This window comes from Lynx canadensis, chromosome F1, assembly GCF_007474595.2.
Source record: "Lynx canadensis isolate LIC74 chromosome F1, mLynCan4.pri.v2, whole genome shotgun sequence".
NCBI lineage: Eukaryota > Metazoa > Chordata > Mammalia > Carnivora > Felidae > Lynx > Lynx canadensis.
In genome coordinates, this window is record NC_044319.2 from 58,394,679 (window position 1) to 58,538,857 (window position 144,179).

Sequence of the window (144,179 nt, forward strand, 5' to 3'; positions counted from 1 at the left end):
GTATTTTAATAAAACGCAGAAAACCTTGAGATCGTGTTCTTCCCCTCCCCTGACACCCTCTTTTCTGTGGCTTGGGAACCCCTGGGATACCAGCTATGGATTAACCAGGTGTGATGGGAAAGCCGCTGTACCCAAGGAGCTGAGTTCAGTTTGCTGTCAAAAGAGCAGGAAATTGCACTTTGCTGCTTTGTACTCTCTGTGCTTAATGTTACCAAAGATGCCAAGTGAGAAAGTGGCAATGGGCAGGGGAGGGACCGTCAAGACCCCTAAATGGCAGATGCTCACACATATTTATCAGATAGCCACTGCAAAAGATCACAGAATTCTAACTAATCAATCTAGCAGTGACCTGATCATCAAAACTCAAAGGCTGGAGTGGAACCCCCCCCCCAAACCTCAAAGGCGACTTCACCTGACATTTCCCCTAATTTGGAGAGAATTTCGTTGGTAGAAGAGGGGGTGACGACTGGGCACGCCGATGACCGGGGCTCTTTGGGTTCCTTGCTAATTCTCTCTGCTTCATCCTGAGAACACAGAATGTTTTCCCTTCCTCATCTTTCTTTCCCCATATAAAAACATGTGTTTCTTTCCAAATTACGTTACATACACAAGGTACCGGAGGTAAGAGATGCTTGAACCTGAGTTGAGGAAAAAAGACACACCCCCAAATGAGTTTCATTTATATAATGAAAATAAATTTTTACACAATCAACAGAAACACATCAAGTTTGTTTTGTTTTGTTTTTTTGCGAAAAATATTTTTAAATAAATTTTTGTCTTTTTTTTTTTTTTTTACATTCTGATATACATATGTAACAAGGTTTATGGCACTGTAATCAGAATCAAATCCAAAAAATGATAATAATAATAATAATAATAAAGGAAAAAAGGTGGGGAGGAAAGTAACTGATTTTTATTGAATTCCTTTCTATCTCCAAGCTGGCAAATTTACACTATTTGCCTATTATTTGGCTGTCAGCTCTCACTGGTTTGCACACTCAAAACCCCATATTATTGCACGAGAAGCCAGTAAAGGCTTATGGTAACATGGTCAGTCCCTTGCTATTTCAAAAAATCTCTTAAACCCAAGGTGGGGGGGGAAATAATCCAGAGTATGAAACACACAAAATCAACAGTATCTTTTGTCTCTTTAAAGAATGTGAAGGGTTCTTAGACCACTTAAGTTGCCCTGATTTTTCTCTTTGCACCAGTGAGCACGCCTGGGCTTGGTTTGATTGGGTGTTTGTTTTCTGCGTGGATGACCCAGACAGATGTCGGGCCTTTGTGATTCGATGTCTTTTTCTGCCGCTTCCTTTTGGTTCTTTTTAATTTGTTGCAATTGTAGTAGTATCTTCGGTCTATGAACCTGCACAGACTATTTAATCATAAACTCTACAAATAGCTTAAAAGGAAAAGGGGGAAGAAACAGCTTTTATTATATTTTTATTGTTGGCTTAAAAAAATTACTCCTTTAGCCTCCCTGCTTCGTCAGTTCACGGGAAGTAAATCTCAATGGGCATCAAAAGTTAAATTCTTCTCACACTTGTTAAAAATAAAGAGTTTTTAAACAAGTTTTGTTTCCATTCACAAACGTTACCCCCATCTAAAAAAAAAAAAAAAAAACAAGAAAGAAAGAAAGAAAAAGAGAGAAAAAGACAGAATCCATCCTCCTTTCTCTTCGTCTCCTAGTGGAGAACAGTAATCCTTTCCATCCAGACCTCTGTCACACCACCGTTTCCACACCCATCAGCTTTGGCGTAAGGATCCGTGGTGTTACACCATTGTTCAGGTCTTCCTCAAACTCCAGTAACTGCCCCATGAAGTTAAGGTTTGGGGAAATAATTGGCCGTTTGCCTTTGACAAACTTATAAGCGTCAGTCATGGTCATCCGAGTGTGCTTCATCAAGTACGCGATGACGATGGTGGCGGACCGGGACACCCCCGCCTGGCAATGGATGAGAAGCCCCTTCCCACACTGGTGAGCTTCCTCTGGGAAAAGGGAGGGAGGCGACAGGTGCAGGAAAGAAGGGAGAGACGGGAAAAGAGAGATTAGCTTTTATCCAGACGTGACAAGGCTATATTTTGTCGAGAAAAGAATAAATTCCAGCGGTTTTAGAGCTCAGTTATAATTTGCTAGTTAATTGTGTGTGTTTATGGCACAACCTCCAGAACTGGCTGACAGCAATATGAACGTGAATAAGATGCCACACGTCTACACTTAAAAGAGAGAACGAGTGGCTCAGCGGGTTAAGGGTCCGACTCCGGCTCGGGTTAGGACTTCACAGTTCGTGGGTTCCAGCCCCACGCTGGATGTAGCCTGCTTGGGATTCTCTCTCTTGCTCTCCCTCTGCCCCTCCCTCACTTGTGCGCGCGCTCTCTTTCTCGGAATAAATACGTAAACTTAAAAAACAATAAATAAAGAGAGGACGAGGTAAAAGAATCATTTCAAGGAACCGTTCACATCACAGGTGGTGACAACCTACTTACAGCCAGAGTCACAACACAGTTAACTTGCCCGGGAAGCAAGCCACTGATGAAGGAGACCCTTTGGATCAAGGATGTTAATTCCGATCTCAAGGTTGTGTCGCTTTTCAACACTAGTGTTGTTAAAATGGCCGTCCCAGCTGTGACAGAGAGGGAAAAAAAAAAAAAAAAAAAAGCCCTGCATTTCTTTCTTTCTATTATAGGATCGATCTGTAGGAACTGGTGTTAAATCGATGAAGGTTTCCGTCCTGCTAAACTCCGAGGCCAAAGAAACGGAACGCAACGAGAAAGTTGCTAGGTGCGGCTTCTTACCAGAAAAGTCTATTGTTGCAAATGTAGCTAAAGAGTCGCAGTGCTCGGGCACAGGGGGCATCACCTACGTGTGACTGTCCAAGCCCTCCCCGCATCCATGTATGCTGTCCCAACATGGCGACGGGGAGCAAGATGGAGGAATTCTAGTGATGGTCCAGGACCCAGAACGATTGAAAGAAGCAATACTTTGTAAGTTTTCAGATATATTAGAAGCTCGGGAGAATAGCTTTGTGGGCACTGCCTACATGGATTCTTAATGACAATTCTAGACCAAAAGGCATCCCAAAGAAAGTTTCTCTGAAGGGATATCAATTAGATGAGGAGTAGGGGAGGGGTGTAAAGAGGAGTGATCTAACTTAAACCACTTTTTTAAAAAAAAAGTTTATTTATTTATGTAAGTAATCTCTACACCTGACATAGGGCTCGAACTCATAACCCCTAGACCAAGAGTGGCATGGTCTTCTGATTGAGCCAGCCACGGCTCCCCTAATTTAAACCACTTCTATGGGTTACCCTCCGGCGAACTGCGAAAAGAAACCTCACACAAAATTCCATCTTAAATGTCTATGAATGAAGCTTACTTCTCTTAGATGGCAGTATCTGAAGAAAGTAGCTCCCTTTTCTAGTTTCTGGTCCTCAGCACACGCTATTTATTCACCTCCACACCAAGACTGGGAAGCATGGTTGTAGGAAAATGAGCTGCAAAGTGCTAGGTTTGACCACCGGTTTCACGGCACACTAGATGAACACCTTGTGTGAATCACCTAACTCCCGAGAGCCTCAATCCTCCTGTCTGCATAATGGGAATAATACTAACTAACAAGGCTCAGGGAATCTGGGAATAATATCCCCCAATTCAGGAATAAATAAATTGGCACCGTGAAGCCCTAAACTCTGCTTAGTTTATATGAGACTCTCAGTGAATGTTATTATGTTTATAAAGCCTACTGTTTTCCCCAAAGCAAGACTACACAATTTCAGTTTATCTAATGACACAAGGACAAAAATGAAATTGTGTCTCTGCAGGCTGTGATGCTGAGTTGTTCTTCAGGTTAAATGCTAGTTGTTATTTGTTTTGTTTTCCTTCTAGAAAATCAGATAAGCCTGAATAACCTATAAGGAATGCAGGTGCTTGGATTGAAATCCTGTTGGAACAAGCATGTCTTATGCTACTCCTTAAATGGGAAACAATCTCTTAACTTCCCCCAACTGGAATTAAATCAGATAAAATTGCAGTCATAACACCATATATCAACCGGAAAGTTCCTCGTCAACTTGGTGACATACATTTCTTCCTCGGGTCTCAAGGTTTGACTCGAATATCATGAATAAAATATCTAAGACACCTTTGCATCCACAAGTGTTGCCATTCGGGAACCAGTTGAGCAGTGGAAACGTCGCCCCAGCATATTGTAGAAAGGCTCTTGCCTCAGAGTCAAGAGCCTTGCGTTCTGGTCCTTTCTTGGCCACTAAAATTCTTATAATCTTAGAGAAGTTACTTTACTTTTCTGAGTTCAGGGACCACTCAGAATTTCCTTCCAGACTGCATATTCCATGGTCCTGCATTGAAGGCACAATCGGCCAGGAAAACAGCTGGGTGATGTGGCCAGAACCACCAAATCCACAGCAAACCTATCAGACCCAGGGCTTTTTTTTTTTTTTTTTTTTTTTTTTTTTCTGAAAAAGGATCGCCAAACATGAGTGCATTCTTCCTGGGACAGAGGCCAGTAACAACCTGCTACAGTATTTAGGGAAAGAACTCAATCACCTTGTTGTGGTTAATGAAGGCTGGAGTCACTTGAAAAAAAATTGTTGGTTATGGGCTAGGTATTCCCCCAAATGATCATTAGAGCCTTAAAACAGTTCGAGGCTCTGGGAGCAGCAGAAGGTTCCGTTGGGATCAGGGTGAGGCTGGCGGTTACCTCCTTCTGGAGACTAAAGTCTGCTGTGGTTAGAATTCCCCTCCTTGGGAACTGCTCAGGCTACACAACCTGATCTTTCCTACTTTAGCGGGTTTGGGGTAAGCTGTCTCACGAAACCTAGTACCATGTCGCTAACACGTTCATACGCTTCCGCTACCCCATGTCTACGAACTGAGACAAAGCAAGTAGAAGGGGAAAAAAACCAACCCATCCCTCCGCTCTCCTCCCTCTCCTCCGCACCGATGTGATACCTGAGGATGCTCGCTACAGCACCGCTTTCCTGAAGAACATTCTTCAGAAGCGGCCTTTCAGCAAATGCTACCTGTGCCTCAACCTCATGTAGAGAAGCTATACCAAGGGTAAGGGAGGTGGGGGCGAGTTTGGAGGCGGTGTCATTTTCCTCGCACTTCACTTCCCGCAAGGCGCCCACAGCCACGGTAGACCAGATGGCCATGGCAGCAGCTCTGTCCTCCTATGCCTCCCTCCCCATTACTTCTTTTGAAATGACGTGCCAGAACCTACCTACGCGAAGCCCTACCATCTTTTTCCTGGAGAACCACAAGGATGCGGCTTTCTGATTGACCAGATCCCCACCAAAGGGAATCACCGATTCGTTACAACCCATCCCAGGGGCTCCCATGCATTCCGTGGGCCATGACTTGGGAGAATACTTTAGCTGGTCCAGGTGGGGGAGGCCTGAAAACACCTCTGAGCCGCCCTTTTTTTTTTTTTTTTTTTTTTTGCAGCCCAAGCATCAACCTTGGACTGGCTATCAAAGCGAAAGCTGGAGGGGGAAAGGAAGGCTGAAGGTGAGCCGCCCCCGCGGGAGATAGTTACCAATGAACTCGAAGGCCTCTTCGAAGTACTGCCGCAGGTTCTGCTTATTGCTGTCGGTGGCCGGCAGCCGCTTGTAGTTGAACAGGCCTTTCTCGTAGTGATAGAGGGGCAGGTGAGTGGTGACGTTGATGACGTAGCCTATGTTCAGCCGCTGCATCGTGTCCAGGTCCTGAGCGTCCTGCTCGTTGCCGAGGAACAGGAAAGGCAGGATGGGCGTCAGCTCCGCGTTCTCGATGTCAGGGGTGGTGGGGAGAGACTGAGGTAGCACGCTGGACGCTGCAGACGCGCCGCCCCCCACCTCCCGGCACTCCTGGAGCTGGAGGGAGTTGTCACAGAGGTTTTCATGGTTCTGCTTAAAACTGCTAAGTCCACCTAGAGCAGACACACAGAAGGTGAGAGTGACCACTTCTAGAACTTCGGAGCCGGCGGAAAGACGGTGCCACCTACCCCCCCCCCCCCCCGGAAATAAACTATGCTTTGCTGCCTAGGCACCTCTTAGAAAATAAAATCGGACCCCAAGTGCCAGCCCGGGGGGCGTCCCCAGTGGCTCAGCCGGTTGGGTGTCGACTCTTGATTTGGGCTTGGGTCACGATCTCACGGTTCGTGGGTTCAAGCCCCCCACCGGGCTCTGCACTGAGAGTGGGGAGCCTGCTTGGGATTCTCTCCTCCCTCTCTCTGTCCCTTCCCTGCCCATGTTCTCTCTCCCTCTCTCTCAAAATAAATAAACTTGAGAGAGAGAGAGAGAGAGAGAGAGAACAACAATGCGAGTCCTTTTGGAGATCCAGGACAAGTTCAGATGATCCCACGGCAGGCAGTACTTTGGGAATGTGCTCTTTCTACAAACTGTGGCATGTTCCCCTGGAAAGAGTTCCATGCAGCATCAGGCAATTTTATCAGCAGCAGATTTGATCTGCTTCAAAGAGCCATATGCTCAGTGGCCTACATAGAACCTTGTACTTCGAGAGCCAGGGAAAGCATGGCCGACCTCCCCGGGCACTGGAGGCACGTGCCTTGCACTCTTCCATAAGCTTACCTCACCCAGAATGAGAAGTTTGCTCCCAACACGGGAAAGTGGCTATGAACAGGGACCTTGGAAGGCCCGGATTCCCTTGGCTATTGTCCCAGTAACACAACTTCTTGGCTCTGTGACTTAGGCAAGTTAATTTCTCTCTCTGTGCCTCGGTTCCCTATCTGCAAACTGAGGGTAACGGCATCTACCCCTGAGCGTGATTGGGGGTCTGGAATGAATGCACACGGGCAAAGTGTGCAAACGTCCCCATCAACAACTGCAGCGTCACTTATGGGAATGTATCTTAAGAAAATCACCTAACCAAACATATCCAGCTAGATGTGGCAAGACACTGACCACAGCATTATTGTTTTATAGGAAAGGCCAAGAACCAAAACAAATTACCAAAGGGGAAAAAAAAAAAAAAAAAGGAAAAGTTAATATATTCATCCCAGGGAATGTGACGCAGCCATTGAAAGTTGTGAAAGGGATCTGAAAACAAAGAAAATGTTTCTGTTTAACGTTAAGCGAAACAGATCCAATCCAAAACATTCACCATACACGTGATGAAAAGCTAAAGGACCATGCAAAAAAGAATTTGAGTTAGGAAATTTATGGATCGCAGAGTATCGTTTAAGTTTTTCCTTTAATATTTGTTAGATACATCGCACACATGGTTAAGCCCAAAGGATTGTTACAACGGTCGAATCACATGATATACGTGTAAGGGCTATGAAACCTGAGTTGATATGATTACTGCCGTGTGGGCTCCCATTCTAATCCAACAACCAGATACCCTGGCCTTCCTTTTAAAAGGAGGGGGAAGTTAGAGACCTCCTAGAAGCTGAAAGCCTCCAGAACATGACATTTATGCCTCCTAATACAGGCCTTACATCTGTCTTGATAGTTTCAGGAGATAAGGCAGGAAACACAAAGCGTGAACAGGATACCGTTGTGTTGAAATAAACACAGGAAGTCTATCTGTCCTCTAGTTTCTGAACCTAACATATGCCCTCCTCCATTTCAAGTCTCATCTTTGGCAACTAGGGCAGGGATCTCCAGGCCACAACCTAGACAGTCTCAGGTTGTTCCTGCCCCAAACACACACAGCTAGGCGTGACAACAGGCCAAGTCATATTTTCATCAAGGCCCAGTGATGACAGAAAGATCATTCAAAGAGGGTAATATTATGGTCATTTCATTCATCTGTAAGTGTCAAAACCTATCTTTGCTTTTCAAAAAGAAAAACAGGAGCTATGTATTCATTTTGGTGGATTTCTAGAATTAAACTCTGCCCTTACATATTATTAGCGTACTCCGCTACGAAATCATGATTAAAAAGTTTGGGCCCTAAGAGATTATTTGTCAACTAGACAGAGGAAATGGAAAGCCAGAAAGACTTCACTAGTGACAACTTAAAAAAAAAAAAGCAAATTGAAATCACCCACTGTTACCAACACAAATGCCACGAAAGAGACTTTAAAGAGTTATTTTAAAATCCGCTCAGCTTTGCCTCCATAAAATCCAAGTAAATGATTTACACTGATTCTGTGATGGGAACCTAATTCACTTTGTTTTTCCCCTTAAGAAAAAGGCAGTCGTTACACTTTTTCATCTAAGATGAGAGGAAAGAACCAAATAAACTCAAAAGAAGTCTCGAAGGGGTGGGGAGGGGACTTTTCTCTGTTCTTATTTAGGGTTCTCAAGCTGTAATTGGTCTTAAAAGCGGCTAGTTTAAAAAAAAAAAAAAACGCATGCCAAAAAAGAAAAAAAAAAAAAAAACCCACACACAGAAAAAAAGCACCGTACAGCTTTTTAAAATTCTGTCTCTATACCTCCTTTCCCAATGACATCAGCTGGAGGCTCCCCACCTGCCCAGTTGCCATAGCAGTTACACAAAGACATACAATGACATCAGTTGGCATGATATCAGCTCTTTGAGTACAAACAATACAAGAAGAACTACTTTGTTTAAGGCCTTTGGTGCAACTGTGTTCTGGAGAGCCAATGATGTAATGCTAACAGGTGGCATGGGCCTTGCATTTGCCTAATGGGGGAAAAAAACCCATGGGGGAGGGGAGGAGGGAATGTGAGACAGACAGACACAGAAGGCTCCGACTCACAGGGGGTGCTCACGTGCAAAACTACGTGTGTGTTGTATGTTGCAGCCATGTGGGGACTCCGTTCATAGAATATTGGAAGATGACGAGGCTAGAAAAGGAAATACCACGGGCTCAAATACGTTAGTTGGACAAGGGACTTCTCATTGAGGGGCACGAAGAAATCGCCTCCTGTTCACTCGTCAGTCTGCTGACCAGCTCCAGCATCAGTCCCCCTACGGGTCATGCACATCCGCAGTTACACAACTCTCCTGGGAGGGAGCTTCAGGCAAGATGAACGGGTCGAATCTCACCGTGGTGGTTCTTCAGAGAGATGTCTGCGGGGAGGATGGTTTTTCTGCTCTTAGGGAATTGGAATTGGGAGCCGGGGAAGGAGGAGAGGGAAGACTAAGGCTGATATGGTTTTCTCTTCCAACCACCTTCCCCGGACCCTACGCTACCATGTATCACTAGAGGCTGAAATGCCTGATCGCCTAGTGAGGAGCTTTGATTCCATCCTGTTGGCCCTTCACTACGTAAGAACATTACAGCAGGATAACTGAGAAGCAAAGTAGAGACAAAGTGGCTGGTGGTTAAGAGCAGTTCACAGAGGCAGACAGACCCAGGGTGTGATGTTGATTCTGCCCCATCAGAGTCTTGATGCAAATCACTGCCCCTCATTAAGTTTCGGCTTACTGATCTGTAAAGTGGACGTAATGTCACCTGCCCACAGGGCCGTGGTCTGAGCAGCCTAGGTAAGCATGTTGATATATAGCCAGGCATCTGATACGTAATGTCTTCTTACCCCACAATTATTACCCTCCTTGTCCTTATCTCCCTTTGATCGTCTACACTGCATTTCGCGAGAACTCTAAGTGCCATGCGTGGTCGGTCCTCAGGCCAGCCGCCTTGGGTCTGAGCGCCAGCACCGCCAACACTAGCTTCCGGACCCCAAGCAAATTTCTATCCCCCAGATAGAAAACAGGGGCAATAAGAGTACCTCACACTACTGTTTTGAGGATTAAACTGCTTAGTAAAAATAAAGTACTTGAAAACAACTATCCATGGTGAGCACTTTTCTACTTCTATTACTTTGGGAAACTACCATTTTAAAGGTCTTTAAAAAAAATTTTTTTTTAATTTTTTAAAAGTTTATTCATCTTTGAGAGACAGAGCACTAGTGGGGGGTGGGGGAGCAGAGAGAGAGGGGAGGACACTGAATCTGAAGCAGGCTCCAGGTTCTGAGGTGTCAGCACAGAGCCCAACGCGGGGCTCGAACCCACGAACTGCGAGATCATGACCTGAGCCGAGGTTGGACTCTTACCCGACCCAGCCACTCAGGTGCCACCTCCCCCAAATTTCTTAATATAAAGACCCTACTGGGATGAGCACTGGGTGTTATAGGTAGCCAATTTGACAATAAATTATAATAAATTAAAAAAAAAAAAAAAGAAGACCCTAAACAACAATCAGGAAGCTAATATTCCAGAGCTTTTCCTTTTAAATTTTTACTTAAAAAGAACCAGGGACAAACATATCTGAGCAGTTTTAACACTGAAATAATATACTTTTATCATAAAGAAAACAAATAGCTCCCTATCCTGCCTAAACAAATATATCTGATTTCATTTGTTGGCCCTAGCTTTCCCAATAACGACTGCATAGTTTTTGACTTCCTGTTTTGTTTTATTTTATTTTTTCCAGAGGCGGATGGTGTTTTAAATAAAAGTGCTCTACACCCATCCCTGCCCCCACCCCCCCACGCCTCCCCAGTCCCCACTGGGCTGAGCGATCTTGACCTTCTTACGCACACAATTGCTTGCAGTTACCGTGCAAATATTTTCCAGGCAGGAGCACCATTGCTGGGGGCAAACATTTCAAACCTTATCGGCAAAACTAGGTTCTCTGCCAAAATGAGCATGGTCAGCACTTTGATTCCGAATGGCAACAACCAAGCATACCCAACCCCTAGAGAAAAATATGTAGGAATACAGGTCGCCTTGGTTTCCCCCAACAGCAAGGCGACCGTCCCGCTGAAGCAATGGATCCCAGCGTGAGTGGGAAACCTCCAGGCAGATTTGTTTCAGTTCCGTTGCCGTGTTGACTATTGCCGTCCTAGAAACAGAGGAGCCTTCTGTAATGTGATTCAGAAGCAGGGCTCTGGGCGGCAAATTAAAGAACCACATCCAAATGCAGAATCTACAAGCAAGAGATTTCCCTGTTCTGGGGATGGACAGCACTTTCACGCACACGCTTTTTTCGTTTCATGCTAGGCCGGAAAGTGAGCACTTTCCAGAAATTGAAGGAAAACCCTCACTGAAGGTCAGCAAATGGAATTAGCCCCCAAAGGAAGGTGGAGGGGGATGAAAATGGAGCTCTTCTCGAAGAGTGACAGCATGCTGATCGCTCCTTTTTGTTGTCTACTTTTCCTTACTGGGTGATGAGTCTTTTAAAGCAAACTGGTGCTCTGATGACCGTGGTTAAGAACACAGACTCTGGAGCCAGGCTGCTTGGGTTTAAACCTCTGGCTGCCATCACTAGCTAGCTATGTTACCTTGGGCAAGTTACGTAACGTCCCTGCCCCTCGGTGTCCACATCCACGTAGTTAGCTCTAGCATCTATCTCATAGGTCTCTTCACATGGATACGATGCTATATGAGTTAGATATTACGACAAATGAGAAAGATATCGGTGTAAAATGGGCCCTAATGGATCCTATTTTGGGGGTCCTCCAAGGAAACTGCAGTATATCGAAGCAGACTCTCCAGACTCTATACACACAAGGATCCTTGTGGAAGAAACAAAGCTTGGAGAAACCAGAGTGGATGTCAGGCTTCTAGCACTGAAACTCTCATAGAGCGGGAGTCACAGTCAATTCATACTTTTCGAGGCACAAAATTACCCACCCTCACAGGGGAAATATTGGGGATGCCAGCTAGAACCACAGAGGTTACTGTCCCTGGCTTGTTTCACATGAAACAGTCTTCATAGTCCACAGACACAACTGAGGATTTCATAGTAGGAATGATTTCAAGTTCAATGCCAGGTGGTGTCACCTAAGCTGTCATATGATCCTGTCCCCAGGCAACGTGGGGAGGCTATCTTAGAGAGGATGAGTCAAGTGAGAGCACTGTGTCACTAGGTAGACGAGGACACAAAGGGATTAAGAAACACTTTTGTTACCCAGGGAAGAGAGAGATTTAGGAGGTTGGGTCCAGCAGCCATGGTGGCCGGGACCACGAGTCAGAGATGAGTCTCCCTAGGATCCCTACAATCCTATCACATCATCGCCTACGTGTGAAATGTCCAAGTGTGAAAAAAAAAAAAAAACACAACACATACACAAGAGGTACGTTAAGCTTAAAATTCTTAACAAATCAGTATCTTGACGCCAACTGAGTACATATTGATTATTTGGGTAAATACCGTTAAGTGTTCCAGAAAGATAGATACATGTTGCCTCACGGGTTTTTGTTTTTATCTGTTTGTTTATTGTCCGATCTCTTTGGTAGGAGATACACGTTATCTACAGATATGTCTTAAAACCCAGCTCTAGAAGGCCATCTGTGATATACAAGGCAGAGGGGCAAAGCTTTGCCTTGATTCAGAAAAATGACTCTGTCGTGTGCCAGCTGTGGGGCTTTGTGAACGTTACTGGGTGCTCCTGGATGAGTTTTCCATAAGTATAAATCTGGAATACTTCTGTTCAGGTGGGTGGTAGGGATTCAGTGAAACTGTATGTAAAACATCCATCCTGGTATCTTTAAGAAGGTATTCAAACCCTGTGGCTATTTGGAGAAGAATTGTCAGCAGGGGACAAAGATGAGGAGCACTTCCGGGGGGGGGGGAGACGTTGGGGGGGTTTCCTTGCTCTAGAGCTGTCGTAGGTTTAGCTGGAGGGGGGACCTTGAAGAAAGGTACGCGGAGGGAATCGGAGACCATCTTCCAGCGCAAGTCCCAAGGGAAAGGGTGCTGGAAGATGCCACTGGGCTGCCGGCCTGCAGCTCTGCTCTTGTAAAGGTCATGTTCAGTGCTGTTGGGCCCCAGCTTAGACAAACGCAGGAGGAAGTGGCGTGCAGAACGGGGGCGGGTCTTGTGGTTGGTGGTCTCCATTGGAAACTTCATTATATTTAGTTATTCATGTTCTAAGATTTCAATAGAATGGGAGGGGGAGATATATAGGGTTGTGAAACAGGCATAAAATACATGCATTTCTGGCAAATTTTCTGGAGATATACACACACACACACACACACACGTATATGTACATATATACACATGTATAATCTACCGGCAAGACATTGCTTGTATAGTCATTATAACTCGGGTAATTTACTTATTTGTGTACCCCTCAGATGACATGCCATTGCTCCCAGCAAAACAGCTTGGTAGATTATAAAATCCAGCATTCTGCAAATAAGCTAATACTTGACTATAATATATACCAAGAACGAAATTCCACTTTTGCTCCTTCCTAATCTTTGTATAATTGGCAACGAGCTCTTAGCTTCATTTTTATCTCTAGATACTTCTGTATATAATTTGCTTGGGGGCTCTTCTTTCTTATGTTTTAAGACACGCTGCTCTCTTCTTTGATTGATAAAATCTTTGTAATGTCCTCAACAGAAAGAACTTTTAATAAATCCCTGCCTAAATATTTACCTCAAAAAAAGTGAACGGAGTCGGAAAGATCCAATGACTGAGGAACTGCGACTTCCGACAACTGAAGAGGAAGGGGCGCCTGGGTGGCTCAGTCCGTTAAGCGTCTGACTTCAGCTCAGGTCAGGATCTCACGGTTCGTGAGTTCGAGCCCCGTGTCGGGCTCTGTGCTGGCAGCTCGGAGCCTGGAGCCTGCTTCGGATTCTGTGTCCCCCCTCTCTCTGTGCCCCTCCCTTGCTCGCACTTTGTCTCTCTCAAATATAAACATTAAATTTTTTTTTTTTTTAAACGTTGAAGACGAAGCTTTGGTTGCACACCTTCCAAGAAACGCTGATCCCCGCATGTTTCTGTCCAAGCTGAATAGATTCTCCCTGTGTCCCCAGCACCCCACACCGCCCAGCTCGGAAGTGGCCTCTGGTGTAGACACGTGCCCTCGCTCCAGAACCGGTCAGAAAAGGGCTGGGGATTGCACTTCAGCCCGCTGAAGTCACTCAAATGCACCGAAGGGGCACCTTCTCCCAGGAGGCGAGGCGCCCTTCTCATGTCCCCTTCCTACCACCCCCAACTTGAAGGCTTTCGCGGGTACCCAGAGATCAGGATACCACCAGTCTCATTTGTGTGTGCTTGAATACCGCAAGCAGCTGGTTTGGGAGGCCGCTTCACAAGTATGTAAATACAGCCTGTTTCTTTAAATCTGTTACCTCATTTATTTACATTAGAACAGAAAGCAGTGCCAGAAGCAACAGCTGATGACAGTCATGTAATTTTCCACAAAGACAACAATTAAACAGCTTTGTGTTATTTTAGCGAGCAGATGACTTTTCGGAGTGAGTGGGAATCAAACTAGGATTTCAGACTTCCCGCAGCCGGGACCCCCCTCAGGTATCTGCCAGGGTCCCTGGGACTTGAAGACCAAGCTTTGGGCCCCTCTCCCTCACAGCCAGCTCTCTCTTTCCCTCTCTCTCTCCTCTCCCTCTCTCTGCCTCCCTCCCTACCTCCTCCCTCTCTCAGAAACCCGACAGGAGAACAGGGGAAGGAAACAGGAGAGGGAGAGGTTCTACCCAGAACTGGTTTCTGCTTGGACCGCCAATGAATCCACAGAATATTTTTGAAACCGATTTTTATCTTTATTCTGTTTTAAAACTTTATTTATTTCTTTTGAGAAAGAGAGCAAGCCCGTGGGAGAGGGGCAGAGAGAGAGAGAGAGAGAGAGAGGGAGAGAGAGAATCCCAGGCAGGGTCCGCACTGGCAGCACAGAGCCCGATGCAGGGCTCGAACTCATGAATCGTGAGATCATGACCTGAGCTGAAGTCAAGAGTCAGACGCTCAACCGACTGAGCCACCCAGGCGCCCCTGAAACCTATTTTTAAAGAATCCAGGGTAAGGGTGGGAAAAGTGGTCAGGCCCCCTTACCCCCTACCCCCACATAGCGAGGCCCCGTTAATGGAGAACCCCACCTTCACACTCACTCTCCCCATTCTGTCGGAAGAACCATCTGGAAGGCAGGGGTGGGCCTCATTGACTCCTAGGGGTCGATCCCTTTGCCTGAGGGGCTGGGAGAAGCCTTCTGTTCACCCTTCAGCCTGGTCTGGACTGGTCTGAGCAGCCATGCCTGATGGGTCCGGGTGCCCTCTCTGGCACCATGGGAAGACCAGCCTGTGGAATCTCATGTTCACGGGGAGTTCGCCTGCCTCTACATCGAGCTTCACTCCCACTGACAAAAATGCCAACGAAAGAGAGTGAAAGTGATTGTCTTCTTTTCATGACAGGGCTTTGGAAGCCAATCAAGTGAATAGCTTTCCACGGAGAAGTGTGGCTATCGGGGCGCCTGTCTGTTGAGCGTCCGTCCGGCATGGGCTCAGTTCACGACCTCGTGGTTTGTGAGTTCGAGCCCCGCGTTGGGCTCCGGGCTGACAGTGGGGAGCCTGCTTGGGATATTCTCTCTCCCTCTCTCTCCGCCCCTCCCCCCGCTTGATCGCCGCGCCTGTGCGCTCTCTGTCTCAAAATAGTAAATAACTAAACCTAAAAGAAAAAAGAATTGTGCCTATCAAAATACAGGCTGGGTATACGGAGGGAAATGCACAGGAAGGAGGACAGCCAAGTTCGAGCCCCATGTCCCCGGAAACTTGCAAGTTCAGATTCCCTTCTCGTTTCTCCGGCCGTCCAGCCCTGAACTGTGTCAAAGCCTCAGCACAGACCAACCGGTTCCCAGGGAGAAAGGCGCATCGCAAACACTCAGCTCAAGTCTCTGGATTGTTCTAAACGGACACACCAGAGATATTACGTACGTTTCACTTTTATAATCTCTTTTATCTAAGAGCAAGCCCTCCCAAACATTTTGGGATTGGAGAGACGTGCCACAGATGCCCCTTCCCTCTCTCCACCTCTCTCCCTGCCCACAGGTCAGGGTCCAGTGGGAAGAGATAGAGGATAAACATTAAAACACACAAGGAAAAAGGTAATGATTAATTATGATGAGGGCATGGGGCGCCCTCCAGTTCCCGGGTGCTAGGAGAGGGAACTAATTAGACGGGGTCCAGGGAGGGCCTCTCTGGGGATGAGAAGGCATTAGCTGGGTTGGGAAAGGGGTAGAGGGGAGGGGGCCCAGAAGGGCAGACGAGGCAGGGAGAACCACACCATTGGCAAGGGCAGGACATTTGCTAGGTCTGCGGTGACTCAAGGGAGCCCAATGTTTAAAGCCTAATGAGCAGGTGGAGGGATGGGGGGAGGGAGTGACCAGTGGAGGTCAAAGAAGTCTGCAGAAGGCCTCTTAGGGACATTCAGCAGCGAGGATTTTATTCTAAGTTCAGTGGGAAGCTCTTGAATGTTCAGAAGTCCGTAATAGGGGATTAATATGTGTTTGAGAAGAAAAGGGGATCAAAAGAGAAAGGGAAAAAAATTAATTTACCAGATGGTGCAGTTTACCTATACTCTAAAACCTGGGCCCAAATCATGACTTCTCGTTCCCAAACTACATCTTTTGCACCTACTGTGGATTGAATTGTGTCCCCTACCCCACCCCACAAATTCACATGCTGAAGCCCGACCCCCCAGCATGGTGGTATTTGGAGATGGGGCCTTTGAGGGATAATTCGGTTTAGAGGAGGTTATGGAGGTGCCGTCCTCATGATGAGATTAAATGCTCTTGTAAGAAGGGGCACCGGAGAGCTTGGTGACTCTCTTGTGACCACTGAGGACACAGCGAGCATCTGCAAGCCAGGAAAAGAGGACCCTCACCAGAAGCTGACCATCCTGGCCCCCAGATCTCAGACCTCCATCCAGCCTCTAGCACCGTAAGAAAATACACTTCTGTTGTTTAAGTGACTCTGTCTGTGGTATTTTGCAGACTAATACAGTCTTTTAAATTCCCAGTAAGGCTTTCTTTTTAAAAATATAAATTATAACTCCTACTTTTGAAGAACCACACCCAAACCTATCAATTACCTGAGACCCTGGCCCCTGGGAGCCAAACCAAGTTGGTACTATATTTTAAGATCTTAAAATCGAGCCAGAAATGTTCCAAGGTCAGGAGGAAGACGGTGCCTAAAGAACCAGCATAGCCATCAGAAGCAAGTCCATGGAGCCTCCCAGAACCTTAGTTCCATGAACCAGCTGCAAGCAGAGAAGCCCATTCCTTCCCCAAAGACACCGACCTCCCTGCGGATCAGCATTGACCCAATGCCCTCCGTGCTACATCCTCCGGGGCCAAAGAACATTTTTAGCTGGAGAATTTCCGTGTATTTGGGAGGCTACTCTATACCATGCGAGGGCTCCACCTTCTCCGTTCCCTAAAAAGCTCAATACCCGTTAATCCATCAAGACGGATTAAGGGAGGGGAAAAAAAAATCCATGAGATCATACTGGAAGGCTGCAGAGGGAAGAATGTTAATAGGAGAGTGCTATAAAACACAAAGCCATATTTTTCCCAAGAGCTCAACCAGATACTCTCCATTATTGTTTAATTCTCTGAAGAGAGGGAAAACATTCTTTGCTTTTCAGTGCAGAAGTTTAAATAATGAAGCATTGCTAAACAAACAAACAGAGGAAAGCCCAGTGAAGCTATTCATTAAACAACCCCACTGGACATAAGGAACACGGCTGCTTAACGGTCCACCTCCCCTGAGGACCGACATTTGTCTAAGACCCCAAATTAAACACATCACAACTTCACAGCAAAAGTATGTTTCCCAATGGGATTTCGGTAGAGTCCAATTAAATAAATCTCTAGAAATATCAAGAACGAGCCTCAAGGGAGAGCATATTTCTACTGTGAAACATTCTCATTGGAAATTACATTCACAAAAGGTCATCTGGAAACATCCATGACAAGAGGAGGGGAGGAAAGGCAGGAAGCAAGGCAAAGTTACACAAATAAAGCCCCAGGGGGGTAGGGGTGGGGGTGGGGGTTCACCATCATCGTGTTTGGAAGAAGTGCCCGGCCAAAAATCCTGTGTGCCTCTTAGCTTGCTTTGAATGAAAGCCTGTGTCCGGACAGCTTGTATGACGATGCTTTAATATGATCTGGAGGTCAAAGGCTCTAGCTTAGGGAATTCAGGAAGTGGTAGGGGAAAAGATTAAATGTCAACATCAAAATCTGAATTGTTTTACAGAACCAATGTTTTCAGTTCGCGAAAGGCATAGCAACAAGTTCCTCAAGTCACGGAGCCGAATTCTATATTTGGCAAGAATACTCAGCAAGCCTGAGCATTAGCGATCAACTGCCAGAAAGAGCGGGCGTGAGCCCCACTCGCAATGGATTCACCCAGCCGCCCATGCCCAACAGTTAGATCACAGAGTGAGGGCTGAGCTTGGGAAGGTCAGCCGGAAGCCAGGGAAGACCTCATTGGAGCACTGAGAGAGATAGGGGGTCACACCAGGTCAAAAGCTAGCACGTCTCCACCTAGCGGACCACCTTCTGAAATTAAGGGGGAAACAACCAAGAGGCCAGTACATCTCTGAGGAGGTGGGCTGGGAGGGTATAGGGACGCGGTGGAGGGCCAGCCGAGTAGTGGTCGGTTCAACCTGGGACATGTGCAATGGAGAGCCAGCCTGGGATGCCCTCCACATGGGACACCATCGGACTTCCCGGCCACACGCCCTTGAATGCGATGCCAATGCCCACCACTGCTCAGGGCGACAGAAGTCCCAACGGCCAGTGCGCGAAACACAGCCCTTCTTCCTGCGCTGAAGTGATCCTGGGTTCCAGCTTGGGGGCCCCTGTTGCCACTTCTATGAAGTCGGGAGTGTGGACAATCTGTGCCCCAAGGTCTGGCACTCTGTAACTTCAACACAGCTTCCATAAACCAGATATGGATGGACGATGGCAAGGACGAGGGCAGCGGTCTCGGAGTGTGCCAGGCCTGGGGGGTCTGCCTCCCTTAGCTCACGCTGTTCCCTCCTCCCGGAACCCTCTTCCCCTCGTTTCTCACGTAGGTGGCTCAGAACGCAGGTCAGATGTGATCTCCTCACGGGGGTCGTCCCGGCCTCCAATTTACCGCCGACCTCTGATGGCACTCTTTCGTGACATCATCCAGTTTCAAAGTTTTGTTGTCTTCAAAACACTTATCACAATCTGAAGTTGCTTCTTATTTCTTTGCCGGTGGGTTGTTGTTAGTAAAATGTAGTTTCTCCCACCCTCACCCCCACCCGAGAATGTCCATATGCTGTTTGTTTTTGAGGAAACAGAGCCTAACAGTTCACTGTGCCGGGGCTCAGGCTGCCTCCACCACTTTCTAGTATGATCTTAGCAAAGCTGCCTTACCCTTTTTGTACCCTAGTTCCCTCATTTGTCAAATGGGGCTAATAATAGTGCCAACGGGGAACAAGGGAGTTACTGCGACTCTTAATGAGCTAATACTGGGAGTTATGAAAAGAAATTATAAAGGGGTTGACTGTTTAGCACCTGGAGCAATACCTGATTTGTATAGACGCTCATTAAATGTTTCTAGATTACATGACCTTTGGCTTGAGATGAGAAAAGGCCGTTTAGTTGGCAAGCACCTATTATGTGTGGTTCAGCATAATGTTAGGGATTCAAGGGATTAAAAAACAGACATATGTCTCTGAAGATAAATCTAATGAGACAAAGAAGGAAGGATAAAGGAACATTAGAGAAAACATAGGGACCGGCAGAAATCTTAAGAACCTACTAAAGAGTAACCTGAAATGACACCATCAAGCTGTGACTCATGGAAGGCAGTGTAGGACCAAACAGGTGAATTCAGCATGAGGACACAGAAATCTTGTCACTCTCTGGCTAGGAAGGAGGGCCAACAAGTCTCCTGGAGATGAACAGCCTACGGGGGACCGGCTATGACGTGGGAGGGATGGGACCCAAGACAGTTTATATCTGGTGGCTTCTAACGCTTTCTCCTCTCTCCAAGCCCCTCCCTTGGACATTCTGAGTGGTGAGAAGTAGAGAGGACGGGGGCACCTGGGTGGCTCAGTCGGTCATGATCAGTCATGATCTCACGGTCCGTGAGTTTGAGCCCTGCATCGGGCTCTGTGCTGGCAGCTCAGAGCCTGGAGCCTGCTTCCGATTCTGTGTCTGCCTCGCTCTCTGCCCCTCCCCTGCTCTCACTCTCTCTCTCTCTCAAAAAGAAACAAACATTAAAAAAAAGAAAAAAGAGGGGCGCCTGGGTGGCGCAGTCGGTTAAGCGTCCGACTTCAGCTCAGGTCACGATCTCGCGGTCCGTGAGTTCGAGCCCCGCGTCAGGCTCTGGGCCGATGGCTCGGAGCCTGGAGCCTGTTTCCGATTCTGTGTCTCCCTCTCTCTCTGCCCCTCCCCCGTTCGTGCTCTGTCTCTCTCTGTCCCAAAATAAATAAAAGACGTTGAAAAAAAAAATTAAAAAAAAAAAAGAAAAAAGAAAGACGAAGTGGAGATTGATGGAAAGGAGGAAAAAAGGCTCAGGAGGGCACAGCAGCCTGTGGGACGTCGTGGGACAGTGGAAGGGGCCCCCCGTTCAGTTCTACACACGTTCACTAAGCACTGAATATGAGCTGGAGGCTGGTACTGAGCATACAGACTGGCCCTCCCACTGGGGCACAATGAGCAGGAACAGATAGATGGTGCAGACAGAGAGTTCTCACCACCCCTGGGGGCTATTTCTTCTGCTTCCTGTTGAAGGGAGACAACGCTGGATCTAAAATCAGGAATTCTGGGTTCCTCTTACCCCTGTCGTTAACCATGTGCTTTTGGGTAAGTTACTTAATCTTAAGGCCATTGTAAAGCATGATTACATCACAAGAGCTTTTTCTTCAAACATAGGAGCTTCCTCTTCCCTAAAAAAAGGGGGGGGGGATCTCTCCCAGGAATAACATTGTGGGTGCTCTCGAAAGGCAGACAAGGGGCCTCTGGTCTTCTGGAAGGTGAGAGGCTCAGGGGCAGGGAGTGAGAATGGAACGCCTAACTTTCTGTACCTCTTTACTTGTTTCTGATGAACCCACTTCCCTTTTAGAAACCAGGACTGGCTGACACCCCCACAGTCGCTGAGAGCGGCAGGGAGAGGTGCCTGAGAGTAACCTGTTCCCCGAACCTCAAGCCTGAATGTATATACAGGAAATATATATAGGCAATATATATATATATACATATACATTGCAATATAACAATACAGAGTTTAAGTTTGTCTCTTCTTAGAAATGTGCCTTTGAGGGCAGCCCCAAGATGCCCTTGCAGGATTCCACTTTCCAGGAGCTGGTGACCTCAGAGGGCCTTGCAGGACTGGGGCCAGGCCTGAGTATGACCAGAAGGGTAATGGTTAGTAGGACCACAGGCAAGAGACAGGGTCTATTTTAGGCAGGGGAGGAGAAACCAAACAAAAATCAATAGATAAAACACACGGGATCGTGGCTTAAAAATCCAAACAAAAGTTTCCAAAGAAAAGACAACAGCTGATTTGAGCACAGCATTTATGAGATGTAGCAGAACACAGACTACAAAAGTATGGTTCTAGACGATGCAAACTGTTAAAAAAAACATGCCATGGAAAACACTCCTTACTCACAGCATCAACCTACATCAGTTTCCTATAAGGATCTCCATCCCAACATCAATATTTAAAAGTCTCCAGAATCAAGAAGATGCCAGTACATATGTCCCCAGCACTCGAGTGGTGCTGTCTGGGAAATGAAGTCACAGAGGGGACCCTACGAGCTGCAGGCTGGAGGGGACTGGTTGTGCTGGTCTCAGAGACTTCCCCGTCTCCCGTCTCTGGGCTGAACCTAGCGGTCAAAAGCATTGGCTAGTGGTTAATGACTCAAAGGCTGAGTCATTCTGCATGTCTAGAATGGAACTAGCCACCATCACCCATGAAATGGGGTTAGGGAGATCAGCAAGTGAAGGTACGGAACCTTGCTTTCCCAGGCACTGTGCCCCTAAAATATATATCCAGATGAAAGGTGTCTATTCTTGTAAGGCTACAGCACAACTCTGACACTAACAACAGAATCAGCACAGATTCCACAAGTTAAGGGCATAGTCCCCCCCCAAAACTGCCCTCACTTCAGATGCCAGCCGTAAGTTTGGGAGTCCCAGGCCACTCACACTTCTGACCGATAGGCAAAAGTTGTGGGACTCCCACACTCAAACCCCCCAGGTTGGATAATTCACTAGGATGACTCATAGGACTCAGGAAAAATGCCATACTTACTCTTACAGTTTTATTCTAAGGATGCAAATAAGAACCAGCCAAATGAAGAGACACAGAGAGCAAGGTCTGGGAGGGTCCTAAACACGGGAGTTTCTATGCCCTGAGGACCCCATCACCCTCCAAACACATGAGCGCATTCATTAATCGGGAAGCTGAACTGAGCTCTTGTGTTCAGAGTTTTTGCTGGGGTTTCATCACATAGGCCTGACTGATTGAACCATTTGGTCACATGACTGAACTCAATTGCCAGCTCCCCTTTCTTACCAGGAGGAGGTCTAACTAATACAAAGCCCCCATCCTCTAATGGCATTCTTTGTCTTTCCAATGGCCTACCCCTATTGTGAATCATCTCACTAGCAAAAACTATCCCATTAGCATAAGCTGTCTCATTAGCATAAGCCATCTCATTAGCATAAGCTTGGTTGCCATTAGAGGTTATGACCCAGGAACCAAGGACAAAAGCCAGACAAGTTCTCTATAGTATAGTTCACTAGTGGGGAAGAGCATAGGCCCTGGAGTCAGACGGCTCTTGAGTTTGACTTCCTGCTGTGTGACTTTGGGCTATCGACCTAACCTGGCTCTCGGTTTCCTCATCTAAGAAGTAGATCCAGATAATACTGTTACTGTTATACAGTGATCAACACCACTCAAAAGAAATGTAATGCTGGCTACTATGTAACAAAATTCTTTTCTAGTAGCTGCATGTAAAAAAGTAAAGAGGAACTGATGAAATTAACCGTAACAATACATTTTGCTTACTTCAACATGCCTCAAATCGTATCATTTTAACATGCAATCAATGTTAAAACAGTTCATGGAATATTTTACTTTTTTTCTTAACACGACGTCTTTGAAACCCGGTGTTATTTTACACGTGCAGCACATCTCAGTTTGGGCTAGCCCCATTTCAAAGGCTCAGTAGCCACATGGGACTCATGGCTCCCGTAGTGGATAGCACAGACAGAGAAAACAGCCGTTGTTATTTCCATTAAATGAGTTAGTGCTTGGTGCCATCCCATCCCCTTTTATAAATGTTAACTCAAATATGTATGTGCACATGCTCACACGTAGGTAGAGGCAGTGGCAAATGACTAAAATCTGAAATGCCAAAAGCCACACTGTCGGTCAGCTTCACAGAACAGGAAAGAGCCCCTCTTTTCTCAGAAAAAGAACCACCGTAACTTGGAGTAGAGAGGTTTTCGGATAGATCATCCCTAGTGGGCTCTTCTACTCCCATGCTCCCGTGTCTCCCCAACACGTGTTCATTGTTTTTTAAATGTTTATTCATTTTGAGAGAGAGAGAGAGAGAGAGAGAGAGAGCGAGCGAGCAGGGGAGGGACAGAGAGAGAGAGGGAGAGAGAGAATCCCAAGCAGGCTCCACACTCTGCCAGGAGCGTGATGCGGGACTCAATCCCACAACTATGAGATCATGACCTAGCCGAAATCAAGAGCTGGATGCTCAATTGACCAAGCCACCCAGGCGTTCCCCCAACGTACATTTCATACGGCAAAATCAAGGGACTGTGGGCAACAGCTTTCAATGGGGAGAGATGCCCAAAATCACGGCGCGGCCAGATGAAGAAGTGCCACTTGCAAGGGGCAAGTGTGAATGGCTGGGGACTAAAGGGGGGCAGGGGGAGAAAAACCATAGGAAGGAGTTTTGGCTTCTTGAGTCACTGAGCAGCCCCTCCTCACCCCAGGCCACCTCCCAGAGTCACTGCCCAGCCACCAGCTAAGTCTACCAAACCAGTTCCCCCCCCCACCCCCTTCACTTCCTAGAAAAAGCTGTGTCCTGTAAATCCAGAAGAATATCACTAGCAGGAGACCGATTTCAAGCAATTATTCAGGAAGCTTTGTAGCATGAGATTCTCAGGCCCCAAAACATTCTCCACGGTTTGTTTTTTGGTTTTGGGTTTTTTTTTGGGGGGGGGGGGTTGGAAACGATTTTGGAAACGATTTTGGAAACGATGCCGATATTAATATGAAAGTTCTGTGTCTTAATCGTGGTGCCCCACATTCAGCTTCTCCCAGCTTTTATAAGGGAGAGCGGCCCATCACTTTGGCATTCCTCCAATTCATTCAGTTCTCACTGGAGTTGCGGTGGGGGGTGCCAGCCACCCTCAAGGTAGGAATAAAGGGCCCCTAAGAAGGGCAGGCGAATGCACTCTTTACATAATATGCAAGATTAATTATAATAAATGCAATCCAATTCACATACCTTATCAAGGAAGACAAGCTAATTATCTGTTGGAGAATTAGCTCCTATTTAAAGGGCATTTTACCTCAATTTGGCAAAAAGAACTAATGGGAATAGTCTTTCCATTCTGATGCATTCTTTTGGCTGCACCAGCTTCAGGGCTCAGAAGACTTGAACACTGCCCTGAAACCCCAGGGCTTAAGAAAGGGGGGAGGGAGGGGGGCTCCTGGGTGGCTCAGTCGGTTGAGCGCCCGACTTCGGCTCAGGTCATGATCTCACGGTCCGTGAGTTCGAGCCCCGCGTCGGGCTCTGTGCTGACAGCTCAGAGCCTGGAGCCGGTTTCAGATTCTGTGTCTCCCTCTCTCTCTGCCCCTCCCCTGTTCATGCTCTCTGTCTGTCTCAAAAATAAATAAACGTTAAAAAAAAAAATTAGAAAAAAAAAAAGAAAGGGGGAGGGAGGAACACAGAAACACGTATCACTCAGCATCTCCCAAAGTCTAACTCTTTGTGCTGTTATTGTAATGATGTCCCTTCCAAAGTGTCTTATCAGCAGCATGAAACTGGGAGTGACTCATATTTATGACACAACATAGGGTTGGCCCTGCCGGACCGTTCACGTCCACAAACGCTTCTGTCATTTTAATAGTGCTGAGTGGTGCCTCGATACTTCCTCGCTCTGCCCACCAAAGCAGAAGTCCAAGATTTACAACATATCCCTCTAGGGTGCGGGTGCCATACAGGCAGCTGGAATGTGCAGGGAGACCTACGATCGAGGACAAAGACCTCCCTAAAAATCAGTAACTTTGATAGGTAGTTCGCTCTTGTATCCTCAAGAGAAAAACAGGAATAGACAAGTGGAAGGGAATCATGGTAGAGGGGGAACCATAAAGCCAAGGTAGCTGGCCCCAGCCACCATTCCTCAAGGTGGGGGCAGGGGTGAAGAAGATTCCAGGCAAGGGAGTCTCCTAAGAGGTTTCTCTTATAATACCGAAAATTTGGAGATAACCTTAACCTCATTAATAGGCAAATTAGTTAAGTACAACGTGAGGCATCCATAAAATAAGACATGTTACAACATGAAAAGAAAATCTGATGGTAATACAGGAATCAAAAGGACACACGATATAAAGGGAAAATGAATTTCAGTTTCTATACGAGAAATGCTGCAAAATATGCACATATATGGGTAAAGAATGAAGAGAAGATATAAAAATGAAACTAGGCCGGTCAGGGGGATTAGTAGATGATCTGTTTTCTCCTTTCTAAAACGTCCTTGATATTCCAACAATGGGTATACAACTGAGTCTCTGCTAAGACTTAATTTTGTAAGATTTCCTTACATAGAAATAGTATATAATTTTCCAGGATGGCACTGATTGAGAAAAAAATACGATGTAGGTATCTATCCACCCCACCAGAAACACTGGGTTGTCTCAAACCTTTCAACGAAGCAACGGAGAGTTGTTTCTATTTATATTGTACCAGTGGCAGTGTCATTTTTCTGAATTATAGCACTCCTGTATCCCCTGGACACAAGTAGCTAATGATGAATTATTTGTGGGTATTTGATATTATAATCATGAAACGTTTTTAATAAATGCTAGTCATTATATGTCTGGCACTGTTCAAAGCACCTGTACATGTATTATCTAATTTAATCCTCCATTAATTCCACGAGGAAAGTGTCCTTGCCCTCCCCATTCCATGGATAAGAAAACGGAGGCACACCGCATTTAATGTGCTCAAGTGCATGCTTCTAATAGGTGGCCAAGTCAGATTTCCAACTCAGCCAGCCTGGTCATGGGACCTGTGCTGTTAACTTTCATTCTACACTCTGCCTGCTGGAAGAGATATAAATTCTGAAAAAGAACAGTGCCTACAAATACAGATCAGCGGACCAACTCATTGAGAAGTCAGCTACCAAGCTCACTGCAAAGGGAAAGGGAACGAAAACATGGAGTGATCTGGCCAAACACTTGGACCCCTGAGATTTTCATATTTAATAACAACTCAGATACAAACCAAAGGATTACAGTCCCACTGGGGTTAAAAAAAATTACGGGGCACCTGGCGGGGGGGTGGCTCAGTAGGTTAAGTGTCTGACTGTTGATTTAAGTTCAGGTCATGGTCTCTCAGTTTGTGGGACAGAGCCCTGCGTTGGGTCCATGCTGACAGTGCAGAGCCTGCTTGGGGTTCTGTCTCTCCTTCTCTCTCTGCCCGTCTACCCTCTCTCTCTAAAAATAAATAAATAAACTTGAAATAATAATAAATAATTTGTGACTGAACTAGAGTTAGGAAACACGGATCCTATACCAGTTCTGCGAACAGCCACTTAGATGCTCTTGGGTAAATAATCAGCATCCCCATCGGTAAAATGGGATAGTTGGAACAAATGCTCAGTAGTACCGCCTGAATGAATGATGCTTCCGGCCCAGGTTCCCAGGGGGCCGTTCTGCTAGCCTTCAAGGGTGTCAGTTATGCTTTTTCCAGGGTCCGTCCCTGCCACACTCCCTGATTATCTGAGCTGTATTTGTACACTTAGGCTGTAGAAGGGAAGAAGAAAGGAGAAAGAAAGCAGAGGGGAAAAAGAATAAAAAGTAAATAGTTTGGTAAGAACTCTGTTCCCTTATCCCAGAGAATTAGCTTCCCCAAAGGATAAGGAGAACCTACTAGAAGTTCCTTCTTCACACAATTCAGGGCGGGGGGTGGGGGGGGGAGGGAAATCTATAGTTAATGTTTATTATTCACACTAACAGAATGGATAATGGATACGTTAGGGTCTTTGGGCTGTCACCACACATTATCTCATTTTATACACACCTCGTATCAGATAGTGTATCATCTATTCCTTCTCACTTCCTAGATCTAACTTTGTCCCCGTCTTTCTTCCTGCTCTAATTCCACTCTAGAAAGTGAATAGATTAATACTTGCAGAAAGAACATCACCCTCACATCCGCAGGTATCCTAAGGTTCTCCCCATTGACAGAAACCCAACAGTGTTGTGCCCAGGCTCTCGCAGTCCAATGACCTTGGACAGGTGCCTGGGCCTCTCTGGGTCTCAGGCACTCGTATAGAAACTGGAGTGTTATCACGAGCTATAATGCTTCGAGCACAGAGTCTGGTAGGCAATAAACATCGCATAATGTTGGAGATAATTGTTGCGGTTTTCAAAGTTTCTTTAATCAATCTGTTACTCCTTAAAAAGCTTCAAGCTTAAAAAGTTTGAAGTTGCCAAAGCTGAGATAGAACCCAGGGTGAGGTCACGGAGAAGACGGCTCTTCTCTGAGGACACAGAGGGGGCCAATATTCTCACCAGTAGCATTTTCAATTGAGGATATACAAGAAAATAGAGGGGATGAGGAGGTAAAAATACAACTTAGGGCGCATCAGAGAATAAAACACAGTTAAGGCGACCATTGGGAATGAGATACACGCTCCCTGATAATTAAGCATGTGGCCAGCTTGGAAGGAACTTGGGCCCCAACCTTGTAAGAACTGGGTTTCTGTTCTTGTTCGCCAGCTCACTGGTCAATAACATGGGAGAAAATATTGAATCCGTTCCTCAGATTCGGCATCTGTAAAACTGGGGATCTGAAACCGCTCTGATGAAGCTGCTCTGAGAAAGAAATAAGACACAGAAAGGACGGCCCGATGCCCAGCACACAGAAAGCATTCAAGAGCTCTTAATTTTTGTCCCAGACTATCGGGAAAATCTTTTTTTTTTTTTTTTTTAATTTCAGGGATGATGGGTTGGCCAGACCCAGGGTGGTTATATGTGATTAAATGGTGTTCTGCGGTCAGATTAAAATATCACTTCATGGGAACCATAAAACCATCCTCATAAAGTCTTATCATAAAAATGTGCTATTTTAATAAGACTAGAAATATAAGCCCCAAGAAAATGTCCCCTATCCCTCCAAAGAAGCCCCCCCTTAGAAGTCTGCGTCTAGACTTCCTCTCATAAGAGCGAATAACTCTAATAACTCTAATAACGAATGACAACAATTCACTGTCTTAAACACTAGAACCCAGGACTCAAGTCCAAGTCCTGGACGATCCTGTCACCATAACCCTGAAGGTATCCTCTGTCCTCATACTGTCGTGTCCCCTTTTCTCCACTGCCTCTCCTTATGCACCTCCCAATCTGTGTTTTCTTTTCACCTGCCAGTAGCAACAGCAGCAGATATTTAGCCCAGTGGTTGTGGACCTTGGGGCCGTGATTCAAACTGTGTGGGATGATTCCTTCCATAGAATAAATATGAAGTATTAAAGAAGTAGCTACTGATGTTCTGACGCAAAGAGGTGATTGCCTCATCACCTGGGGACACCACAGAAGGTGAGCTGAGCTCCCGCTATGAGCTGAGGAGTGGATGTGCCTCAAAGGGGACACCAGCTGGGCGTTACCCCTGGACCAGACAGCTTTATCTGTTTACCTGGTGGAGAAATTTGGCAACAGATGCCCCACGGGGGTCCTGTTGGGGTGGTGAGACAAAGACGATGAAACCCTTTGGTGGAGCCCTGAGGATGTTCGGCCTCGTTTTGTTTTCCATGAAATTCGAGTCTTAGAAGGTGAATTAAAAAAAAAAAAAAAAAAATATATATATATATATATATATATATATATATATATATATATATGTAGGCCTTCACTGCAAATAAAACCTCAAAGGCAATGCACATAATTTATGAATCCACAAACTCTTTTCTTCCTGTTAGTGCTGTTCCACTTTGCCAGAGGCAGGGCTTGGGGTCACAGCCTTTATCTTATATGAAAGTACCAGGCTGTGTGGCTCATTTCCTTCTCCGAGAGCAGAGGCTCAAGGTTTTTTTTCCTTTCATTTACATATAAAATAGGGGTCTTGCTGGGGTGAAAGATTGGAAAGTGTGTGTGTGTGTGTGTGTGTGTGTGTGTGTGTGTGTGTATGTGTGTGTGTATAAGTATATATATATGTGTGTGTGTGTATGTGTGTGTGTATAAATATATATATATGTGTGTGTGTATACACACTTGTAAGTAATAGATGAGATGAGGCACAAGCTAGAAAAAAAAGATATTATTATCTTCCTCTTGGCTTATGGATGAAAACATCTCAAGAGTTAAAGACGTCATAATTAGAAAACACACATCAACTTCAATATAAAATGTACATTTCGAAAGTGTACAGTAAAATTCAGGCTGTGATTCATACTCATCATTTTCTCTTCCCTCCAATTTTTCTGAATTAGTAAGGTCATACAATATGAATGAAGAGTAAATAGTATATAGAAACGCAGCAATGAACATTTGCCCAAGAGGGACCCATATGGTTTAGGGGAAATAACGCAGGCTTTGAAATGACAGAGACTTGTGTTTTTACCCCAGCCCTGTCTCTTAGAGTGGTTTTTAATTGTACTTGCAAACTTCTTCTTCTCCTTCTCCTTCTTCTTCTTCTTCTTCATCATCATCTTCTTTTTTTTTCCCTGAGCAGGCTAAAACCTTGTCTTTGAAATACCATTTACAATGCTTGTTTGCTTAGCATGCCCTCTTTTCGTCGAGAGCATGCAGGAAAAAATAAACACCAGTCCATTCCTATCAGCAACATGTCCAAAATTAGGTCCAAATTACAAAGTTCCACTCTAATGCTTGGAGAAGGCCTGTCAGCCCTGAGCTCCTAAGGCAGAGAGAGAGTGCATATTCCCTTTTCCATTAAAAACCAACACATTTTTTTAAAAAGTCATTTCTTTTTGGATCAAGTCTTAGAAAGAAATCCTGTTGGCCCATGAAGATGTGCTTAGAAAAGGCCAGACTTTATCTTGCAAAGGAGAAATAAAGGAGAAAAATGCCAAATGCTTCACAAACATGTACTTCCCAGGAGAATGGCATTTCTAAAGATGAACTGCTCCCTAAACAAGATTGTGTAGCACGAGAGGATGAAGAAAACAAACAGGTACATGATCTTCAAGGTAGAAAGGATCTGGAATATACTGGCCTGGTCTGTATATGCTCCCATGCTAGCATTTAGATTTTGAGGGTTACAGCTACAGACTCCCCAGCTCAAAAATTAGTGCCCAGCACATAGAAGGCATTCAGTAATATTTGTTGAACAAATGAATGCATCTCCTCTACCCACGGGCTGTATATCTATGGAGACCAACACATCAAAAAGTCCCTAGAAACCTGAGATACTTTGGGACAAGGGTGCATTTTGATACATGTTTTCCAGCTCTTTCATAAACCATTAAGTTCCCTAGAAGATGGGTTTAAGTCAATGTCAATATTTGACCTATTAATCTAGGACCCAGGCAAATAGCGGGCCCATGAGCTGCTGGTTTTCAAAAGAGCTTAGACTTAGGTCCCTATAGTTCTAGACTGAAATCTCAAAATTCAACAAAAATGGTATCAATACGAAAAATGATTGATTAAATGTTACTTCATATTTGTAAGCTATACAGTAGATCCTGTTATCATTAGATAATCACACACACACACACACACACACACACGCACACACGCACACTCTACCAACCTGGCAAGACCTATTTTAGCACTGAGGACCAAGGCTCTAAAATTAATCATGCATGTGACCTCGGGCAAGTTAAATCTCTTTAGGCCCCATTTCAGTAACTGCATAATGAGACTGGACTAGATCAATGGTTCTCACACTTTCCTGCACGTCAGAATCACCAGGGAAGCGTTATGCACAGGCTGTACCCCAGACCAGTTTAACCAGGATCTCCAGAGGTGGGAACAGAGCATCGAAGGTTTTACATCACCCCAGTGGATTCCACTGGGCAGCCTGCAGGGACGACTGTGGCACTAGGGGTCCTCTAAAGTCCCTTCCTGTTCTAAAAACTGGGATCTTGAGCTCAAAGAACATGAGAAGACCTCTCCTGGGTTCAGAATTTCTCTCCCTAATGTGGAGTGTATCCTTGCCTACCTACTTGAGTTAAATCACCAAAGCACTGCAAATCGACACATTTTTATGCCCAAACTGCTCCCCCAGGCTGGGGCAGGAGGGCCTGGCTGGTGGCAATGCTGAGCCTAAGGAGTGAGGAGTGGGTCTGCTTCTGGTCAAAGGCTCACACCTAGGCTGTGCAGAGTTTTTCTGCGCCTGTGGTTCTGTCAAAACTCCCTCCCCTTACCCTCCTTTTTCTAATCTAAAAATCATGATCTACTACTGCCAGGAAAGGAGTTTCTTGAACTTGTCCTTGACAAGCCAGATGGTTAACTTAACTGATCTGAATTGGTAAGGACAAGTGGTTGATATTTAACATGCTCCCATAGTACCGTGCTTAGAGCAACTTGCCGTCCTCCCCAGTGACCAGTGTCTAACCTCAGAGGATCTGCAAGGGCACAGGGGTAGGGGAACAGGGCCCAGGGGCTGCTTGATTGAGAGCCATGCACCAGGCACTTGATTTCCGCTGTCTCAGTTCATCCTGTGATGTTGGAATTACTCCTGTTTCACAGCAGAGAAACAACCGGGGCTCTGGGAGGTGACCTGAGCTCCCTAAGGACACCTACAGTTGGTCAATAGAAAAGCCTAGAACTGAGCTCAGGTGTAAGTGGGCTAAACCACACTTTGCTGAGCATACAGCGAATGGGGAACAGATAAAGCAAGGACAGGGATGGGGGGCGGGGAGCTCACTTACATCCTTTCACTTACATCTTAATTAGGAAGAAGGACAGGATACCCAAGAGCTCAAAATACAGGCAACCGTGAACCAGTTGAGAGCAAAGGCCCAGGTCTCGCTTCAAGAACAGGCCTTCCCACGATTCCCCGCCTTTCCTTCACATGCCATCTCCTCACAACTCAAAGCTTTGAGAACCTCTGAAAATGAAGCACATTCCCCCCCTCCTTCCACCTACCCTTTTATAGTCAGACTACAATCCTTCTTCCAAAAATAAATCAGCCCCAGAGGCCAGAAAAAGCGACGCTTAATGGTTTTATACTTTCATCATTTAGTTATGGGACGCTAGTTGGACAGATTTATCATCACATTTTTACAGATTCCCCTACAAATAAATAACTCTAGGATATGCCCAAATAACCCTGGCCTCTTGACCTAACATGTTTTTATAATTATTTGGCACTCCAATCGTATGCTACTTAAATTAGGTAACAGTCACCAAGTTATTTTTAGGCCATAACACCACACACACACACACACACACACACACACACACACTCTCTCTCTCTCTCTCCCTCTCTCTCTCCCTCTCTCTCCCTCTCTGTTATATCTAGCTTGCTATTTGTACTCCTTTGCCAAAGGAGCACAGATTGCCTTTTTACTGGCACCACCATTTCTCTCCAACCAATAGTAATAACAATATGAAGCCACATTTACTGAATGCTTACCACATATGAAAACCGGTCTAGACAGTTTGCACACATGAATTCATTCGATTCCTAATCTAACACTATGAGCTAGCTACTGTTATATCCTCTTTTATAAGTGCAGAAACTGAGGAAGTAAGGGATTAAGCAATTTGCCCAAGGGCGCATGGCTGGTAAGAGGGGACCAAGACTAGCTTCAGACAGACCGGATCCCAAATCCCGCCTGAATGTCTCCACCATTTGCTACAAGGCAAATGTTCGGCACGTTTGGATGGTAAGCGGAGGTTCAGAATAACAACGGTAAGTTCGTGCATGTAGGTATGTCTTGATTTCACATTATCTTAAAAAAAAATCCTCCTAACACCTTGAGAGACAAGAGGAAGACTGTTTGTTCCCCCCCAAAACAAAGCAGGAATAGAATACTGTCACAGGGTCCCTGATTTCCAAGCACGGGCATTTATTTTGTTGTCAAACTCAGTATTGCCCAGAAGTGTGAACTTCAGAATCCTTTGTGATTGTGGAAAAATGTGCAATCTATGTTGTTCATTCCTCAGGAATCATGATGGAAGGTTTTATGGTATAACAATCTAACTCTCTATGTTATCAAATCTTCCTTATGGATTAGCTTTCCTGACGTGATTTCCTCTCCTCCCCTGCTCCCCACTCAACACCTCTAGCCACGGCAGCAGGCCTGTGGGGGACCGAGGCAGTCGGTCAGTCTTTGAATCCTGACAGCACAGAGCAAGTATGGGCATGGGCCCTACAGACCCCCAAGGAAGTGCCTAGAGCCCCCTCCTCCACTCGCTTCTCCACAGACCTGAGAGCTACCTAGCCAGAGTGGAATTCTAAGTTTGAAAAACTCTCAAAAATGGTCACACGACCCTGAAGGTTTTAGGAGTGCAAATGTTGTCCACGCTAGACTATAAAATATTCCCAGCCTTCTCAAGGCTAAGACACTGAGTTCCAACATGAAACATATTTGAATACATTATGGTCTATGCTAGGAAATATTTCAGCAAGCAAAAAAGGAAGAGAAAGCCAATTGGGAAAATAGGGACAACTGTTTACTCCAGGTGACAGGCATGTGGGTGCTCTTTAACCTCTTTTCTACTTTTCTATCTATTTGAAAATCGTTATTTAAGTTTTAAAGGCACACACCGTCTTTCGAGAGGAGCAAAACCATAGACTATCCTTTCCAACATAGGCCTATCGGTGATAAAACAGTTCCCTGAATCCAGCTTTCCTGAAAAGTAAGGGTACCCTATAAACACCATGACAGAGGTGGTGGCTCCCATTAAGGAAGGGACCGGAACGGTCTAGTCTTCTTACTCCGTTTGGTTAGAAATTATACCAAAAAGCAACTTGGGGTGAAACAGATTGTGGCCCTTTCAGAGACTTTGCAAATCCCTACGTATTCATTCATTTGGATCATTTTCACCAGGATGAGCAGAAGCACTGGTCTGATGCCATTTATTCTTCGGATGCTGAGAATAAAACATAGATTCAGACATAGGTCACCACAGGGAGGGGACTGTAAATTAGAACAGTAACTTAATCCCAGGGGCTTCTGCGCCTCTGATCGGTTTCTTCCCAACCTGACACAGCATTACTAAAATGGTAACTGAGCAGCCACTCTATTTGATAGCACCAAAAATGGAGAACATGGCATTGAAATAGGGGGACATGAAACTTGGACAGGGAGGGTAGCAACCAGTGTTTACAAACACAACCCGGAGAATCAGTTGGGCCAGCCATAAATTACCCAAGATTGTACCGAAATCTCTGAAGAGAAATTAATGAGGCCCCAGAAGTTTCCACCTTAGACTTGCAACCACCTTCACCCCCATAGCTTCCCTGCGAAAATCACTCATTCCAAAATGGTACCGCTCCCACCTCGCTAACATAAAATCTTACATCACCAAGGGAGGGCTTAGTAGAATGAACCCCAGCAGAGAACCCAGACCAGAGTGGTCGGCTTGACCCACTCGAGAACTTGGGAGAAGTTGCTGGCCATGCGCTTCTGCGAGAGGCCCACCCCGTTCTTCACCTCAGTGGTGCCACGGGATTAACCTTTGGTTTATTTACCCAGATGAAAGCGTAGGTAAGGGGGAGGGGGTTCTCATCGCGATCGCTTTCCTTTCTTTCCCATCTTGGTCCCAATGTTAAGCCGTTCCCCCAAAAGAGACCAAAACGGTAATGACGACAATAATAAATTAACTAGATTACAGGCCCTTTTGCTCCTAAACTATGTATTTTCAACCAACTTCCCAGATACTTGAAGAAAAAGCCCCCAAAACTACAAATAATCCAACCTCTACCACCAGCGCGTCTTCCAGGTCGACCGCCGCTGTGTCTCACCAACCCGAAAATGACGAGCCCTCGGGGCGGCCGCCCAGGGTGCCCAGTGGTGAGGTCAGCAGCATGTCCGGCCCCGCCCCACTGAGGCAGTCTTACTCAGTGACACCGAGGAACAAGCCCAGGCTGCTTGGACTCTCAAGCTGCATCCACCAGAGAGGAACCCCACTTCCATCAGTAGCACCCAGGAGACTCATTTCCCAGCGATGGACAAGCCACCCCCAAACACAACAGTGTCCGCTGCAAACCAGAGGGTAGGATCTACAACTCCTCCTAATCACCCTCGTGTTCAAGGTCAGGGTCATCTTCATTTCTATTGTTTGATGACTGCCCTCAGATCATACAGACGTAAAAGGTCTACTGTCTCTTAACAACATCTCCTCTACGTGAGCAAAGAGATGCCCCGCACGACCACCGGCTAGCCCCTCTCTTTGCTCCCCACTATTACAAATGGGAAATTTGTAGGTTGTATTTTTTCCCACCTGAAAAAAGACAAGACAAGCCAAGACCGTGGTGAGAGAACACTAGCTGGGTAAGCCTACTGGGAATTACTCAAAGTCAACCAAACCAGAATAGGAAACGATAAAATACACAGATTTTCCTCCACAGAGGAAATCTGAATATATCCGTAACCCTGAGAAAACCCATCAACCACAACAAAAAAGTCTGGGCCCTGCTGAAACTCTCTGGATGTGACCTCCATTATGTTCTCCTTCCCACCAGACCCCACTGACCCTAAGAAAAGTTGTGCCTTTGTGGGAGCACAATGACAGCAAGCTTGAGGAGCTCAGGAGAGGATGGGATCGGGGGACAATATCAGAGCAATTCAGAACCGTATTTCCAACAACACTACTTAAGAAAAGGCAGAATGTGTCACTGGGAAGACAAGGAGAATGGCGGAACTGTCACACAAAGACAGAACAACCGACTTGCTCGTCCCAGTGGCCTGCTGCAAGTGAAATATGGAAGGTATTTAAAGGAACCCAGCAATGCCTTTGGTCAACACTCTTCAGGAGACTTGGTGGTGATGTGGCCCAGAAACCGTATACCTTAGCTCTAAATACAAGAGAAGAAAAGAGAGAGGATGACTGTCTCTCACGATCACCAAAGGACAGAAGACACCGAAGACGCACAGCAGTGCGTAGGGCCCCAAAGGACAATATCGGACGCCAAGGAGGAGCAACCGGGAAAGATCCCAGGTGAGGGCTCCCCTGCTGGGTTCGGCAAGGAGCTCAGGAAAGAGTGGGTAACTAACTCTTCCTGCCAGGGCTCAGTAACGCTGACCTCACAGTTATGCTGCATCCAGGGTATGTGGGCAAGTGACCCACCACTCCATCCTGGAAGGAGCCATGATGCCAACGGTTGCCAGGTGAGGCCAGAAAGAACAACGGGTTGGGGAGGTATTTCATAAAAATGTCTCTGTCCCCCTGGAGCTTTGGCAGAAGAATGCACGTTTTGGCTACACTTAATGCTTTCTGTGGGGCCTTATAAGAAGGGTCTCTGCCCTTCTTGAAGGTCACTTTATAAACCACCTAAAAGCCCAGCTGGCCAGAGAGGTGAGGAAGAAGCTTCCCCACCAAAAGAACTGGTACCTGTAGGTCTACTTGTAGTTCACCATAGTTGCTGCTTCCTCCGTTCCATCAACTTGGGTTAAATCTGGGAGACAATACCTTTCCAGCTGGTTATTGACTGGAATGGTGCTACCAGCCCAGTTAGGACTTGAGAAACCATCTGGTGGCACAAAGCCCCTCTTTAGAAAGATGAGAAAACAGTCTCAGAGAGGTGAGATGCTTGCACCACGCAACCGAGCGGCTGAATCGACACTAGAACCCAGTTCCAGTTCTGTGTTACTGGGCTTTTCTCACTCTTACCAGAACAACGAAGGGCCAAGAAGGGAAGACGAGAAGAAGAGAGCCTGGCTTGGCCTCGGGTCGCCAGGGTAAGGAGGCTGCCGGAACTTCTAAGACCGAACCCGCACTGGACCCAGGCTGACCGGGACTGCGCGGGGGAAGGGGGCAGGGAGGGCATTACCTTTCAACACCAGAGGCTCTTTGCCTTCTCTCTTCAGGGACTCGAGGACTATGTGAAGAGGCTGGGAGGGCATCACTCGGCTCGGCTCATTGGTATTCTCATCATAAACTATAATTTCTTTGGAAAAGATCCTCTTGAAAGAGTCCTTGCCTTCCCTACAGGAAATCAAGTCTAAGACAGTGATCTTGCCCTGCTGCAGTCGCCGCCGGCTGATCTTGTCGGCACAGTTAATGTGGACAGCTCCTTGGATGTGACTCTTGTTGTACTCCATGAAGGGCCTGCAGTCAATGATGACGGGGCCCTGGCTCGGCAGGTGGCTCTTGCTGCCTTTGGCCATCTTCTTCGCCAGGTCATTGGGGTAGATTATTTTGATGCTGGCTAGCTGCTTGGGGGTCCCTGACACAGGGCTTCCCACCCCACCTGACGGACTTAAAGGGCCTGCGTTCTCATTGCTGTTGACCATCTGGCTGGCAGGGCAGGCGGTAGAGGTTCCGATGGCAGCGGCGACGGCCTGGGTCGGGGCCTGACTGTCCTTGTCGTAGGTTGCCACAGTGCAGCAGCTGGCACTGCTGCATCCACAATTCAGGGAGCGGGCAGAGCCGCTGGATGAGGGCATATACGTCAGATTCGCAGCCTTGAGGGACACGACGGTGGTGGCAATGACCGGAGGGCGGCTGCTACTGCCGGGGGCGGCAGGGCCAAGGTAGCCTGAGTCTAAACAAAGGTTGAGGTCCTGAGGTCGGACGGGCCTAGACAATGCCACCACTAACCTGTCGTCTAAAGGAGACGGAGGCATGAGGAGGCTGAAAACTGGCAATTCAAGAAGAACTCAAGACAGTCTGTAAAGAAGGGGAGGGGGGGAAAGAGAGAATAAAGTCACGTGACACAAAAGGCAGTCGGCTCCAAAACCTGGGCAAGGTCTCCGCTTCCCTCTGACGGAAGGGGTCCCAAGGGCCCTCTACCACGCCACTCTCCAAGCCTGGAGCTCGTCCTTAGAGCTGCCAAGAGGATGTCAACCTGAGGGCCCCCGCCTACGTGGTCACCAAGTCCACGGCTGCATGGACCATCTACACCAACGCTGACGAACGACCTTCCGCGGACCCACAGCAAAGGTCGGCCTCGGAGACAGACAGCAAAGGCACGAAGACTCAGACAAGCTGAAGACAGAAAGGAAGGCTCTTCAGAGGCATCTGTTCTGGGCCTCATCTCCTGGGCAGAAGCATCGGGCAGCCATCTGAGAAAGAGCCACTTGTCCACCCTTACATACTTTCCATTTCATCCCCTCACCCGCTGCAAAGGCAAAGCAATGACCAAGAGCGCTGGCATGGCTCACCAAAATATACAGCAGCTAAATATACATCGGGGGCGGATGGCAACTTTCTGCACATCAGAATGAAAGTGTCCCCCTTCGTGAATCTCTTTAACCAGCAGCTAGTCTCGCTTCCCACTCCTTTGAGAGGCACAGCACGGTCACATTAACCCCCCCCCCCCCATGTTTCCTGTCAGTCTCCTATAAATTAATCTGCATTTCCCCTTTTGTTACGAACGAAATGTCCCGAAACAAAGCCTCGGGCCAAGGAGCCAAGTCTTGTAACCCCCCAGCTCTGGGGGACCCATCACCCTTTGCTCCTCTGCTGGCGACCTCATTGCCCCCCCACCCCCACTCCTGCCTTTAAGGAAAGGACCACTTCGACTCTCCTCCCTCCTTCATTTCTCTATTGGCATACGCTGTGCATCCCAGAGCTTCTCTCAATGGCAGGCAGCCACCACAGAGGACATTTCAGTCCCCCACAGATAGACCCTTGCCCCTTGAAGAGGATGAACTCCGTAGAAAGGACTTCCCAATTAGCCGGTCCCTGTTAAAGGGCGCAGGGAAGGGTTGCCCGCTAGGTCCACCTCCTGTTTCATGAGAGGACGCCTGCAAAGGAACAGTTCCTTCCTTCCCATGGGCACAGGGGCACTCTCTGACCAGACCCTCCTGGGTCCTCTGCTATTAGACATGCACAGAGAAAAGAAACCAAACCCCATGCAAGAATCGCTCACCTAAAGGAACTTTAAGAGATGGCTGGAAAAATGTCATCTATCATCCGTCTACACACGACCGTCACCATTCTCTGACACAGAGCCAAAGTGTCACAGGCAGAATCCACACGCGCGCGCACACGCATACACACAGAGGCACCCACCCAACACGTCCACAGATCCCCACCGACTCAGGTTTCTCTCCCACCTTTGGATGGGAGAGAAGGTTCCATCCCCTTCCCTCCCCCCTCCCTCTCTTCTTCCTCCCTCCTTCCCTTGCGTAGTATTTTTTTTTTTTTTTTTTTTTTTTTTTTTTTTTTTTTTTTTTTTTTTTTTTTTTGAAGAGCAAGTACTATTCCAGAAGCTATAACTGTTTCCCAGCTGGACCAAGCTGGGAAAGTCTTTGCTATTGTGTTACCAGGTAGGGCTCGTCCCGGGATCAACAGCCCGTTTCCTTTGCGAGGGACGCAGAAGCGTGTTTCACGGAGACACAGGCTGGGACCCCCACCTCCACACGGAGTGCGCGGCTCACACGCGCACACACACACACACACACACGCGCGCGCGCACGGAGTGTATAAAGAGATCTGCATTCCTGCAGCAGAGGGTCGGGCGTATATATTGCCCGTGAAACCATCCAGACTGGCCCAGGAAACCTCCCAGCGAAACACGGAGCTACCCCCTCTCCCTTGCTAGTCGTCCTTCCACCTCAAGGCAGGGGCTGGAAAGAAAATTAAGTCGTTCGAGAATGCTACTTCCCCACTCCTGGGCGCTTATCCCCCTTCGCAACAGAGCGCACGAACAAGCCCCTGGCATTTAAAACTGCCGCAAAGCATCCCAACAAACCTCATTTTTTCTTCTCTCCAAACCCAACTAGACTGCAGACAGAGTAAACGCACAGGGCAGCGTGAGCCAACAGCCGGAACCCTCTAACCTCACCTGCTGTGGCTCCCCCGTGAGCATCGCATCGCACACACTCACTCACACTCACACTCACACCGCCTTACACTCCCAGGCTCTCGGGAGCAGCCGCGGTGACTTCCACTTACTTCATAAATAAGCGTAGCCCTCCACCATCTGGCGCTCCGCTTCAGCTATGGATTCGCCCATTCAGCCCCCATTCACTTGGCTTCATTGATCTCCAGCAGCAACATAGTTACTTTCTCTTTTGCTACACTGTAAATGTAAGGTTCTGGGGGGGCGGGCCGGCTGCCGACCGACGGCACGTTGGGCCAATAGGGATCCGGAGAAAGCTGACCGCGGCCTCACAGCGGCCCGTGGCCAATGGGCAGCCTGGGGGGAGGAGCCGGGGGCGTGGCCTCGTCTCTTTAAGGAGGGTTTATCCGACGCCGCTCCGGGTCCTCAGAGTTAGAACACGGGCGGTGATGTCATTGGCAACCAATCAAAAACTTAAAAGGGCCAGCCGGGGCCCGCGCGGAGCAGCTGCTCTCTATTTACATGTAAACCGAACCGGCTGGATGCGGTTAACCCTTTCCGGGGCTGAAGTGTCAGTGGGCTGGACTCGCCGCTCCGGCTAAAACTGGCTGGGTCCGTTTGCCAGGATCCCCCCGCCCCCCCGCCCCCTGCACCCCCGCTCCCGGTGGGCAGACCACGCTTTCCTTTTCCTTCTCACTCGGGACGGAAGATCAAAAGTGTCGGAGTAACTTTCTCCAGGCAAGAAACAAGAACAATCACCGTCCCCAGTGGGCGAACCGGGTTCTCCGAGTCGCTCGAGGTGCTTTGACAAACGCGAACCCGAGAGCCACGGACGTCGCCGAGCCGCCAGCCGTGGGACCGACGTGAGCGCGCTGCCAGGGGCGTCGCTTCGGCGGCGGCCCGCGAGCACCCGCCGCGCGCTGGGGGCCGGGGCGCGGGCGCGGCTGGCGAGCCGGCGGGCGGGCCGGCCCCGGGGAGCGAGGCCCACCCAGCCGAGCTGCGCCCCGCGTCTTCGGGCCGCGCGACTCGGCTCTGCGTCTCCGGGAAGCGTCGGCCGCCCGCCCGCCCGCAGATGTCGCTGCCCCTCCGGCTGCCCTGCTGCTACCCCGCGCGGCGGTGGCGCGGCGCCCTCTGGCTCGCCTGCATCTGCGCCCCGGTCACGCCCCCGCCGTCCCCCCGCCCGCGTCCCGGGGCTCGGCCGAGGCGGCGCTGCGGAGGGCTGCTCAGAGGTGGCGGCGGCCTGCGTCCAGGCCAGAAGCTACAGGGTGCGCGCCCACGAGGCCCGGCGTCGCGACGGGGCTCGCAGTGCGCTCGCCACACCCCCGGGGACCCGTCTGCCGCCCGGCGCGCGGCATCCCCGCGCCGTGCCTGCCGCCCTCCTCCCCGCGTCCTGGGCAGCCGCCCCGCCACCCCGCAAGGCCCCAGGCGAGCCTCGGACAGTCAGCCCGGCGCTTCTGGAACCCCGCCGCTGGCGGACAGGAGCTGGAGCTGAGAGTAAACAACCAGCTTGCGTGTAGCTCGCGGAGCGTCGAGGAGGCGGCGCCGACCCTCTGGGTTTTCCAGACTTTTGCCGCCCGCGGAAGTCGCGGGCCCAGGCACGCGTCCGGAGGAAAAGAGTGGGGGGCGAGAAGCCGGCTCGCGCCTGGTCGGGAAAATATCAGGGCCACTGCGGGAAGGTTTTCTTGGGGTGCGAAAAGGGGTGGAGATGACGAAATGGACTGCGGAGAGCCTTGCGTCACAGAGCCCTAAAGAGAAAAGAGCTTTTTCCGTTCCCCTCACTGGTCTCAGACGGGAGCGAAGGAGTGAAATAATTACAGTGGAGGACATTGCATTAGGAGCACTGCAGACATTTGGCGATGATTTTTCTCTTAGGAGCTTGAAGGTGTTTGGAGACATTCTTCAGGCTCCAGGCCTATTAAGTAAGCTAAGTGGCGGTGACATATTCTTATAATTGCTTTAAGCGCAGATCGGAAATCAGAAGATGCCATACGATGGCCGGCTGTGCTCCAAGAGCTACTAAGAGCAACCCCTCCGGGTTCCTCTGGAGGGAAGATACCTGTATAGTTTTTCACATAGGTGCGTCCACATACACAGTCCAGCTTTCACTCCGGGGTTTCAACGTGCAGTAAGTGAATACAATCATCTTAAAAAATCATATGATCATCTTTTGTGTAACCCTTCTGCATTCACACACCAAGGCACCTACACCCTTCATGATAACTGAGTGCTTAGGGCAAGCCCGTTCGTCCTTCCACCTTGGGGATCAGCACGTCCTGGCTGAGGAAGTTGGTTTTGGGTAATTTCCATAGACCTCAGAGAAGAAGTTCCCAGAGGGTCTACCCTGGATCTATTTGGAGCTTTAATAGCTTGCTTCTCCCTAACCATAGACGACTATTGAATAAGCGTTCACTAATTCAGGGTCAGAGAGTTCTGGACAGAAGTCCTGATTCTGACGCACATCTGTTGTGTCTGTTCATCCAGAGTCACTGTGTTCGTCTGTTTATCTGTAAAACGGTAATACCCCAGCCCAGAAGGAAGAAGGAAAAGTCCTGGTGGGGAGGGGCCGGGGAACCGAACACTTGTGCTGATAACTGGGTGCCTCTGTTTCAAAGCACTTGTGATCTCTAGATTATGAATTCATTGCTAATGCCTCACGAACTAAGCCCAAACAAAGTAGGCTTTATACAATTACAGAGGAGTTTATAACAGCTTCTCCCACGGGCCCGGAAGGGGAATGTCACTTCAAAAACAAATGTAACCCATTTAATGAGATGATTATTTTATTATAGTTTCAAACTGGTGGATTATTATAATTTAGTTGACTAAGAATCGAAGCCATCCAAGTTGCAAAATTAGGAAAAATGGCAACATCCCTCCTCATTTATCAAACTTGAAACATGGAAGAATTACCAGATCATTCACACACAAACGTAATTTTTTTTTAACTAAGCGTCTCTAAAGGTACAGCTTATGTTCAAATTGTAGAACGGTAGGAAACAGTTTACAGGTGGACGTTGTTTCATCACACTTCTGAGCTTCTTTTGTACAAACAGAGGTGATTGTGTTCCTTTAATTTTTTGTTTTGAGTCATAAATGTGAGAACGCTATCTGTAATACCAGCCAGTCGATGGCTATGAACCTGATCCGTATACAAATAACCAGCAAAGCCTTAATGTTCAGTTTTAGTCCCAAAGAAACAGCAAAACATCTTCGCCGTATTTGAGTGTTCTAACGTGATTACGCTGAGCCATGTCTTTGTTCCGACAAACATCATAAGGAAAATACTGTTTCACCGCAAAGCACTATGTGTTAAAGCCAAAAGGTGGAGATGACTTAGACTGACACAGAAGATATGATATGGATAACGTCGGGGAAAAAAAAACCACGTACTAATTAAACGACTTCCTTAATGTGCACTCAAATGGTGATGAGTGTGAGATGATGACGGCAGAAGGTAGGGATGGGTGTGACAGCCGGGTTTTCAAAATACTCCTCCGGGTCAAGGTGGATTCCTGGAGGAATTCTAGAATTCTAGAATGAAGGCAGAGAAAGGCTTAAGGAAAACTTAGAAGGAATAAATCCCAGGGTAAAGGTGATCGCGGATCCACAAGAGGTTGGAGCACGAGCTGAGTGACAGAAAGGTGAGGTGTCGAGCAGCTGAGGTCACCGAGGCCAGCCTGATGAAACGTCGCGCAGCACTTTCCAGGCCCAGAAGAAGAGTGGCTCCCGCAGCATCTGGTGCGGCCGTGGAAACACAAGCGGGACCAACTGCGTGTCTCTCTCCATGAGTTTGGAAACGGGGAGCCCGCAGATGTTTCCCGGTAAAGTCATGGATAGGATGGACCTGTGCCCGAGCCATTTAAGATTCTGTGCTTCTGTGCTTTCTGGTAGGGTAGCCATTTGCCACATGAGACCACTGAACACTGGCGACGTGGCAAATGGGAATTAAAATGTGCTGTGCGTTTAAAGTAAATGCCGAGGGTGCCTGGGTGACACTGTTGGCTAAGCTTTCAACTCTTGATTCCGGCTCAGGTCAGTATCTCATGGTTCATGGGATCAAGCCTCAAGTCAGGCTCCGTGCTGAGTATGGAGCCTGCTTGGGATTCTCTCTCTCTCTCTCTCTCTCTCTCTCTCTCCCCCTCTCCCTCTCTCTCCCTCTCTTTCTTCCCTTCCCTGTCCCTCTCTCATGCTCTCTCTCTCTCTCTCTTCTTTCCCAAACAAACTTTACAAATAAAATAACAAAATACAGGCCGGATTTTGAAAATTTCACATAAAAATGTGAACTATCTCAATTATTTTTGTATCAACTACATGTGGAACTGTGCAGATATGTTGGGTTCAATAAAATATGTTGATGAAATTAATTTTCCCTATTTTTGTATTTGTTTATTTTCCTTCTGAGAATAGAGCTATTAGAAAATTCAAAAAGACTTATGCACTTGACATAGGTTTGTGGGCAGTGCCGTTCTAGAACCTGCAATTTCTCCTTTGATTTGAGGTCACTTTGGGGCCAAAGGGACCAGAACCCCTCAGTGTTAGATCTGAACCGGCCTTAGAGCTTACCTAGGCAGGTGTTTTTCAAACCGTGTGAGGATGAGCCACAGGGAATAGAGACACCCAGGCCAGGGAAAGATTAAAGAAAGAGCCCTGGGGGGCGCCTGGGGGGGCTCAGTCGGTTAAGCCTCCGGCTTCAGCTCAGGTCACCGGCTCGCGGTTTGTGAGTTCGAGCCCCGCATCGGGCTCTGTGCTGACAGCTCTGAGCCTGGAGCCTGCTTTGGGTTCTGTGTCTCCCCCTCTCTCTGCCCCTCCCATTCTCATGCTCTATCTCTCTCTGTCTCTCAATAATAAATAAACGTTAAAAAATATGTACATATTAAAAAGAAAAAACAAAGAAGAGAAAAAGTCCTGAGGGGTGAGCTGAAGGAGCTCTGGGACCACTCCTCCTTCTTCACACACTGGAGATGTATTCTTTTATTCCTGAGACTCCAAAGTAAGATTGCTTTTGAAGAAAGGATTCTGGCTGGTGTTTTGTGTTCTTTTGTTGTGTTTTACTCAGGGCCCATCACTTTGCCCGTAAGCCAATCTGAGGTCCGGCGAATGGCGATAACCGAGTCAAAGACGTGCTTGACCTCAGGACTTGACCTCAACTTCACTTGAAGGTCCAGCGTGGTCCCTACAGTGCAGGCAGCGAGTGCCCCGTTGGGGGAATTAATAAACTCCCTGTGTCAACTGAGGGAAGCCGGTCCCCTTCCCGAGCAGTTAGCTGTTCGTCCCCCTCGGCTCGTCCCTCCGTTGGGGACTCTCCCATCCTCGGAGATGCCTACTGCTCTTTGTCAAGAGAGAATTCTGGCTAGGCCCGAGTGTGTGGATCACTGACACAATTTTCCTTCTGAAAATACCAAACAAAAAACTCACTGGCGGTAGGTTTCCAGCAATGCCTTGCTCTGCAGTGGATGGCCTATTATTATTATGAGCTGCTACATCAAAGACTTCCCGTTTTCCCCTTTGCCAGGCTGAGCAATCATTCTCTCATTAGAAAATGCTCTTGGACCCACAGTGGCTCCAGCCCAGGAGGCTGTGACTGCCGGCTGCAAAGACGAAAGGCAAACACTCCCGCTCAGCGTTCCTAGAGCCCCTCCCGGCTTGCCTCAGGTCTAAGGAGTGAAGGCGTTAATCTAACACCCTCGCTGGCTGAGGACGGTACCGCCCCTGGATAGAATAAGCTCCTTTCCGTTTTGCCCAGCGTGTCACGATGCGCCTCGCTTTTCTCTACAATTCAGCATCGACCGCACTGACTTTCAGGATCTGGCAGTTGGAAACATGATCATAACGGGTTAACACGCACGGAGCGTTTTGCTCTGGGCCCACTGCTGTTGTCGGCGATCTAGGCGCATCCCCTCGTTGAAATCTTCCCATCCACACCGAAGCTATAAGGAAGCACGGCTTTGATTAGCCTTAATTGCAAGAGGAGGCAACAGAAATACAGACCGGGCAAGAATCTGCCCCAGGTCACACAGCTACAAAGCAGCAGAGGCAACATTTGAACCCAGACAACCGGGCGCCACAACATCTGCTTTTAACCATCCTGTGTGATTTAATTCACTCTCTCTGTGATTTTATAAACTTCTGTCACATCCCCTTCAGCCTCCAGACTGCCAGCGTACTTTTAATTGCCTGCTTGTGAGACTTCACTGTTTTTTCCCCTGCTTTCTCCTGCACTTCTTGGAGTCCGTTATGTCCTCACACGGTCTCTCTCACTGCGGGATCCTCCACGTTTGGGACGGGATCAAAACCTCCGCCGTGTTTCCAGAATCCTCCCAAAGAGTGCTCTAAACTCAGTCAGTGTTTTGGTCCCCGCTTCAGGCTATGCTGCCGGGGTCCAGGAAGAGGCTAGGACAACTCCATTACCCCCACGGCGTCTCGCTCAGGCTCCCATCCCAGCGCCTGGCCCCGGAGCTAGCGCGCAGCGGAGCGCGCAGCGGGAGCGCAGAACGTTCCACGCAAGGGGCCGGCCCCACTGCGCATTTTTCTTAACTCAGCCCCTTGAACTCTTTTTCCCTAGATGCGCGGCTTGGCTGGGCTGACGCCTTTGAAGCTACCGATCTGGGCCTTCTGCGATAGGGGGGAAGTCAAGGCCCCTGGGAAGTCCCTAAATTCAGTCCTCTTTTGAAATACTTAACGCAGATATTAACCACGGGAGCCCCGTTGCTTGTGGATCGCCGCGTTGGCTCCTCGGTCTTCCATTCATAGTTTAACTTCAGTTTCTTTTTCTCCTGGCCTCCACGCAAACACCAGCATCTTTCTCGTTAGCGCACATCTCACTCTGGTCCATCCTCGAACTTTCATATGTGGCCGCCCCCTGTGTGTTGTGCTATCTTCCACGCTCGGGAAAAATTCGCCCTTCCTGCTCGCTTGAGTTTGAGCAGAAGGAAGGCACGTTCTTTTTCACTTTCAACATCTTCCCTTTTTTAGCATCCAAAGGCATCCGTTTCTGTGTGCTCGTCTCCCGGACCTGCCGCCTGGCCAGTGTTTATTTTCCAGCATGTGACTGATGCTGATGAATCGCTTTTTTCAGAAAGAGGCATTGCATCCAGACCGGTGCCTGGGGGCTCACTTTGCCTTTTCCTGGGAGTCGGTGATGTGCTCAGAAAAAAAAATAAAAATAAAAATAAGAAAAGAAAGAAAGAAAGAAAGAAAGAAAGAAAGAAAGAAAAGAAAAGAAAAGAAAAGAAAAAGAAAGGAAAGAAAGAAAAGAAATATATTCTGGCATTATTCCAACCTGAAAAGTCCTGGTTCTAGTGTTCTGTGATAATGTGGCCCATGTCCCCCTAGACACCTGCCCAGAGGGGGCGGGTGGTGGGTGTTCAGTTTTGCCCCTGATTTATGTGGTGGATAAAGCAACCACTTTAGAATTACGCTCTTGGCTTCCGAGTGCCACGAATATAGAAATGTGGTGGAGAAGTCCCCTTCTGGGTAAATTGAAGCATCCACTGTGGGCTGACGACCGAGCCCACTGTAACACCCTGAATAATAATAATAATAGGTGCCCAAATGAATGCAGGTCAGGTCAGGTCACGTCACTTCAAGTTATTCAATGGGTCAGAGTAAGATCCCTATTGAAGTTGACTAGATTTTGAGTTCAAGTAGGAATCTCAGAGAAGAAGAAAATGTTATCGATGCCATACACTTCCAGTGTTCACAAATATTCAGAATTCAAGGAAGATAAGTGGATTGGATCCGAAGGCAGCCACACAGAGTCGGAGCTGCATCTCACTCACCTGCCAGAGCCCAGAGCGTGTACGTAGCAGGTGTGCACGGCTGAGCGACTGTGTCCCCTTTGGAAGGAACGCATTAACGTGTAATTTGCAGGGAATTCTTAGCCTCCTACAGTGCTTCCTTGTGCCATTCCTATTCCTAGGAACTAGGAAAATGGATACTACTTGAAATTGCTGTTGTGAACTTTAAATTAGGTGAATAACCACAAGCCGTCCATTGAAGTGTTTCCTCTGTATTCTTCACAGAACAGAAACGCGGGCAGGCTCTGATTCCCTTTTCCATGCACAGTCCCAATCCTCACGTATTACATGCGTTCTCCAGAATATGCATAGAGACTTAGACATTTTACCCACCAAGCTCATCCAACACATTGCACCGAGGGTTGCTCCCAGCCCATCTAGCATTCGTGACTATTTTCCAAAAGGTCAAACTTTTGCCTTCCCTCTTCCTGCCCTCCAATCATCAAACTTAGTTGTGGAAGAAAGAAGGAAGGACCAAAAGGAGGAAAGAAAGAAGGCAAAAGGAAGACAGAGATTAGATATATATACGTGTGTGTGTGTATGTGTGTGTGTGTGTGTGTGTATGTGTGTGTGTGTGTGTATGTGTGTGTGTGTGTGTGTATGTATATGTATATATATACATATATATATATATATATTTTTTTTCTGCTTGTATTTTTGACTACAGGGTCGGGAAGGGTACACCTGGAGAGAGAGAGACAAAGCAAAGAGCGGACAAATAGAGGAAATGTTGCTGGTTCCAGACATTTTTGTTTTCACAAGCAAGACAGACACAAACAGAATGTGGCTGCTGCAAGGGGTTGTGGGATGCTGTGCAGCCAGATCACGCGCAGCACCGAAGCTGAGCCTGGTTGTCCCCAGCAGACACTGGGGTGGCGAGGAGGCGGTCGGGCTTTGGTCTCGATGCATCTCTCCGAGATGCTGACTCAGGCAGCAGCTGACGGCTGCTGTGCCGGGCCACGGGGCCTCAAAGATGAAAGACGCCAGTCCCTGCCCTCTGGGAAAGCGCAGCGAAGGGAAGCTCCGTGATGTTGAAGTGAATGGAGAGTCACTCTATGGAAGCCCAGGGCAACCCCAAAGGCAAGTTTCTCTGATCCCACAGTAGGAGGAGCAGATGGTGCCTCTCTCCTAAGAGGACGCAGAGCTTTTCCCTCTGTGTGTTTAAGCTACTGTGATCTTCGTCTCTGTTGGTTAATTTCATGTGTCAACTTGAATGGGCCATGGTGCCAAGCTGGTTGGTCAAACATTATTCTGGATGTTTCCAGGAGGGTTGTTTTTTGGATAACACTGACCCTGAAACTGATAGACTTTGAGTAAAGCAGATTGCGCTCCATAACGTGGGTGGGCCTCACCTAATCAGTTGATGGCATCAATAGAACAAAGATTGATCTCACCCAGGCAAGAAAGAATGCCACCAGCAGATGGCCTTTGCATTTGAAGTGCAACATCGGCTTTTTCTAGGTCTCCAGCCTGCCTGCCCATCCTGAAGAATTTGGACTTGCCAGCCTTCACAATTACATGAGCCAATTCCTTAAAATAAATCGCTCTGTGTCTCTGGGTATACACACACACACACACACACACACACACACACACACACATCCTTTGGTTCTGTTTCTCTGGAGAACCCTGACCAATATATCTTTCTTTCCTTTTGTGGACAAAGCAGAGGAAGCTTGGGAGATGAAACATGTTAACACATCTCCATTCCTGTCCTGAATTACTCAAGACACTGAATTGAGAGCATCTTTGTCTCAGTGCCTCTAGGTACAAGAGTTTAAAACTGGTGAAAGGGTGATGAGGATACACTAGATAAATCTAAAAACAGAAATTCTTTTTAAATCTAATCTAAGATAGGATTACTGATACAGAAGGAAAACAAATATCCCACTTCACCCCCCCCCCCCACAATTTATTAGGAAAAACTAGTAAATCCCAGTGAGGCTTCTGGCTTTGGGATTCTAAAGCAATCCAGAGATTGGAAAGATAAAAATAAACCCGAGTCATGTTTCTGAGCCCCTATTTGTGTCCGTTTAGCCTGAAGGAAGAAAGATATGAATATGTTTGCTTTCCCCCAAATGCATATTTAATCTTTTAGCTAAACATCCTGAATTTGGAGCCTGTCAGGAGTTTCCATAGTAAATACAGATTGCAGTCCCAATTTTCCATCATGTGTTAAGAAAGAACCACTTTAAATTGCAGACTTAATGTTGCAGTTACTTATTTCTTGTTACTTTTGCTTTTCCAAGGTAATCGACATGCAATTAGGTTATTATAAGATCTCGGTGCAAGGGCCTAAAGAGTGGACTTCTCAACACGAAGGGGTCACAGTTTACAAAACCACCTTGGAGACAAAAATGTACTCTGTTTTCGCAGCTGCCTCGTGTTTTCGGTTTCCCTGGCTCTTTATCAGGAATGTGTGAAGAACTGGACTGTGAATCTATAACTCAGCCTCACCCTCCCGGGTTTCGAGTCGACTGGAAGCCCGTTCTCTAGACCAGAGCTTCTCCAACTCTGAGCACCCACAGATCACCAGGGTATCTTGTTAAAATGCTGGTTCTGATTCAGCAGGTCGAGGCTAGGACTGAAGAGTCTACATTGCCTAACACTCTTCCCAGTGATTTTGATGGAGCTGGTCCACAGATCACACATCTGGACCCAGACCACCCGATTCAGAAGCCCCCAGCCACGTGTGGCCATTTGGGCATTTGAATTGGGGCTAGTCTGCATTAACATTTACTCTAAGTATAAAACACATACCAGGTTTTGAAGGTTCAGTAGCAAAAAAGAGACAAAATATCAAATTAGTAGTTTCATCTGGATTACATGTTGACATGACATTTTAGAAATAAGGGGTTAAATAACATACTACAACTACTTTTACTGTCTTTAATACCAATTATTTTTAAGAAAAGTTTTTTTAAACATTTATTCATTTTTGAAAGACAGAGACAGAGCGCAAACGGGGGAGGGCCAGAGAGAGAGAGGGAGACACAGAATCGGAAGCAGGCTCCAGGCTCTGAGCTGTCAGCACAGAGCCCGACGCAGGGCTCGAACTCACGGACCGTGAGATCATGACCTGAGTCAAAGTCGGCCGCTTAACCGACTCAGCCACCCAGGCGCCCCAATACCAATTACTTTTTAAAAATGGAGTTACGGGGCGCCTGGGTGGCGCAGTCGGTTAAGCGTCCGACTTCAGCCAGGTCACGATCTCGCGGTCCGTGAGTTCGAGCCCCGCGTCGGGCTCTGTGCTGACTGCTCAGAGCCTGGAGCCTGTTTCCGATTCTGTGTCTCCCTCTCTCTCTGCCCCTCCCCCGTTCATGCTCTGTCTTTCTCTGTCCCAAAAATAAATAAACGTTGAAAAAAAAAATTTAAAAAAAATAAAAATAAAAATAAAAATGGAGTTACTCGAAAATTTTCAATTACATGCATTGCTTGCATTTGTGGCTTGCATTGAGTGTCTTTCAGAGGGAACAGCTCCAGATCAACAGAGCCGGCCCTGGAGACATGTGTGAGGGAGTGAATCCCCTACTCTTTTGGTTCTTTTTCACCAGGCACTGAATTCATCTCTTGATCCGTCTCTGTGGTGCCTCAGGACTGTTGCTCTAGTGTTTCCCCAGGCACCCCGCTCCCCACCCCTTTCAAAGTTGGGTCATCTGCCAGCTTGGCCACCTTGGGTCCCATCAGTCAGGGTGAGTGCTCTCTAGCAAGGCCTCGCCCAAAATGACATGGAAACACTCTTAAAAATTCATTAATGGGGCTCTCTTGTGTTCCCCCAAAAGTCTGTGGCATACAAACTGTCTTTATAAGGGACCGAGCCTCTTAGCAAAAAGAGCCTGGGCTTTAGAACCAAGAGACTCTGGAGTTTAATTTGATCAATTTATTAATTAGTTAATCCAATAAGCTATACTACGCTTGTCTTTTAGGTGCTAGGGATTCAATACAAAAGTATCACCTTCTCTGCCCCCAAAGAGCTTAACGTTCAAAAGAGAAAACAGACATTAAGCTAGAAAGCATATAATAAAGAGACGACAAAATACAATCCCAGCATCTCTCATTTTCATGTGAAACATTCCTTATCCTTTCTGAGCCTCAGTTTGATTTTTGGATCGGGAATAAGGCACCCCCTTCCAGGGTTTTGTGAGGACTAGATATAGCGATTACATTTGCATAGCTAGCATTCGTCTCACCCAGAGTAGGTGCTCAGCAAACAGTTGCTGGCTGGCTAAATAAAATTGAGCAGCCCAGATCATATTTATTTGTTTGCTTATTTATATGCTAGCCTGTGATGGGCAAGTTCATGTGTCAACTCAACTGAGACACGGGATGCCCAGATAGCTGATAAACATTATGTCTGGGTGTGGTCTGTGAGCTGTTTCCAGAAGAGATTGGCATTTGAATCAGTAGATAGGAAAGAAGATAGCCCTCAGCATCGTGGGTACGCCTCATCCAATCCAGTGAGGGTCCAAACAGAACCCAACAGGTAAAAAAGCTCTCAGACATCACAGCTTCTGATTCTCTGGCCTCGGAACTCCAGGACCTACACCAGTGATGATTCCCCAACCTCCCCATCTCCGCTGCCAGGTGGGTTCTCAGGCTTTTGAACTTGGACTCAATTGTCCTATATCACCGGCTTTCCTGGGTTCTCCAGCTTGCACTTCGTGGACTTTTCGGCCTCCCTTCCATAACCATGTGAGCCAATTACAAACGTAAATCTCCTTTTCTGGATATCTGTATATATCCTGTCAATTCTGTCTCTCTGGAGAACCGTGAGTAGGATGATGCCTCATTCTACGAAGCGTTCTGTAGGAACTGGGTAGGCTGTTGTCACATTGCAGACGGTAGGTGAATCTTGACTCCCGATGGAACTCAAACTTCTGGGCGACATTTCCTAACTCAACTCTTTGCACATAAGAAGCATTCAGTCAACATTTCTTGAGTCAAACTATACCTGGAACAGACCTTCCAAGAGTCCTGGTACAAACCTCCTCATCTGCAGAAGGTGATAGAAGCCAGAGTTGATGCAGCTTATCCAGGAACACAGTTCCAACAATCCCTCTTGGGAGAGAACACACCGGTCACACCTGCCAGGCTCTTGTGGAAGGAGAGGAGGAGAGTTTATGGAAAAGCAGTCGGAGAAGAGAGCAGGTGCCTGGAGCCAGAGGAGAGCTGGGAGTAGCTTGTAGAGAGGCTGGGAGGTGGGGACCCAGGGGCAGTGGAGGTGAGGAACTGGAGACAATGTCAAGGACTCCTCTTTTAGGATGTTTTGTGGTTAAGAAAAGGAGGGAGCCAAGAGCCTCACGGAGGAAGCAGTAGCACCAGGGAGCTTTTTGTTTGCTTGTTTCTGAAAGTTTATTAATTTACTTTGAGAGAGACTGAGACAGCACAAGTAGGGGAAGGGCAGAGAGGGGGAGAAAGAGAGAGAGAGAGAGAGAGAGAGAGAGAGAGAGAGAGAATCCCAAGCAGGCTCTGCGGTGCCCACACAGAGCTCCATGTGGGGCTCGAATCTACGAAGCTGGGAGATTGTGACCTGAGCTGAAACCAAGAGTCTGACGCTTAACTGACTGAGCCACCCAGATGCCCGTTTGTTTTGTTTTAGAACCGAAGACACGAGCGCAGCGGAGGCTGAGCTGAGCTGAGCTGCTGGTTAAAAGGAGGCAGAGGTGGTACAAGAGAGGACGAGAGCAGCTGCGAGCCCCAAGTCCTGGCAGAAGGGAGAGGGACGAGTGGGTCAGCAGAACAGGGGCGATCGGTAGCCTTAGAAAGTGGGGGGCACCTTTGCTTCTGAGATGAAAAGGGAGTGTGATAAATATTCAGTTCTATGTTGAGGGGAGAGAAGGACCGTTATGAAGTGAAGAAGGAGGCAGGACCCTCTAGGGAGAGTGAGGAGGGCATCAGAGGTTGGGGTTTCAGCCCAGAGGACTTCCAGCCCAGGGTCTCCTGAACTTACAACCCAGACCTAGGCTTCTAGAAGTCTGGTCTGAGGACCAGTGCCGGACCACACACTGTTTGCTGCTGGTCTGAATTCAGAGAAGGAGCTTGTGTTCGGATGCAAATAAACAGCATCGCTGAGCACGCTGTTTAGTTCAACTGAATTGTTTTCCTCTGTCTGGATGAAGCAGAGCATTATTACACCTTCTGGCTGGGCTCCTTTGCTCATCACGGTGCACGGAGAAGGTGCTCCTGGGTAGCACTGATCTGTGCAGTCTCCTACTGGCAGTTCAGTCTCCGTGCCCCACAGGCGCCTCTCACCACACTGAATTCACCACCTTTAGCTCCAAACTTGCTCCTGTTCCCTCATTGTCCTCCGTGAGTCGGTATCTCCCTCGACCGGGTCTCCAAGCCAGAAATGTCAGGGAGGGTATTGTATCTCACGTCTCCCTCTCCAACCTTGACCGGTCATGGTCATTCATCAGCCGGGTAGAACCTGCTCCCCCCGCCCCCCTCCGCCTACATATACACATAGGTCTCAAATCCACTCTTCTCTCCACCCTTGTTGGAAGGATCCAGTCGAGACCACGGACATCTTGCCTGGATATCTCCGCAGGTGTTAGGCAAGCCATCCTCCACACTGCTACCAACAGCTAAACCCTTCACTCCCTTGGCTGACCCCTCCAGTGGCTCCTTCTAGCCCACATGAACACCCTGGGGTGGCTCACGGCCCCTCCCCTTCAGCCAGGCATTCTGAACCCCTGGCATTGGCCATTTGGTTGACCTCCAAGTTTTCATGCACGCTGCTCCCTTCACATGTGATCATCGGCGTGGGTGTCTGTGACCTCAGTCCCTTAGAATCTTTGCAATACCAACACCTAGCCCGGTCCCCAGAAAACAGTAAACAGCCGGTACGTGTTTGTTGAATGAACGAATGGATCAAGCAAAAAAGGAGAACTTAGTTGACCTTGTACTGAGCAGAGGTGCTGGAAGCGGGGTCATGAAATGCTTCCTGACTATGGTCCAGGTGGTCTCAGAGCCAGGGCTGGACTAAGCCTGTGGATGGAGTCCTGGAACTCCAGCAGTGGAGGTGGGGGCTCTCCCCGCAATGCTGCCACGGGCTGTGGCTTCGCTCACTGACTCTGGTACATTCATGAAAAGTCTCCTGGACCTCTGGAAAGCACCAACTTTGTCAATGAGATTCTTACCACCTGTGCATATCATCGGCTACTTTTCTTGTCTAGGCTTCCTGGTTTCTCTTGCAACCCAAGTGGCACCCTCCTCCCAAGCCCCACCAACACCACTACCCTTTGGGCTTTTGCCCTTGACTTAGATCCTGTTACTTAACATCCCGTGGCCTCCTTTGCATTCCTGTAATAGATGGCTTGCAGAATCTGGCCCCAGATTCCAACATAGCACTAGCTGGTAAGAAAGGCTGAGGTCGAACATTCTCCCCTGGTCTTCAGGACTCTGTTTGCTACACTGTCACATTGTCACTTTATGCCAAAAGAATGATAGTAGGACAGAGAAGGGGTGGAGGGAAACTAGCACAGCCTTTCGGAGCCAAATAATAGATAATAGCTGGAAACTCCGTCTTGATTTGGCTCAAGGGCCACAGCTATATTTGGCTGGCCCCTGATTGACATAATTATTATTGCCAGAAAGTAATTTTAGAAAGACCTTAAAAGGAGGACATGGGTGATTAAAGTTCTAATAATAACATTTCTAAAAAGTCTGGGTTAATGAATCTGTAACTCAGGTAAAAGAAAAGAGGCTTCAGGTGTTCAGGGATTAGTACCTGGAACTGAACTTGGAAAAAAAAAAAAAAAAACAATTCTGTTGGGGAGTCAAGTAGGGCAGGGGGAGATCACCCGCCCCTAAGAAATCAGGGGGAAATGGAGAGGATGTGGCTCATTTTTATTTTGAAGTTCCTCTAAAAATTTTGCTAGTGAAATAAAGTTTCACAAAGTTTCACATATTTTAAATTCATTCACTGAGCATCCCTTATGTTAAGGCACTGTACCAGTTCCTTCGTGGGATTCCCATGCGTGCGAGTAGGGCTGGTCTGAGCATCGGCTTAGACTTTCTGGCTGTTTATAGCCAGCGTCTAATTGGCTGATGCCCCACCAGTTGTTAAATATTTTGAATGTCACCCTTGGATATAAGGCAAACTTTCTGTCCTAAAATAGCTTACAGTTTACAGGATGAGGTATGCCCAGGAACAAGGATAGTGCAATGCTGTCTCATAAGAATGGTTACAACTGTATTTCCTGTTGTCCTTTGCAAAGTGATTTCAGACACTTTTACCACATATGAACTTTGCAACAGCTCTTGCGGTGTGCGTTCCTATTCTCATTTTGCAGATAAAAAAGCGTGACAGGCAAGGAAGGAGGCAGTCTTTCACATTTCACAGAGCAAGAGCTTGTCCTGGCTTGACAACATCTGATTTTTCCCTCCAGGTCTTATCCCCAGTGCCCACATCCTCCGCATTTAAAACTGATTCATTAAAGCAAATGATTGTTTATTTCCTGAATTAAGTCTTTATTGCTAAATACATTTTTTTTTTATACCCTGTAACCACATGAAGATCAGCCATGTAGATCACCCTGATAGAGAGTTTAAAAAGCCTCATTCTGAGAAACAGGTAACGTACATTCGGGAAGCAAGAGTGCCTTCGGGGACCTCATCCAAGCAATAAAGATAATATGTAAAAGAAACGCAAAATGAAACAAAAAAAAAAATCAAGGGCGATAAGAGAGGGGGTTGCAGAGGGAAGAACGAAAAGAAATCAGCAAGCAAGCAAAGAGACACATAAAAGCTTTCAAGATAAAAAGTGCCCAGTGATCTGGGGGGCAGACCTAACCCCGGTGCAAAAGCCACAGCGTGTTGCAAAAGCTCAACACAGGACAGTAGTAGGTGTTCCTCGTGCTGGCCCTGAGGAAGTAGGTTAGATGCTAGAAAAGAGTGTGGATGCCTGCAGAAGTAAGCTTGGGTGTTCTGGGACTTCACGCATGCAGAGCGCCTCCTTCTCCGAGGGCCCCGTCCGGGTGCAGCTGCTTTTGAGTCACCTCCAGCATTTATACAAATGGTCACGAACAGCATGCCCGTGAACTACGGGGAGAAGAACAAAATATCTCCCGAGTGAGTGATGCCTATAGTCTATATAACCACTCATCCAGGGCTCCCGATACAAGAGGATGCCCAGGTCCAGGCTGTCAGCACCGACCCCCTCTCTGGTTGATGGGGTGCTTTTCTCATGCATCTGGCATGCAACGTGCCAGCATCCGCTCGGTTCCATTCCGGTCCTTAATCCCCTGTGATGATTTCTTTCATGAAACCTTACAGAGATACTATGTGAGGTGGGAAGACAACATACAAATTATGTAATGCACGCCCCTCCTTCCTTTCAGGAAAGGAACATGGAATTTATAAAAATTAAATGACTTGGGGCACCTGGGTGGCTCCGTCGGTTAAGCTTCCGACTTTGGCTCAGGTCATGATCTTACTGTTTATGAGTTCGAGCCCTGCCTCAGGCTCTGTGCTGACAGTTCAGAGCCTGGAACCTGCTACGGATTCTGTGTCCCCCTCTCTCTCTGCCCCTCCCCCGCTCACACACGCGTGCACACACACACATACACACACACACACACTCTCTCTCTCTCTCAAAAATAAATAAACATTAAAACGTTTTTTAAATTAAATGACTTATTCAAGGTCACAAAAAACGTTAGTTACAAAGTGAATATTAGAGACTATAATTTCTGGTTGTCATCACTAGATGCGCATTAATTGCAATGTTTGGAATAACCTTACTATCAAACGACTTGCAGAACTAGTAACTCCGCCAGGTATTAATAGAGTCGGTCGTGGAAATTAGGCCACCTGATTAGTACCTGCTCACTGGAACATCGTGTTCTGAAACGTTGGGCATAAATACACTTCTGATTATTTAGATTCTATTTTGCAGGTTCTCAGGGATCTCTCTCTGGTGCACCTTTGAAAGGACTTCCGAATAAACTTCTGCTGTGTAGCCAAGAAGCTTCTTACAGTGAATATTTGCTGTCGGATCCATTCCTTTGACAGCTAGAACAGTGCTCACCTTCAGAGCCGGCATCCCACGTCACCAGCACGATCTGGTGCCTGTTGGTGGCTGATTGATTCACGTGCCGCAAGAGGCTCTCAAATTAAACCTCTACGGGCAGGGGCATTTGTCTCTCTTGTTCGGTCCTGGACACCCAGTACTTAGCCTCAGCCTGGGACACAGGAGGAGCGCCATGCATATTTGATGACAGAAGTAAATAAATAAATTTTCAGAAAGGGAATGTCTAGCCTTGGCTCACTTCTGTCACCATGTCTACCTTCACAGATGCTCCCTTGCCTGTGAGGAGTGTGGCTACGAAACTGCAGATGACCCCTTCCCTCCCGCCCGGGCACCTAAGACAACGTGGCTTTGCCTTCTCCTTCTCCGGACCTGAGCAAACAGTCCACCAGCCCAGTGGGTCAGATGCCTGCTTCCGATGCTCCGTGGCTCCTCGAACCATCTTCTAGGTCTTCTCCAAGTGCATTCTTCCTGCTGTAAGCCACCATGATAAGGCCATCCTCACCTTGGGGGGAACATCCCCATCCATCACCAAGGAGTGTAAGCACCACATTCCCGGGGGCAGGCACCCTGGCCCTGTCGAGCCCACCAGGGGACAGAGCCGCCCTGTGTGGGCGGGTGCAGCTCAGTCTCTTTGTGACCCCTGTTAAGTCATAAATGCCCTTTCCCCACGTGAAGGTCATCCAGAGCTACAGGGTGTATCACAGTCACTTGGAGACAGGATGGTGTAACAGTCAAGAACGTGGCCTTGGGAATCAACCGACCCCAGATCAAGTCTGGTAGCTTCTACTTCCTGTGTAACCTTGGGCAAGTGACTTCATTTCCCTACAACTCAGCTTTCTTATTTGTAAAATCAGGAAAATAGCGGAACATATCTCATAAGGTAGAAGTGAAAAAGTAAATGTGAAAAGTTGCTCGGTGCATGGTACATCTAAGAAATGGTCAATAAATGGTTTCTCTGTCGGAGAGGGGGAAAAAAATATATTATTTCCAGAGGATGGAGGTGTGAGTTGGAGAAGTCGAGGGAGGGTCAGACACTCCGTATGAGAAGCAAGCGGGCTGTGGGGCCGGGTTTGAGACTGGATGAGGCGGAGGCAAAGGGAGGAGAGAGTTTGGCCAGGTTTGGAGGGAAGGAAGGTGAGGAATTGGAGAGAGAAGAGGGGGGTCTCGGAGGTATAAGAGAAGAAGGGGGTGCACCAAGCTTCCCAGGAAACAGAACTTTCTGCATTCCGTCAGCAACTTTCCCTGCCAGCCCTCGTCATCCCCCGGACAAGGGTATGTTCCTGTCCCTTGGACTAAGAGAACGTACAGCCTTCCTCTTGTCTTGTCACTTTATAATTTGTCACCAGGGCTGGAAACACTGTGACAGCAGCTACTCTCCAGTCTTGCTCACGGGTGGATCCCGGGGTCTGGCCCCTTCCAGACGGGACGTCTCACTGCGGAGGAAGCAGCCCGGGGTCTCTTGCCATCTTCTGCCAAAGTTGGAGCCTCAAATCCCTGACTCAGAAACGATAACCCCAGAGGCTCCAGGGCTTCCTTCCTTCCCTCGCTGCCCTTGCCGTAAACACAGCAAATGAAATAAATGAAGTAAGTCAAAGCTGAGTGTGTATTTTCCTCAACTTCAGTTCATTTGGGATGTTGGCCTCCTGTCCGTGGGTCCGCTCAACGGCGCGCCTGGCTCGGCGAGACAGAACACTTAGGGCTGACGCTGTCCCCTTCGGGTCCCCAAGTTCCAGTCACTCTTTTGTGTCCCAGGTGGTGTGTGCCTCATCAGGGGACTCCCTGGGCCGACAGAGGGCGGGCCGAGAGACCCGGCTTCTTGCTGCACCCCAACTCGGCCCCCAGGCCATCGGCCGCGATGCCGTGAGCACTGTTCCTGGCATAAATCTGACCTCGAGCAGGAGTTACTGACCCCACTGCACGCCGGCCCCCCATGACCCACGCTGCCCAGAACACAGGTCCTTTCCCGGCGGAGGCTGCCTTCTTACAACTGGGCTTGGGCTCTGGCCCCTTACCCCTCAGTGCTCGCCCCTTCAACTCCCAGTTCCCCCCTAGTGCTACACCCTGCTTTGCTCCTAACAATTACGATACCAAGGGTCGTAAGAGCTAACCGTTTCCGAGCATTTATAGTATGCCGGCCGTGGTGTTACACAAATGCTGTGCTCACGTAGCTTCATCCAGTCTTCACAAAAATACACACTGGAACCGTGTCTGTCCATTTCACAGATCTGGACACTGAATCTAAGAGAGATTAAATAACTTCCCCAACGTCTGGCAATGGGAACTGGTCTCCCTGCTTCCTTTATAATTTCCTCTGCCCATCTATTCCCTTTACTGACATTTTCTTTAAAAGAGGAGTCTCAGGGGCGCCTGGGTGGCTCAGTCCGTGAAGCGTCCGACTTCAGCTCAGGTCACGATCTCGTGGTCCGTGAGTTCGAGCCCCACATCGGGCTCTGTGCTGACCGCTCAGAGCCTGGAGCCTGCTTCAGAGTCTGCGTCTCCCTCGCTCTCTTCCCCTCCCCACTTGCACTCTCTCTCTCTCTCTCTGTCTTGTTTCAATGTTTTAATAAACATTTAAAATTTTTAAAAAATAGGGGCGCCTGGGTGGCGCAGTCGGTTAAGCGTCCGACTTCAGCCAGGTCACGATCTCGCGGTCCGGGAGTTCGAGCCCCGCGTCAGGCTCTGGGCTGATGGCTCAGAGCCTGGAGCCTGTTTCCGATTCTGTGTCTCCCTCTCTCTCTGCCCCTCCCCCGTTCATGCTGTCTCTCTCTGTCCCAAAAATAAATAAACGTTGAAAAAAAATTAAAAAAAAATAAATAAAAGAATAAAGTCTCAACCAGTCACTCCCTTGTTAAAACGGCTTCAGCGCTATCTCTGCCTTTTGAATAAAACTCACTCTTTCTTGGTCTACAGGAAGGTGCTGTGGCGTCCGACCCATCTCATGGCACGGCCTCAATCGTAGCCCTTTCTCTTCTGTCATTAAATTCTGGCCCCGTCAACTCCCGGAGGAGCCTGTCCTCTTTCCGGCCATAATATATTTCAGTCTGCCATTTCCCCTCCTGAAGGCTCTTCCCGAGCTCTTTGCCTTCCTGACTCCTTTCCTTCCGTCACGTCTGAGCTTAAATGTCACCTCCCTAGAAGTTTTTCTAAACCGGGTACTCGTCTTATTCTGCCTCCGATCACCCTGTTGATTTTCTTCATGGCAAATAAGGCTTTGAAATTACTTGTTTACTCGTTGATAAGCTGTACTGTTTCTTTGTACTGGCATGGGCTTATGATGAGGGCAGGAGGGCAGGGACTCTGTCTCATTTATCACAGAACACACAGCTCTTTACATGTTAGGTGCTCGGTAAATATTTGTCGAATGCATGGTCTGTCTGACTCAGAGGGAGATTTGCCATGAAGCCAATAGATTTAATCATTGGGGTCCCTCATTTCCTAAGGGTCGTAGGATCACGTCCACATGGTCACATCTTTTTGAAAAATTTATAAAAGTATGATATTGGAGCTACAATAATTTACAACCACAGAGGTGTTTTATGTGGTTCTAAATACTCCCATGTATAGTTAAGACACTACTAGCAAGATTGGTTTCCAAGAATACTTCTACTGCTCGCTCTGCGGGCTCACTTGGTGCTGTGACACAAATACGCGGGGCTGTGGCATCAGAAATAGGTGGGTGTGGGGAAGACGCAGGGTTTGAAATGCATGGCACCAGCTGGCAGTCTGTGGAAAGTTCTTTCAAACCTTACAGCTCATTGATGGAACCTCGGTAGAGTTTTCCCAGTTTTGGTAAATCCTAAAAATTGTATTTGAAATTGCTAAGAATGAGTAACAAATCTGAAAGAAACCTCTCTGAACCATTATTAGGAAAAACAAAGCCCGTTATCAGGGACTCATCATCCTGTTCATTTTATAGCACGGAGTGAGCTCTAACGCACACAACATTTGAAAAATCATTTAGGTGGTCAGGGGATCTGAGGATGTAACGCAGAATGCAACAAAATAATCTAACTGTATGAAGTATGAAATGACCGTCCTGAAGGGGCTGGGGGAAAAGGTGCTGACCTCAGTAACTTTGGAAATTGGTGGAGTCTACAAGACTCGAGGCCAAAGAAGCTGTACGTAAGCACTGTACTCTAGTCGATAAAGTTGTGTCTCACAGGGGTAAGGGTTAGCAATTCTTACATAGTGTATATGTATACCTGGAATTGGATAGGTAAGCAAAGGATAGTGGATGGTGGGCACCCGCTTTCTCACTGGTGAGGTGGAAGGTTACAGATAAGCATGGAGAAGAAGCTGGAATGATGATCCAAGAGACTCTATAGAACAGCTACATCTTAGTAGCATCTTAGTAACTTAGCATCTTAGTAACTGGGGAAGGAAATACACATGCTGATCCTGGTGTATCCTATAGGGTTAGAAAGCAAAGAGGTATTTAACACTAATACTCATACTAACATGGACAGGAGTATTTCAAAGAGGCATAGAAGCCAACTGAAACAGCACCTAATGGTTCAGGTGGAAACGATTTGAGCAACAAAATCAAGAAAACAGTATTGGATTATCATCCAAAGTATGAAATAAATGTCCATGTATCTATAATGATATAAATAAATTATTGAGTAAATAAATCAGTGGAGGGAAAGAGAGAAATCTTTCGTGCCGAGGATCTCAAAGTAATTTATGGAGACGCTCTGCCCCCGAGGTGGACCATAACTCCCTGCTTCCTAAGTGTGGGCCATGAATGATGATTTTCTTTCAAAGAAGACAAAATGAGGAGAGGGAGGAAGGGGCAGAGCCATCTGTACCTCTGAGGAGATGTGAGGACAGTAATGCTTGACCTCTGTGGTTTTCCTCCCCCAAACCTACAACCTCAACCTAATCATGAGACAAACGTTAGATAGAACTCAGTTAAAGGACATTCTACAAAATGCCTGACCAGTCCCCCTCAAAAACGGCCCTCAAAAACAAGACAAGTCTGAGAAACTGTCACAGCCAAGAGGAGCCTAAAGAGACAGGACAACCGAGCGCAACGTGGGGTCTTGGATGGGATCCTGGAACAGAAAAAGAACATTCGGCGATCTAAGGAAATCTGAGTAACGTATTGACTTTACTTAACCACAATGTATTAATATCCGTAAATTAACTGTAGCAAATGTACCATATTAAAGTAAGAGGCTAGTAAGAGGGGAAACTGGGTACGATGTGTATGGGGAACTACCTACACAGTTTTTCTGCAAATCTAAAGCTGTTCTAAAAAATTTCAATCAGACATGTTAGAGGAAAGACTGAACTATCTTTTCACTCTATAGAAAAATAATATTACAAAGTGATTGTAATATGAAAAGGTGATCAAAGAATGTGTAGCCAAAACACATAAAAAGAAAGTATTTTAGAGATGTATCAAGCCATTTGTTTTAGAGATCATAGAGTTGAGAGCCAAGTATAGTTGTGAAATTGAATTATTTTTCTTTATTTTGTCAAACACCAACTTTTCCAATTACATAATGCATTGTGGTTTCTCATTCTAAATGAAGTCACTTGTGTATTTAACATCGTGCGTGTAATTTTGTACTGTTTTTCTTAAATTGAAGACCCAAACTGTATAAGCTTCAAGCCCCACAAACCTGAGGTGCCCATGTGACTCTAGAACTGTTGCCCTTGACCCCTATTCTGGGTCAGTGGGTCTGCAGCCTTAGCCTGCAGCCTTAGCCCAGGTGTTTGGGGATTGCCCAAACCCCTCACTTCCCAACTGCCTCCCTGCCTTCTAGAACCTCCCATCTCCACCTGCTGACATCTCTACCTTACTATCTTTTGACAGTTGTTTACCCTATTTATACAGTATTTCTCATACCACATGGGCATTCTTCTTTTATACCTGACTATATCATTCTTTAAAAAAAAATCGTCTGAAATATACAACTCAATGAATTTAGGGATATGTATACATTCATGAAACATCACCACCATCCCATGTGGCTTCCATAGGCTCCTCTCCATTCACACCCACCCTGATCCCTCTCCCCCCACCCCCATTATCACTGTCCCCTTGTAGGCAACATGTCATGCTTTGTCCTACCCTCAGAATGCCATCTGTCTTGCACCCATTCCTGGTCACCAGGACCCTACTGTATTGTCAACAGTCAAGGCTCTCTCCCAGGTGACTTCCCTTTCAGTTTCTCTGGAAATAACATCATAATTGTCTTTTCTTTGAACTTCTTGAAAATTGATTTCCAAAAACCTAGGGTCGGTACATGATATTTTCTCAGAATTTCCTTTACAGGTCATTACAAAGGTAAGATGACAGGATTACTTTCTACACAATTTCCGTCATTTCATCCAATGTCATCTTCTTCCTTTCTGAACAGAATTACATTCTCCAAAGTACTTTTAAATGTCATTTTTTTCATCCACCTAAAAGATGTGAAGAAACAAAAATAAATAGACACTTCTTCTCATAGCATATGATGTCAGCCACTTTCTGACCACTTGGTTGATGTCCCCACCACAGCTTTCTGGAACTTTCTATCATGATCTGCTGGTAGCCATGTTCCTGTTCCTCACCGGGAGAAGCAGCAGATCGTAGATTTTCATGATAATATCACCTCTTATTTCTAATTTGTACCCATATCCCTTCCTCCACACTTTAACACTCACATTTGCAGATTTGCATGTGCTTTACTGTCTTTTTATTATTATTATTATTATTATTCCATAGTAATAGTGACACTGTTCCATTTCATTCGGTAGAAATGTGTATGTATGTGTGTGCGTGTGCGTGTGCGCACATGCGTGTGCAAACACACAGTGTTTTCAAAATCATCCCCAAAAGAAAAGTCTATTTCCTTTTCTTTTTAAAAAAAGTTTATTTCTTTATTTTGAGAGAGAGAAAGGGAGCACGTGGGGAGAGAGAGAGAATCCCACGCAGGCTCCGCACTGTCAGTGCAGAACCCGATGTAGGGCTCGAACTCACAAACCATGAGATCATGACCTGAACTGAAGTCGGACACTTAACTGACTGAGCCACCCAGGCGCCCCTCTATTTCTTTTTTCTGCACTGCTCATGAGGATAAAAATAAAGAAAATTGTACTGGGAGGAGAGTGGAAGAACGTTCTAAGGTAAGCTAGGGTGTTGGTCCAGTTTGGGCTGTAGCTGTTCAGGTGGAAGCATTTGTGGCAGGCCTTGAACTTGGAGGAATGTGAACAAGTGAAACAGATGTTTTCTCTTGGAAGCACCTTCTGTTAAAGTTTTGCCTGGTTTCGTTTTCTGTGTTTTGGCAAAATCATTGCCTCCTCCGTGATTCTTGACGTGTTACTGAGCAGCAAGAACAAAAACTCTAGTGGTTAATCCATCCTGGCTGTAGGGAAATTCTTGCCTATTCCTGAAAACAGTCAAACCAGTAGTTTCGCTCAAGTGTTTATTCAGAGCGGACGGGAGGGACTCAAGCACCGTGGCCGGAATGGAGTCTATGGTCCGTGCCCTGTGGTCGTCATGCATCGCGACCTCATCACGCACAGGCCTCCCTGCCTCTGCTCTCTGAAGCCACGCTGGGCTTCTCTCAGTGCGTCAGATGAGCCTTCACTCATTATGTCCTGCAACCCTCTCCTCCCCAACTGTGTTGAGTCCCCTTCGCCCTGCTTGGAGTCCTAATCTTTTCTTCACCTCACTCACCTCAAAGCGATTATTTGATTAGTGTTTCTTTCCCTGGCGAGATGTTGAGCCTCACGAAAGCAGGGGCAAGTGGATGCTTTTTACCACCATTCTTTTTCTCTTGCAGAGATCTTGGCATGTACTAAAACTTCAATAGTACTTGCTGAGGAAAGGGATTATTACTACGATTCATCATCGACTATAGGCTGGCTTCCATGGAATTCTATGTTTACTTTGGGCCGGTGCATCTGCATCATCATCATATCATCATCATCGTTGCCATTTCAATGCTCTTTATCGAGCATTTACTTGACACTCTGAGAAGGGCTTGTCATAAATTACCTCAATTAATCCTCATCAACTGCATAACCGCACAACATGTGTGGTAGAGTCTCTTGCTGTGCCCATGTTACAGATGAGGAAAAATGAGTTACAGAAGCCTACTAACTTGCCCAAGTTCACAGTCAGTAAGTGGTTAACCATTAAGCGATCAAGCATGTAGTCTGGCAAATTACTGAGATTTATTTTATGGTCCAGCATATGGTCTATTTTTTTAAAAAAAATTTTAATGTTTATTTATTTTTGAGAGAGAGACAGAGCATGAACAGGGGAGGGGCAGAGAGAGAAAGACACAGAATCTGAAGCAGGCTCTGGGCTCTGAGCTGTCAGCACAGAGCCCGACACGGGGCTCGAACTCACAGCAGCATATGGTCCATTTTGATACGTGTTCAACTGGCACTTGAAAAGTGTGCTTACTCTGAAGATGTTGGGTGTCGTGTTCTATAGTTGTCATTTAGGTCAAGTTCGTTGAAAATAAACCTCTTTACACACATGCACACGTGCACACATACGTTCCGTTTCTTTGAAGATTCCTGACTGATGCAGGATGTGTTAAAATCTCTAATGTAATGAATTTACCTATTTCTTCCTTTAATTCTATCCATTTTAGCTTCCTATATACCTTTAACAGCTCTGTTGTTAGTTACTTTTATATTTAGATTGTTATCTCTTCCTGATGAATTTCCCTTTTTTATTGTGCAATCTTTAACATTAATACTTTGTCTGAAATCTACTTTGGTTATTAATATAGACACACAAATTTTTATGCATCCTCTTTGTACTGTATACTTCGTTGCATTTAAACAGCATATAATTGGGTATTACTTTTTCTATTCAGTCTGGAAATAACTCTTTTAATTGGACTGTTCAGTCCATTTACATTGAATGAAATTATTGATATGACTGAGTTTAATCTACCATTTTGCGCTTTGACTTCTATTTTTTCCTTCTGTTTTTTTTTTTTTGTTTCTCTACTTCCCTATTTTTTAATTTGTTTTAAATTGAGTAATTTTGATACTCTCTTTCCTTTCCAGTGTTAACTTCTTAGTCTACGTGTCACCTTTTGTTTATTTGAACAAAGTATCCTCATTTTTATATTCTCTTTTTTGAAAGGTATTTTTCTTTGGGATATAGAAATCTTTGTTGATAGGATTTTTATTTTTCTTGTAGCACAATTTATTTATTTATTTATTATTTATGTATTTATGTATTTATTTATTTTGAGAGAGATACAGTGCAAGTGGGGGAGAGGCAAAGAGGGAGGGAGAGAGAGAATGCCAAGCAGGCTCCTCACTGACAGCACAGAGCCCGACGTGGGGCTCAAATTCACAAACTGTGAGATCGTGATCTGAGCTGAAACCAAGAGGTGGACGCTTACCTAACTGAGCCACCTAGGCACCCCTCCTTGTAGCACTTTAAAGGCATTATTCTGGTGCCTTCTGGCCTCCGTTGTTTCTAAAGAGTAGTATAAATTTCTTATTTTCTCTTGTATATAGCACATCTTTTTAAAAAATCTAAGAGTTTAATTTTTAGAGTAGCTGAGAAATGAACAGATAGTCCATAGAGTTCCTGTATATCCCTTCCCTTCCCTGCTCACCCCTACCTCATTATTGATATCTTGCATTGACCTGACACACTTATTACAGTTGGTGAATCCATACCAATACATTATTATTAACTAAATCCATAGTCGACATTAGGGTCCACTCTTCCTGCTGTATATTCTATGTGTTTTGACAAATGCACAATGTCATGTATCCTCTGTTACATATATAGAATTCAGTATATACATATGAATACATATACAGTATTCAGCCTTTCTAGGCTGATTTCTGTAAGCAGTATGAATTTAAGTTTCCTCCTTATCTTTGTTGGGCTTGATAGCTCTCTTCTTTCCTCTCCTCTCCTCTGCTTTCCTCTGCTCTCTTTCCTCCCCTCCCCTTCTTTCCCCTTCCCTTCCCTTCCCTTCCTTTTCCCTTCCTTTCCTTTTCCTCTTTGCTTTAAAGATTTTCTCTTTAGTTTTAGCTTACAACACTGTAACTATGATGTGCCTGGATGCGGTTTCCTCTGTGTTGATTATGCTTAAGGTTTCTCAAGCTTCTCACATTTATAGGTGATATTTTTCTCCCAATTTGCACATTTTCCAGCCACTCTTTCTTAAAATGTTTTTTTCTGCTTCTTTATCCCTCCTTTCTCATTCTGAAACTGACATTACATGTCTTTTATAGTATTTCATATTGTATTACAGGTTCTAGGCTCTGTTCCTTTTTCTTTCACCATTTCCCTCCTTTTGTTATGCTAATTGAACATTTTATATCTATACTTCAAGTCAGTCCCTTTTTTCTGTTATCTTTAATTTCATGTTAAGATCTTCAGGTAATTTTTCATTTCAATTATTTTATTTCTCACTTCTAAATGAATCTAATTTTTTTCTATGTCATAGTTTTTTTTCCCTCTGCTAGTATTTTCTATCTGTTTACTCATTAAGAGCATATTTTCCTTTAATTCTTGGTTACGTTATAAGTAAATGCTTTAAAATATCTGACTGCCAAAGCCAACATTGGGCAATCCTGATGTCAGTTTCAGTTTCTATTGATCATAGATCACTGTTTCCTATTTCCTTTCACGTTTAGTATTTTGTATCATATGCCATACACTGTTAATTATCTATTGTAGAGATTCTGGGTTCTGTCATTCTCTGAAGGTTGAGCTTTTCTTCCTGGCAGACATTGAATCACCAGCTAATAACTTTGAACTTGTTTAAGCTTTATTTTAGGCTTTGTTAGGGAAGGTCTATGGAGAGATCAAGTTGTTTCCCAAGCTTTTTTAGCTTGGTGCATTTCAAACTACTGACTCAGCTCCCCATGCAGATCTTGCCAAGGCTTCATTTTGAGATTGTATTTGAGATTTGATGAAATAGAATAGGTCTCACTCAGGGCACCGGGGTGGCTCAGTCGGTGAAGCATCTGACATCAGCTCAGGTCATGATCTTACGGCTCGTGAGTTCGAGCCCCATGTCAGGCTCTGTGCTGAAGCTCAGAGGCTGGAGCCTGCTTTGGATTCTGTGTCTCCCTCTCTCTCTGTCCCTGCCCCGTTCATACTGTCTGTCACTCAAAACAAATGAATGAATATTTTTAAAAATTTAAAAAATTTTAGGTTGTGCCCCTTAGCTCCAATATTTGTTTTTCCTAGTATCTCAGCTGGGGATGTAGGGGAGTCAGCAAGGCACCTCATACTCCAATACCTTCCAGCACTGCTAGACCTCAAGTATGTTTGTTCTGCTTACAGCCCTCCATCAGCTGCTATCTGGTAAGTCTCCTTTTATCTCTTTCTGTGCAGGCTCAACCCATTCCTCACTCATGGGAAACCCCCGAATAGAGTTGCGACCCTCTCTTCATAGCCCCCTCCTCTCCTGTGTCCAGTCCCGTAGATGCTAGTCCTTTCAACAGTTTCAGAGGCTGATCGTTAGCTGACAGACTCCTCCGTGGTCTGTTTTTACTCCAGGTCTCTGTGCTGCACTGGAGACGTTTTCCGCAAGAAAAGAGCTGGGGCAAATGTGACCTTGTGAGTTTCCCTCTTCTCAGGGATCATAGTCTGGGGTCGTCTGCTGCTCAATGGCTGAAAAAATGTCTCACATATTTTGTTCTGTTGAATGTTTATTTATGGGAGGAGAACTAGTCCGGTAATGGTTAATTTAACGTGGCCAGAGTTAGATGTCTTGATTAAAGGAAATCCTTGAATTTATGGGGCACATGGCTCATTCAGTCAGTTAAGTGACCGCCTCTTGATTTCGGCTCTGGTCGTGATCTCACAGTTCACGAGATGGAGCCCCGCGTCAGGATCTGCGCTGTCGGCAGGGAGCCTGCTTGGGATTCCCTCTCTGCCCCTCACTCTGCCCCTCCCCCACCTGTACACGCTTTCTCTCTTTCTCTCAATAAGTAAATAAACATTCAAAAAGAAATTAAATCCTTGAGTTTAAATCCTTGTCCATCTGAATCCAGAATTAGTCATCTCAACCCTGTGCGATTTTGCCTCTTAGTATAAGGCAAAAGAAGTTGAAACCTATAAATAGTGGGGTAGGACAAAGTGCATAATTAAAATCTAGATCAGGGATGCGGACCAAGGAATTTCAATTTTCAGATAGGAAGGGGATAGGGAGAAGATTTTGTGTGAAGAACAGTAATGATAACATCACCTTGGGGGTTTTCAATATCTTTAAAGTGCTTTCGTACCCATCATTTTAATCTCGCAACAGACCTTGTTATACCCTGATACATCGGATGCTCTCACTCCAGTGTGATAAATAAAGAACTCAGAGACCAAGAATAGCAAAATGGCTTGACTAAGATCAAGTTAGTAAGGCAGTAGAGCCAGGACCTAGGTCTCCCCAACTCCAAATCTTTATTATTGTGTCAAGAAACAAGACCTGCCTCATAGCTATGCAATGAAAACTTTGCAACAGCTTGTCCTATCTATTTCATACGTGCTTAGCCAGAGACACCAAAGAGAATGTGGCTTTACACCGTGGTCTCTTTCAGAGACAGCTCCACAGTGGACACACAACAGAAGATGAGAAAGACATCTTTCTAAACCTTTAAAACAGCCCATCATTCATTTCCTGCACTCCCTTCGCTAGGAAAAGTACTGCTCTATGTAAAGGAACCAGGTAATAAATAACAGCAGGTCACTTTGCAAATATCAACATTGCAGAAGTAATTATTAATCTCCCATTATTCTGAATGTGGATTTATAGCCTATATATATCAAATGAGACCTAGAAAGAATTTGCTTCGCACATATATATGCATGCATCTTGTATAATGCACACTTGTCCAACCTTCCGGAGGTGAGAATTTATATACAGAGTTTGGGAATTAATTATGATGGAGTTGGCAAACACACACACACACACACACACACACACACACATACACACACACTGTCAACAGCAGCCCTGCTGGAAACGTTCGTTAGCCTTTATCAGCAAAAGTTCTGCCCCCTCAGCTATTCCTTTTTTTTTTTAATGTTTCATTTATTTTAGAGAGAGCGCAAGTGGGGGAGGGGCATAGACAGAGGATCTGCAGTGGGCTCTGTGCTGACAGCAGCGAGCCCCATGCAGGGCTTGAACTCGTGAACCACCGTGAGATCGTGACCTGAGCCAAAGTCGGACCCTCAGCCAACTGAGCCACCCAGGTGCCCCTCAGGTATTCTTTTATTAATCAGATTTAAAAGCAATATTTTTCTTATGATGAATTTGTCCCATGTCTGGCTTATTGTTTATACAGCGTAACAGGAATTAGAAAATGGACATTGATTAGCTTGAAAAGCTCAAAAGCTGGGCCTAACAATGGCCCCTGCTGTTTTTAGCAAGCAGGGTTTGGGGTAGTGTCTGCAGTAGGTTCGGACCCCCGTGCCCAATGGGGATGAGGCAAGAAGGATGACAACCAAGAGGAGTCACCGTGGTGTTTTTATGCTTCCGGCTTCCCCGCTAGTGGGAAATAAGGACTGACGATTTAAATGCAGGGAAGAAAAATCTGCACTGCCGACTCTTCTCCAAATGGTAGATAGAGACGGTGATCAAACATGAATCATGCCTGCTGTAGGGTGGGAATGTGTATGACAGAGAGAGAATTTCAAAATGTTGTCAATGAAGGGCGCCTGGGTGGCTGAGTCGGCTAAGCATCCGACTTCAGCTCAGGTCATGAGCTCACGGCTCGTGAGTTCGAGCCCCGCGTCGGGCTCTGTGCTGACCGCTCCGAGCCTGGAGCCTGCTCCGGAATCTGTGTCTCCCTCTCTCTCTGCCCCTCCCCTGCTCACCCTCTGTCTTGCTCTCTCTCAAAAATAAAAGAAAACATTAAAAAATTTAAAAACAAACAAGCAAACCAACAAAACAGAATGTCACCAATGACTTGCTTTTTGAGCCGCAGAAATGGAATCCCAGAGAATTCACCCAGGACCTAGACTTCAGTCTCCTTCTGACCGTGATCACGATGCAACGTCTTCAGGAAGACCCCACCCTAGGTGGTCAAACAGTGCCCTGAGCTAGCACTGAAGCTGGATGACAGATGAGGACGGACAGATCTGAGGGGAGGCCAGGGAGTACGTGTAAGAAAAACAGTCATTAGCTCTTACGGCCCGGAGTGCTGTGCCACTCACAAAGCCCTTCTCTGTACTCCAGGTCATTTCCTCCCAGCCTCACTCTTCTGTGAAGAACTTAGAATAATCATCTTGATATCAGAGACGAAGAAGATAAGACCCAGCAGGTGTAAAAAGCCTGACTGTCGGACATCCAGACCTTGGCAGAAAGGGAATTTGAACTTGAATTTTTGGTACCACGTTGATGCTCTTCTGAAGTTCAGAGCTCAGGCGGCTTTGTTCATCAAAAGCCTACTGACCGGCCCTGGAGCCGAAGATCCGGGCTTGCTGGAGAGCAGTGAAGGAATGGAGCTTTTAAGGACCGCTGCTTGAGCTCAGTGCCAAGGTTACCATTTCCATTGTCTTCCTGTAGCAAATCCTGTGGAAATGGAAGTTGTACTTCAGTTAAGGAGAGCGTCCAGGATTCCTGAGTGATTCCAGCAACATCAGCAAAATCTGGAGAGAAAATTGGCTGGAGACCAACCAAACAGCAAGAGCAGGTGGAAATTGTTCTCTCTGCCCCAAATGCCACGCTCCTTCCCTTTCTTTTCTTGCTTTTCTTGAGCTTATCAGTCTCCCCTTAGGATGCAGGCCCCTTTAAGGGCGCTGTGTTCTCTTCATCTCTATACACCTCCTTCCTGAGGGACAGGCATCATGTGTTGTATGTTGCAGCCACATAACAGAGGCTTATTAAATGAAAATTACCTTCCGTGCATAAATCTTCCACCATCTGTGGGAGAATTCACAATCCTTTGGCTTTTTACTTCCTTCTGAAGAGGGCTTCTGAACTTCCCTTGGGGCTTTTATTTATTTATTTTTTAACGTTTACTCATTTTTGAGAGACAGACAAGAAGTGTGAGTGTAGGAGGGGCATAGAGAGAGGGAGACACAGAATCCAAAGCAGGCTCCAGGCTCCCAGCTGTCAGCACAGAGCCCCCAACACAGGGCTCAAACTCACTGGCTGCAAGATCATGACCTAAGGCGAAGTTGGACGCTTAGCTGACTTGAGCCACCCAGGCGCTCCCCCCTTGGTGTTTTGATGATAGAAGATTCATCTTGTATTTTAAAACTATATAGTTCTGATGAAAGAGACACAGTCTTAGGACAACTCCAAGTTTTCCCTACAATGCAAAAACAGATGGCCAATTCAGTTAGTTCAAAGAAACGATATTCAAACGAGCTGTTCAGTGCTTTCCACAAAGATTAATGCACACCAAAGGAGTTAGAGGAATTTCTCACATTGGACAGTAACAATTGTTCATAAGCTTCCATTATTAGCACCTAACAATTGGAGGGAGAGTAGGGAAAATACATTTGAGGGCATATGTCTTAAAAAATCCTGATATTTGACTCCAATGCACAGGCTAACATTTTGGAGTCAAATCTGCTTCTTCATGTAGAAAAGCCATCATTTGGAAAGTGACCATTGCCACTAACTGGTTATGTGGTCTACACCCTTGCTTCCCAAAGTGTGGTCAACAGGAATAGCATTGACCCCCCCCTCGGGAGCTTGTTAGAAACGCAGATTCTCAGGCTGGGTCCTGGACCTCTTTGATCAGAACCTGCATTTTAGCAAGATCGTCAGGTGATTCAAATGCACATTCATGTTGGAGAAGCACAGAACTTGACTTCCAGCTATTTGTATTTGGGAATATGGGGGTGCCTGATATCTGCCCACAACTTGGAGCAGGTGGAGTTAGAGGAATTTTTCACCCTTAGACAACATCCGCGTAGCCAGTATTAGGTCGTGTCCAGCTTTGGAGCCCTGGGGGAAGCCATGGTCAGAGAAGTTTAGGACAGTCCGTGCCCAGAGCCAGGTTTTTTTTGTTTTGTTTTTATAGTAACAACTTACTGAGATACAGTTTATATACCATACGGTTCACCCTTTTAAAGTGTACAATCCAATAGGTTTTATATATTCAGAGAGATGTGCAAACACCACCCCACTTAATTTTAAGACATTATCACCATGTCTGAGAAAATTCTGTACCCATTAGCAGACACCTCTCAATGCCCCTATCGCAGCCTCCCCTCCCCCCGAGGCAAACACTAATCTGCTTCTATCTCTATGAATTTGCCCATTCTGACCTTCCATATCGAGGTCGTCCTATAATAAATGGCCTTTTTTGACTGGTTTCTTTCATTTAGCACAATGTTTTCAGGGTTTATCCCTTTTTAACATGTATCTGTACTTCATTCCTCTTAATGGCCAAATCATGATGTATCCCATTTTGTTTATCCATGTTGATGGACGTTTGGGTTGTTTCCTGTTTTCAGTTATTTTGAATAAAGGTATTATGAACATTCATTTGCAGGGATTCCAGCCCCCTCCCCGTGGACCTATATTTTCACCACAGCCATTTTTGATCCTCAAACACAGTGGCTGATGCGGCTTTCAGTAAGAGAAAGGGAGATTGGCCAGACTCCTGGAAAGGACATGGACCCACTGGAGAAGAAGAAACCGAGCTCTGCCATCCACTGTTGGGCAACCTTTAGCAAATCACCAAACGTCTCACAACTACCTTTGCAAAAATGTCCGCCCCATCTATCTCAGACAAGTTTTTGTTTGTTTGTTTGTTTGTTTGTTTGGTGTGTGTGTGTGAATGCCCAATAAGATCCTGAACATGAAACCATCTTTAAATGCAAAATACTACTCAAACATAAAGCAGTTTCAAGAGTCTGATCGCCCTTGTCATGTTATTATCCACTCAGTGGCAATCCTTGACATTGCCAGCGGCCTAGTGAGCTAACGACCTCTTCACTCAGGGCATGGGGAGGAGACCTGTAGGGTAAGCCTCCCTCTCTGGTGCCCAAAAGAGATCCCCCGCGAAGGAGAGATATGAGCTCATTGTGACTTTCTGAAGTTGTGTTTATTTAGGTTTTCTCCTGTCAACTCATAGCTTCTTTGGGGGAAGAGAAACGTCTTACCCACAGTGGCTTACGCTAGAGAAATAAAAAAATGATTAAAATAAGAAGCGTTCATCAGTTTTCAGCATTTGTGATGTGCTCAGTAGTGAACTGCATGCTTATAGAGGCTGGTGGGATGTGGGCCAGAAGTACAAAAACCATGAAATAGCATGCTTCCTTTGGGGGAAACCGATGGGCCTTGTCAACTATCATATTGACTCTCAGAAACATAACGTAGTTCTGGTAAGGAATGTATTCTAAAATTGGCCATCAGAAGCCCACTTGGAAAAAGTGGTCCAGGGAAACTACAGTTCTCTGAAGAAGAAGGGGAAACGACAGAGAAAGAGAAGGAAAAAAAATGAGGAGAGGAGACACGTGAACCATTGTGGCTGCTTCCATCCATCACTTTCTTGATGGAGCCCATTATAGGCCAGGGCCATTTTGAGATAAATATGAGGCCTGTGGTTTCCCCCAAAGCCCAATTTGGTCTCCAGAGGCAGGGAGGGAGGCAGTGGCCACGAAGTCTGAGACTCTAACTTCATAGAAGAGCAGAGAGAATGTTGGGTGTGTGGGCAGGCGGGGATTTACCTGTTTCCTGTTCCAGTTCCTTTTGCTAAAGCAAAGTGCTGTGGTTTTACTGGTTATACTGAATACAATTCCTGGCCATTGCAGGCTATATGTGTGGTAACGGCACCATCTGGGTTGGTGAAATAGATACTCTCAGGTACAGCAGACTAAACACAGCAGGATGTTCATAAAACTCTTAATCCGGGCCCTTTGGGCCACCAAGAAGAGACACAGAGGTTATATAAGCAAATTTTTAAGTCAGCCTGAAACCAGACATACTTACATTTTCATAATTTAAAAAATTCACACACACCGCAGAGGCCAACTCTCAGACCACTCTCTGCGAAATATGAGACCACCCCGAGGTGCTGGTGCCTTAAGCAAACATTGTCCCTTGTAGCTGCATGGCCACCACCTCCGGGAGACTCCCTCCTCTCCTGCTCTCTGGCCATCAGAGCAACCTGACTAGGCAGCATTTTCTTTCCAGAACTTTCAATTGCTACATTGTTGTATTGATCTCTACGCGGAGGAAACCAGCCTTTCACTTGAGGCCTGCAGATCTCCTTCCCCAAGTCATAACACGGTAGGAGAACGTGTGAAGTGAGTTGTTGTAGAGGCTCGCGTTCAAAACCCAGCTCCCGCAGCGGGTGAGTGGTGGGGTCCCGAGCAAATGACTTTGCCTCCCTGAGATTCTGTCCCCTCATCTGTACACACGGTGCTAAGAGAGTCCGCCCACAGACGTGGTCTGAGGAGAGCACCTGTTTTCTTGTCTGGCACATAGTAGGCATTCCAAGAAGGCTCGCTCTTTCCTCCACGAGGTGATTTCCCCTGCAACCAAGCCAGAAGGAAGCCATGAAGCCCAAGAGCCTTGCATGAAGAGAAAATACCAGAAGGTTATTGCTCTCCAGCCCTCACTGCAAGGGTGCAGGAGCGAGCCCAACTCGACAGCATTTACCTCCTCTGTCTACTCCCAAACTTCGCACCCGGCGGAAAAGTCGGGTGCTACTTTGCAGGGGCCCCAGAAATGCATGCACTTCTACTAACGTTTCTGCCTACACCGAGCTCTAACCCAGAGGGCCTCGCTGGGGTGGTGACCTGGTTTGCTGAGCAGCTCGGGCTGAAAAGGACTTTGGCTAATAAGACACCTGAGATCCAATAAAAGTCCCAGCCTGGATTTGTGACGGCTCAAAAAGTCAAGTCAGATGGCAGGCAATTTGACACTAAGGCATGGCCCATTCGACGGACTCAAAGGGAACCCACTCAGAGACCCTTTGTGTTCAGAGCCAGGAGCAAGGGACGTGTGCTAAGAAAGGGACGGTGAGGTGCATTGTAAATAATCATAAAAATGTGCACACCTGGGGTTGGAAATCCTTATGGCTGCTTTGCAAGAGTTGGGGTCTTTCCCCATTGTTGGAGGTCCCAGATTGGCCCTTCTTTCTGGAGGGATGTGACACACAGCCACAATCCCACCACGTCTTCCTGTACAAGTCAGGTCCCTACACGGGGACCCTAACTGGCTCACAAACACACAGACAGTTAACCTAACAGGGCTCCAGCCGGTGCTGCGACCTGAGTCATTCCAGCTTCCTTGTCGCAAGCTCCCTGCGGTGATGGGTCTCCTCTGTGTGGATTCATGCTCTGTGCACCAATTGGAAGAATCTGGCCTGTGGCTTCGGCTCCGGTGCCCAAGTTCCTGTTCTGCTGTCAGCTCTTTATTATTATTATTTTTAAGTTTGCTTATTTATTTTAAGAGAGACAGAACATGAACAGGGGAGGGGCAGAGAGAGAGGGCAAGAGAGAATCCCAAGCAGGTTCCATGCTGCCAGCCCAGAGCCCGATGTGGGGCTTGAGCTTACAAAACCGTGAGGTCGTGACCTGAGCCAAAACCGAGAGTTGGATGCTCAACCGACCGAGCCACCCAGGCGCCCCCTGTCTTCTCTTTTTTTTGTCCTTCCCTTGCCTCTCCCGTTTTCAGGTTCAGTCGGCTGGAATTTTCAAATAGCACCTCCCCCAGCTGCGGCCACCTCCAAGGTGGCCTGCTTGACCCTCCCTTCCTGGGATTCACACGGTAGTATAGTTTTCTCCCACTCTGGATCGGGGTAATCTGTGTCACTGCAGTGGAGTGCAGCTGAAGTGACAGGAGGTGTGTGACTTCTGAGGCTGGGCCATAGCAGGCCCACAGCTTCTGTTTTCACTCTTGAACCTCTTCTTCTCAGTGACACCAGCCACCTCAGCAGAGGACACTCCAACAGCCTCATGAGAGACCCAGAGGAGAGGGGCTGGAACTTCCCGCCAAAGCCAAGACTGGTTCGCCAGCCTGGGAGTGAACCATCTTGGACACACATTCCATGGGTCCCGTCAAGCCTTTCTATGACTACGGCCCTCCTGACATCGGATTGTGACCTTGACGTCATGCCAAAACTACCAGCCGGGTTGCTCCTGAATTCCTGTTTCGCAGGAACCATGAGAGATGACAAGGAACAATTTTGTTTTCAGCCGGTAAGTTTGGGAGCTACTCGTTACACAGCTGTGGATGACAAATACAGTGCCTCCGTTAGTTTCCCCGAGGCAGCGCTCCGCCACCCGGTGAGGTCCCTGCTGTTTCATGGACGATCCACACCCCTGTGCCTGCACCCCGTCCCAGCCATGTGCTAGTGATTGCCTCATTGCTACTCGTATACCATTCCTAGGACCCTGTCTCTCTGTGAGTAAAAAAGCCAGGACTTTCTTATGCGTTCCGAGATGGGAGCGTAACCAGGGAGGATCCGCCTTGGCCAATCCAAACTAGCGCTAAGAGAATACTCACGAGGGAGGAGCTTCTGAGACCCAAGCACCGCAGAGCCTAGGTTTGCTTTAATTTTGAGTCCCTTTGCAGATTCACTCTGTAGGCAGAAAAATTAACGCCAGGGCACCCGGGTGGTGCAGTCGCTTAAGCGTCGGACTCCCGGTTTCGCCTCACGTCACCATCTCCCGGTTTTGTGAGTTCGAGCCCCGCACTGGGCTCTGTGCTGAGAGCATAGATCCTGCTTGAGATTCTCTGTATCCCTCTCTCTCTCTCTGTCCCTTCCCTGCTTGCTCACTCGCTCTCTCTCTCTCTCTCTCTCTCTGACAAATAAATGAATAAACTTAAAAAAAAGAAATCGATGCCTTTTCCAGTTATGCCTGAGTCCATTTTACAGATGAGGAAACTGAGGCTCACGCGGGAGCCCCTCCTGGGCTTGGCGTGTGTAAGGGTTCAGCCCTTTGGTTGACTGACCTGCTCTTGGGTCACACTTTCTGCTTCAAGGGCCACGGCCTGGTGTTGAGCCACACGCGGCCTTTTTGCCTCAATACCCTTGACCCGGTTCACTTTGGGGCAACAGTGAAGGGAAACCGCGTGATGTCATCTGGCCACTGCCCAGCTGCAGACCAGCTGCCTGTCATGGCCGCTTCGTCTCGGAGGGACCATCACCTGATGCAGGCTGGGGGCCCTGGGGCAGGAGGAGCAGCAGGGGTGAAGGCAAGGGGGCAGAGGCCTCGAACCCAGGGCCAAGCCCCAGAGCGTGTGCCCTGACCCAGGCCCCGACATCACCTGCCGCAACGGAATAAATAAATGTGATAAATGGTCTCCTCCGCCGTCTTGTGAAAGGGCTTCAGCAATGCAATGTCATCATTAATGTCCTTATTGCTGTCCTCACAGGCACAGTTGAAACTACCAGCCTGAAATGGAAGCTCCAACGTTACGGAAGCCCCAAACGTTACGGAAAAATGGATCTTGTACCAAGACATCTTTTCTCATTCAGGCTCCTTCTCCCGCGCCAACCAGCCCCCCGCCCCCGCCCAAATGCTCTCTTGAGCTGACTCTAATCTATCGTTATATAGCAACAAGGCAAGAGGTAAATTGAAGCAGGGAAAGGTCTGGAAACAGCCTGACGTTGCAAAAAGATGGCAAGTCAGAGAAGGAAATAAAGATGACCGTTCGCAGTAGACGTGAGCGAGCCTAGGAGGTACCTTGGGGGGGGGGGTGGCGGGGCCTGTCCTGAGGGGAGGGATGGGAAAGTGGGGGGGGGGGCACAGTGAGTTGTCGCCCCAGCTGTCCCCACCCCTGCCACTAGCTTCTGCTCCAGAATCGGTTCTCCTCTCTCCACGGGGTTAATGAGAAACTTGAGGTGTCACGTGCATGCAGGCCATGAAATTTCAAGAATATATGGACAGGACGTTCCTAGAAACATGTTTACTTATTCATTCGACAAGACAGAGAGAGAGAAAGAGCAGGGGAGGGGCAGAGAGAGAGAGAGGATGAAGGACAATCCCAAGCAGGCTCCTCGGGTCAGCGCAGAGCCCAACGTGGGGCTCGATCTCACAACCTGTGGGATCACTGAGCCAAAATCAAGAGTCACGTGCTCAACCACCTGAGCCACCCAGACGCCCCCAGGAACGTCACTCTGGAGTTCAAAGTCAGAAGCCGCCCTGAGTGCGTCCAGGCTCCCGATATTGTGTTTGGCCCGAAGACTGTCCTGCTTGCAGAAGAAGAGCTTTGGGAACACCTTCTCCAGAGGGGCCGGTGTTAGTCGAAATCCTGCCACGCTGTCCAGAGGTCGAGCGTGCCTCGGCCACATCACTCACCGTTGATTCATCAACAGTTTTGGGAGACCCACACGTTGTCCACACCGGGGGCTGTCGAAGTACTCACACTCGACTAACCGTACAAGCGTCGCACAAACACGACCTCACTCAATCCCCACAACAAGTCTCTGGTGGAAGAATTATTGGTATCCTTATTTGCAGACTGGAAACAGAGGCTCAAAGACTTTAGTAGCGCATGTAACGTCACAGGCCTGGGAAGCAGCAGGGTTCACGTTCAGCTCCAGTCCGTCCCCTGCCCCCACTGGTCGCTGCACGGATTCCCGGCAGGACAGGCCCGCCGCGCCTGTGGAGCTCCACAAAGGAGACCTTTGAGATGCCACACAGGCCGCTCCTATCTCCCGCTGCTCCCCTCCGGCAGGGCGCAAACTCATAACTGTCCCTTCAAAGAAAGCAGCGGAGTCAGGTGGCCCCCATGCCACTGAGGACCCCACGGCATCGTCCTGTTGCCCGTTAGTTTTTTCTCAAGCACCGATTTTCTCTTTCCTCGTTCATTTGGGCTCTGGCATCTCCACTTACTGTGTGGGTAAGTGACCCAGAAACCCAGGACGCTAACACGCAAACTCAAAATTAGCCGAAAGGCAGCCCGGTGGGAAACCATCGCAAGGAAAGCTAGAGAATCTGATGGGCTTAGGTGTGTGGCTCAGAGCTCTGCCGGGCAGAAGCACACGTCCCGGGTCAAGTTATAGAAAATTACCTTGCTTTAGACCCCTCATCTGTAAATTGGGCATCAGCAGAAGTTGACCTTGTGGAGTCGTAAGGGCACACGTGTGTGTGTGTGTGAAACCACACGTGCAAAGCTCCTGGCACAGTCCTGGCTTCACGACGGCCGCCGGAGTACTAGCAAGGAGCAGCTAGATCACAAATGAAGAGAATCCTTCTTCCGGGGGGGGGGGGGGGGAGGAAACGTGTGCATTTCTCCCCCATCTATTTCACTTTCAGAAATCGGGATTTCGAACATCGTTGAGTCGTGCGGCACAACTGACTTGCCATCTGCCCATCTTATACCGAGGGCTGGAGAGATCACAGCCGGTTGACTTGAGAGGCCATGTCTGAGTTGATAACGGAGCAGAATCCTTCGGTAGCAGACAAATGTGGAATGCTATTTTTCCCGCAACGCTGTGCCGGAGTGCATGTTTTAGCAACCTCCCGGGCTCGCTAACAGAGCAATTGACCCCTTGTAGCCAACTGCCTAGGGGAAGTGAAGAGCCCCAGCTTCTGATCTCCAGACCGCATGCCTCTCCACACAGCTGGGGTGGGAAATTTTGACATGAGACTCCAAGGAGGCTTCTGTGCTTTTCATAGCCCACATCCTGCTTTCCCCTAATTGGGTGTCTGGAAATGCTTTCTGCAGGCAGAGGAGTCTCTAAAATATGCTGAACGGATGAATGAAAGAATCACCCAATCTAGGATGAAAAATGGACTCAGGATAGATAAATGCCGGCCTCTCTAAGCTCCAGATGGCTTAATTGGTCATGTTGCTCCTGGGCTGGATGACAGCCGCCATCCAGACTCTACCTGCCCATTCTGCGCAAAGCTATTTCCAGGGGAGAGAGGCGACCAGCACAGGGCAGGAACGGAGTCTAGGTAGCGTGCTTTCCAGGGTACCCGTCTCTGCCGGGATCCTACCAGGAAAACAGAACCCAGTCCGAATATTTAAGACAAAGGGAATTCGAGAAGTTGGTCACACAGGTTTGAACAAAAAGAGGCAGAGGGAAGAGTCTGAGAGGACAGTGGTCGTATTTGATGTGGAAAACTCAGAACTACCTGGGTAGTCCTGTCTGGCTCACTGAGACCTGGAAAGGGATAGGTTCCACCCCCTGTTATGCTGAGCACCAAAGGCAAGGCTGCCATGACTCTCCCTTAGACTGAGGTGACCGAAGCTGAGGAGAGACTCCTTGGTGAACGTCGTGGGCTTGCCGTGACCACGAACAGTGCTCAGGATCCCAGAGGCATCACCGATCGTGCAGGAATCTGATCCGGAATGGAGTGACTGGACCCTAATGAGTCCTGCGTCCTCCAGTAGGTAGTGATGGTAGGTATTCTAAAACGCCAACGACACACGAGTCACCCAAATCAAGCCACGTGCAGGCTCTGTCAGCCGTCAACCATGACAAGAAGGGGTGGACTGGAAAACCCATTCAAACTTTACGGCTGGCATCTTGCAAGCCAAATCGTTAAGCGGAAGTGAGTGGAACCATTTTGACTAAATTGGCCAAAAATAAAATAAAATAAAATAAAATAAAATAAAATAAAATAAGTAGAGGCCAAGCTTTCATTTGCAAGCAAGCTTTGTGAATCCGGTGAACCGAGTACTCAGAATGTTCTTCTTTTTTGACTATATTCGTTCAGCACTGGGTCTGCCTTTATGGTCAAGCACCAAAGTATTGCTGGAAATGCAGGGTTGCCTCAGAGAAAACTCCTGGGAAGAAAAAGCCACCCGGACTCTCCAGCCTGTCCTTTCTTCCCGGTCTGGGTTTGGCCAGGCTTTGAGTGTGCACACAGTGACCTGCCTCTCATTTCCGCCGCACGGGCACACGTAAGCCACCCCCAAGGAGCTCGCTAATAAAGCCCCAGGTGTTACATAGATTCAAAAGGGAAAGCAACTTCAATGCAAATAAATGCGAATATCTTTGTCTCTCACAGACGAAGGAAAGTTGTGGGAAGGAAACGTGTACTAACCATAAGCAGAAACCATCCCAGAGAGCAGAACGTGATTTGAGAGGGTCAGCAAACACTTCCCTCTGACTTCTGCCGGACTATCGACCATGTCAACTTAGGGAGCTATCACTTCATAGACTGTTAAGGCTTTGCTACATGGACCAAATGGCCCTTTGTCATCGGGCCCACAGTTGAAGTTTCATAGCCGGAATAGACTTCCTGGTATCTACTAGAAATCGCCTTTCCAATAATGGGCGGAGATTTTCTTTCTCCTTATTCAGTCCATGGGCCAGCATGGTGCATCACAGCTGTTCTTGACCTCTGAACGTCTGATATACAAAAGGGATGGGAGCAGTGCTGATACCGGAATATGTTTTTTTTACTCAAAATGTCGCTCGTAAATCGACGATGCTCGGTCTAAACACAGTGGCACCCGTGCCAGGGAGGTGCTGACGGAAGGAAGTCTGTTTTCAACATCTTCGGCCACAGCCTCTAACCTTGGGTTCATCTTGAGGCTCCAGGGAGATGCTAAAGAGATGCCTGAGTCTGTCCACAGGTGCAAATAAGAGCTTCGTGTTGGGACTTACTGAGCTTCAAACACCTGGAGAGTGAGGAAACCTGTCAAACAGCGACGTTACAAAGCGTTGTGATGTTGGGCACCAAGCCCTGTTGCCACACCTTCCTCTGGGAGAACAAAACTTTGGGGATAGTGTACTGTGGACCCAGCCCTAAGTCCGACCGCTTCCATCTCATTCTTGGAGAAACGAAACTAGAAGCATTTCCAACCCCATTCAAAACACCCACGGGATAGGACCTCTTAAAAGAATAAAATCGTACATCTGACCTCTGGACTTGTTTTCTTGGAATTTAGCAAAGTTGGAGCGGTAGGTAGATGAGAACTGTTCTGATGAACCAGTCACTGAGTTATCACAAGTATCCATGGCTGGGCATTGCGGTAGAGTCTTCAAAGAGGCCATCAATGATTCCTCTGGTTATACTGCCCCTCACATCAAGGGGTGGAATATTTCTCCTCCATTTGAATCTGGGCTGACCTCGTGACATTTGACCAATAAAATATGGGGGAAGCAATTCAATATTTTGCTCTCTTTGAGTCCATCCTTCATGCTTTTAGGAAGTCAGTCTAGACTACTGGAGGAAGGTAAGCCATCAAAGGGTGAATGGAAGCATCTCGGTTTGTGGCCAACATCAACTGAAGACACGTGGATAAGTCATCTCGGATGTTCTAGCCCCAGCCAAATGCATGCCTAAGTACAGCGACATGAGTGGCCCAGCCAGCACCACACAGGGCAAAAGAGCTGCCCTGCTGAGCCCAGTCAACCCCCAGAATCATGAGAAGTAATACACTTTTGTCATTTGAAGCCACTAAGTTTGGAGTGGTTTGTTATGCAGCCATAAGTATGTTCAGATGCCCAAAGATATTTAACATGCAGTATTAGTGCTCGCTTCGGCAGCACATATATTAACATGCAGTATTAGCCTTATGCACAAGTAAGAAAGTGCCACAGCATCTGCACTGAGGAATGTTTGGAAGACAGGAATCTTCTTCAAGACTCTCCTAACCAGGTTGTCGTTGTTTATGATACACCGTCACTAGGAACTCATTTCATCGGGCAAACCATTGTCTTTTACGTTTTATGTAATTGTAACCCAAGTGGATGTAGTGAGCAGAAAAGAATTCAAGGAGTCAAAATTGCTAAAGAGAACATTTCTCCTAGAGCTGCAGTAATTAAAATGTAGACCACAGTTTTGTATATTAAGTATGACACTTAGCCTGATATAAAGACAGGAGAAACACTTTTTTAAAAAAATTGGAAACTAGGGCCCCTGGGTGGCTGAGTCAGTTAAGTGCCTGCGTCTAGATTTAAGCTCAGGTCATGATCTCATTTTTCGTGGGATAGAGCCCCACGTTAGGCTCTGCCCTGGCAGTGTGGAGCCTGCTTAGGATTCTCTCTCTCTCCCTCTCTCTGCCCCTCCCCTACTCTCTCTCTCTCTCTCTCTCTCTCAGAATAAATAAACTTTTTTTTTAATGGAAAAGAATAAGAAGGATGGACCCATTGTTTCCTGGGTTGTTCCCCATGTGTCTTATCTTCCTAACTGAAACCACAGCAGCATGGTAAAGAGGACCTCTCGGCTTCTCGGGGTGGCAATGACAGGAACCAATTGAGACCCCAGTGCCCCACTAGGATGACATGAATCTCATGAAGTCAGGTTTGCCATCTAATAACCTGAAAGGACGGTAGAAACAGGAAAACAAAATGAGTGATTGATACGAACCATCCTTAGTATTTAGGCGACAGTGAGGGTGGAATCTTTTGGAGACGTAGGAATGTAACCCATATGGCCATGTCTGGATAGTTCTAAAATTCACTTTTAGAGAAAAGTGGCCAAGGTAAAAGCTCAGCCTTGAGAAAAACATGCAAAGACCGAAGGGGAAAAAATAGATTGGTATCCGACATCATTTCTCAAAGTATAACCCATGGGACGCTAGTCTTGCCAACACCTCCATCTTTAAAAAGGGCTCATGGTCAAGTAAGTTTGGGAAAGGTCCTCACGTGCACGCCCTGGCCTCTTGCAGAGTGACAGCACACATCACATGTCAAAGCTCTGAGCCGGTGGAGAGGAAAGAAGCCTTCCCAGCTTCATTACACCTAGAGTTTCTTTTATCATGGGGATTATTTTCCCATTACCTGCCATTGCATTTCAATTGGAAAGTGGGGGACGTCCCCTTTATTTTTAGTAAAATGTCATTTAAAAGTCTCAGGGCTGCAAGGGATCAGTGTTGGATGATAGTCCTCAAGTCTGTGTTTCTGCAAGAACGACTTCCAGCAGTGCCCAGCCCCATCGAGCCAACTGTACAGGTTGTTCAGGGAAGACCAGAAAACTAACAAAGAAAATTGCGTAAATGAAACACTGTGGTCCACACGGAACTCCCATCCTTCCTATTAGGGACCCACTTCTGGCTAAATAAACGTCACACTGGGATTATTTCCTCTGTTAAGCTGAATAGTCCTGAAGATAAGGCAACATTCTTCCTGACACAATAAGCCATTGAAATACATTTATAACAAATCCCAGCTACACCAAAGTTATCTGTGCTGCTGACAATGGGATTTCTTCCCACCTGTCTCTTTCATTATGTTCCCAACAAAGGAGCTATTACTCTTGCCCTGGAAAAAGATAGCGTTTTGGCCCTTGGAGCTCTGACAATTGCACTCAGCCCATTTAATTACTTTCAGCGCAGGCACACACTCTATTAACAGAGCCAGATCAGCAGGGGCTTCCTGTAGGTCACAGGAATAGTGGTTAATTGAGACTTATTTATGAGAATCTATGCCCACAAAGAGGAGAGAAAGAGTGGCCATTCTCTTTCCTGTACCTTGAGGTCTAGAAATCAGGATCCAGTCCACCCAAGGGCCTCCAAAGCCGAGTCAATAAACAACAGCAGAATAGGAAGTGTGGTGAAATGGGATTTCTGTGCATTGTGTGCATGTTGAGAAAATTAAAGATCCCGCCACCCCCCAACCCCCTCGCCGACCTCAGTGTATGTATAGCTTACCTTTGCTCTCAGACCCATCCATCACCCTCCCTGGTGACTGCCCCTCTAACCCCACCCATCCTCCTGCACCACTAAAAACACAAACAGAAATGAAAACCCTGGCTGGTCCGTGTTAAGATGTCAACTGCTGTGACAACTTTCCCCAGTGGTCTGTCTGTGCAGAAGTATATCTCCGAGCTCCATAATCGATCATTGACTCTTCATCTGCTCGCAGGGGGTCCCCGCTGAAGCTCATTGCTTCACCACTCCTACACAGCCCTCTTCTGCTTTGTGGCTTTCCTACCTGTGTACCGGGGAAACCCCAGAGCACCTTCAATTGCTAACTAAAAGGGGCCCTAGGTGTAAACCAAGTTTAAGGCATTGTCTTCTAAATCACTCTGGAAATACCCTGTGGGTCTCCTTTGCTATAAAGGGGCCTCACTACAGCCCCAGATAAACCGCAAGCGGAATTATTTGGATACATTCATTTGTGGGCCTTCACGCTCTGCCCCGCCACTTGGGTGGTAGCTGAATCAACGTGACCAAAAGGGAGGTGGGGGAAGGGGGAGTGAGTTAAATCTGAGCGTGATTTTCTTGTTATTCAACCAAAGGCAGTTTGTTTTAAAATAGAAGCTGAGCTCAGGGAAACCATGGCCATTTAACCGAACTTTATTTTCTAAGTTAAAATACCTTCCTTATACAGTCATGTATTTCTTTCTTCGTGGTAAGTTACAACGAAAGAAGATTTAACAGTGCAGAGGTCTGGATAAACATGGGAAAATGTTCAGAGTTCATCTAAGTTTTATCAGATGACCCACGCAAGAAACCCAACTGGGGGACCTCAGGAGAACGGCGTATCAGACACTCGTGGCTACAAATACTATTTTGCCTCAATCATAGCCATTCACCCACTTCATGACAGGCCAGAGAATTAGAGCGAAAGGACTTCTGGCAATGACAGGAAGCCTTTCTCCCAAAAAGTATAGCAGTGTAGGAGCAAATAACAAATACTTGGGTGCCATTCCCCAGCAGGGCAGATGCAGAGGTAGAGGTTGAGATGTGGGCTCCCGTCCCAGATCCCTCATCATACGGGATCCCCTCCACCCTACCTGTAGACTCACTGAGGCTACAGCTATCGTGCCTCAGCTTACTACGGACCTCTTTGGGATCGCACAGCAGGGGAGACGTTGCTTGTGGAGGGAGGAAGAGGCTAAGGAGGAATGTCTTAGACTTAGGAGTCTAAGACACGTATTTTCATGCAATAAAAATACAAGAATCTACCATGCACAAGGCGCGCCACTGGATACAATGAGAGACAGAGATGTTTACAAGGTTCACTGCCTTCTAGTATCTTTATAGACTCTAGGGAGTGCCTTGTACCAATGGGGCATACCAGTACTAATCCCCGTGCATAAATAATGACAACCACAAGAGGAGATAGAAACAAAGAGTAAACTTGTTCTGTGCGGACCCGGGTTGGGGCCCCAGGGTAACCATAAAGACTCACTGAAGCAGGTTTTCCAGCATACTTCAGCTTTGGTTTCCCATAAGCAGAAATGGAGGGAAAAAAACACCTCTGTCCCCAGGACTTTGTTGAATATTAAATGAGGGGAGGCATAGAAAGTGCCTCGCCCCCAGACTGAGACAATCGGATGGCTTCCTGAGATGGATATCAGGCCCTATGAACTATAAGCAGTGTCTCTCTGAGTTTATTCGTGGTTTCTGAGAGCGGTGGAACCCCACGTACCTCCACGAGCCAGGGATCTCCGAAACGAGTGAAAAGTAATGCCAGTTACTCGTGTTTACGGAGCCCTTCATATAAGCTGGATTCTGTGTTAAAGGCTTTTCAAATATCCCCTTGTTTAATCTTTACATCATCTGAGGAAAGTCCTAAAAAATTCTCAATTTACAAATGAGGCACCTGAAAATTGGAAAGGTTGAGTAACTCCCCTGAATTCACATCGGATCCAAACCAGGGGCTTTCTGACTGAGGGGTTTGTGCTGTTCACTACCTACTTGGATCTCCAAGCTTCCAACCTTGGGTGGATCATTACCTACTTGCGTCTCCAAGGTTCCAACCTTGGGAGGGTCGCTACTTAACTTGTGTCTCAGGTCTCAACCTTGGGAGGGTATACATCAACAGCACTAAGTCTCAGAAGTCTGAGCCCATCGACAGTGGGGCTGGCTTCATTCAGACACCCCTGAAGAAGCCAGGAACACAGAAAGTTCCCCCGGACCAGGACAACGGCACGATCTCTCATCCAGGCTGGGGAAAGAGCTCTAAACACTGTACTGCCATCTTCTCAGACACAGGGGAACACCCAAAAGCCTTTATAATTCTTGTTCTGAAATGTTCCTCTAACTCAGGGGTCTGGAAACTATGGTCAAATCCAGCCGAAAGTCTGCTTTTATAAATTAAGTTTTATTGGCACACAGCCATGCTCATTGGGTAATGTGTCGTTTCTGATTGTCTTCATGCCATGATGGCTGATATGAATACTTATTAAAGACACTAAATGGCCCACAAAGCCTAACATTTTTGTGATCTGGCCCTTTACAGAAACAAGTTATCAACTCTAGCTCTAAGCTTACTGTTTCCATTTCCGTTGCTTTAACTGCTGTTGTGACATTATGAGACACATACATTTGGTCCCTGCCCCCAGTTCCTGACCCAGAACTCCTAAAACCCTTGAAATTTTCTGAATGACGGGAGCGTTTTTTGTTCTAACGAAGAGAGGTTTGGTGGGCTTGTGGATAGCTTCAGGATGGGGATAGGTTACCAGAAAGACCAAGACATGATTAGAAGCTTGGAACTTTCAGCTCCACCTTCCATCCTCCATTAAGAGAAGGTGATTAAGTTCATCGGTCATGTCTACATGATGAAGCCGCCATAAAAATCCCTAAAGTACAGGGTTCGGAGCTTCCAGGTTGGTGAACACTTTCATGTGCTGGGGGTGTGGCACACCCCAACTTCATGGGGACAGGATTTCTTGCATGTGAGACCCTTCTGGATTTCACCCTATATACCTTTTCAACTGGATGTTCATCTATATCCTTTATAATATCCTTTACAAACTGGTAAACAAAGGCAAATGTTTCCCTGAGTTTGTGAACGACTCTAGCAAATTATCTAAAGGGGGTGGGGAGTGTGTGGGAGCCCTTGACTTTGTAGCCAAGTTGGACAGAAGTACAAGTAGCCTGGAGACCCATTACTTGTGACTGGTGTCTGAAGGGAGGGCAGTCTTACGGACCCGAGTGTCCGTGGAGCTTGTCACTAATGTGGGTAGTTAGTACCAGAGTTGAATTCAATTATAAGACACCTTGTCTGTGTCTGGAGGGTCGGAAAATTGGTTGATGTGGGGGAAAAAAAATCTCTCCCACATTTGGTGTCAGGAGTGTTGGGGTAAAGAAACAGTCTTCCTTTCGTCATGATTTCCAGACTTGAGATTTGCCTATGTGACAACCTAAGATTTCCTAACTCTTCGGTAACGCCCAGTCATTTGTCTTCAGTACGTCCCAGGAGAATTCGTCACACGGCGCCTTTCATAACTTGACCTCTAACTATATTTCTATCCTCTGCTCTTGTCTCTTCCCCCACCACACACACTTGTGACAGAACCGCAGTGACTATACCCTTCATCTGTAGATATCCCAGGCTCTTTTACGCCCCGGTACATTGCACCTGTACATTGTATCTGCCTGGAGTCCCCTTCTTCATACCAAGGGGAGCAGCCACTCTTTCTTCAAGATCCAGCTCCAGTATTTCTAGCCTTCACAGTTTGTCACTCTCCCCTATATTGTGTTTTAGTTTTTTGTGTCCACCTCTGCCTATCCTGGCTGTACATTTCTTGAGGGCGGGGTCTATATCAATTTCTTTTTATATTCAACAGGCGTGGCACAGACGCTGGGACATGGCAGGTACTCAATGGATGTTTATTTGACAAATGAGCTGTAAAGGCATGTATCGATTGACGTCTCCATGAGTAAAGCACATTTCTCCCTGACATCACCGTCCCTATCTCCTCACTTCCACTAACACCTGCCAGGAGTCCTTTGTACGTGGGGCAAACACAGACTTCACAGTGAGCATGGAAATGGGTGAAATTACTCTGCCTGAGGCCTACTCTTCATTCCCCCAGTTCACCAACGTAAGCCTGTAACCTCTTAAGCCTGACCTGTAATGATGGCAAAAGAATTATGTTTTTCCTGAGAGATTGTGAGGAATGGTCACTGTACCAGAAGAAGTGGGTCTAGAAGTGATAGAGAGACCATACTGGAATGTGTCGGTGGGGGCAGGAGGGAAGCATTACCCAGGGTTCTATGGGGGTCAGAGGCAGGCGAGAGTGTGCTTGGTAAGGTCGAGACAGCTCTGTTGACAGCGGTTACCTCCCAGCTGCATGGCTCGGGACAAGTGTACCAAATAAAGTCAGCGCTGGAGAAGAGCAGTGTGTGTGTGTGTGTGTGTGTGTGTGTGTGTGTGTGTGTGTCTTAGGCTGATGGACATGCTCTTTGGACACATTCATTGGTTCATTGTTCAGAAATAATTTTATTTCCAATCTCAAGTCATAGATCAAGCAGAAAAGGCCTGGAATTCACAGGACTAAATCATGACTAACGAGAAAGAAGAGAAGAGGGCGAAGAAAACAAGGAGAAACAAGGAGAGAATAGAACAGTTACAAAGGAGAAATGCAAAAGAAGGCAAAGGCACACCATCCAGTGAGCAGAGGTGATGGGAAATGGCCCCCGCGCCATCGCTAAGGTCTCAGGCTCTCCCCTTCCTAAGCACCTTGTCTCTACTCCAAACATGATTGGCTCCTCTGCTGGTCATGCAGATATTTTCTACCTTTTCCTCCTCTGCTTTTCTCCCCTTCCCTCTCTCTTCTTCCATCCCTCCTCCTGGGCCCCCCAAGCCTCTATCTCCCTCCTTTTCTTCTCTCTTTTTCTGTTCTTGTTGCCCCATTTTCTGTGCCTCCTTTCCAGTGTGAACCCACAAAGGGTCTGTGCCTCGGGGATGGAGCTCCGAGGCAGTGAGAAGAGTCTGCTTTCCACTGGGAGCCATCGAGGAACCAGTTCTTGAGTGTGCCAGACTGGAGTACAGGCGCTCCTCTGTGCCTGAGAAAAGTGGCTTTCTTTGGGGAGGGTCATTCACACACACACACACACACACACACACACACACACACACCAGCAGCTGCAGAAAGGACAGAAAGCGTGCCCGTAAGTTCAGTCCCTCTCCTCTGACAGCCCTCATTAGGCTCCAGGCTCCTGACTCCAGGGAACAATGCCAGGGTTCAGGGTGTTTAACGTGATTCCTCTGCGGGGAGTTCCAAACTATCATAGTCAAATTCAGAGAAGTGTGAGGTCGTGCTAGAGGCAGAGGAATAGCCTGTATGCTGTGGGCTCACCGTGTCACATCGAGTTTCTGTCGCGCGTAATTACACGCGTGGAGAGAGAAGGAGACGGTTTGCATGGAGTGCCCCAGTAATAATGGGATAGGGAAGGGACTTGAGCTGAAAGTTCATGGACACCTTGCACAGATGATACAAACACACATTGTACCGAACAAGTCAGTTGTCAAATTTTGTTGGTCCATCCTCAGCAATGTCTGAAATCATCCACCCTTTTGCTTCCTTTCCACGTCATTGCTGGTACCCTGGTTCGGCTCCCATTGCCCGAATGAGAGACTATTTCCACAGTACGGCTGACCTTTGAACAACATGGGTTTGAACTGTGCATCTCCACCTGCGCACAGATTTTTTCGATACGTTACAATACTACAAACATATTTTCTCTTCTTTATGAATTCTTACTACCATTTTCTTTTCTGTAGCTTGCTTTATTGTAAGAACACAGTATAGATACACATAATACACAGGGCACCTGGATGGCTCAGTCAGTTAAGCATCTGACTCTTGGTTTTGGCTCAGGTCATGATCTCGCGATTTCATGAGTTCGAGCCCCACGTCTGGCTCTGTGCTGACAGTGTGGAGACTGATTGGGATTCTCTCTCTCTCCCTCTCTGTCTGCCCCTCCCCCCGCTCACACTCTCTCAAAATCTCTCTCTCTCTCTCTCCCTCAAAAATAAATAAAAACTTCAAAAGAAGAATACACATAACATACAAAATATGTGTTAATCAACTGTTTCAGTTATCAAGAAGACTTCAGGTCAACAGTAAACTATTAGTAGTTAAGTTTTGGGGGAGTCAAAAGTTACACATGGATTTTCGACTGTGGGGTGTCAGCACCTCTAACCCCGGTGTTGTTCAAGGGTCCACTGCATCCCAAATAGTTTCCACCCCGCCTAGAGCTTTCCTTTCCAGTCTTACTTGTCTGCTAAAAGCAAGTTGATTGTCATAAAGAAAAATCTCACACCGTCTTATAACCCCTCCACTCACCTACGGGTAATAGCTCATTCTGCTCCTGTTGGCATCCATGGCCCCTGTCCTCAACCCATCTTTCCAGACCCACTTCCTACCACTCTTGTCTGCCATCCTATATCCTGGCCATAGAGGATCACTGGTCCTCTCACAACATGTCTCGTGTGGAATTAGTCTCATGCTGAACTAGTCTCATGACTTAAAAAAAAAAACCAAAACCTCCAGCTGCAGACATGATACTCCTGCCCACATAACTTTCCAGGCACATTCATCTGTTATCTTGCCCCTGAAGCAAATGATGTTGCCTTCCCCTGACTCCCTGGAGCACTCAGGCAGGACTTATCCTTGGAAAGCCATTAAATATCTACATGTTGGTCTATACATTCATTCCTGAACTAACAGCTCATTGAAGACAGGGCTCATTTAGATTTTATTCATCTTTTATCTCCCATCGTATTTTGCATAGGGCAAAAACAGAATAAGTAAACCATTTGATATAGTGAACAAGTAAACACAATTGCTTCTGGAACTCATAAGTTAAACCCTATGACAGGGAAATAAAACACAATGGCAGGAAAAACATATAAATTACATATACAACCCAAACCGTACAGTTCGTTCAGAAAACAAAATGGCACCAGGAAGTTGTTAGGAGTTTATAGATGGAACCAAAGAGGTAAAAGCAACCGTGTTGGTGAAGCCTTTGAGACCAAAGTGAGATTGTGATTATGTGAGGGCAGAAAGGAAACTAACCTATTCTGTGCTAAATGTTAGGCTCTTTACTGGCATTATCGTTTCATCCTTAGAACCATCCAGTATCGCACATAAGAGATTTGCATAAGGTCACCCAACTTTGAAGGGGGCAGAGTCAGGGCTCCGACCGAGGCCTCCCAGGTTCCAAGCCTGTGTCTTTTCCATGGCGTTCTATTATCCCTGTGGGGCATGGGTGGGTCAGGGGCACTGGGTCCCTGCAGTTGGGTGGAAGGCAGTGGGTGCAAAGCAGCTACAGGGCAGAGGAGGCCACGGCAGGGAGAGCAGAGCCAGGAAATCCTGTGGAGGGAGAGGGGCTGCACAGATCTCAGCCTAGGAAGGAAGCTGAGGGGGACCTCTGGTAGGCAGCAGCTAGCCCAGTACAGTGTGCTTGTTCAGAGCAGACAGTACAGTCCCCACCCTCCGGGGGGACACTGATGAGCCCAGGAACAGTCTTGGATTGTGGGATGCTGTGTCCTGGAAGGCAGGAGGGCAGAGGGCAAGGGTGTAGCAGGAAGCCCTGGGGAAGAAGGTTGTCCTGTAGAGAGGCCTGGCTATCAGATGGGCAGAGCTTCCTGGGGGCTGGCTGTGCATGTCATGGGGCGAGTGCTCCAAGAGGACGTCTTTGACTCACCGCTGTCTACGTGGAAGTTACTTATGGTTCCTAATCTCACAGCTGGTAGGAAGGAAACAGGAGTCAATGAATCCTCTTTTCTTCAAAGGGCCCATTTGAAGAAGTCAGATAACAAATTAATCCCATCAAGAGACCACCTGAGTTATTTTAAACAGATAGGTTTGCTGCCTAATTACGACATTGAACACCAAGCAACTCAGCAAATACGTAATATATGAGGCATTACATAATGCCAGCCTTATTACTTCTACTTCTACTCTTAGTACTAGTATTTATTTTTTTTATTTTTCTTTTTTAACGTTTATTTATTTTTGAGACAGAGAGAGACAGAGCATGAACGGGGGAGGGTCAGAGAGAGGGAGACACAGAATCCGAAACAGGCTCCAGGCTCTGAGCTGTCAGCACAGAGCCCGATGCGGGGCTCGAACTCACGAACCGTGAGATCGTGACCTGAGCCGAAGTCGGATGCTTAACCGACTGAGCCACCCAGGCGCCCCTAGTATTTATTATTAATATTATTATTGTTCTCTACTTAATTTTATTACGTTAGCAGAGTTTCATTAATTGGGGACCTTCTGTTTGCCAGCCATACTTCTAGCAGCTCTACGTGCTCACCTTACTCATTAAAATCTAGCAGTGGGGCGCCTCAGTGCCTCAGTCGGTTAAGTGACCGACCCTTGATTTTGGCTCAGGTCACAATCTGACAGTTCGTAGTTTGAGCCCCACGATGAAGGCTTCTGATCCTCTGTCTCCCTCTTTCTGGCCCTCTCCCGCTTGCACCCAGGCTTTCTCTCTTTCTTTCACAAAAATAAATAAATGTTAAAAAAAATTTAAAAACTACAATTCAAAAATAAACTCTAGCAGCTGGTAGTACAGTAAAAGCTTGTTTGCGAGCATAATTCATTCCAGAAACATGCTTGTAATCCAAAGCACTTGGATATAAAAGTGAATTCCCCCGTAAGAAATAACGGAAACTCAGAAGATTCGTTCCACAACTCAAAAATATTCATGTAAAAATATTACAGTACTGTATATAATGCAAAATAACAAAGAAAATACAAAATATAAAGAAAAATAAACAAATTAACCTGCACTTACCTTTGGAAACCACGGCTGGTGTGAGGGAGACAAGAGAGGAGGGTTATCGTGTAGGATGACACTCACTAATGGAATCACTGGTATCTATTGGCTCAGTGAAACCCTTTTCTGCATGGAGACCGTTGTATACACTCGCACGGATGTTGGCTATGGTACAGTATTAATAAACTCTTGTCATATTCTGTATTTAATGTAATTGGCAATAAGGCAGCAGAGGAAAGGGTCTATATCTGCAGGCAGCCTGACTTAGATTGAAGCAAAGCATACCTGAGCTCACTGTTGTATGAAAAAGCAAAGGACTGTCCATAGGTGCTTTGAAGTGACAAAAAATACACTAGTACCAGTTGTGGGCACCTTCCAACGTTCTGGAAAACCACTGATTTCTGCCAAACACCACGGCCTGAGACGGAGCATCCAAACATGGGAGACAATCACCCACAATCCCACAGCAATAGAGAGACAGAAAGAGAGAAGAACCATTGGCTCAGTTGTGATCAGGTGACGTTCGGCATCACATACTACTCGTATTACAAGACATTGCTAGTTTATCAAGTTAAAATTTATTAGAAATGTTCGCTCATCTTGCAGAACCCTTACAGAACAGGTTACTCACAATCCAAGGTTTAACTGTATTTGCCCTGTGATGTCAGTCTCCAAGGCATATCAATGACAGATTCTTAGGTTGATTGTACCTGGGAAAGAAGGCTTGTCAACTCGAAGGACCTCCAGGAACTCCCTATGCCCTTCGTGAACTCTGTGTTATTTTAATATCTTAATTCTCACTCCCTAGCCTTGTATGAGAAAGGAGCTGGGACGCTAAAGCTGCCATTTGTGTGGACCTCCTCTTGCCATCCATCCAGTCAATGCCCTCCCACCCCCTCCACCACAGAAAAAAATTAATCCTCACCAGAGTGAAGAGTCAGCACCAATGAGACCCTTTTATTTTTAACTAAATGACCAGTGACTTTTGACTCATGCCAGAAATAAATGTGTAGATGAAAGATCATATGACACACAAAAACTACCAGGGTCCAGCCGATGTCCTCCTAGGAAATTTAGTATAGCCACAGTGACCTCAGCTCTGTACTCTCGGAAACTCTTCAATGATCTGATGGCAAATGAAAATACATAAGAGTTTTTGGTCAGAAGTATTACGAACTCTTTGTTCGCCCATGTGCAACTCAGAAACAGCTCCCCTTTTCCACATTCTGTCTTACATCAGTTATCAGCTCTGCTTCAAAGATCAAAATATGATATTTTATTCACCTGTATTGTGTTCTATGTAAGATGTCTGTCATATCAGAACTACTCTTATTATTACAGAAGTTAAGAAAATAAGAGACATTGGAATATTATTTGGCAGTCAAAAAAATGATGGGGCGTCTGGGTGTCTCAGTTGGTTAAGCATCCGACTTAGGCTCAGGTCGTGATCTCATGATTCATGAGTTTGAACCCCCTGTGCAGCTCGGCACTGTTAGCACTTCGGATTCTCTGTCTTCCTCTCTCTCTGTCTCTCTCTGTCTCTCTGTCTCTCTCTCAAAGACAGACAAACATTAAAAAAAAAATCTTATTAAAAAGTCTAAACCTTCCCACTGACTTAAGATCAGTGTCTGTGTTTCTTTGAGAAAAAAAAAAAGAACAAAATCTTGCCATTTGCAACAATGTGGATGGAACTACAGTGTATTCTGCTAAGCGAAATAAGTCAGAGAAAGGCGAATACCATGTGACTTCACCCATCTGTGGAATTTAAGAAACAAAACAGATGAACATAGGGGAAAGGAAGGAAAAATACGACAAACACAGTGAGGGAGGCAAACCACAAGAGACTCTTAAATACAGAGAACGAGCAAAGAGTGGCTGGAGGGGAGGTGGGTGGGGGGGATGGGCTATGTGGGTGACGGACATTGAGGAGGGCACTCATTGGGATGAGCACTGGGTGTCATACGTAAGTGACGAATCACAGGGTTCCATTCCTGAAACCAATACTACACTGTATGTTAACTAACTTACATTTAAATAAATAAGTTAAAAAAAAAAAAAAAAGAAGAGACACTGACTTATAGAATAAAGAAACACTGCCCTGTTTTAGTTCTTGGTACCTTCTTGAAAAAAAAAATATGCCTCATCAAGTCACCTTCTGCCCTGTCCGAATTTTATAAGAGCACGCTAGCCCCCGCCCCGCTCTCTTTCCCACCACGACTTCCACCCTCTCTAGTCGTAGACTTTGTCAGCTGCCCCCTCGGCTCTCCGACGGTTGTGCCCTCATTCTGACATGCCTGGTTGATGTCATTCTTACACTGGTCCAATCGATTGCCTGTGTTCTGACAGAACATTTGCATATATGACACTTGTATATATGAACATATGTACATTCACATATATATGCATATAAAATTAAATACACATGTATATATACATGCATCCCACTAGCTGCCATTGTTGTGCACCCACTATGTGTAGGGATAGGGTTCTGAAGTGGACTGTAAAGAAATGTGAGCACCCTGAGAACAAGGGTATTATCCTCCTGTATACACAATCTATGTGCTTCGTTATTGCCTCAGGCTTTTGTCCTGTCCGGCACTGCAGACACGAAATAAATCGCTGTTTGCTAATGAATCCAAAGGACTAAGGAAGGGACGAGAAGGAAGGGCAGTGTGATCCTTGGGGTGGACCTTCAGAAGCCAATCCATTTGACTTTTAACAGTGACATCACCCTGCCCCTTTCAAGGAGCCTCTTACATTTACCGCCTCCATACCAGTCCAAGTCTGTGGTCAGGGCTCCCTGAGACCAAACGAATGGAGTAAGAGCAAGGAAATTCACTAATTCAGCCCTTCGTTCATAAATTCTCTCAGCCACCGGTTGGACTAAATGTCATGTGACCGATGAGCTGGTTTAATGTCCTTTCCCAAACCTGAGCAGGTCTTACAAAGCTGAAAACCGGATGGCGTTCCACCAGAATAACGAATTAGGTAGAGAGGACCTAGGGAGAAACTTCTGCTTAAATCCAGTTAGTCAAACAGAATAAGGCAAAACAAAATGAAAACCTGTTTCACCAAGTTTGAGTTTTAAAAGTTTGTGGGATGTGTATACAGAGAGAGAATGCTGGTCCACAACATGTACCGGGCACCTCCTGCTTGCAGAAGCCAGTGGTTGCTTGAGGAAGATGTCACCCAAGGAGAAGACAACTTCTGTAAGACACAGCTGCACAGGAAGTCAAAAAGACACTCTCTTGGATGATGGCCTATGTCTTTATACTGTAACATTCTATGGAGAGGCCAGGAAAGAAAGGATAAAAGAGCGAGGGTAGAAACCAACCAAGAACTGAGATTTACTGAGTCCGGTTCCAGACATTTAAATTATATTGAAGTCACTTCATGGAGGACAGGCAAGCAGTCAGAGTGGAAAGCACGTGGCACTGTGTCCACAGGCTGGTATCCCACCCGTGCCTCAGCCTCCTGACAACTTTGTGACCACAGGCCGGTCACATAAACTCTATGACACACCATGTCCTCATCTACAGGCAATTAGCTTGGTCATCTTGGTGTTTCCTTCTAGCACTAATATTCTGAGATCATTGTCTATCTTGCTTTAAAATATTTTTTTCTGACCTCCCCGGCCAGCTAGTTCCAGAATTTGGTGACACTTATTATTTCCTTATGTCTAATTGGAATCTCCCCTCCTACATTTTGAACTAACTTCTTCAGCTTGGTCCTTGGCAGAGTTATAGAAGAATAGGCATTTTCTTGATGAAGAGCCACCATGTGCTTAAAAAAAACCCAGCAACTCTTAATTTTCATGAAAGTGACACATGCTTGTTGTGTAAGCACTTGGAAATATAAGAGAGTGTAGAAAATAAAATAATAACTGCTTATAATCCCACCCTGAGAGCTAATCCCTGCTTATATGTATTCCTTTCCAGCCTTTTTTGTTTGTTTGTTTTAGTGTGGGGCCATATGCCAAATGTACTTTTGTATTCTGATTTTTTTTTTAAATTATCACATCTCATGAGTATTTTCTATCATTAAAAGTTATTTAAATGTGTAAATCATGTTAAAGATGGTTTAATGTTCTATTACATGAAAACATATGAAATCCATTATTGGACTTTTGTTTGTGATTTCAGTTGCTCTAAACTAACTTTTATTTTTACCGAATACCAACATATACATACAAAGTTAAGGTTAAATGCAAAACTTTTAGGAGAAGACAGCAGACGCCTGCCCATCCTTCCTGACTCTAGAGCCTTACTCCCGATGAGAGGCTTTTCCAACCTGTGACTGTCTCCTTATGTGATTACCTCCATGCTTCAAAATTATGTGCTTCTATATTCACTCTAGGTTCAACAGCTTTTTGGCCAAAATTGGTGACCCTGTCTGCTGGCAGCTCAGGATTTAACACTCTTATTCCAACAGCTCCCACTATCTCTCCTCTTGCAATTCTCCCATGAGAATAAAATCACAATTTTTGGTTAAATCAAGAGTCCGCATGGCAATGATTATGATTCTGAAAATATTCTCTGCTGAGACAGGAGTACACTGTGATTAAATGTAACTGTTTTGCATGTACATTTTATTTTTATATGTTTAATAATTGGATATTTTTGGTTTTGTGATTTGCTCAGTTTTCTATGGGCATGTCATGGTTTCATCTCAAACTTGCCTGTAACTTCCAACATTGCCAAATACATCAAATAATCTGTGAGTTATGTTTGTTTTCCCTAAAAAAACATCCTGCAGACTGTCTTACTATTCTGTTCTAGTGTCACTGATTGCTTGATAGGCTGGGTACACATCCGTTGTCCAGATACTTATCATTGCAATCATCCTGGGGGTTCCTTTGCCTCCATTGGGTTCTCTTGCTTGTTTACTTACTTATTTATATTTTTATTTACTTATGTATTTATATAATTTATTTTTGATTTTCATGCCTTACTCTTAGTTATTTTCACTCCTTTTTTTACATGAAGCATATCATCCAGCAGCATTCTGAGAAAAAGTGCATGAAAGGTAGAATTTTGAGCCATGGTGCACATGAAAATGTCTTTAATTTTTCATCACCTTCATGATTGATAGTTTGGCTGGGTATAGCATTGTATGTTGAAAATCCTCCATAACTTTGAAGATATTGCTCCACTGCCTTCTAGCTTCTATTTTTGCTTTTAAGTAACCCGATGGCATTCTAATTCCAGAATTTACATATGTCACATTTATTCCTTTCTCTGAAAGTTTTTTTTAGAATCTTCTCTTTATTGATGGTATTTTGAAATTTCATGACAATCTGCCTTGAAGGGATCTATCTATCTATCTATCATCTATCTATCTATCTATCTATCCATCTCTCTATTAATTCATTTTTCTGCTACTTGGTGGACCCTTTAATTATAGAAATCTATAGTTTTGAATTTTTAAAAAAATATTATATCTCTCATAATGTATTCCTTTTTGTTTAAAAAAATCTTGACCAATATGAACAGTGAAATATAGTATGCGTTTTAATTAGGTTTCTTTGTAACTGATGAGCTTACAATTTTAAAATTTGCTGCTATTTTTTTAATTACACAAATAATACATACATTTTTCGTCTTGCACACAATTTGAACAATACAGAAATATACAAGCTGTGAAAGTCTTCCTCCCTCCAGCTTGCATTCCTACTCTCCCTAAAATAACCACAGCTAAGATTAAGCTGCATATCTTTTCAGCCACTGTTCTTATTACAAGTACATAGACATACATTTGTTTGTACATACATATATAGTCTATGTATTTTTTGAGGGGATTATTTAAAATATATGAATAGAATCATCCTATACTTCTAATTTTGCAGCTGGCTTCCCCCCTCCACATGTCAACAAATTCTGGATAATTCTCCATAACTATATGCATACATTTCATGGTATATAAGCACCACACTGGTTTATTCAAACATAGATCAATTTAAATGTTTTCACTTTTGTTAATGATGTTTAAGTCCTGGTTAGGTATTAGAAGTATTAACTTTTTACAATAACATTTTACCATAAACAGTCATATTCTTTGATGGCATTTGTTACACAGCCCTTAAGCTGACTTGTTAGCCTGGACTATGAATCAAATTCAGTGGACCTTTCTACCGCTAAGTGGGAGAGAGGGGGGACAATCAGCAAAAAAAAAAAAAAAAAAAAAGAATAGTATTCTGGTTTACATGAAGCTCAGACTTATCTTCAAGAAACTGTACTGTGCCTTGGGGGCATGTCTCTGTTCTGATGAGAAGGAGGTTTGTCACAATCTCAATCTTGCTTCACTGGAGACTGATGATTCTGAACATTTGGCTATTCTCTGATGTGCGTAGTCCCCCCGCCAGCCAGCCAAGAGGTAATAAATATAACCATAATAATGGTAATAACATTTGTATAGCACTTGATAGTAACACAGGCCTTTCAAATGCATTACCTCATTTGCTGCGCGTGGTGCATAATAACAGCCTTGCAATTCGTCCTCATGGCTCCCATCAGCCACATATTTGTTAATGCTCAGAGTCTGGGACTTTGTGGGCCAACCTTCCAGCCAGGCGGCCGGGATTAACAGATTCCTTCTTGTTATTCCACTGACTAGCTTGTGACTTGGGGCCATGACTCAGCCTCCCTTAGTCTCAGGTTCCTGAGTTAGCACGGAATGCTACGCAGTATTGTTGCTTTGATGAAATAATAGTACAAACGCAAAGTTTCAAGCGCAGGGCTCACATCTTTTAAGCATACAATAACAGAGCTTTGTTTTCCCTCTTTCCCAACCCAAATATCTTGGGGAAAAAGTAGACGTATTCCTTTCTCTCTAGTTGTGCTAGGGATTCGCTTCTGTAAAAAAAAAATGCTAAGGATGCCTTAGAGACTATGCTCACTTTGCCAGGCCAGATGGGGAACAGGAGCAGAAGACAGAAGTCATCAGGAGGTGGCAGGAGGGTGTAGCGGGGAGAACGTATTGGTCCGGGTGGGTGGGTGGGGGTGAACGGGGCCCATTTGAATGCAGAATGCAGTGTGTTCAGGCAGTAAGGCTGCTGGCCTTCAAAACCGATTTGGCAATTAGTAAACATAGACCCATAACATCTCCCAGATTGATGAGCTCCAAAATTTAACCGCAGGTACCTGTGATTAAGAGTTTGGGTGACAGGATTCCAACACAGCCTCATTTGAGAACTGCCTGGCTATAAACAATCTTTGGATGCTGGAGCTAGGTACTCTCAGAGCCTCTTCCGGGGAGGTGGGAGTGATTCAGAAGAGACGACTCAGATAAAAATTGCTGGGATTTTTTTTTTTTTCTCTTCTGTCTACCAACCCCCATTCTTCTGACACTGTTCTGTGTTCTTTGCCCTTCTTTCAAAGTACTATAGGACCTGACTCTGTGGGGGACAAAGCAAAGAATAATTGAGATAACACTGTATCTGAAATAACCAGGCCTCAAATGTACAATGAATGGAAGAATGATTAGCAGGGTCTGGTAGTCCGGTAAAACGTCTTTGGTGTCGTGAGCTATTCTTTAACGTTATTTGAGGATATTGGTTTATGATTATTTCCATCTGGAGAGTCAAGTGACAAGTGTAATTATGGTCTGGCTGAAAAGGCTAAGAGGAAAAAAAGCCTCCCTGTATTGATCTTCACTGATAAAAGCCCGGTATGCACACCAGTAATTTTTAATAATCTATTGCTATATTCAAAAGGTAAAAGATAACAGTGATGATTACATTTAATACTTTAAATTCAAGGAAATAGAGGGGTGCCTGAGTAGCTCAGTCAGTTGAACATTTGACTCTTGATTTCAGCTCAGGTCATGATTCCGGGGTCATGGGATTGAGCCCTGTGACAGGCTCCATCCTGAGTATGGAGCCTACTTAAGATTCTCTCTCTCTCTCTCTCTCTCTCTCTCTCTCTCTCTCTCCCTCTGCCGTGCTCCCGAGCTGGAGTATTACCTAAGTATTATTGATGATTAGATTATGATGATGATGATGATGATGTAAGGTGTCATTAGACACGTAAGGTGAATTTTCTACTTCTTGCTCTAGAAAAAAAGTTACGATTGAGTCAACTTTCTTTCAAATAAGAGTTTTTCTATCATGAGGTGATTCACAGTGATTAGATGAGTTAATAAGCTTCAGTGATTCTGGGTTTGGATTTTTCTGAGGAAAAGAACATGGTTGACAAGACCTTATTAAATAAACTCATTATCAATCTGCTATGCCACAGGTGTAAAAAAATAGCTTTATTGGAAAATAGTGATAAAATGTTTCTCAAGGCAGTTATCATTGTTGTTTGCTGTTTTTTGTGCTTGAAAAATGTTTGCTAAATCTTAGGAATTATATTATAAAAGCTTTGGCTTACAGTAATTTCTAGATACTATTTAGCATACCAGGATTCCAGTGATCTTGAGAAATGTACACAAATGTCCTCACCTCTGCTCACTTCCCTCTTCTACTGTTTCCTATCTCACTAGCGTAAAAAACACGAGCAGTATTTTCTCGTGTGCTTTTATGTCTGGGATCTCGGCACACATTTTAATCTCATGTAATCTGGGTATTTGTTTATTTGTTGTACTTTTTTATTTGATAATCCATTCCCTTTTGTCCTCCATTCTTTTTATTTTGGGACTCCTATTAATTAAATTGTATACTGTTCTTATTTTTCTTTCTCTTCCATTTTGATGTTCTGGCCTTCTCTCTCTTATGCTCTGTGTCTTTTTTTTTAAAAAAGCACCTCTTTTTTCATGAAAGCACTGTCTTGTCTCTCTGAGGCTATTACCACAATTTTCTGACATTTTCTTTCTCTCCTTGATTTTCTTCATTTCGTCCCAGTTTTCTCTTTCTTTCTTTCTTCTGCTTTCTCATTTTGGTATTTGTTTTAACATTGCATCCTTCTTCAACAGGACAGGTGATCCTTAGTTCTCGGTTTCTATTCAAAAACAGAGCACTAAAAATCAGATTAGAACCATAAGCAAAGCTACAGGAAAATTCCAAACCAGAGAAAATATTTGCTACATATGACAGAATAATGATCAGCATTTATGTTTCTAAAGAGCATGAACAGATCAATAAGAAAAGATAACTATTTCAGTAAAAATGGATAAATGTCATGGAAAATCAATTTGTGAAATTTAGTTACCTAGCAAAATTTAGAAGCGTTTCACTGGCAATCAAATATACATTAAAATAACAAGATGTCATTTTTACCACCAAATTGTCTTTTATTCATCTGGGTTTTTTGTTTTGTTTTTGTTTTTGTTTTTGTTTTGTTTCTTTTTTTTGAGCTGCAATTCTAAATGTTGGCAAGAATGAGGAAAGGATACTCTCATACATTGCTGGTAAGAATATAAATTGGCGAATTTTTTTTCATGGGAACAGTTCAGCTGTGTGCGTTGAGGCTCTGAAAAAAAAAAGCATACCTTTTGAGCCAGTAATTCTACTTCTAATAATCTTAACGGGATGAGCAGTCAAGTTTACAAAGATCCCTGTAGAACCCACTGTTGTTTATTATAGTGAAAAATGGACAAAATACAGGTGTTAAACATTAAGGGATTAACAGAATGAATTACTGTTACACTCATCTGAGGAATACTATTCAGCTATAAGGGACTTATTTATCAACAAGGAAAAATGTTAATGATTTCTTGCTATGTCAAAAAGGTATGATAGAAGACTATAAAAACGGAACTCCGTTTAAAACAATACTAGTTACGATATATACATACATAGAAAAAGCCCACCTACATGGGTTACATACATAAACTGTGATTATTTCTGGATGCTTGCAATATGAGTTGTATTTTCTTCTTTATGTTTTTATATATTTCCCAGATTATCTACAATAAACATCATACTCCATGCATAATAAAAATATTTCTTTAAAACAGAGAGAGAGAGAAAGTGGATTTAGAGAGGTTCTGAAAAGGGGTGTGTGTGTGTGTGTGTGTGTATGTGAGAGAGAGAGAGAGAGAGAGAGAGAAAGAGAGAGAGAGAGAGAGCATTGGTTGGGCCTTGCTTATTCATCAGTAGGCTTTGCCACAGAGTAATGAGATGGGGACCGAGTCATTTCACAGCAAAAACCCACATACCAATATCTGTGACTATCCCAGGCTGGTGAGTTTCTGTCTACAGAGGTAAATCTTCCATTTTCTTCCATACTGGGGGAATGTGAGATTAGCAGCCAGTATTCTGGGAGCCCGGGAGCTCCCACGATGAATTCCTTACTTGATTGGCCTTATTCGCAGCCTGGCATTCTCCTTCTATGCTCTGCTGTACCTGGGTTCTCCAAGCGAGACTTCCAGGTTAACTTCCCCAGAGAAAACCTCTTGCTTTCTCCCCGGGTGAAGGAAGGTTAGCGGACAAGCGGTGAAGAACAGGAAGACGTCTCACTATCCCTGCTGCTGATTTTTAGATTTTTTTTTTAACATGTATTTATTTTCGAGAGGCACAGAGTGTGAGTCAGGGAGGGGCGGAGAGAGAGAGACACAGAATCGGAAGCAGACTCCAGGCTCTGAGCTGTCAGCACAGAGCCCGATGCGGGGCTCGAACTCACAAACCACAAGATGATGACCAGAGCCGAAGTCGGCCGCTTAACCAACTGAGCCACCCAGGTGTGCCTGATTTTTAATTATTTTTAATGTTTATTTATTTTTGAGAGAGAGAGACAGACACAGCGTGAGCTGGGGAGGGGCAGAGAGAGAGAGAGAGAGACACACACACAGAATCTGAAGCAGGCCCCAGGCTCTGAGCTGTCAGCACAGAGCCCGACGCGGGGCTTGAACTCACAGACCGTGAGATCATGACCTGAGCTGAAGTCGGATGCTTAACCTGAGCCACCCAGGCATTCCGTTTTTATGCTGATTTTTAACTAAGCATCCTGTTTCAAGCCCCATCCTTCCTCTGGCCCTTTGCAGCACCTACCTGCCCCCAATCCCTAAAGCTTCCCAGGCCTCCGCAAATCAGATCGGCTCCTTTCTCGTGCCCCTCTCCTCAGCATTCTTTCTGGGCTCTGACAAATTACTTAAGTATTCACCCAGCTGTTTTCAGATTTCAAAATTTTGTTGACATTTCTTATTGGATGAGGTCCTCTTTCCTGTTCTCTTTCTTCCTATTGATTCGTTATCTTTTTTCTTCCCCTGCTCTCATCTTGATACTTTCAGAAGGAGCAGAGATAAACATGTGCATTCAACCCAATACATTTAACAGTAAGTCTTGCGGATATTTATACATTTTCTCCTATTCATAAATACCGTTGTGTACAATGCATCATGTAGGAAGCTCTCAGGGCTTGGCGACGAAGCAAATTACCACTAACTTACGGAGGAGGAGGTACGTGATGTCACTTGGATTCACCCGACCTAGTTAGAACTTGGGATGTGAAGGTTCTTTTCCTTCCCTGACTTGTCTAGCCGTGGCCAGGGATGTGCAAAAAACAAGCGGTAAGCACAATATGCCAATTTCTCTATAATAAAATGTTGGGCTTGGAGAGGAAGGGAGCTGCAGCTGTTCCGTACAGATGGCAAATAGCTGACTGCTTTTAACAGGAAACAATGAAATATCTAAAGTGAATAGACGTATCAAGAAATAGATGTGTGAGCTAAGTTCCCACTTCCCATTTAAAAAATTAACACGGATTTAGATTTTTTTAAATGAAAAGTCCCCCCAAACCACTGCCCCAAGTAGAAAATTTCCAGAAAGTCAACTCGCTAAATACTGGGTCCCCAAATGCAATTAGACTTGCCTAACATGGATTGATTTTTCAGGAATAATCTTCGCACCCCTTGTTCCAAAGTCTTCATTACCACAGAGATGAGGTAATAAGGACAGATGTCTCCCCGTGTGGAGGTGTGTGTTTGTCTGCACACATGTGTTCACTTAGCCGCGAGATTTACAAGATTAGAAATTTCTTAAGGTGGCGAAATAGTGACATATTTTTTAAAATTCTCTTTCTCAGCTAAACACGTAGTTGGGATTCAATAAATACTTGCCGATTGATTAATGGATTGTATTGTTGAAAAAAAGGGATGTTTGACCCCCAACAATACCAACAATACATCTGGATTTATAGGACACAAACAAGTTGACTGAGGAAAATATTGCTTAACAATTGTCAGTTACATCAGTCAGTCACGAAAGGACACATTCTGTATAATTCTACTCCTATGAGGTACATAGAGTAGTCACGTTCATACAGACAGAAAGCAGAATGGTGGTTTCCAGAAGCTGGGAGAAGGAGGGAATGAGAATTCATGTCTTAGGGTACAGAGATTCCCCTGGGGGAAGACAAAGAAAGTCCTGGAAATGGATTGTGGTGATGGCTGTATAAAACAGGAATTTGACTTAATGTCACAGAACTACACGCTTAAGAGTAGTAAGATGGTAAGTTTTATGTTATGCGTACATTACCACAAGAAAATAAAAGAATTGTCTTCGCATCATCAATACCTGGGTGGGGTTCCTTTTACCAGGAACATCTGGAATCCTGGAAAGATTACCTTGTTTACCACAGTGATTTTTGGTCTCCTGAATCTCTAGTTCATTGGATCAGATGCACTGGAGTCTGGTGAAAGGAACATTCAGATCTGAATAAAACACAATGAAAACTTACTTCTTACATATTTCGTAGAGACCGCTCTCTGCCAATGTCACGCTATCATTTAACCTCTTCGGGGTAGATAAAGTTTCCATTGGGTAGATTCAGGCTTTGAGAAAGTGCTCACCTCTTGAGTTTTCTAGCGAGCTCCATTGGAGTGAGCCTGGGTCACATTTGTACAGATGTGCTCAGGCTGGATTGGCAGCTGAGCATGGGACACTTCAGCTATGGAGCCCCTGGTGTGGAAAACTCTTATTCCCATGGAATTTTGTTCCTCAAGTCTCCAGACATTTCCTTCTCTCTGTCATGATTTTGTATTCTTTGGAACATCTCAGCAATGTGATTCATTTACAGACACAACCCTGAGATCACTCAGGTATTTGCTAAGTGGGTTGCAGCAGTTTGAAAGCGCCAGCAGTCGTGCCCTGAGGTCCTAGAAGTTTCCCCAACTTGGTTTTTGGAAGTCATGCGTGGACTGGCCAGGCTTGCTCAAGCACTGTCTGGGAGGTCACTTGAAACTCTCCTCAGTGGGGCCCAGGCTGAGGTGAAGAGTTTGAGAGGCTAAGCTGTGTACCCTTTTGAGAGGCTGGGCTGTGTACCCAGTGCGACCTCAAGGAAAATGCAAATTGTGAGCAAGGATAGAAGCAGACAAGGCCAGCGGAGAGTCCAAGGTTGTGAGAGAGAAGGTGTCAGAGGCACACAGCCAGGTGTCACCAAGGGCAGGGGTGGCTGGTGAGGTAGACACAGGTCCTAAATTTGGGGGCAAGATCAGACACCAGGGAGCAAAGCAAATTGCTGTCTCCAAGCACTGTGTGGCCAGAGAGTCACAACGTTGATGACAAGGAGAAAGGTCACTTCATTAATCAGACGTGTTATCGACGCGATAGGAAACCTCTGCCTACGTGAGAATGTTCAAGTCATTAATTAAATTTTTTTACTTTTCTTCCAGCGATGCAGTGACAAGGAGAGCTAGCTTGAGAGAGAACAAGGCACTAGAATTTCCCTTTTCAGGATGGTTTTGTCTCTCATTCTTTTTCGGGGTCTCAGCTCTGTCCCCTCATCTTCAATGCTTGATTAACTAAAGGTCATGTCCCGGTTTAGCATGGCTGAACTTCCCTCAGGGAATAACTGCTCCTTGCCTAACTCAACTTCCATCAGCTCAGTCTCCTCGCATCATTACTTGTTGATCTCTTTGCCCCCCATAACATCCTCCAAAGCTTCCTTGATTCCCTTAACTTTCTGCGACCCCAGACATAAGACTCACCCAAGCCCGCTCTTCCTTCTATGGGGAGCTCCAAGAAAACAACCATTGTTTTGCAAAAAATAAGGGAATGGGGAGCCATTTCCTCTGCTTGAGGACTGAAAATTTAGCTATCTCCTCGCTGAAGTTTAAAAGACTCACAGACATCATCCTTCATAACCCTTTGTTTGAAGTCAGTTTGCAGTTGGAGAAAGAAAAAAAAATATATATGGAGAATATCTAATTTTGTGAATCTCATTTTCAAATTCAAATCTCAAATGTTCCCTGAGGCAGCGGATTGCGAAGGCAGCACAGTGATGAAAAGTTAATAAAAGACCCAGAAAGATCATAGATCACACTGGCCCATCGGCTGTCATAGGTAAGGGAACCATAATGACATTATTCTAATATTTGGGATGCTTTGGGATGTATTTCATTCTCTGCAATGACAGCAAGCTGGGCTTTAAACTTCATCATTGTCTATCATGAGCTCATCTGTGGTTTCTGGTCATTTCTCCCATGTACCGCACTTTCTTCCTTCTGGCTTTGTGTTAGAAGTATGTTCAACCACAAAATCTATGCATGATGATGTTTTTATGTCATCACTTTAAGTCATGATTTTAGTCACTTCCCATCCAGGCTGTCCCATTTCTTAGCCCATTACCCAGCCCCCACCCGCTATCCTTTTATAATCAAAGCATGGATCACATAAATGCCATTCTCTGGTTTGCCAATTCCTATGAATGGAATACAAAGACTTGACAATTAGAATTTTGACTCACTTGACAGCCTCATTTTCTGTCACTGTGGCCCTGCCCTTCTCTGTCCCCAAGTCCTCCCCTCCACCATGGTTTATGCTGGAGTGATCCCAAGCATGGAAGACCCATTTACTTCTTTGTGCTTTTCCTGGAATTTCCTGGAACACTCTTTTTTTTCTCTGTCTGGACAAAGATGATTTGGCCTCCACAACATATGCGTGTCCTCCTCTATGAAGTCTTTCCTAAACTCGTGCCGGGATAATTGCTCTACTCGGCTGCGATACGGTGTCATATTGGAACTGCTCGTTTATGTGTCCGGGATCTGTCCCTGTTCCCATGACTTTACTCAAAGACACACGAGACTGGGAGCCTCTCACTTTTGCACCCCCTTTCCTGTTACAGTGCCTGGCTCCATGTGCTCAGTTGGTGTTAAATAAAGGAAAGAAAGAAAGAAAGAAAGAAAGAAAGAAAGAAAGAAAGAAAGACGATCTGTCCAAGAGGAGGGGCAAGCAGTCTGCCATCTTCAACAGAGCAAAGGTCGGCTTGGTACCAGTTCGAATGCCCAGGTACTGGAGATGCGCTCTGTCATCCCCCAGGAACTTCCACACTGCATATTTTGAGAGACTAGTCCCTCTTTGATTTCTTTGCTGGCTGATTTCCGACTTGAAGTTCATTTTCTCATGGTCTCAGAGACGGAAAGTTGATGTAGACATGGAAGGAAGTACCTCATATGTGGACATCTAGTGTGACCTCAATTTCTCCTTTTCAGTTGGAGCTAACAATGTCTTAAAGGAGACTGGATAACTTCCCATACCTGCGCCCTGCCCCCAACCCTTCCCAGAGATGCAGAATCAGAAGGTGTTGACTCCTTCCCCAAACTCCACTCTCTGGGAAAGTCACAAGGACAAGCTTATCTACTCTCTTCTGCCTGCTGCCGGGAGTGTTAATTAGCACAATTCTCTAGAAAGCAATTTAGGAAAAGTTATCCAAAGTCTTTGAAAACTTCCATACCCGGTGGATCCAGGAATCTCACTTCAGTAATGGGGGGAAATATACATATGTAGAAGTTCATCCCAGAATCACTTATATTAGAAAACCATTTAAAAGGCAATGGCTAAGTTAACCATGGAACATAGTAAAACTGTATCTTAGGAAAATATTTACCAGCATTCCCCAAATGGCTATGTTAATTTGTGATGAAAACCAAACAAATGAACACCACCTACCAATGGAAAATTAAATGATACTCATGGCTGTTAATGGAAGAGAATTGGAGACTTTGACTTCTTGACCCCAGGAATAGCCTCACCCTGAAGTGGGAAAGATAAGCCAGTGCTTAGCTGACTGAAGCCTAAGCCTCACAGAGCTGCAACAAGCTTCTCCGGCACTTCCTCCTCCTTCCTGTTTCTTAGAATTCGTGGTAGTTCTTAGGGCGGGAACGGAAGGAGGGAGGAAGGAAGGAGGACGGAGGCAGGAGGCTGGGGAGGGGGGGAAAGGAAGGAGGAACGGAGGTGAGAAGGAGGAGGAAGGAGGGAGGAGGAGGGAATGAGGAAGGAAGTAAGGGGAGAGGGGGGGGGTAACGTCTTCAGACCGTCAGGGGATGCAGGACGGACCTAAGGAGTACCTTTTCTTCCGTCCGGGAAGGAGGAGTGCGTCCTCTTCATCTGGCGGAAGGCGGGGGAGGCTTCCTGACTTCATCCTCCTTCCATCCTTCCTTCCTTCTTTCCTTCCTTCCATCCTTCCTTCCTTCCTTCTTTCCTTCCTTCCGTCCTTCCTTCCTTCCTTCCTTCCTTCTTTCCTTCCTTCTTTCCTACCTTCCTACCTTCCATGTCTCCACATGGGGACCCCATGACTCCTTCTGGTATCTTCTGGGCTGTGTGCTCCTCTGCTGGCTTTTCACAGCACTCTGCCAATCTGCTGCTACACTTCTGAGGCTCCTGACAGATGACACACAGGCTTGGTCCTGGCCCAGATCCAAGGTAACATTTCTGCTTCTATGAGCCAAGAGAGATACTGCAGACCACTGGCTTCCCAACTTTGCCCTGGGTGCACATTCTCACCCTTTTTGGCCCTCCAGGTGGGAACCCTCAGGTTCTGCGTCAGGAGCACACGGCACGCCTGACATGCTGACACCCACTTCTGAATCTTACCACCCAAATGCTCCTCCAGGAGGAAAACAAAAAACAGAGATGGTGAAAGGAGACTAAAAAACATCCCGCCATGCCTTAAGAATGTTCACCCTGTGTCTCAGGTACCATTCCTTGCTGGTTCTTTCCATATCTCTGAGGCTTCAGGATCCTTCTCTGAAGGGTCGAGTCGAGGGGAAGAGTGAATGTGGATCCATGTGATCCTGAAGATGCTTTCGACTCCTCCCTGTCTACCCTCATCGCCCTTCCTCCCCCCAAAACACTCAAGGTGAGAATCGATCACCTAAATGGAGAATAAAGTTAAATACAGATGCCCTGACCGAAACTCTTCTCTGAAAGAAAAAGTGGCCGTTTTGTTTTCAGTTATTAAAAGAGGTCAGTGTCACAGGATAAACTACTGTCCCTTGACTTTCTGTTTTCCCAAAGCGAACACAGCTTGGAAAGCATAGAGTTTTCTGGCCAAAATGGCTCTGCCCTTCCCTCACTACCCCTTGTCCAGCGTTTTGGGGATCGCCTCAGGCCCATTGCCTACCACCCTGTTTCACGGCCAACCCCCTCCTCTCACAGCACTTCTTAGGGAAGGCTCCCCATGGGGGAAAATTGCCTTGTGTGGCCTTCTCGGTGTGCTATCTGGCCCAGCTGTCCTTCGGCACCCACTTTCTCCAGCTTGACCGACATTTTGTCACTGGCTTTCTTTATCGGAAACACGCCTGTTACCACCCCGGTGGCCTGTGTGACCAGACAGGCATCATCTTTGTGTCTTCGGGCTTATGAAAGTTAAATTAATGATACAGCTGCCTACTTGGCAGTGGTTCCTGGGGCTCCAGTGTGCCTCCCTGGCCTCTGTCCCTGCAGGTGAGGAATGGCTGTAATAAAATCATGGACTCAGACCTTCCTGTCAACTGGGAGGCTCGCAGGGAGTTGGAGCTGTCCAGCCAAGATGCATCTTAAAACGTGATCCCTCTCACCAACATCCGCGTCAGGCGAGAGGCTGAGGCAAAGGACAGAGAAAACCCTCTCAAAGAGCATTCTGAGGACCCTCAGAGAGGAAAACATCCAGAGGGAAGGTTTCTGAAGTGGTCAGATCCCACTGAAGTCTTCCGTGTGTGTGCCAGGAGAGGTGCTGATGAGATGGGGGTTGGGGAGGGTGGGGGGATTGCTGGGAGACACCCTAGAACTGAATGTGTGCCTTGTCTTTCCAGAATGGATTCCCGACAGCTCCATCCTCAAGTTATTAGAGGGAAGGGATGCTTCTAGGCTGACAACATCCTCCAGGCAGAGCGTTGACAACTTCATTGTTGGTATGATTCCTCTTTTTAACGGAGGAGTTAAAAAATTGATCACGGCGGAATGAAGTTACCTCCCAAAACGCAAGGCAACCCTTTCCCATCTGCCTCCACAAAAGAAACAGCAACAACAAACAACACACACTTTGTTTTTCAAGTTTGAGCTTCACAAAGTACCCTTGAGAGAATTGCCGCTTGGTTCTCGTATCCCTTCTCCATGCTCGGTGATGCCCAACTCTGGAAGCACCAATACCGTGTGGCATCTCTTGGCTGAGCCTCTCTTATCCGTGTGAGGGAGCAACATGATTCTCTTTGTATCTCATTGTCTGAGTGAATCATTCTAGAGCCCAGCATTCTTCAGAATTTCTCCCACTTCAATTATTTCCTTTTCTAAACATTGATCAAGCACTTTTTATAAGTCAAGCATTGTGTAGCAGTTACCAAAAACAAAAGTGAGAGCACGATCCCCAGACTCCAGTAGCTCTGAAGTTACTATTTTTATACAAATGTATTTATCTAGGCACACACAAAAAATAATATTGGACACATCCTATGATGTGACAATAGTAGAAGTGTTAAATTGAGACTATTCACTTAGTGAAATTTTAAGTGGCCATGAATAAGGTTTGCAATGAATTGCTAATGACTTGAGTGAATTTCCATGATAAAAGTAAAGTGAACGAAACTCGTCATTTTGTACATGACGTTGTTATAATTATATACACACATATATGCACATAGGCACACAGGAGAGGAAGAATGTTTCAAAAAATATTAATTAGCTTCATGTTGTGAGATTTTAGGTGATTATTTTACTTCTTTATATTTTTCCGTATTTCTAATTTTTTTTTTTTAAGTAAACTCTATATCCGGGGCGGGGCTTGAACTCACGACCCTGAGATCAAGAGTTGCTCTTGACCAAGATCAAGATGCTCTACTGACTGAGCCAGCCAGGCACCCTGTGTATTTCCAAGGTTAAAAACAATGACATTGATTTTATAATCACATTTCAAAGTTAATAACTTTTATTAACTTATTAATTCAACAATTAATGAATCAACAGTCTGTTAATGTTCTAATTGATGAACACTCATAAGGTTCTTCCATATGCCAGGCAAAGAAACATCCTTTGTGAAAATAAAAGTCCGTTGAGCTGATGTCTTGGCTCTCACCGAAAGGTACTTAAAATTCTCCTCCTCAGAAAGAAATGGAATGGAATCAAGTGTGTTTAGCATGGAACAACTGAACCATCTTAAGAAGTGAAACCCAAATATGTTTGTTTTCAGAAGTGGTAAGATTTATCTTTCTAGGTGTAGGTGTAACATGAAAAGTCAGAAAGTCTATAGAACTTTGAGACACTTGGGAGAGGTCAGGTGTCAGTCCTCATCAATTCCCGTATTTGAGGAAGTGTCTCAAAAATGTAGCACATGTTTTCCGCCTCCGGAGACTAGTTTGTCTCTTACGTAGTGAAGGTACCTGGTAATGAGATTGTGGTTAAGAGCTTATTTGAAATGGAATTTTTATAGAGCCAATTTTTTGGTTGCTTAAAGTTAATTGCTTTGTACCTAATTTAAGTCCCACAGGGAGCAATTCTGATCTCCCCCAGCAAACTTTATCTTAAATGAGGCTGATCTATAATCCTATTACATGTGTCTGGGTGTCTATCAGTAAATGCCATGGGATGCACTAAGTTTCCAAAGGATACTGTGCAGTTTTAAGATCCTCCTAGGACTTTGCTTTTGACCAGGAAGTGAGTTGTTTTCCTGGAGCCGGGTCGGTTCACTGTACCAAATAAAAGGTACGAGATGATGGTGAGAATTATCTTAAATTTGCATGCTCAGACAACAGATCGCACTTTCCTGGCACCTCGAACGAGGTATGATGCTGTAAAGGGAATGAATGAAACAGAGGAATGCATGAAACGCTGCATTCAGAATAGAAGGGCATCAATGATGCAATAATCAGAACGAGTCCAGATACTGCCAGTAGCCAGCCTACAACAGTGGATCTCAAAATGTCCTCCCTAGACCAGCAGTAACAGCCTTGCTTGTGAACTTGGAAACGCGGATTCTTTAGTCACATCCCAGATCTACTGAGTCAGAGACTCGGGTGGAGCTCAACAATCCGTAATGTACCAAGCCCCGAACATGCTCCAGCTGTACACTGAAGTTCGAGAAATGCTGACCTAGAGTGTGGTCAGTAACAGGATCTCTTACAAACGTGTCAGGTTTTCTCTGAGATGTGGAGACAGAGATGCGCAGTCTTGAGAAGTAGTCTGGTAACAGAGCTTCACGCCAAGGGGCTCAAATAGCTATTTCCCCTTTGGAGAAGGAATGGAAGTTTAAGTCAAGCCATGTCAGGAACCAGATGATAACAAGGATGATAGGCAAAATTCGGGGACCAGGCACAGTTTTCTACTCCCTGCCTGGTTCTTACTGGCATCTCTTGTCTGGAGACACACTGAAGTTACTGGAAATCTCTGACAGGGGAGGTAATCCGCTGAAGATGAAGCCGAGAGGGAACAACCCTTTCATTGATCCCACTGTGAGACAATGCACCCAAAGCTAATAGAACTGAGCTCACAGGGTATAAATAGGTGAGCTATGGGTAATGGGAACAAAGAGAACTTTCAGAAAAACCCAATGACACTCTTTGACACCCTTCCAATCTTGGTAGACAATGGGGGTTTCATCAGCGTGAATAGGATAGATCGTTAACAAAGCATCTGATGCCTCTCTCAATGGATCTTATTATAGAAACAGCAGTACAGAGCTATTTGACATAGACAGCCATGCCAAGGATACCAAATTATTTTATAGAATCCAGAGTACATGGAGATGATAAACTATAACTATGAGGGTTTGTGACAAGTAAGTTCCCGGAGAACTTAGTTTCGGTCAAGGATTCCAACCATCAGGGTGGCCTCTGCAAGGGACTTGAATATTCATCATGTACTGATTAAATATTAAACAAGTTCGGATCATGGTTTGGTCTCTGGCCCAAAGTATGCTTGAAAACTCTTCTTCCCGGATGTCAGAACCCAACAGCTAATCGGTGGTAGGAGTTAATCAAAAAGGGTCAGTTGCCTTAAAACAGCGGTTCTCAAATTCAGCACGGAACAGAATCACCCAGAGAGCTTATTAACACAGAATGCTGGGCCCACCCCCAGAATTTCTGATCCTGTAGGTCTTGGGTAGGGCCTGAGCATTTGCATTTTTAGCAAGCTAGAGTAAGAAGCTGCTATTTTAGGGACCACATTTTGAGGATCAATACAGGAGAGAAAGCACCGACCAGCAGGGATGCATTTCTAGGACTAAACCACAGGAAAGAGGCAGGGAGTAGCAATACTCCACTGCATGAAGCTGAAACTACTCTCCCCTTGCTCTGCGGTTCTGACATCCAGGAAGGAGAGATTTCAGGCAAGATTTGCATGACTATTGGGCATAATTTCTGGAAGGGTTAAAATGAAGTCAGGCTTCCTAATGCCTGGATAACTTTCAAGAAGTTTCCATTTCACCAGGAATCAAAACAATGACCCTGAAGGGAATTATCTTTCAGGCTATAGGCCCTACCTGCTGTGTTCCTGCCCAGTGACCTCAGCTAGGCTGGCTGCTGGTTTCCAGAAGGTTAGCCAGTAACTGTGTGAATGGGTGGGAAACTGCCCTGTGTGGAAACTCTTGAATAGTCTCCAGTGTAGGGCTTCCAGGGGAAGTGTGGCCTGGACGCTTTTCCCAAGGACTCTATTCCTCACCCATTAAGGCTGCTTGTAACCCACATTGTGACCCTCTGAACCCCAGAGCATCAGCGTCACCTTTTCCTCAAATAACTTGGCCCAGCTCAGGTGTTGCTTTGGTCTCATAATGGAGCCCTCATACTGAGCAGTGCAAGAGGAAAGGTTATTTGCAGGAAGGACTTGAGAACAAAGAAAAGCACTCGCCTGTCAGACTTGTGCACTTGACTTTCTATGCCTGATTGTCACTGTGTCATTCTGTTCTCAGTCCATTGCCATCAGGAGTACTCTGGCTGCCCAGTGCCCAGCGTTGACCTGTGCAGGGTGGGGGTTGGAAGAGATAGAACCAACAGAGGGGATTCATTTTTGTGGCCACTCCCTGCCGAAAGTGCCACACGTGAGGAAGAAGAAGACCGACAGTACACAGGAGGGAGGACTATTTCTATTACTTACATGTCATTTGACCCAGCTAAGTCATTCCCACAACCCAGAGCAGAAGGGGTGTCCCCCAACACTTCCATTAATCTGGGGAAGGCTGGGTAGGGATTTCCAGGTTTCATTTCATTCCTAACTTTTCTACCTGATAAGAGGAGGCATGGCTTATATGAGTTGTGGCATTGATAAGAACTTGACAATGATTGGCCATGTTGCTATGAGGCATGGTTAAGAAGTTCAAAGTCATGGCTCATGCATACTACCCCATCTCTGGGTTTCCCTTGGACCAGTCTATGTTCCAGAGAAGTGGGTCCTGTGCTCTCAGTCCCTATGGGTCAGCGCCTTGGCAGGACCATTCCAAACCAGAGAAGCCTTTTTTTTTTGGCATTTCGGCTTGGCACGAGTTGGCTCAATCAGCACGTTGGGGCACACCTGGCTGTCTGTAGTTCTGAACCAGAGGCGGGTTCTGTATTCTACCCATAAGAGAAAGTCCTGAATGAAACTAAGGTTATCATCCCCACTTAGCAATGTGTGTATCTTTTAGCAACCAAAATCTTCAAGGAAAAGAGAGCAGGCGTCCTTCCCAACCCCCCACATTCCCAAGAAGCTCTGAGATTGACGCTCTCCCATACAGGCTCCTCTTGAGTCAAGGTTTATCAGGAGCTGTAGAGGCTTTTTGGCAGCAGGCCAGCACCGGCAGGAAAGGACTGAGACTTGGCAGTGCACGCACCCACTGGGGCGGGGCAGGCCCAGCTGACAACAGAGGCTCAGGGAACGCACATGGGCCGGGACTTCAGACTTCCACACTGTCATTCTGCTGAATAGGTGGCACCAGGTGCCCCAAGCAGAGCGGTAAGTGATGCCAAAAGGTGAGTGGGGCCCATCGGACACCGGGGGCAGGCAATTCTCGGAAGTCAGGGCAGGCTGCCACCCTCTGGTAGGTTTGTCCAGGGGAAGTCAGGTCCCAGGGCCCGGTTAGAGTCAGCGCTGGATCCTTCCCCTGACACTACCTCCAATAAGAAGAAAGACAATATTGTGAGCAAGAGGAGAGACGTTGAGATGGGAACCAAAGTTCAACAATGGCGCCCCCGGAGAAGTTTGTGTAATCACGCTGGGGCTTTTACACAGGGAGAGCTGCGGCCCAGGGAGATGGACGAGGCCCCGTGGGGAGCACTAGTCATAAACAGTGAGGGTGGCTCAAGTAAAGCAGGGGGCCCAGTGCTCGGTGGTTCTGCCTTCATCGGGAGAAGGACTCAACACTGAGGTTATCGTTGCCGGGGAGGAACCTGTTTCAGTATTTCCTGTCTTGAGCCCGAGTTGGGTCTGGGAACTTAGGGGCATCGTGAATCTGACTGTAGAGATCAGGAGCCCACAGAGGAAGGACAGGTGGCCGGATGAAACTTCTGTAGTTCATGTTCACCAGGAGGGCCCGGGGAATGTCGAATCTGAGCTGGGGAGCCACCAGATCTTCATGCAGACTGCTGCTTGCCCCAAACCGACACGGGAGCACGCCTTGCCAAAGCCTGTAGACGATGACTCTGGCAATGGCACCCACGGCAACAGCTGATGATTTGGTGATGGCATAGTCTGTGGCTCCCTCCAAGTTGAAGTTAGGGTTTCTGGCCTAATTCTTGGAAGAGTTTTGTTGGATGAGTTAAACTAGAATCATCTCACTTTCCTGGGAAACCATTATTCTTCTTGTCTGCTAGCCTCTGGGCAAACTCTTTCGGTCTTACTCGCTGCTCTTTTCCACCTCTAATAATAGCTCCACTGTTGGGCAGACATGACCAAATGTGTGTCTCATGATCCTGGAGACACAGAGGGTCTCACTTCCTAATTTTCTGTGAGTTCTTTTTTTTTAAATTATTATTATTATTTTTGGCTTGGTTCTCTTTATTTGCCCGCAGTTGGCATAGAGAAATGGACGAGCAGTTGATGGAGGAAATCGAAAATGTCAGTGTATCCTGGGCTTTTCTGGTGAGTTGCTTTTTCCATAATCTTCTGCTCTGTCCCCACACGTGCTGCTCAAAGCACTTCATGCAGTGAAACCATCTTTAACACGCATAAGTGCGCTCGCTAAATCTGGCGTGTACCCTCAACAACCTCACTTGACCATTTCAGTAGCATCAACACCCCTTTTTTATTATCTTGTTTTGCATGTTAACAGGTAAGAATCTGGTATATCCACCCCTTCACCCTCCACTTAGAGCATTTTTTACTTAAGATATGTTTGCTTCATCTTCCTTTTAATGTCTATTTATTTTGAGAGACAGATAAAGAGCAAATGGAGGAGGGGCAGAGAGAAAGGGAGAGAGAGAACCCCAAGCAGGCTCCATGCTGTCAGCGCGGAGCCCGATGTGGGGCTCGAACTCGTGAACCACGAGATCATGACCTGAGCTGCAATCAAGAGTTGGACGCTTAGCTGACTGAGCCACCCAGGTGCTGCTGTTTGGTTGATCTTCTTGAAACTCCGTTCTACCGCCACTCATCCTCCACTGGTCCCCAACCCCACCCAGCTTCTTTATTTCCTCCTAAAGGAAACAGGCAAAAGATTTCGCCACCAAGGAAAAGAAACCTGACCATCTAGAAACTGAGGAGGGCCGGGGAAACTCTCAACCACGAAGTTGAACCTCCCGGGAGTAACAGTTCCAAGAAGCTGAGGCCCCAAATCTGGGTTTGCACATTTCATGTTAGAGTCTTAATGGAGTCTTCAATTTAGAGCACATGCATTTTCTCCGTCTGCCTCAACATTTCTTTAAGGCCATCTTGTGGCCCCTCACAGCTGTTTTGTGGACACAAGATACTTCCCAGGCTTGTGACTCAAGCATACTTTCCCCCTGCGTTTTCCCTTTGGTCACTCGGGCTGCTCCTTCTGCCATTATGCAGCCAGATGGTACCACTCCAGGCAGAGCTGGCCATGACCTCTGGACCCTGCTCCTCTAGGATTTCGTTGCCACTCAGCAACCTGGTTTCCTGATTTCCAGCTCCCTTTGTCCCCATTGTCTCCACCTGCCCCCTTCCCAGTCAGCCTGCTCTCTCTTCAGTGCTGTGCATCCAAATCTTTGCTACGATTCAAGGTTCAAAGCAAGTTCCAACTGTGCCATAAGGTTTTTCTCTCCACTCTGGTTCTCCCCAGTATTTCTTTTAATTATGTTCTTTCGTACTTGTTACAGTGATTCATATCCTGGATGCTCATGTGAATCACCTGAGGACTATTTAAAACTATAGACCCTGACCAGACAGACCTAATCAGAATCTCTGTGGGTGAGCTATAGGCATCTGTGGTTTTTAAAAGCTTCACGGGAGATTTCAATATACAGCTAGGGTTGAGAAACACAGATAATACATAGATGACTAAGTTTAGTGTTTTCTCACACCCTGCTACCCCTACTTATCTGCCTTAAGAATACATGCATTGCTGGGGTGCCTGGTGGCTCAGCCAGTTAAGCGTTCAACTCTTGAATTTGGCTTAGGTCATGATCTCACAGTTTGTGGGTTCTGTACTGACAGCACAGAGCCTGCTTGGGATTCTATGTCTTCCTCTCTCTCTGCTCCTCCTCTGCTCTTTCTCTCTGTCAACAATAAACAATAAACTAAAAAAAAAAAGAACACATGCATTGTAAACTCATACAGGACATGACTTACCTTCCTACCGTACCTAACCCAATGTTAGCTAGCAGGCCGACACTTTTCAATGAATTATTTTGACATATATTTCTGTGAATAGCAAAATCATCTAAAGTTCAACCAACACCTTGAACACCTTTATTGCACCAGGCACCGGAGCTTAAGCTGAAGGCAAAATCAGCAGTAACCCTTTTAGACCGCAGCCATTGGCCAATGGGTAAAGGCTGTTGAAAATGTTATTGGTTGTTGATGTGCACGTGGGGCCAGGGAACAGTTGCCAGGAGACGGATAACTGCTGAGAGAGGAGAGCGTAGTGTGGAAGAAACCACTGATTACATGAAAGGTAAGGGCTCCTCACTATCTTGAGGCGATTCAAATATTTGTGCCGTCAACATTCCATCCCTTCCCATGCTGTGCAACAAGTTAGGGAGAAGTTGAAAACTCCAAAGGCACCTACATATCCCCCTAGATTGCCCCCGAGATAGCCTCCCAGTTGGAAGAAATGTCTATAGCTTTCCTCCTAAAGGAACATACAGAAGTGTATGAGGTATGTAAATAGGGACACGTGTGATTGCTGTGGCATTAACATGATGGTGGCATCCAGGTACCCATGGACTGGGCGTGGCCACAAGGTCCGGTCTGTAGCTTCCTGCCAGCATCCCGTTGTCTCTTTCCTCTGTTCCCAGGGCTGCCGCAGGTGATACTGGGAAGAGCGCGAGAGGCTTCCCTTTGGTTTCCCACGCTGTTTTTTCCATACCCTTCAGTTTCCCTGAGGCATTTGCTCCACCACCTCCAGCTGCCAGGTACCCCCAAGATCTCTCTTCCTTCCAATTTAGCAAAACCTACTCTGAAAAGTGGATCTTGGGGCACCTCGGTCAGTTAAGCAACCGACTCTGGATATCGGCTCAGGTTGGGATCTTGTGTTCCTGGGATCGAGCCCCCAGTCGGGCTTCATCCACCTCGAGTGTGGATCCTGCTTGGGCTTCTCTCTCTGCCCCTCCCCTGCTATCACAAGCACACATGCGCATGCTCGTTTTCTCTCTCTCTCTCTCTCTCAATAAAAATAAACATTAAAAAAATGGTTATTTCTTTTTAAGAGAGAGAGAGACAGAGTGCTAGCAGGGGAGGGGTGGAGAGAGAGGGAGACACAGAATCCGAAGCAGGCTCCAGGCTCTGAGTTGTCGGCACAGAGCCCAACACGGGGCTCGAACTCACCAGCCATGAGAGCACCACATGAGCTGAAGTCGGCACTTAACTGACGGAGCCACCCAGGTGCCACAAACAAATAATGTGGTGCCATTTTTATTATTTTTTTATTATGTACTTAATAAATAAATATTTAAAAAATTAATTAAAAATTGGATCGTTCAATAAATTCGTAAGGAGGTATACTTTACTGATAAACCATTTGCCTCTTGCCCAATAAAGAAAGAAATGGACATTTAGGAAGCTTTTTTTTTTTTAATTTTTTTTTTTAATTTTTTTTTTCAACGTTTATTTATTTTTGGGACAGAGAGAGACAGAGCATGAACGGGGGAGGGGCAGAGAGAGAGGGAGACACAGAATCGGAAACAGGCTCCAGGCTCTGAGCCATCAGCCCAGAGCCCGACGCGGGGCTCGAACTCACCTGGCCGAAGTCAGACGCTTAACCGACTGCGCCACCCAGGCGCCCCTAGGAAGCTTTTAATGTGCGCCAGCTCTGCTGTGTTGAGTGATTATTAACCTATCAAATGCGGAAGGTGGTTAGAGGGCTCATCCGCACTCATGACACACAGGTGGTTGCTTCCTCTTCCTTCCCCCTTGTAAGAGGAGCCCTATCTTCTGCTTCCTGCGGGGAGGGGGGGGGTCATACACTTAATCGTGATTTCGGATGCCACTCTGAGACCTGCTATCCTCTCTGTTTTTTTTTTTTTTCTTCTTCTTCTTCTTCCTCCAAGTATCCAGTTTTTTTTTTTTTTGTCCTCCACTCTTATTCCCAGAGGCACATGACTTTCTAAACTGGGCCACTGGTTTCAACTATGAGCTTAAGGAAAGGTCAGTTTCCAAGTGGGGATGGCCATCCTGACAAACAGTCCTGCTTGTCCTGCTTGTCCTGAACGCATCCTCTGGTATGCAATCTACACGCAGTATCAACCTGCATCAATCTGTACGCGGGATCACTTTAAATACGTAATATCAGAATTGCGTATGCAACGTGACAGTAATTGATTTGCCCCTGGAGACCAGAACAGTTCCTACCTCATAGACTTGTGTAAAACTTCAATGAAATAACGCAGGTAATGGACGGAGAACAGGGTCCAGCACATAGCAGTCACTTTCCCAGATGTCTGCTCTGTTGTCAACACGTGTCCTTTTTTTTTTATTTTTTATTATTTTTTAATGATTATTTGTTTTTGAGAGAGAGAGAGAGAGAGAGAGCATGTAGGGGAGGGGCAGAGAGAGAGAGGGAGACACAGAATCCGAAGCAGGCTCCAGGCTCTGAGCTGTCAGTTCCGAGCCTGATGCGGGGCTCAATCCCACGAACGGTGAGATCCTGACCTGAGCCGAAGTCAGACGCTCGACTAAACTGAGCCACCCAGGAGCCCCCCGTAACACATTTCCTTTTAAACAGACAGTTGATGGCCTGGCGTCTCTCAGGCTGCCTTCAGGAGCGCCAACCCACCCAATTTCCTCCCCACCTCCCACCCAAGCTATCTCTTCTTCCTCCTTCAACGCACTTTCCGTTAATGGCAGTGTAATAGTAGGAACAGAATTAAGAATTAATAGTAAACTCTTTCATAGTACTCACTCAGTCGTCACTGATTATAATCACTGCCTGAGCGTCAATAAACGTGAAAGAATTCTGGTGGGAAAGGCACTTGGGGGCCCGTTCCAGCACTCTCCGCGCTGGTGGTCACGTGGGCCTGAGTCATGGCTGGAAACGTAGACCTGCGGGGTCTGCACTCCTGTTGTCAGGAGCTCGCTCTCCCTTCCGAAGCCAAGATCCCTGCTTTGTTATCGCTGACCCAGTTGTGATGTCAAGAAGAAAAGCTGGCAAGATGGAGGTTCCCGTGTCAGAAACACCTCCTCGGGATGCTCAAAGAGAGAAAAACACAGGGATCGTCTTTAAGATCCCAACAGTAAGTGATTTATCCCAACAGAAACATAGTTAAAGGGAAGTGGACTTTGTAGCCTAAGGCAGTAAAATACAAACCTGCAGACTGAGAACAGAAGACTCTCGGGGTAAAATTATGGGTTTCAGAGAGGTCTGCGGCGTGAGTTTAAAACAAATGGATCATTACGGAAATGGCCGAGGATCTCACAGGAACTTCAGCCTCCCGATAAGTCATGTGATGCTAGGACAAAATCAAACAGACCGACAGAAAGACCCTGGTCTGCATAAGGGTCGCTGATGATTTTCCTGGCCTAACCCGGGGAGCCTCCAGGGGGATTCACTCCCTGCCTTTGTGTGGGAAAGAGCACTACCCGCCTCCTACGTTCTGCTCTTAACAGAGTCTACACGGTCCTCCCAAGGACTTCATCCCCAAGATAAAATGGTCAAGGTCCACTAGGAGCCTTTGGGCAGAGCCAGCGAGAGTTTTGATTTTCTCCTATATGTTACTGCTTCCAGGGAGAAGCTTGATAGGAAAGGTGTGTCTACATTTCGCTTTAAGAGAAAAAAAAAAATCAATGAAAAATGTAAATTACACCGACAATGAGGGGAGATTATTTGATTTACAAAGTATTCTTTATCCTCAAGCCCTGGAGTTAGGGGAGGGGAGATTATACTGGGTCATGGCCAAATCTTCTGGTGCTTCAAGAGGCTCAAGCTGGGAGGGGCTCAAGGAGAAACCTGGTACCACCAGGGGGAATAAAAGACATACTTCCAGTGGCTCAGTTGGTGCTGGACTGATTCTACATTCCACAGAGACATTGGCTGCTTGGGGACAGATACAGGCCACCGAGATCAATTGCTTAAGCCCCAATCCAATACTTTTCATGTTTCTTCCAATAGATCAGGTCTCCTTATACTCATTCAAGAATCTCTCACTTGAAGAGAGAACCTACATGTAGTGAGAGCTTAATAATATGTATGGATATGTGGATGGGTGGATGGATGGATGGATGTTAACATTACTAACAAGACGTGGATGCTTTGCTAAAATAGTTAGGTGGCAAATAATCCAGAATCATGACGGTTAGATAGACCCAGGTAGTGGATTAGGGTAAGGCACTGAACTGACATTGATGAGGGATTGAGTTCAGAAGGTGGTTTCACATATATTCACAAAATATGTTAGAGAAGGACAACAGGGATGACTCCCAGAGTGATAAGTGCCACGAGCATTTAAGCAAATACTTTCATTGATTTTACAACCTCCCACAAAGAAAAGCCTGCGCAAAGGAGTTCTGTTAAATTACAGGCTCTCTGGCTTCACGCATCTGTCGTGGCCCGTGAGACAGAGCCATCGCGTTTTCATGGACGGGGTCTATGGTTTGTGACCCAACTCTCCACTGGGGAAGGAGAGGTCTGTGGTACCCAGGAAACTGGAGTCAGTGGGAGGTGTGATAGTCATTGATGGGACTGTTGACTGTGTGGGGAGCCATCGCCCTAGAATCTGGGTCTCTCATTATGGATCGTCAAGTCTCCAAACTTCAGCCCCAGGCCAGCTTCCACATTTAGGCTCTACATTTCCCCAGAAACAAGATTGTCCTTCTGGCTGCAGCATCTCCGAGCTGGGGCTTTGACAAATGGGAAGGAAGGAGGCCAGGGGGGCTTAACTAGAGCTTCTAGAAGAGTAACAAGAATGATCACTCTCATTTATTAAGAACCTATTACTATATAATAGCTTCTGTACTGTGATTGGATATATTGGTATGATTAATGATCACATCCTCTTAGGAGGTTCCCCGTCTTGTTTGGCTAATGAGGAAACAAAGAATCGGAATCATTAAATAAGTTCCTTCAGGTAAGCAGCAGCAAGACTTCGACGCTGGGTTTTGACACTACGGCCCATGCTCTTTCTCTCATGCTCTGTGTTTCAGGAGCCACCGTGTGATTCATGGCACATCCACGTCAGGGAACAGAGTGTGCTGAGAGGACACGTACTTCATTCATGTCACTGCACATTAGCTTATTCGGGGGAGCTTTTCTGACATACGATTTGGCAAGAACAGAGGACTTAAATTAGATTATCCTGGGAACGCCTGGGTGGCTCAATCAGTTAAGCATCCGACTCTCAGCTCAGGTCATGATCTCATGGTTCGTGGGTTCGAGCCCCACGTCGGGCCCTATGCTGACAGCTCGGAGCCTGGGACCTGCTTCGGAATCTGCGTCTCCCTCTCTCTCTGCCCCTCCTCCACTCGTGCGCACATGGTCTCTCTCTCTCTCTCTCTCAAAAATAAATCAACATTAAAAAAATTTTTTAATTAGATTATCTTGAAGGGGCATCTGTAACCAGATTCTTGCCGTAAGCCTTTTAAAGCAGACACTAGTCATGGGCCTGCTGCCGTGGCCCGTCCTTGTGAAGGGGAACGTGAGCCATCCCCTTCCACTTTTCTGAGCTTCTGTTCTAAGAAACGCACTGGAGAGGCAGCAAAAGTTTACAGTTCTCAGAAGAGGCAATGTTCTTTGCCAACCTCCTCTGTTGTCTGCCCTGCTGCCTAAACAAATATTATCCTAAATATTTGAAATAGTCACCTTCCAAGAATGTGCCTGGTATATTCAAAACAGGACAGGCTTCTGAAATGGTAAGTCCACACAACTTCAGGGTCCAGATCGGTTTTGGATTTTCTCTGCACACTTGGCCCATTGTCCTCGGTGTTTTCCTGATACCAGTTCATTAGTTTTCTGGTTTGTATCCTTGGCCGGGTGCCTCCTTGTAACACTGCGCAATTAACAACTGTTAGCTTGGACCCGTGGCATGCGAGGCTGGCTTGCGTGGACAGAATTCTTTAATTCCAGGTTTGGGCCTCTGCCAAGCATTACATCTCTCTATCTTATTAGTGATGGTGCAATCGATACAAACAAACTTCAGGGGACCTGTGCTCCAGGTAAACCATGCCAGCGTAAATCAATGAGGTGTTGAGAATCGCACAACGTCCCATATGCTGATTCTCTATCATTCTGTTTCTAGTTACAGGAGCCTTCCCAAGGCTCCAGGGCTTGGTTTAGAAATCTCCCTGCCTTTCCCAACTTAGCTCATAATGATCTCATCCAAAAATTTGGACTTCTCAGAAGAGACGCTGGAACAACGGGGACTACGTTATTCTTACCATTTGACTGGATCTGGACGACATCCAGTTCGACAGTCCGAGTCGGATCAAGTATCTCCCAAAGTCATCCCTGGACCCCGCTGGCGTCAGAAACAGGCACTTGCTAAAAATGCAGAGGCCTTTCTGGACCTACGATTTTATTCGGAATTTCTGCAGTCAGTACCCAGGAATCTGAATTTTTAAACAATCTTCCTGTTGATTTGCACCCCTGTAGGAAACAGAGGACACGCTCAAATTAGGCTCATTTGAGGCGAGTGTAATACAGGGACCACTCTCAGGGCGCTTGGGTGACGCAGTCGGTTGAGCATCTGACTTCAGCTCAGTTCACGATCTTGCAGCTCTTGAGTTCGAGCCCTACATAGGGCTCTGTGCTGATAGCTCAGAGCCTGGAGCCTGCTTTGGACTCTGAGTCTCCCTTTCTCTCTGCCCCTCTCCCACTCATGCTAAGTCTGTCTGGCTGGCTGGCTGGCTCTCTCTCTCAAAAATAAATAAACATTAAAAATAAATAACTAAAGGGACCACGCTCAAAGAGGTAGCCTGTGGTGTGTGAGAACACTGGCTCAGGTATGCAGGGCATGGAGAGGGAGGGGTTGCTGGACACTTGAGTAGATGGTTGGATGGGGATGACCACCAGACAGGATATCCTTGGGGTTCTCCTGAGAGAAGGATCCAGGAGAATAAACACCCCAACCTGTCTTGGTTCATGACCTCTAACCTCTCCCTAGGACTCCCCAGAGGTGTGGGGCACACAGCTTAGCCCCCGGGGCACGGGGCAGGGAAAAGATGGCGGTGGATTTAGGGGGTTGGGCAAAAGAATGCTGCCCAGCACTGGCTCAAGCTCACTGAACCTTGAGAGCGAACTAAACTTTCACCCCGTCACTGTCAAATCAAGATCAGCCTCGGTTCCTAAGAAAAGTGAGACACGAGGAGGGAAAGAAGACGAACAGGAGGAAAATGAAAACCCAACTCCGGGACATCTCGGAAACGCCGGACATTCAGAAGAGGAGAAGTAGGCGGTCAGAGGGGTCTGAGCGAGTCTAGACTTCACTTCCCCGAGCTCTGCAAGTTATATTTCCACCTGTCTCTCCCACCTGGCACGCCTCCCCAGAGTCCCCAGCCCCACACGAGTTTTCACCCCCACGTGCTGATCGTCTGGGGAGGATTTTGTGTGTTTCACTGCTTCCTCTCATAACCATTATCACTATAAGTGATTTCCCAGGTTTATGGGCACTTTCTTATTGACTTATTTGACTGGTTCCCAAAGTTCTGTGACTAGTTACTATCAAAGGTGTGACACTGGACGAGAAAGGTACAGCCAGAGTGACAGGTGGGAGACCACAGCAGGGTACCCGAAGGATTCGAGAGAAAGCTCCTTTCAACGTTTATTTTTAAAACTTTATTGAGAAGCTAGGCCGAATTTAAGATTACCTAACTGGTCTCCAAATCTTATGTCTCCAGACTAGGAAATGCCGCCAAGTCCCTAAAAGTGTCATTAATCTCTTGGGTATCTTAGTGGTTCATGTAACAGAACTTGTCCTAATCCACCCTTTCTTTTTTTTTTTTCAATAAGAAAAACGCAGAATTATTTTTTTCCTGTTTGATGACATATTTTGCCCTTCAACTATATTTTCTTTGGCTAGAAACTCCCCTCACAGCTACACTTGGCCATATTCCAGGATCCTTCTTGTTCCACCAGAGTCCTTATAAAGCCAAGGAGTACAGCTCAAGTCTCACTGGGGAGAATGAAGGCAAAGCATAATATTCATTGACTTTTCCTCTCTGCTTTTCATGGAAAATGAAATCTGGATTTTACTCTTAAAACCCACGCCATTGTCCATCCAAATGCACAAGCATTTCACCAAAAAGAGGCAAATCCACAGACAAGGAATAAGCAATAACAGTTACCATTTAGTGAGGACATAGGCCTGACATATTCTAAATACTTTATTCTGGGTTATTTTTATGTACTCCTCCTAGTGACACTATGAAGCAGGTACTATTATGATCATCACTTTTCAAATGTGCAAACTGAGGCCCAGAGTGGTGATGTAACTTGCCTCACATCATATTGCTGGCGAATCATGGAGCCAGGGTTAAAACTCAGGCAGTCTGACTTCAGGACCTGTACCCTTAAGCACAAAAGCATGCTACCTCCCTGAGTATTAAGACCCCAGTACTTAAGCTTATCACTTTGCTTCCATTCATTAATTTTCATCAACGAACATTCAAAGAGTGCCAGATACTGGTGGTACAAAGCTGGAGGGAGCGATTCCCCCTTTAAGCAGGAACATCACGGGTCTACGGGGTAGAAGCCAAGAGTGATGTGTCATTACAACACATGAAAAAGACACAATGGGGGACACGAATAAAGTACCATGGAAAGACAGAAGGGAAAGGGACCGGCTGTCTTCAGGGAGGTTGTGGGAAACTCTATGGGGGATATTATATGGAAGCCTGCTGGAGAGCAGGTACTGAGTAAGATGTTTGTTGAATGAATGCATAGCAATAGAAGTTCATCAGGCAGAGAGGATGCTAAATGAAGGAAACATCAAAGGCAGAGAGTGGCTCTTGACTATTTCCCATTTGGGGACTTAGTAAATGTGTGTGCCAAGCGCAGGGTGGGTAGACCGGGGGTTCCTGAGATCTAACTTTCCCGAGCTTCCCTGAGCAGCTGTGCGCTGGATGAGGGACCCACGCGTATCTGGAAGCCTGGCTCCCTGGGGAAGAACAGGGCAGAGTAATCAACCAGGGAAGGGGTTGAATGAATGGGAGTCATGGCCACGCTAAGGTGTTTCTAGCAATGGCAGGAGTTGAGGGGAGGCCAAGCGAGCCCTAGAGCCTCTGTGAGCCCGGAGAGGAAAACGATGAGCAGGAGTTGGACCCCAGTAGCTGTGGACAACCTAGGGGAGGGGCATTTTCTCTGCACGTTCCGGTCACCATGACAGTGTGTGGGCACCCCCACTGCCCCGAGAGACCACGAAGCCACTCCTTCCTGAGCGGGGAAGGCTCCTTTCAACTGGAACTGCCAAATCCATTCTGTGCGCTTGGCCTCCACGTTAGAAAAGACCCCTTTTCGTTTTCTTTTCCATTGAGGACCAAGATGGATTTCCAGGCCGGATGTTCGGTGGGGATTCTGCTTGGTGGCAGGGGCCCGGACCACATGTCATCCCAAGAGCCCTTCCAGACTTGCGACCCCATGAGGATCACCAAGGGTCCCTGCCAGGGACCCAGACCTAGCTGTGCGATCGTAGGCCTACGGCCGCACCAGCCAAATTCGTCGATCTTTCCTGTCTATGTTGTCGCTGACTCAGCCGGCACAGACAACTCAAAGCTGTGAGGCTGGCCACACCACGTGCCTGGTGCCAGCCAAGATGGGTAAGGCCGTTAGCCTGGATCCCGGGCCATTGGTGTGCTGACTCACGGGCCTGATGACAAGATAGGGGCATATGCCACTCATTTCTCCTTCCTTTCCCGCCCCCACCCCCTACCACCCCCCGCCAGGATCCTTAGTCAAGTCTCCAGCCTTGGAAATATGACCTTCCCTTGTAAAGGATCATCAGGTTGGAGGGTTACAGGGGCAGACTGAATCCACGGCCTCCAACCAGAGGGCTCTTATACTTAAACTCCATCAGAGCACGAATGAGGAGTCCCCATTCATCACACTGGGTATGATTCAAAGTTTTGCCGAGGCGTAACTTTGTCTCCTCTTCGTGTTCCATTCTGCCACGTAGGCTGTTCCCAAAGCCTCGGGAGAGAAAGAAAAAGGAGGAATTTAAGAATGGAACAAATGGAGGTATCTGGGTGGCTCAGTCAGTTAAGCATCCAACATCAGCTCAGGTCACGATCTCATGGTTCGTGAGTTCGAGCCCCACACTCGAATCTGGCGCCTGCTTCAGATTCTGTGTCTCCTCCTCTCTCTGCCCCTCCTCTGTTCATGCTCTGTCTCTCTGTCTCTCTGTCTCTCTCTCAAAAATAAATAAACATTAAAAAAATTTGGTGGCGGGGGTGGGGCGCCTGAGTGGCTCAGTCGGTTAAGCGTCCAGCTTCGCTCAGGTCATGATCTCATGGTTCGTGGGCTTGAGCCCCGCATTGGGCTCTATGCTGACAGCTCAGAGTCTGGAGCCTGCTTCGAATTCTGTGTCTCCTTGTCTCTGGCCCTCTCCTGCTTGTGCTCTGTCTCTCTCTCTCTCTCTCTCTCTCTCTCAAAAATAAATAAACATTCAAAAAATCTGTTTTTAATTTTTTTTTAAAAGAATGGAACAAATGATTTCTCCTGTCAGGCAAGTAGACTGTGAGTTTGCTGTATATTGTAAGTACCTGTGGGCAGGGACCCAGGCAGGACTGTGACATCCATTAACACGTGACTTGCTGGTTCGATGACAAAACAAAAATCTGCTTAGCTCAGCTGCCCTGCCCAGATCTCCCAGTTTCCTCTGTTGGCTGCAGATCCCTCTGCCAGGAAGGTGAATTAATTATTAAAACCCCTGGTCGAGGCCGACAGCCTGCAGGATACATGACACTACCTCACATTCACGTGGGATAGATCTAGAGGTCTCTGTGACTCTCCCAAATACTATTGTGACACGTCATTTACCCCATAGAACGTGGAAAAGCATAGCTCAAAATTAAAGTGACCTTTTTCCGACCCTTAAGAGGGATTAAAGTAGAAAAGAACCGTGGCGAGCTAAGAGGCCGATGCCGGATCGTGGTCTCCGTGCCATGAGGTGGTGATTCAGCAGATCACGTGGTACACCATGCTGTGGACATTCGGGTCAGGGTGACTGGAGCAAATGTGCATGTGCATGTGAGTGTTTGAAAGTGGGTGGAGAGGCAGGACGAGGAAGAAGAGGAGGCAGAGGATATATTGCTAGAGGTCGGAGTCAGGTGGTGAAATCAGCAAAGTGACCAATTGGACGGTCATCTCAGATAGTCACCGACTGAGTCTCAGCCCTGCCGTTCACCATCTATCTGGCTTTGGTAACTTTCGAAGCTTCTTTCCTTTGCCTGTAAAGTAAGATAATGAGGAGGGGACAGTAGATACACCTGCCTCGCAGAGTCCTTGTCGCACGGTACATCATCAGTGAAAGTAAACTATTACTGGGAGTGACAACTAACCCAACAGTGGATGAGCTAGCCAGGCCAGAAAATTTTATGAACGGTGAAAACTGCAGATCCAAACCCCATGTGCTTCTAAATATGAAATCACATCCGATCTGCATTTTGTGGTGCACAAACACTCATGTCGATTCATTTTTCTCCAAAGAAACCCTCTAAGAAAACTACTGTTCCCGTTGTAGACATAAGGAAACTGAGGTTCAAGGCCAGACACTTGGCAAGTCTCGGACTGGACTCCGAGTCCTGTGTGTCTTTGCGTTACACCTTTAGTGGTGCGGTGACAGGTCACAAATGTGTCCTCCAAGCGTGGTCTGTGTGGCACTAAAAAGATGAGCTAAAGTATGGAACATGAAGGTTTTGTGTTAACTGTAGAAAGTCCAGAAACCGTTCATTCATTTAGTCACTCAAGAAATATTTCTTAAGCACCTCCTGTGTGCTATGTCCAGATGCTCAGGATATATGAGTTATATCTTTGGATATACACCAAAGATCCTCACCCTGGAGAGGCAGATAGTAAACAATAGTATCACTGATACGGAAAGTACATAGTATATCAAAGAGTGCTAAGTGCCTTATAAAGAGAACCGAGCAGAGCAGGGAGGACCCAGACTACAAGAGATGGGGTGGTTGCAATTTAAAATCAATTAATCTGGATAGATCTCATTGAGAACAATATATAAAGGAGGGGAGCGGGTGAGAGACTGAAAATGTGGAGGCAAAGCATTCCAGACAGAGGGAAGGCGAGACCCCAGGTCCTGATATGAGAAAGTGTCCAGCATGTTGGAGGAACCATCAGCACGCAGGGCGCAGTGCTAGTACTCTATGGATTGATTGATGATTGATTGATGAGGATAGACAGTCGTCAACCCATGAGCTCAGTTTTCTGTAAGACTTCATTCAAGATTATAAGGGTCCTGCATTCATATACTCACAAAACTAAAACTATGAGCCAGTAAATTGGATGAGATAATATGATTCCAACTTTAGTAAGGATTCTTCTTTAGCAAAGAGAACTTTTAAAAAAATTTTAATGCTTATTTATTCTTGAGAGAGAGAGACAAAATACAAGTGTTGTGGGGGGAAGGGAGGGGGTGGCAGAGAGAAGGAGATACAGAATCTGAAGCAGGCTCCAGGCTCCAGATTCCAGGCTCTGAGCTGTCAGCACAGAGCCCAACATGGGGGTTGAACCTACAAACTGTGAGATCATGACCCAAACCAACATGGGATGCTTAATTGACTGAGCCACCCAGGCGCCCCAAAGGGATCTTATAAATAGTGAGTTGTGTTCTCATACTTAAATTAATCTTGTCTCTGAAGATTCCATTGATGTTTGACTTTGCAAGAATGAGTCTCTTGTGTGGAGGGGGTCCTGGTCGAGGCATCTCTGTAATTACACTGGGGCATTCTGCTACCTGGTTATGCATTCCATCACGGCGGGCCAGGTGTCCATTCTCTTTACTCAGACACGGAAGTTGTTCTGTCACCTGATGCCTCTTACCTCTGCATCCTTATCTCCCCCACTGCCTTTTATACACCCCTCACTCCAAGTCAAGCTAGAAACCCTTCCACTATCTGCTTTAGAAGGAAAATGTCTTCTCTGCGTAGATGTTTGTATATAATGATGAACTATGCAATGAAATCAGGACCTACAGCTGATTTCCCAATGGCTTTAAACTGATGTAAAAAGAAAAAATTCTCTGTGGCAAATAAATTATACCCTGGCCAGACCCAGACAGATGCCTTTCCTGGCATCTACTATCTCCCCTTTCCTTGGCTTTCCCATTGCTGTACAATCACTGTAGCCAAGCCAAGAGAACTCTAGACTTCTCCAGACCTTGAAAAGTTGAAAGTAGGAAAGAAAGGAGCTGGGATATCCCTTCACCGGGCCTTTGGGAAGCAACAGGTCTCAGCATTGTTGATCAAGCCCAGCAGATCGTGCAGGGGCTGTCGTCCTCCTGAAAAAGGGCCCGGATAATGACAGTGGTGTGAATTATAAAGGAGAGTAAAGCTCCTGTAGGTTGGCCCTGACTGGCCCTGGCCCTCTAGCCCTTCTCTCTCTGCCCCTCCCCACTTGTGCTCTGTATCTCTCTGTCTCTCAAAAATAAATAAATGTAAATTAAAAAAATTTTTTTGGGGCGCCTGGGTGGCGCAGTCAGTTAAGCGTCCGACTTCAGCCAGGTCACGATCTCGCGGTCCGGGAGTTCGAGCCCCGCGTCGGGCTCTGGGCTGATGGCTCAGAGCCTGGAGCCTGTTTCCGATTCTGTGTCTCCCTCTCTCTCTGCCCCTCCCCCATTCATGCTCTGTCTCTCTCTGTCCCAAAAATAAATAAACGTTGAAAAAAAAATTTTTTTAAAAAAAAAAATTTTTTTTAAGTGAAACACAAAGTAACTTAACATGTTGTAGGCATTTCATATGCATTATTTCACTTAATAAATATTCATTTCACATTTGTTATTTAGATAATCCCCTCAGTGACCCTATGAAATCAGTATTATTGTTAAATTCATTTTGCAAATGAGGACAGTGAGGTGTAGAGAGGGTTTGTTGACTTGCCTAAGGTTGCCTGTGGTAGAGTTGAAATTCAAACCCTGGCTGACTCCAAATTCTGTAAATTAAATATTATAGTCATCTGATTTTTTTATAATTTTTTAAAATGTTTATTATTTTTGAAAGAGAGAGAGAGAGAGACAGCACAAGCAGGGGAGTGGCAGAAAGAAAGGGAGACACAGAATCCGAAGCAGGATCCAGGCTCTGAGCTGTCAGCACAGAGCCCGACACGGGGCTCGAACTCACAAACTGTGAGATCATGACCTGACCCAAAGTTGGACACTCAACCGACTGAGCCAAACAGGCACCCCTATATTCATCTGATTTTAACAAATAGGTTGAGTCATAGGATTTTAACAAATAGGTTAAAAAGTAGGTAACTTATCGTGTTTGACACAAGTCTTAAGCCTGATTTCTCTTATATATGCAGCCCCTAAGTTCACTTCCCGATTTTTGTGTGCTCGTAATCCAATGTGCCAACACACTAGGCCACCAACACATTGGCTAATAGCCATTGGTATTAACTGAGAGTATTGCTTACTCATTTGTCTGTATAAGAAAAAACTGTATATTAAAATTGGCAAATGTTACGGAAACAATTTTCGTGGAAAAATTTTTTTCAATTTTTTAATGTTTATTTATTTTTGAGAGAGACACACACAGAGTGTGAGCAGGAGAGGGGCAGAGAGAGGGAGACACAGGATCCAAAGCAGGTTCCAGGCTCTGAGCTGTCAGCACAGAGCCCAACACGGGGCTCGAACTCACAAACCATGAGTTCATGACCTGAGCCAAAGTCGGATGATTAACTGACTGAGCCACCCAGGCACCCATGGGAAATATTTTTGAGGTGAAAGTTACTGCCCACCAAGGCTACAGTGGGTAAAATTCTAGGACATCCCTCTTTTATTTTCATCCCCCCATTTCAACCCCTCATCTCCCAGGGGGGGGGTCCCTGCTAACTGATCACTGAAGAAGATCCTGGACAATAATCCACTTTGCAAACTGCAAGCTCTTAATAGCAGGATTCTTCAGGTTTGATATTATGGTACTGGATATGTTTACTTGTCATATTTTTTAGACTTGATTCAGTCTTTTATTCTCCCCTTATATGGGTATTTCGTTCTTAAATAGAGGGTGAAAAGTTAGAATGAAATAGCATCAAAGTTGGAGTCCTGAGTCCCCACGGTCTTCAAATGGATAACAATCACAGCAGTAATGACAGCGATACCAGCAACAGCTAGAAGGTTCTACGCAATGAAGCAAAGTAACAGCATAAGACAGACAAACTCACATTCAGATCAACCATGGGAAGAAAAAGAACAGTAATCCAGATAATAAAGTAGACATTGACTTAGAATATCCTTTTCTTTCAAGTTTTAGTGTCATGTGACACTAAATTAACGAGAAAGGGGCAGTCTTAGAAGTGTGCTGTTTGGAGTTCCTTACAGAGCCACTGATCCTGGAAAAGTGGGAAGGAAGCAGCTAGGAAAAGGGAGCACAGGAAGCTGTACCTCAGAATCAAGTCCGTTACCCCAGAAAGTAGTTTGCTCTCAGACTGATGCTGTCAAGAAAGTCACTAACTCTCGATAGGCAGCCGCGTTGCTTACACGAAAAGAGAGCAAAGAACACGTGTGTGCATGTGCACAGTCCCCAATTATGCATTAAAAAACAATTTTCCCTATTTTCTTCTCTTTTGGGGGTTGGTACTGAGGCAAGAGGAAAAGAAAATTGCTTAAGGTCAATAGTTTCATTATAAAACTAGGATTATGTGGTTCCGTAAGGGCAAGAAATAATCCTGGATTTATGAGATGTAGCGAAAAGGAAGTGGAGTTTTGCTCAGAGCTTTACAAGACATGGTGAGAAACTCCAAACCTGTAAGCCCAGAAGAAATGACCCGGTGACACTGAGTTTCCTGCCTGAAAATGTCTAGTCTACGTCTAACAGCCCACAAAGCTATTTCTCTGTTTCAGTTTTACTCTAGGATGGCCTTTGCTGGCTTTCTGCGGATTCCTAGAACACGAGCCACTCTAGTAAAGAGTAGAGTTATTTTCTTAAATGCTTATCTGTCTATTTATTTATTTTGAAAGGGGGGGGGGGGAGCGGCAGAGGCAGAGAGAGAGAGAATCCCAAGCAGCTCCCTGCTGTCAGCGCAGAGCCCAACGTGGGGCTTGATCCCATGGCTGTGAGATCCTGACCTGAGCCGAGATCAAGAGTCGGAGGCTCAGACGACCGAGCCACCCAGGCGCCAGGGGAGAAAAGTTGTTTTCAAAAAGTCAGCTTTGTCAAGGTATACTTGGTGCATAATAAAGCCCAGTGTACAATCCCCTGAGTTTGGCAGATGTAGACAGTTACGTCACCACCACTACAATCAAGTTACCAAACAGCTTCTTTGCCCCCAGGAAGTTTTCTCGTGCCCGTTCGCAGTGACTCCCCTCACCAGCCCTGGTCTCCGGGAAGTGCCAATCTTCCCGCCAGCACCGTCTGCCTCCGGAGAATTTCATATAAATGCCGTCAAACAATAAGTGGCCTTTCAGTCTGGCTTCTTTCCCCTGGTAAACCGCTTGCGAGACTCCTCCCTGTTGCTGCACAAATCACTGCCGTTCCCTGGTGTTGCTGAGTAGTATTCCGCGGTGTGGACGTGCCAGACGTGGTTCACCCATAATTCAAGCCATTTGAGTGGTTTCCAGTTTTTAGCTATGACGAATAAAGTTGCTACGGGCGTGTATCGTTTTATGAATACATGTTGTTGTTGTTGTTGTTGTTTTAATGTTTGTTTTTGAGAGAGGAAGAGCGTAAGCAGGGGATGGGTGGAGAGAGACGGCCACAGAGGATCCCAACCAGGCACTGCACTGTCAGCAGCGAGCCCAATGCGGGGGCTCGAACTCACGAACCAGGAGACAATGACTTGAGGCAAAATTGGACGCTCAACCAACTGAGCCACCCAGATGCCCCTATTCACGTGTTTTCTTAAATGAGACAACTCTATGACTAAATATTTTGTTGTATCCTTTTTTCTATTGTAAATTTGGTTTCTCGTTCATTATGCATTCTAATGGTTATTTGTGTATGTGAATGGTGTTATTTTTTTTTTCATGTTAACCTTATATCTTGCTGCCCTGCTGAATCCTTTTATTGAGATTTTCTCTAAGATTTCTAGGTACACTGTTATGTCTCCTGCATGCAGAGGTTGCTTTATTTCTCCTTTCATATCCATCTGCCTATGACTGTTTTCTCTTTTCTTTTTACCCTAGCTAGCACCTCGAGAATGATGTTAGTGGCCATGGAGGTGGCAGATATCTTTTCTGCGTCCCCGATCTTTTTGGGAATGTCGCTAGAATTTCCCATTCATTAAGGTGCTAGCTTTAGGTTGGAGATAGATATCTTTTATCATTTTAAGGAGATATTTTCTCAGGAGTTTTAATTGGCGGGGGGAGGGTCTGGGTGGCTCAGTCAGTTGAGGGTCTGACTCCTGGTTTGGGCTCAGGTCATGATCCCAGGGTCATGGGGTCGAGCCCCACCTTGGGCTCCGTGCTACGTGTGGAGCCTGCTTGAGATTCTCTCTGTGTCCCACTTCCCCTTCCTCACTTGCATGCACACTCTCTCTCTCTCTCTCTCAAACAAATTAAAAAAATGAGTTTTAATTAGGAAGGGATGTTGAATTTGTCAAAGAATTTTTAGCATCTCTAGAAACAATCACGTGGATTTTTTCCTTTATACCCTTATAAATATCATTAAAAGGATAAATCATATTAATACGGTTTCTAATATTTAATCTTTGAATTCCTGGGATAAACCTCATTTGTTCATGGTATATTATTTTTATTATTTTATTTATTTTTTTTATATATGAAATTTATTGACAAATTGGTTTCCATACAACACCCAGTGCTCATCCCAAAAGGTGCCCTCCTCAATATTTTTATTATTTTATTAATATGGTTCCACTAAAAGTTTTTAAGATTTTTCCATCAATGTTTGTAAGTCGTGTTAGTCTAGTCTGTAACTTTCATTTCATTTTCTTTTCTTTTTCTTTTTTTTTTTTTTTTTTTTGGTGCTAGTTTAATCAGGTTTAGATATGCTGTACTTGCTTCATAAAAAGAATTTGGAAGTTTTCCTTCATTTTGTATGCTCTGAAGCAATGTATGCTACAAAATGCATAGTTCTGACTAATTTAGTTATTTTTAACTCTAATGAGGTTATTTCATGATAAATTTTCACTGAGTTTCCCCAGGCACACCCACCTCATCTATTGCTGTGCTCAACAGGATTTTTTTTAAAGGTAATGATCATGTTCACTCTTATGTGGATCCTGAGAAACTTACCAGAAGACCATGGGGGAGCGGAAGGGAAAAAAAAAAGGTTAAAGAGGGAGGGAGCCAAAACATAAGAGACTCTTAAAAACTGAGAACAAACTGAGGGTTGATGGGAGGTGGGAGGGAGGGGGGGGTGGGTGATGGGCATTGAGGAGGGCACCTGGGGGGATGAGCACTGGGTATTGTATGGAAACCAATTTGACAATAAATTTCATATTTAAAAAAAATTAAAAAATTAAAAAAAAATTTTTTTAAAGGTAATGATCAAAGCAAAGGTTTGGGCCAGCTAGCATGATTTTTAATGTCAGAGATGAGCTCTGAGCAGTGGAGATACAGGTCTAACTCGGAAGAGGGTCTCTTCCTTCTCACACAACCTGGAGATCTACCTTTAGTTTTCTGACACCATTGTTTTACAAGAATCCGTGTTAAGTCTCACCTGGTCGACTTACGAGTTCTATAATCTGGGGTTGTCTCTTAGCCTCCTGGGCCTTTTGCCAAGGTTTGAATAAAATACCATTCCTGAGGAAAACGTTGTGAACTGAAAAAAATACATGCAATGTCAGTTATTATTAGGGCTTGTGTTGGGAAAACAGAGCCCTGGTCTGTATCACTTTGAGTCAGCTATTTCACTTCTGGAAATTTCAGCTTTCACCGCTTGTTACATAGAAATAGTAGGCTATTATGATTTAACACAAGCACGAGCACAATGTCTGACACAGAGTAAATACTCAATAAAAGCAATAAATGGTTGTTGCTGCTGTTGTCTCGATCCCCCACGTCCTGGTGACTGCCCAGGACGCTGCTCCCACACATGGGCTCTTTGCTGGCGGCACTGGTGGGGGCCTACGGCAGAGCTTTACCAGGACACCAACACGCATCCTTTCCCCTTATCACTTGTGGATGCCCCAACTCACCTCCTAGAGATCGGCTTGTGGGGTGGTGAACGCTTAAAGCAGTGAGCAGGTACCGGGAAAGAAACACCAAGCGATGCTCACATATCTCACTTGGATACAGATGGTAACAAACAGGTATTCTTCAGAGCGTAGAAATAAACTCAGCCCATTCCCCCATGCCTCCCCTTGTGCCCAAATTGGCCAGCTCTGCTTGCCTTTACAGGAACACACACACACACACACACACACACAAGGCAGAGGATCTCCATCCTCTATCCTCTCTTCCTGCCTGAGGTGCAGAGACTGGTGAAGAAGCCCAGGCTCCGAGGGGCAGGAAGTGGAAAATATGAGAAGAAAAGGCAGCTAATGGAAGAAGGAAGGCGGTTCAGATGGATTTTTAACTTGTACGATAATTCCTTAAGAGAAAGGAGACCGAGGGAGAAGCCTGGGCTCCAGAGGAAGCAGAAGAAAGAGAAAACCTGCCGCCAGCAGGTGCACATGCTTTCCCCCGCTCTCTTCCAGTTCTAGGTGCGGGGTACAGCCTGAGACGTTGTCACTAGCGTATAAGATATGACCCAGATGTGGAAGTCTTCCCTTCATCATAAACCAGGGAAATGTAGTAAAACAAAACAAAACAAAAAGACAAAAAAAAAAAACAACAGAAAAAAACCAGCAATAAGAGTTATACAGGAAGGTGTTTCCGTTTTCAACACTTGATTTCAAAACACAAAGCAAATTAAGTTTATTTGACAACAGCTTTGTTATTACACTTTGCTGATGGCAAGTGGCTTATTACACTTTATTATGCTTACACTAGATTGCAGCCAGGCTAGTGTGAGCCGGGGTCCCCAGCGGCCCCAGGTCTTTGACCGTGTCCACAGGGAACCTTTCCATATACACCCCAGCCGTTCTCTGGACTCTTTCTATCCCCAGCGGAAGACTGCCTGGGTTTTCAGCAGATGTGGTAAGAAGGACAGTCCCTGGGAGCCTGCAAGTGCTATCCAGCCGTTATGAGTTAGCTGCTTCTCTGGAACTAGATTCTGAGCACCCTGGAGGCACAAATACCACTGCTGTGTCCTCTTTCTGCCCACTGCCCATCACGACACAGGTTGAGCACCTCATGTAGACTGCACCTAGGGTATACTGCACATCAGGTACTATTGGACGCATGTAATGTATATTGCATGTAGCTTGCACGTCGCTGGCAATGCCCATAGTGTGTGATACCTATAGCCTGGGGGCACACAGTGTGTAATGCCCCTAGAGTACAAGGCACCTAGAGTTTAAGGCACCTGGCACCATATAAGGTGATTGTTTCTCATTTCACAGGTTGTGATGCGGGCACCACCCCCACTAAGCTTTATCTTCCTCTATCGGTATGCAAATTCCATGTCAAGATCTTTTACTATTTTTTTTTAACTAGATGCAGCCTTCACCAGCAACTCGCCCTCCTTTCCCTCTTTTTTTATTTTTATTTTTATTTATTTTTGAGAGAGAGACAGACCGACAGAGCATGAGCAGGGGAGGGGCAGAGAGAGAGAGAGAGGGAGACACAGATTCCAAAGCAGGCTCCAGGCTCCGAGCCGGCAACACAGAGCCGGACATGGGGCTCGAACCCACGAACATGAGAATATGACCTGAGCCGAAGTCGGACGCTCAACCCACTGAGCCACCCAGGCGCCCCTCCTTTCACTTGTCTTAAGGGCAGTTCTTCAGGGGCCTCAAACAGCCAAACAAAAACCCCAGTGACGTTTTCCAGTACCTTGCCCCCTGTCACCCTCCCCTGCCTGCTGGTGCAGCCCCGTTCGGTAAATGCAGTTTCTCTCCCGTTGTTAACACTCAGAGAGCACAGGGGTGGGATTCCTTCACCTCCTGGCCCCCCGCGGCCTGGCCCCTGGGGCACACACCCAGAGGGCAGCTGCTGCTCGGTGAGGTCGCTCTTTAAAAGCTCCCCTCTGCCCTTTGTCTCTGTGCCGCGTGGCCTGCCAGCAGTGATGTCCAAGGTCTCCACTTGGCAGCCGGGGCCTGTGAGGTCATCTTCTCAGGGAGCGCGGTTTCCTTCAGCATTTAGACTCTCTGGCTGCCACTCAATGTTTACAAATCACATCAACCTGTGAGGGCCGCGGTATCGAAGAACATGGGCCTCGCTGGCACCAAGGGAAGCGTGGACAGGTTCTGGGGGGAGGAGGGAAGCAGGGAACCCGCGGCAGGCCGGTGGGGATACCTGCGTGTGAGGCGCTCGCTCCGGCTCTTGGCAGGACATCAAGTCCCGGAAAGGAGCAGAATGACCCAACACGTTCGTCATGTTCGGTCTAGTCCGTGCTGTGGCTCGGAGGGCAGAGGGAGCTGTCTGTTCACAGGCCAGGGTGTGCAAAGCCCCCATGCGGCCCATGCGTGTGCACGGCCATCCACGATGACATCCATGCAAGAGGAGGAACCCCTGGGGTAAGGCGACACCTTGTAGGGCGGGAGGGGGCGGAAACACGCACCACAAATCAGTCTTGCTCGTAGACACGCGAGAGGGGTGGTTCTAAATGGAATTGTAGGTTGTAGATTGTAGATTGCACAGGATGCTCTTTGGCGGAATGTTCTAACAGTCTTCTGAGTCCAGCGAGCTCACAAATTCCATTCGCACGACGACTCAAGGGTGCACACCCACACGAGACACAAGTCCTGGTTTTGTCTGTTGGTAGTAGGGTTTCTTTCCTGAGGGCTCGCGGGCCCCTTAGAGAGGGGGAAATAACGCAGAGCCCTTCCAGCCTCAAAACTAGCCATGTCTGATCATTTAAACAACCTCTTTAGTGAACGCTTGGGTCACATGCTAAGCCCTTGGCTCCCTCTGCCTTCTGCCTCCCTCCCTGGAAGGTGGTATCTTCAGAGGTGGTGGCTGGGCCATGATGCTGCCTTATGGCAGAGAGGAGAACTATGGGTCTTCCGGCTTCTCTGCTTCCTAGAGAATCTGACTGCTCCCCCTCTTGCTGCCGTTGACGCACAAGTATTCGTACAGGGTTGTGCAGTCAGCTCCCTGGGAACTATTTCCAGGTTCTGATCCCGACGTATAGGAATCAGGGTGGCACCTGCACACTAAGTCTCCTGTCATCTGACCATGCAGCCTGGCGAAGCTGACCTTGATGGGCTGTACCTGGGCCAGGATAGATCTGCCTTGTCTCAGAGAGCCGGTAGGGAGCAGACCTCACCCTCAATGTCTCCTCTCTCCCCCTACTCTCCCTCCCCACCTCTCTCTATCTTATGGCTCCTGCTTTCTGGGCCGCACAAACTTAAATATCCTGGAACACGAGTTTAAGCCCCGAAGAAAGTCAGAACAATGCAGACTGACACAGTGATCGTCCAGTCCAGTGGTATCCCAACACAACTTACAGACACTCGCTTTGAGATAATAATAATAATCGAATTTGGAAGCCCTGTTATGGCAGACGGATGACGCAGAGCCAGCCGGTTGAGGCAGGCAGGGAGGGACCAGAATTTAGAGGATATGAACCACAGGACTTCCCAGGTATTACCTATGAAAAACACCGATCTTTTTCAAATCCGCCATCTCCTAGATGGAGAAGTTGAGCTTAATGAATGCAAGTAAATTGTCACGCAGGTAGCAAATAGCAGAGCCTCGACTCAAAACCTTTCTCTGAACTTCCCACTCTACACACATTTAGGTTCCCCAAAACCTTAACCTGATCACAAGGACCATGTGCTCCTGATGTGCAATGACAAACCCACATTCTGATGCTCCAGAGGCGGTGGATTTCATTGGCAAGAAACAATTCACTGTTGAAAACAAATATTCTAACAGCCACGCTTCACTGCGTAGTGAGTGAGAACTTCAAACATGTTTCAGTCTGGCTAGCCTTCACTTAATGACTTCCTCATGTCTGGCCCTTATGAGGCATCCCCATAAAGCTTCCTTGAAGCATAGAGTCATGACAAAGTCACAGAGACATAAGCAGGCACTGCCTCCTAAATGCTGTTTAACCTGGGTCTATTCTGACTAATATACTACAGAGAAGTGAGTGGAGAAACCTCAGGATGGTTAGTGGTCTATTTTACACACCAGCTGCAGAAAAGCTAACTTGAGGTTTACGGAGCAGAGGACCCCATCGGTGACTTTAGGCCGTGATTAATGCCCTTCTGAAACGACACACAAGGAAGCGAACTGCGGGGAGACATCGAAGATAACTTCTTTAAAAAAGTGTCAGGTGCTTCTGTTCCCCTATCGAGCAGCTGGCATTTGAAACTTCCAAGCACAAGCCATTGCTGGCTGGGGGTAATGGGAATCAGTG

General features: G+C 46.3%; 1 protein-coding gene across 1 annotated transcript; it reads right to left on the reverse strand.

The window, feature by feature from the left end:
- Nucleotides 1-751: 751 nt before the first annotated feature.
- DUSP10 (dual specificity phosphatase 10) lies at nucleotides 752-40,458 on the reverse strand. Its single transcript, XM_030302663.1, has 4 exons — nucleotides 39,944-40,458; nucleotides 36,873-37,711; nucleotides 5,556-5,927; nucleotides 752-1,989 (listed from the first exon to the last, which is right to left on the reverse strand). Exons 2-4 carry the CDS (start codon nucleotides 37,666-37,668, stop codon nucleotides 1,724-1,726), a joined length of 1,434 nt encoding a protein of 477 aa, XP_030158523.1. The 5' UTR covers nucleotides 37,669-37,711; nucleotides 39,944-40,458; the 3' UTR covers nucleotides 752-1,723.
- Nucleotides 40,459-144,179: the final 103,721 nt, after the last annotated feature.

What these genes read in the sequence shown, in the direction of transcription:
- DUSP10 (XM_030302663.1), bottom strand. Translation starts at nt 37,668, where the DNA reads ATGCCTCCGTCTCCTTTAGACGACAGGTTAGTGGTGGCATTGTCTAGG. An exon ending in AGAGCCTCTGGTGTTGAAAG is followed by an intron (nt 5,928 to 36,872) that starts GTAATGCCCTCC and finishes TGTCTGCTCTAG; the next exon opens with GTGGACTTAGCAGTTTTAAG. An exon ending in AGAGGCCTTCGAGTTCATTG is followed by an intron (nt 1,990 to 5,555) that starts GTAACTATCTCC and finishes CCCTTTTCCCAG; the next exon opens with AGGAAGCTCACCAGTGTGGG.